This window comes from Aythya marila (assembly GCF_965140915.1).
Source record: "Aythya marila genome assembly, chromosome: 9".
In the NCBI taxonomy this organism is placed as follows: Eukaryota; Metazoa; Chordata; class Aves; order Anseriformes; family Anatidae; genus Aythya; species Aythya marila.
Window position 1 is genome coordinate 14944336 of NC_139050.1, and position 144179 is coordinate 15088514.

The window sequence follows — 144179 nt, forward strand, 5'->3', positions numbered from 1 at the left end:
GCTTTGTAACAGCCCAGACCTCACAGCGCTGCAGGAGCTGCCTCTGGCTGATCCTCTGGGAGAGAGGGCAGCAAGCCCGAGTTTTCAGGCAGACTGCTTGGTGCATGGTGCCTGGTGCAGATCCCCGAGTGCTGCACAGCAAAAAGTCACAGCACTAAAACTGAGTTTTTGGAAACAACTTTTAAGTATTCCACAAACATCTTTGCCAAGCAGCAGCCACAGGTTTCTCTAGGATCTGGCTCACACCATGATAAGAAAAAGGATCCCTAAAGCACAACAAAGCACTGCAAACCAGAGAAACCCATTTGCTCCTTTTTGAACCACAGGCTTAAGCAATTCACACCAAGAGCTAATGCAAGCATCTAGGTGAGGAGGGAAGCTATGAAATGCACTTTAGCATCTAAGAGCATTCCTAATCCTTTGGGGAAGATTGGGGACCAAAACACTCACAGCACAAGCAGAAAGAACTTTAAATCCCTCCGAGGGCTGGGAGAAAGCATCCTTCATCCTCCCCAGTGTGAAAGGGTCTGTCCCAGGGCAGTGGGGCGGGTGAAAATGGCCATAAGAGTAAGGAGACGCTTGCTGCAGGGTGCCAGGAGCTTGTAAGAGGGTGGATACGTGGTTTTGTTGTATGTCAGGAGACAGGACTCCTTATTCTCTGGGAATTTTTTGTTTTATTTAATGCCTTTTTTAAAAAAATAATAAATTAAAATGTTTAAGTTGTTCAGGTGCAGCAGTCGCAGCTTGTCACCCAGCCAGCTCACCCCCGGGTGAGGCACAGGCCCAGGGGAAAGCACTGATCCTGATCTTGCCCAAGCAGCAAAGGAGCTAAATTAGCATCACCTGGGTGATCTGAGGTCTGCCACTTTCTAATTTCTGAGTGCTTGTGTTTGCCAAACAAGCAGCTTATATTTAAAAATATGTTTCTGGCCCGTGATTTCTGTAATTAAATGAACACAAGCTGTACAATTCTGGAGCGCAGCACTGTCAATGGCAAAACAGCCAAAACCTCATCCTGCAAGCGATCAGCAGCCTCGGTGCCACCAAGCCATTACCGACCTCCCTGCCCAGTGCCACCAGAAGCAGAGGGCTCCCAGGCTCCGGCTGGAAGGAGCAAGGCAGCAGCACAGCTCCCAGCACAGCTCCCAGGCCGGATCGGGCCCTGCAGGAGCCCCTCTGGCAGCAGGGAGCCCAGAGCCCAGGGGTGCGGGGCGCAGCCGCTGCTGCTCTGCTTAGCTCCGGCCGCTAGAGAGAGCCCCGGCATCAGGCGTGCTGCTCCCACGAGCAGGTGGAAAAAAAAAAAAAAAAAAAAAAAAAAAAAAAAAAAAAAAAAAAAAAACTGGAAAGACTGGAAAGAAAAAGAAAGCATTTTTGCCACCTTCTTTTTTTTTTTTTTTTTTTTTTCCCCTTTTTATCTTTTTTTCCTTATTTTTTTTTTCCTCCAAGATTGCTATCTTTTATTTTTCTTGTTACTCCAAATTAGTTTTCGTGCTTTTATTTTTGATTTGCTTTCCGCTTCTCAGGGAAGAGCAGGGCTGGGAGGAGAAGGAGTAGGTAGAATCAACAAGCAGTTCTCATGCTTCTTACATGGGATATGCTGGGGGAAAGGCTTCTCACCAGAAAGGGCTGGATTGCACGCCATGGCTAACACTGAAGCTGAGTTCAGCCATGCAAGGAACTGATGAAAAAAACTGATAATATACCCAGCAACTGGGGGCTTAGAGGCATCAAAACACCTCCATGGGAGCTAGGGGCCCATTTTCAAAGTGTTAGCAGGTTCATACAGCCTTCATGAGTATCCCAGTGGTGATAATTTGTTTTGAAATTACTTGTTTTATTCCTTCAAGAACTCCCAATCCCCTCTTGTTGATTTTTTAAAATTATTTTTTGTTATTATTTTTAGGGTTACCAGCTCATTTTGAATATTTTTGTTCAAAATTAAGGTAGGCTGGACTGGGTCACAGGCTTTGGTAGCCCATGTGGTGAAACCTTCCTTTGTTTCTGGGGATTTGCTCTATCTGCACTTCAGCAGATCAGAAGGCTATATAGGGAACACCAAGTGCTTCCAGCTGAGCAGAAAGCAACTTCCAAGTTGCAGTGAGTGGTCCTGGGGGTCTCACCAGGCAGCTCATCCTGATTTCCAGCAGACAACTTCTGTCCAACCTGCCTGAGGACCACAGAGAAGAAAAGCCCCCCCCCCGCTGGGCCTACCTGCTTCTGATGGGGCCGTTCCTGTTGCTCAGGACCTGTGAGGGTGCTGCTCTCTTCCCAGCTGGGAGTGCAGAGGACTGAGAACAGGAGGGCTAGGAGGTATCAGCCTCAGTCAGCTGTTTCTTAGCCTACAGAGAGCCAAGCTGGCATTAATTTGCACCTTTACACAGCTGAATTAACTCCTGCCGTCAGGAGAGCTGGGTTAGGCTCCCAGAGGAGCAAGCATCAGGAGGACCTGGACTTCTGCTGGAGGCAATTACAAATCATGTTCCTGGAGCACTCTGTGGTGACAAGCACGTGTATGGCCTTGCCATGGGCACTGCCTGCACCTGGGGAGGATGAAGAGGTGAAGAAAGCTGCAGTGTGCAGTACACTTTGGGGTTGTGCTCAGGCCAGGTGCTGGTGTGCTTCTGCACCAGCTCACCTGCTGCACGGGTCAGAAACCCTACTAGTGAGGCAGGAACATGCTCTTCTCCCTCGTAATTAGGCACTGGATATGTCAACCGTGTTTTAATGAAGTTGGGACAGCATCCAAATCTAAAACAGGCGGGGAAGAAAATATCCTGTGATGTGGCATTATGCTGGTAAGATGTAAATAGGAATCATGTGGTGGTGCTGGAGCTCCAGCACCAGCTAGGGGCTGTTTGCTTGGAGCAGGGTCTTGAAAGGCCACAAAGTGAGTCATCGGAGTTGAGCAAGGAAGACAGATCTGGGGAAAGGGCAGCTCAGGGGAGCGATTACTAAGGCAAGAGCAGCACCAGGGGAAAGGAGACAATGTGAAATCTGAGGTGTCAGTGCTAGAGCAGCTGCCTGCCATCAGCAAAATGAACTAGGGGCATTTGGCACAGTCATTGGGGGGTGGAAGAACACCAGGGAATGGGTACAGGTGGGAAATGGCAGCTGCAATCTGCAAATCCTACCTTGCAGAGCAAGATGGAGCAGCCAGATGGGCAACTGGGCTGCTGGGTACCCAGCAATGCTGACTTCAAGCAGTCTCTGCTGGCTTACCTTTCTCACAGGTGGAAAATACCTGGGGAAACTTGGATCCGTCACCTGCAGCATGATGGATCACCAGCCACATCCGTACAGTTTGAGCTGGGTATGACTTGGAAACCCAGAGATCAGCAATTCCTCTAGTTCAGCCAAAAATCTTTTTTAAGTCCCCAGGCGCTCTTCAATGTTCCTTTTGTGGCTCCCACGTACAACCCTCCATGCAGGCATTCACGCAGCAGGTGAGAGATGCTGCTCGGGGCTCCAGCTGGCCCCCTTCCCACCACAGCCCCGCGCAGCCTAACGCTTAACCAAGTGCCAAGGCTGGCATGAAAGGAGCCTTTCAAAGGAAACAGACCAACCCAGTAATTTCAGACAGGAGGCTAAAATAAATTGTAAGTTGGCAGAGCTCTTGGCACTTCTGAGTGCCTTGTATTTACAGGCTCTTCCTCCGCTAGCCATGTCCCAGTATTTTTAATTATCTGTTTTGTTGGTCCCTGCCTCTGCTCACTAGCAATACCTAAGGGACTTTGAGATGGAGGCGGTGGGAGGTAAAGATGATGTAAAAGTGATTCAAAGCAGTCAGGCAGTGCTCTACAGGCCCTAAAATACCCAAATGAACTCAGCTGGAGACAGGGCACTCATCCCTGCACAGACCCGAGCCCAAGCCCCTGCAGGGACAGCCCAGAGCACCCTGTGTTGTCAAGGGGTGCTCTGCTCCCCCGTGCAACAGTTGTTCCTGGCAAGCAGAGGGGAACAAGTGAATAAACAAACATTTGCAAAAGGTTTTAGAGTTTGGACCTGAGATTTGCAGTTAATGTTTAGTAGCCTGCCCTTTTGTGTTCTGCTGCAAGCTGAATTCATGACTTGGAAATGGCTTCGTCGGCTCGTGTTTGAGTTGTGTGGTTGTATCCTCACCTGCTGCCTTTGAAGACAGAGCATTTGTCACGTTTTCTTATTGCCTTCCGTCACACCACTGCAGGTCTAAGCTGTTATTGGGAAACTTCAAGAAGGTATTTTGCAAACTAAAAGCCATGTTAACAGAAAGGGGAAAAAAAAGTATCTTACTTTTGCAAATAATTACACAGCTTTATTATTCAGTATCACAGTCTCAGGAAATGAAACAGTCCAGATCCCTTCCAAGACATTACACAGCCTTTTTCCATCTCTCTGGCCACAAAATAATCAAATTAAATACAAATCGTTGTTTTGCTACATCTATTAAATTGGAAGAACACAATTATTGGTAGAACCAGCTAAGCTCCAGGAGCTAGGGGTGGAATGAAGCACTGCCTTCCCCTTCTCTTGCATAACCCACGGAGGGCACAGCCAACAGGACACACCAAACAAGCCTCCAACTCGCAGCAGGGAAAAGAACCCAATTCAGCGTTCCCAGAAAAGCACACGGAGGGACAGAAGGATGCAGTCAATAACAAAATACAATGGTTTATTGAACAAAACGGGGCAAGGCAATGTTCCCTTTACATTCAACGAATTCAGGAGTATGAAGCAAAACATGCTATACACACACGGACACGATACTTTGGTTAAATGTCATTCAGAAGTTCTATGCCAAACCTGGTTAAATTAGAGTGAACAGTCAAAAATAAGAAAGAAGAGGCTTGCATAGACAGATTATTGTCAGTGCATGATTTATATATTTAAGAATTAGCTGTTGCAACACAGGATACACTTTGCAGCTCTGAGGAATTTAAACCAATCCACTAATCCATCTCCTCGTATGGCTAACATTTAGATTCAACAGGCTGAAAGCTTACCCTGAAGAGCTAAACTAGACAACCGCAGTCTCTCTGAGGCAGTTAGCTATATTGCAGTACGCAGATGCAGCTGGAGACACACTGTGGAGTCTACTTAAGAGTGAACACTGATACAGTGAAACTTGTTTGCTGTGAAATAGGAAATGCTTGCGTGTGCTGTTGTCCTCTCCGGGACCCTCCTGTGAAGAGCATCAACTGCACAGCTTAAGCCTTGCCCTGTGCTATCCAAGAGGAGGCAGCAGCAGCTGGTATTTCCAGCCCAGAGGCTGAGGGCAGTGCAGCTTCTCAACACAAGACGTGTGTAGTGCAGCCTGTCTGAGGCATGGCAGTCCAAGTGGCATGTGTGCAGCACAGCTCAACCCTCCACGACAGCCCTGCACGGCCAGAAGTGTGTTATGGCACATTTCAGAGTACAGATAACTGGAGTCTCTGTAGGTTTATGCCTGTCCTTCACAAGAAGAGACAAGCAGCCTGTGGTGTGTGTTATGTGAGGGGCACTGCTGTGCCTCAGTGCTGTATCCCACACCCACCTCCCAAAGCAACTGCAAAACTAAGCATTGAGAGAGAGTGGGGCAGAACCAGAACAGTCCCTCTGCTGGGGACGGATATAGGGCAGCCTCAAAGTCATCCCCAAATGGGAACTGCTGCTGCTGCAGCTGCCTCCTTGGGCATCACCACCACAAAGAGAACAGCAGAGAACTTGGTCGCCTGTCAGTCCCTGCTCTGAGCTGCGCTTTGTTTCCTACTGCACCTGAACACAGCCTTGCAGCATCAGTGCTGCCATGAGGAATAGCAGGAGCAGTCTGATTCAGCTGGCAGATGCCCAGGAGAAGTACTTCTTGCAGAGAATATGAGTTTTACGGACTGGCTGCACTATATTGCAGGAGTGTAAACTAAGTAGGGGAATCCTCACACTGTCTCCAAAGTGCTCCCCTTGTACATAAATTAGCAATCCACAGTTAGTTTGCATACAGGTTAACATGAAGTAAAATAAAAACCTTGATAATAAAAAATATATAATATACACATTGATCAATAAACTGAACGAATACCCTCTAATGTAACAGTGGCTGTAGTTTGGCACAAAATAAAAAACTCAAAGGTCTAGCACTGTAAAAAAAAATCTTTTTTTCTTATGATTGTTATTAAACTTGATTCATATCCTGACAGGTGGGAATGCAGAGATATAAAAATACTGTACATACAAGATCCCTTTTACAGAGTGAAGCAGACTGCAGCATTTGCAACTTCTACCCTTCCTCCCCACGAGGAGGAAATTCAATGATGAGACTTAACCTATCCCCTAACAGCTGATATTTCCCCACCCCCATTAAGTTCAAAACCATGAAGTTCTTTAAAAAAAGATTAACCTGTTTGATCTATTCCCGTGACGACAACCGCTTCTCACTGCAGGAAGCTGTACAGTCCAAGTTTTAAGACAGTTATTTCGTAGCAAGGTGACTCAGATCAGACTGTCGAAGACGTTGAGTATCCCTGCACGTAAGGCACGATCACTCAGGTTCGCCTCACCTCTTCTGCGGACCACTGTGCTTTGGACGGAGGCGAGGTGGCGGCGAGAGCTCTTGCTGGTGAGATGTGCCTGCTATGGAGGTTAGGAAGTGCCAGGATTTCACGGTGATGGACTTTCCACACGGTGCTTGTTGCTTTGTTAATGCACATGGTAAGAAAGGGATGCAAGAGCTGAGTGACCTGGGCAGGGGTTCCTGCAAGAGCTCTGACATGCTTGTTACATCCAGAGCAAAACCATAGGCAGAGCTACTGAAACTTGGTAACTGAAGACACACACACACACACGAAGTTAAACATTTCTCTGCCATGGATAGGAGATTTTGCTCTGGCTGTTCCTTTGTAAAAGAACGGCTTCAGTGATGCTGGTTTTGCATCTCCCTGACTCTCAGCAGAGCTGTGGCTGCTGAGCTCTAAGAAGTATTGGCTCCTTTTTCATCCCTGGTCTCAACTCTTGTTGACTTCAGTGGGGCCATGGAAGTGGCTACTAAACAGACAAGTCCAGTTGCAACTTTTGCCTCGGGAACACCGTGTCTGCACGAAGCCCACAAGGCATGTCAGGTAAGCAATTGCTCTGTTTACCCCCCATTTATTAAATGCTTTTCTCAGCTATCATTCTTAGCATTCCTCCCTGTAGACAGAGGTGCCAGCTCCCTTCTAGCAAATCCTCGAGGCCCTCCTATTTACAAGGGCTACAGAAAAAACAAACAGGAGAAGAAATGCAAGGGACAGCAAATGAATAAAGACAAGGAATAAGACTAAAAAGTTAAGCACTAAGGGAAGACATAGAGCAAAGCAGCCCCGGAGCATTCAGCGGTCCCTGAAAACATCCAAGGAAGTAGCAGACGCTCCTGGGTACTTCCCTTGAGCTCCCTTTTCTTGGTGCCACAGTTGGGCAGCTTGGCTGGCCCGAGGAGGCCATTGAGGAGATCCTGCAGCTTCACGGAGCAGGCACTGGGGCATTCTTTGGACTTTACCCAACTTCCAAACAAGATCAACCATAATTTTCTCTTATAGCATTTCCACTCACTCCCACTGAAGTCAACAGCCTGGATACTCCTAAGCATCTTTCCTGATTTAATAGGTTCTTCCTGTGTCAGCAGGCTCAGGGCCTTCACAACTTTCCTGAATAGAAGACAGAAGTTACATCAGCCAACTGCAGTGCAAGTCAGCTACAGAAGCCCAGGGAGGGCTGAGTTAGTTGGTGGTTTTCCCTTGCCTTGTGCAGAGGGTCACCAGTTTCCCATGGACAGTCAGTATAAAGCACAATTGCTTTCTTATTTGGTAGGATTTTTCCCCATCCGATTTTCCTAAGTGCCCCTGATGATACAAGCTGGGGTACTTGTAAAAGTATTAGTTCGTAAAACCCCACCAGGCATCCATTTCACAAAAATATACACACTCTAACGGCAAGGAGGGAGAAAAATCCCAACACAAAAAAAAAAAAAAAAGGCATTTTCAGCAGTAGAAATTTTGACTGTTACATGAAATACAAAAATAAACTTTTATAAAGTAAAATCATTGCAAATGAGGTTGCCACATTAACCCAAGTTATCTAACAAAAAAAATACGGTCTCTGTTGTTGTTTTTTCCTGATCATTTAAAAACATTAACACTTCTGAATGGACAAAGGTGGAACAAAAAGAGGGCTCAAGGCAAGGACAGTAAAATCTAGCCTCTGGCTGGAAAATTTCCTGAGAAAAAAGAGCAAACAAGCAAAAGCTTGCGACTCACTTGAAGACTCATCATGCAGGTAAGCAAGCCTATGGGCTGGAAGCAAGGGTACACAGCTAACAGGTTGCTGCTGATCCAGTCTAACTTCACAACATTTTTGGCTGGTGCATGCCTGGAGCAGAGGCCTATTGGGGCTGTCTGGTACTTCACAGGGAGTGAGCTGGTGCCAACATCCCAGGGGGTAAGAGATGGAAGCTTGAGCTGTTGAGCAAGGCAAGGCAAGGCACGGGCTCATGCTGTAGTGTTAAATGATGCCCTTGCAACTTATGTGAAAAATGAGTTGCCTCACATTCCTAGTGATTTGTCTCAGTAGCTATCCTGACCAAGGACAAGAGCCAAGGTTAAAGCCTTTCAGCTGCCTTTGGGCTTGAATTGTGCATTAGTGCAAGAGCAGAGAGCCACGATCTCTTCCGACTTCCTATCCGACTCCACGCCAGCATTCACTCTCCACAAAGCTCCACAGAGCTGTCAGGCTCCTTTCCCAGGCAGCTGCACAGATCGGTGGCAAGAGCGAGCACAGTCTCAGCTCTGCCTGCACCCTCCTCAGCAAAGCCAGCAGCAGGACTGCAGCTACCAGCAGCAGCAGCAGAGCACAGCAGGACAGCCTCTGTGCTGGGCTGCAAGTGCAACAGGAGCACCGCAGGAGGCTCTGCTGCCATGAGTGAGACTGCCAAGGGAATAACTAACCTGTACTGCCTGGGCAGACTCCAAGCCAGTGTCCAGCTACTCAGCCTTGCAGTTTAAAAATGCACTTGGAAATACATGGGAAAAAAAAAAAAAAAGGTTAGCAAGACAAAAGAATTGGAGTGACAGAAGGCAAAGGGAAAAAGGCTACTTGTTACTGCAAGAGCAGAATGATTTTCAAAGAGTGGAAGGAAAACAAGCCATCAAAAGGGGAAAAAATAAAGGAAAAAAGCACTGCATGGGCAGACGTGTACAGAGAACTTAAACTTGGATACACTGCTGTACCCTGGAGAGCAATAGTTTCAACCTGACTGGAGCCTGCCTCAGGTGCTGGACAGAGCAGCGCAGAGAAGAAGCAGTTAGCAGAGACATTTTGCAGACTGTTTGGCACTCTGTCTCTACCTCAAAGTTGCTTTTAACAGTAGCTTTTGGATTCAATGCTCTATGCCCATATGGCCCTCCTTCAATCCTATGTTTACAAGACACACTCATGTTCTGACATAAGTTACTGTGCTCAAGTGCATCAGCAGCTGAGCTAGGAGGTACAGTAGCTCCCCCGTGGCTTCAGTGAAATTCCTTAGCTTGTACCACCTGGAAGCTCAAAGCAGGTGACCACAGAGATCCCCGCAGGCACTGAAATATGTTTGCGTGATTATTCCCAATCCACAACTCCCAGCTTCATCAACTCCCTGGCATGCCTTAAAAGTCATGCACCCAAGATCTAATTTCAGTTGAAGTAGTTCTTCCTCTTAACTGTCCTATCTGATACCCTGGAGCTAAACGCATGGTTACGCGCCCTAACCAAATTGCTGGAAACCCTAGAAAGAAATACAGCAGTTAAGAAGTTTTGTTCTAGAGGCAATTTCTTCCTCACCAGTCCCAGGTTCTAGCTTTGGATGGCACACACTGTGAGGATACTCTCTCCTTCCTGCAAGCTACCGTGACTGTCAGATTGGCTCAGCTCTCTTATCCAGCAGCAGAAGCAGCACACATTCCCTTTAACAACTCTTTGCTCAGTCATCCTAATATGGAAAGAACTTGGACTTGAGATTTTCTGCTGCGTTGCCATAACCCAGCTCATATGTTGGATTTTTCTCCCTTTTGTATGTGCATCTCTACTCGTCCTATTTGTCAAAACTCCAGCCAAAGTTTAAAAATAAATGAAAGCCTCAAAGGAATAAGAGGGAGCTGTTAAATCAGCTAGCTGATTCACACAGCTCAGTGGCGGCTAGATTGTACTGCACTGCTTAAGTGATCACATATGAGTAAGAAATTGAAACGAACAAGTGTTCCTTATTAATATGATGACACTTAAAAAGGAGATCCTGGGAGTGGAAGGTGGACCCCCCCATGGGGTAAGGAATTGAGAAAGTTGCCTGGCAATTCCAGTAATGTTTGCTACAGAAGAGTCAGTACCAAAGCGAAGGCTAGCACAGTTTACTGCTTCCTACGGGAACCTGGAAAACAAAACAGAAAGGAGAAACAGGTTGTAAGGATAGGTCCTGGTAAAGAAAATACTACCTGCAGTCATCTTACTTGTACTGCCCTCTTGGATCTCTGATGTCAAAGAGGGAACTGTACATTACTTTACTCCAGCAAAGGGAGGGATAGATCCACAAGATACCCATTTCTCGCAGGCTGTGAATGGCACCACAGTCACATTTCACAGCCTTGCTAAGGAAAACAGAAGGATCACTGGGCTTACAGACTATATAAACTGCCATCAACTTTCCAGCTCTTTTGATGAATACAGAACACAAAAGCATCCAAAACTTCAAATTTTGGCAAGAAAACTGTCCACATTTAAGTTATAATCAGTGGAGTTGGAAAAAATCTGAGTCTACCTCTGGCTGCACCTTTCTTCCTCAGAGCCTCTAAAGATAACTCAGACAAGTGGCACACAGATTTCAAGAACTGGGGGGGAGGGCGATCCTTCACTGCTCCGGTGCCAAATTATTTCAGGAAACAAGCCAACAAAGCAGTGCTGAGATGCTACAGGAATAAAACAAGCCTGTTCTCAGACCAAGCTTCTATACAATCATCCCATCCACATGCCAGACAGGAGATACTCTGAGGCTTTTTTTGTCATGTATTGGATCATTTGATATTAGTGAGTCACCTAAAACTCATCACATCATTGTCTTCATGTTATTTCTCCTTCATTTGCTGCCTGGATTCACAGTCATTCATCATTAAGAGATCACACAGGACAAGCAGAGAGCATTTTGACAAACTCGAGGCAAACCAGTTCAGCTTTTCCCTCTCTCAGCCAGCAATGTGCTCAGCAAGCAGAACTCACTGAGTAGCATCTCCTGCCTGTTGGGGCAATAACATCCATTCCTCCTCTATGACTATTCCTCTTTCAAACACCCTGTCCTCCAGGCTGGCTACGCGAGGAAAACAATCCACAATAACCCACATGTTAGGCCAGCTGTGGACTTGTTCCTACCTTTAGGAGAGTGCTCAGGTTTGGAAAACTGACGTAAGGGGCTGGACTGGCTTGTGTAATACCGAGCATGTTCGAAGTCATCAAGGAGAGGCTGTGACCTGCCAAACAAAAGGCAGCAGAAGGGAAAAAAATGCATAAGAACATTGTGGGGGGACACAGGAGGAACAACAGGATGGGACAGTAACAAAATTAAAAGGCACAAGAGTATGGCAGAAGGATCACCTCAGCTGCCTGGTATGTCCCTGCCAGTTTAAAGCAAACTGATTTGGGCTTTCCACTTGCAGACCAGCTCCTCTGAGCACAGCCTGTTACTGTTCATATGGTGAGAAATACCTAGTGTTCAGCACTTCCCATGGTCTGCTTTCATTTAATAATGGTTTCAATTTTTCAGGAGACAAAGAATTTCCATTATGAAATTTGATGCAAACCTCACTCAAAAGGAAAGAGAAAAGTTTCAAAGAGTTTAATGCTTGCCTTGTTTCACCCTAGAACATTTTAATGAGATCTGTCTTCCCCTGCACACCTTCATTGTTTTGTTTGCAAATTAAACAAAAGCTTCTAAGCTCCTATCAGGATTGGAAATCAAAACCACCAGGGTCACTTACAGGATTCTGTCTCACACCAGGAGCATTAGGCCAGGGTACAAAGCGATTCAGAAGATGCACTGCATTACGGCACGTTCCCATCACTTCTGGGATGAGGCACCCCAAAGCACAACACGCACGCTGCAGTGGGGTGTCCACACACAGCAGCAGTGTACAGGGCATAAATGGGGAGCAGGGACACAAGGGATCAGCTGTGCAAATGCAGCACGATTACTCCTTCCCACCCAGAGATGACATTTGGTTTCACATCCCCAGAAGTTTTGTTTTGTTTTTAACCCTCTTGGTACTTCTCTGCCATTTTACAAATGTCACTGCACAAGCTCATCAATCTCTGTCAGCGCCGGGCAGGAAGACCAGTATGGCCAGCAGCCACAAGCACAGCGAGTGACGCATGTCACCGAGCACCTCACGAGCTCTGTGCCAGACGTCTCCTTTTAATGCTAAAAGCTCTGCTCTCTGCCAACCCCCTCGTGGGTCAGGCTGGCCGCCCCATGACTGCTCCCCAGGACTCAGCTCCTGTGCAGCTTCCTGAGTGCATCTCCCCAGTTTTACTAGCCACGCGTTCAGCTCACCTTACAGACTTGTCACCTTTGTGTCTCTGGGTTTCAGGCCCTTCTTTTGACCTTGAGCGCGGGGACTCGCTTGCATCATGCTGACAAGAAGAATAAAAAGCAGTTCAACTGGCTGTCCACATGCCTTGTGAGACAGCAGCCAGCGTGTCGAGACTGCCTCAGCTCCACACAACCCTTTTGTGCTCAGCTTTTGCACACTGAGCATGCTGACACATGCAAATGGCAGGATCAGGACTAACTTACGATAACTGAAACTCAGCCTTGCTGAGCCAAACTTAAGCTTTGCTCTAAATTCAGGACAGTGCTGGGGGACCCTTCCCAAAGCTGAGGTCAAGTGCATACAGTCCATGTTAATGGCTGCACGCAGCACGGCTGAGCATGAGGGACCAGCTGCACAAAGCTGTGCTGCTGCAACTGCTCCAACATGGTAAGGAGTCTGAAAACATCAGCTACCTCCAGCTGGCCCCAAGATTAACTGAACACCTCCTTTAGCACATTAGGAAGGCAGATTATGAAATCTGTTTCTTATCACCTTCCACAACGGCTAGCCAAGATCCTGCAGTATTACACTAAAACCTAGCCTAGGCTCGATATACTCATTACTTCATAATAAAATTGGCTCAGCTGTGCTGTCCGTGTACCTGTGGTGAACAAACAGAACTACTGCTTTTACAGTTACAGCAAGGACTTCGGTAGAGAAAAAGTCCTGCAGCAGGAGGGCTGACAGTGCTTCAGGGAGGCCATGAGGTGCTGTGACATCCACCACCAGCCTCCACGGCCACAGTCTAAGGCATACATTACTTGAGACTGAGTCTAAAGAGTATCTAACCAAGGATAGGGCTCCAAAAGCTTAGGAAGCAGCTGAGTAACAGGCAGCAAGACCCTTCGCATGCAAGGGTCTGTACCATTCCTCTTGGTCTCATCACACACCCCCACCTCCCTCTGGAACAATGTTATAGGATTTCACTTGGGAGACCTCCTGAAGCTTGACATACCTTCCAGTCTTGATCATGCCTCTTCTTTTCAAAGGAAGACTTTTCTCTCTCCTTCCCTTTCTTGAAAGCCTTTTTTTCCTCAGCCATCAAGAGACGGGCAATTTCCTGAAAGGGAAAATACAGACAGCATGTCAGAGGTTGTATTGCTATTCTCAGTTTGAGCTGTTTAAAATCTCTCCTATGGACTGCTAAGTTAGATGGGTGCAAAGCCAGGATTCTACCTGAGCCTGTGATCAGGGACCAAACGACAGAGCAGAAGTGAGACTGACTACATGCTGAACGCCCAGAGGATCCCAAATTGCCTGGTTTTTGTTTGCAGAGCCTTTCAGCCCTTTGTTTCTTTTCCTTCAGTATTGGGTTCATCTTCCAGCATCTCTGATAGTCTCCTACAGTGTTCAGTTACAAGAGATGCTCTTCTTCAGCCAAGAAGAGCACTTCCTTTGTCAAAGTTGCAACAGGCAACACAACTCCCTGTTAAGCTAACCTGAACATGAAAACTAGCCAGAAACACCCCCCGGAGGCCTGAGATTCCCCTACATGGGGAAAAACAAACAACTAGAGGGTCAGAGTAGACAAATAGGGCTTAGCAGTCTCCACAAGTAAAATGCTACAAACATTTAGCTTCTTGCTCACCTCATCCTGGGCCACTTGAGCTGCCTTCTGATCTGCTTGGTTGGCCTGAAAAGAAAAAAATGAGACAAAACTGTAAAACCTCTAACATTATTAAGACCCATCAAACGACTGGGCAAGGCAGGCACCTATACAAATACACTGCCATCCTCTCCAAATATATTAAATTAACTCAATAATATTAAATTAACTCAATACGTACCTCATAACCCAGACAGTGGCATTTCAGCTGAGTTTTTTCCCCATCTATCCGGGAAGCCACACCACAATACATTGCCCTTTCTCCCACCCCTAGCCCAGGAAAGGCTCTGGCCTGTTCCAGTTCTCAGCTCACCAACCATACTGCCCAAATGCCATCTTCACCTGCCTGCAAGCATTCATTTAACATCACCCTCTCCTGCCATTTAGTTTTTGGATATGTAATTCAGGAAAAAAAGGCTGTACTGGGTCAACACCAGCCTTCACTGCATGTGCAGTTATGGGTGGCAGAGCTGACCACCAGAATGCACAGCAGCAAGGCCCCGGTCTTAAAAGTCGTAGATACACGTTAGCGGTTTCCAAATTCAAGATGTCACTGAGTACCTTAATTGTTTCATGATGACTAATGCATCCCCTCTACTCACCAGGAGCTCTTCCTCTTGCAGTTTCCGAGCAATCTCAGCATCAGACAATTCCTGTTCCCTTAGGGGTTTATCATAAGTGGCTTGCCTCATCCCCCTCAGCTTAGTTCCTACAGAATTAGGAGAGAGAACAATCAGCTCACCCATTTCCCAAATGCTTCAGAAAGGAAATCCCCACCGTCTCCTCAGCCTCTTGCAGAGCCCCACTCGAGGGGACCACAGACCACTATGAGGTACCTGCCAGGCAGACATTTTGAGGTGCAGCATGCACCTTAGAATAAGTTTTTTCTATACATATAGTTACACCACGTCTTACAAGGCAAATGAACTGTACGCTACAAGAGCCATGCCTCTTGCTTCAGCTTTCAGTGGCACAGCGATGCTAGCAAAGGAATTGAATCACAGATTTTTCACACACCATCAATTCAGACAGCGGAGAGCAGCCTAATGTGCTACAAGCACAGCAGAGTCCTTAAACACACCTCTGGAGCAGCGCGGGCTGCAAGAGATGTCTGGGACAGGCACACAATGTTTCTGACAATTTCATGCTTTGGCCTGACCCACGAATTTCACAATTCATAGTGAGAAAACAGCCATGTAAACATTTCTGGAGTTCACGCAAGGTTCAGTTCTTGCTTTGAGTACAGAGGTTTTTTTGGTTTTGATTTTTTCTGAAGTGTTTATTTAAAGGTAAACCACCTACAAGTGGTTTAAATGTTGCATTTTGGAGTCTCTCCGTGGTCTATCTGCAATAGGCCAAAGGAGTCCCCCCGTATCCCCGTTATAAAATGCGTGATCTCATTCCTGTACAATGAATGCCTTCTCCTTCCATCTGCAGCCTGAACTGTATTGTTCAGCTATCTCAGACATCTAAATGAGCTCTCTGCTTTATGTCTGAGGTACACAAATACTCCAGCTGTCTGTCTGTGTCTCTCCCAGCCCAAACTCAGAAAATAAGCTTCACTCAAAACTTCCATGCTTCCAGCACTCTGCACGCTGATTATAAATACATTACAGCTTAGTGGGCCACATATCAGCTTCCTTCTGATCAGGTAAGACCAAGGAAAAAAAATAGTTTTTAGAGGTCAATAGGTTATCTTCTGTGCATCTATCAACAAACTACCATTGTACTCCACCAAATACCCCAAATGCTTCAAGCTGTGGGCCAGAGACCTGATGCATCAACCCCAAATCAAAACATGGAATAGGAAAATACCAGCTCTTCAGGTATTAAATGTGGTATATGGGGTATTTTTGCTTTTTTGCTCTGATTAAATTTAGGTCAACAGATCCAATGACTTTAAGCAACATTTCAGCAACAAGTAACACCCCTCTTACACATGACCCTAGCATGAAAAGAAAACTTCTGGCTCTTCTGGCAGTTACAGTTAAGTGCACGGCTCAGCCTTGCCAGAAGAGTATGACTGATCCAAGCTGTGAAACGCTGCAGTCTCAGACCAGCACACAAACTCCACCGAAAAGCATCAGCTTGGTCAGAGTTAAATTATTCAAACTGCTTCCAAGGCCACTATAAGCACAGTTTTACCCCACCAGAACAGCTTCACTGACAGACTTTCATACACCATTGCCCCCATGAAGAGCAAAACTGTGTTTCCAGAATTGTTCACTGAACAGCCAAGACTGAGTTTGCTTTATACAGACTGGTACCAGTCTTGATTTGGTCAGAAAGCAATGATAAACATTACTCACACATCACTTCTGCCCACACTCAGGAGCACAAAGCCCGCCCCAATTCCCTCAGGAAGAGGATGTGAGCTTCTGGCTGCCCTGACCCCACACGAGGGTGATCAGAGTCCGAGTCATTCCATCCCATGCTGTATCAGGGCACATCACAACTTACTGACTATATGAAGGCCTGATTAACACCCCCCACTTCCCCACAGAAAACTTTTGCATGAAGACAACAAAAGAACAATTCTCCTGGCATCTCTGAACACAGACATGCTTCATCTTCCTCACCTTACCCACGTAAGGACCAGCTGGATGCCATAATGTAGGAGTTTCCCAGCCTGTGGCATACACAGTGGAAGTGGAAGTTCAGAGACTTGATCTAACAGACAGGCCATCCCTCACTCCCATGCAGGTTTTAAAATCAGGAAGATGTATCTGGATTTTACAGGCCACCAGTCCCCAAGTATTATTGAACAAAAACTACTCAAGTACATGTTTCCTAGAAAAGTTCATTTCTACAGAATTTGTTAAGAACATCCTAAAATATATCACAAGTGGACACTTGTGAGCTTTGCCTAAAGTCGTTTACATTTTCAACATTTTTTTTTCCAGTAGGAATTAGATGGACATTGCTGGCTTGTATTGGTATTAAGCAAAGTGTCCTCACTTACAGCCTTGCATCCCAAATCAAATCCCATTTCTGCGAGAGGAAACCACAGCACAAATTGTATCAGTGAAAATAAAAGGGAATTTTTACACAGGATACCGAGGGCACCGTTTCCAACAACACCTTCTTACTCCTTTTGAAACCAGGGGACATGTCGGGAAATAAACAGAGTGAGAGTCTTAGCGGATAAAAAGAACCTCATTAAATAAGAGAAACCCAGGCAGGATTCACCGTGTACGCATTGCAGACTGATATTGGAGATTAAAAGTCTTCAGAAGAAGCAGCACTGATTTCAGACAGCAGGATGGGGCAAGCAAAGGTCCGTCCCCACACGTACCTACACCTTCCCCAGCACCTGGTTACCTGAGTCTCTCTGGGAGTCTCCAACCTCTCCCCGGCTCACTGAGTGTGGGGAGGGGGAAGGTTTCCTGTGTCCTGTGCTTTTGCAGTCTCTCTCCTCACCCCTCCTATGATCTTCTTGGAATTCGGAGTCCCGGTGCCTCTTGTCGTGCTCCGTCCTGTGCGAGGAGCGGCCCCAAAGGCGGGATTTATGGTTTTCAGGGCGCACCACCTGGCTGCCGCCCCGACGCCAGGTCTCCTGCTCGGCCTCCAGCTCCACGTCAAGAAGAGGAAGACGCTTTTCTCGGTCTTGCCTTGCTGGCTTTCTGCTGCACCGTGCCTGGTCTGCGAGTCCACGCTCTGACTCCAGGTCAAGGCTGAGAGGTCTCCGAGCCTTCTCCCTGCTGGCTGCCCTCCTCTCCTGCAGCTCCCAGCTGCTGCTCTGCTTATGGGCACCACCATCAGCCTCTCTTTCCAGGTCGAGGCTGGGAGGTCTCCCAGACCCACCCTGGCTGGCTGATTTCTGCCTCTGCCGATGGCCATCAGTGGCCTCACTCGGTTGAGGAGAGCCGTGACGATCCTCCGAAGAGACGTGCCTGTGTTTGGAGGCTCTGTCAGACAGAGGCGAGTGTGCTTTTTGGCGCTCTCTCTGCCGATGTGCGTGCCTATCATCACCACGTGCCCTGGGAGGCTCAGAAACCTGCTCCCCAGGATCATCCCGGGGGTGCTCTGAGCAACAGGGGGGACAAACAAGGAGGTGGTTAGTGACAAAGGGTTAATAGGTGCTCAGTGAGGCCAGAATTACAGCACGCAGATGAAGGAAGCCTGACGCAAGTGTAAGCTGGAAATGCAGGTAAAGTGCAGGGGGCTACACAGAAAATAGCAGGGATATAACACTTGTAGGGTGTAACAGGAGACAGAGAGAAGCGGCAGCCTGGACTGAACCAGGGCAGCACAGGAGGCAAAGGGGTTGAAGCAGAAAGCATGGGTGCAGCCCCAAAGTGTGTCCAAGCAACTCCTAAGGCAAGGAGGAGCCACTGTGAAGATTAAGGATTTTTACTGATGCCATTTGGGATTTAAAAAAAATATTAAAAAAAAAAAAAGAAACAAAACAAAACAGCAGAGCAACTTGTCTCCTGTCACTGCTGGAGGATATTGGACTCCTGATGAGAAAGGGGCTTACGAGGGAGAGCACAAAACAGAGGCAAGGCCAGGAGGCTCCGAGCAGAGGGCTGTGTTGGAGCCTGGTTTATGAGCACCCACGCCTTGCCCTGGCTTTAACCCCAGGGTTATTCCCCAGAAATAACAGCCTCAACTGAACATGGGGAAAGACCCACTTTTTTGAGTAAGAAGAGAGAGGGGTGGGACAGCATTTTTTATTATTAATTTTAAAAAGGTATGACGGATAGCTGCAGCATCCGTACACTTCCCACCACATCTCTTGAAGACTTAGGAGTTTCAGGGCCTGCACTTACTGCATCGACAGAAGTTTAGTCTGTCTGCAGAAAGGGCTACAGAAACTTAAAAGGCAGGATAAGATTTCACAAAAGTCAAGCTCCTGACCTCAGCAGTGTTGCTGGAAAAGCCGCTTACTCAGCGGCTTAGTGGGGTTGTTTCCTCTGTGCTTTTCAGAAAGCACATGGAAATTTTCTTTGCTTTAGTTTCAGTAACAAAACCTCCACAACTATGAAGATGCGGAAGGCTTCCTGTATACAACCTGCTAATTAATTTAATCTCAATCAACTTATTTGATAAGAAAAATCATTGCACTGAGTGAACTATTATCTCTACAGCAGCTTTTCAAAGTGAAGAAGAAATTTCCTTGAAGCAGAGGCTGATTGCAAACAGAATCATACAAAGAGCAGGGGTAAGACTTTCCTTCTCCATTGCTAAGAGTTTTTATAGCATCTTAAAATATTTACTATATTTCACTGCACCTGAGCTTCATTCTGTCCTCATAAATAGCTCTGCCTTCCCTACAATCATCCAAGTTTCAGAAGTAAGAAAACAAAACAAAAAAGCCACCCAAAAACTGAATGTTCCCTTCAAGTCATACTATTCAGAAAAAAAAAGCTTTTCTGAGCCAGCAAAAATAGAGCCTACTGAAAACCTATCTTGAAAACAAATGGGTTTTGTTTGTGTGACTTATCCGGAATAGATATATTTTTAAGAGTCCAAGAACTGTAAGAGTAACCACAGCAGTTCCTGTTAACTGGCAGGTTTTTCTGTTCAGTTTTAGATTGTGAGCATGATTTACAGAATAGTTATATCCAACGAAACAATTTAAGAGACTTACTGAACAACAGACACCAGAACCCAAAAGCAAGAATCAGGATTATTTATTTTTTTAAATAATATTAACAAGGATCTAAAATTAGCTCAATTTTGTCATTTACAATAAGCTCAATATATACATCAGCATGGAGAGGAGATTATGAAAGAGCAAAGCATGGCTGCGTTGGGAGAGGATCGACGCAGGAAACACAATCATGCTAGACAGCCTAAGCAGGACATTTGTTTTTGGGGTATCTCAGGGCAGTTAACTCCTCAGCAGGCACTGGTTCCTGCAGCACCTTCTGCAGGGGCCAAGTAAACACTCTTTAGGTCCTGGTGTTACTCTCTCAAGCAGCAAGTGACTAAGCGAATACAGAAGTGTTTTTCATGGCACAGACACTTCTGGGAGGAACTCGGCTTTCTTTCATGTTTATTTTTCCACTCTTTAAAAAGCTCGGTTTGCTCTCAAGTAATAGCCCTAATCCATGCTCCTCCTGGATGTGGATAAATTTTTATTCTGTCAAGACAGGCTAAAACCCAAACAAAGCAAGAGCTTTTCTTTTGACTATAAGTTCACAAGTAGCAAGGACAATATAAAAGAATGCTGAAGTCTAATCAAATGGTGCCCCAGTATTTATGAGGTTTCAGATCAATGTACTAGATGGTCCAGACATCAAAATCCACTTCAGTTCTTTCGTTCTTTCTATTTTTATTTATTTATTTTAGGTACAAGGATCAAGAACAGCACTACTATAAATGGTCATGCAAAAAGTGCCTTCCACCTCACCTCCAGAACTACAGATTACAGCAGGAAGAAAAGTTAGACCCACAAGATATCCTGCTTTTCAAATCCATAACAGAAAAAGTTCAGAGAATCATAGACTTCTGTCAGCTACTTTCTATTATAAAAAAAATAATCCATCCTGTCATACCATCTCTGCCTGGCAACACTTACCTATACTGTATTTTTTCAGAGACATAACCCATTTAATTCTGAAAAATTAAAGCATGTGTTGGCCATAGACCTCTCAGATAAGTCTTTTTTTAGCTCTGCACACATACCAGAACTTGGGGCCATGAAGTTTCCACCTAGTTATGGTTTTGCACTTTGTGCTGTGCATTTTCTTGGCCTTCCTTGAACTTGTTCCCAATTGGAACTAAAATATTTTATGTCTGAGGTCATATAAAGATGTTTAAAATTGCCAGTAGTACGGATGTTAAAGCAAGAATTAAGAGGTTTGATCTTCATCTTCACAATCTGTTAATCAAAATCAGCCTGTCTCTACCCCACCACATACATTTTGAAGCAAGAACACAAGAACCACCACCAGTGCACAGCAAAGCAATCCCCACATTGCTCCATAATTAAACACACTCTGATTCTCTGCTCCCAATTTACAGAAAGTCTGTATTTGATCGCAAAAGATACCCAAAAGAAAGCAATGCAGTGCTGTGGGTCATATATTCTTCACAAAATACAGTCCCAGATGAGAACTGCAGCAAAGACATTCTGTGGAGATGACCTTGTTATTCAGTAAGTCATTCAAAGCAGTTGTGCTAATTTTAGGGCTTGGATACATACCTGCAAGAAGTTATTTTTGAAAGGCTGTTCCATGAACCAGCATTTATTCCTTTGTGCACGTACCAGTGCCAGCATCACAGATGAGCACACACATTCAAAGAGAAACTGTTCCAAGTGTAGAATTGTGTCTGCATTTCTCCTCTACACACTTGCAGCATTACGCAGAAATAACTGTGACTTATTAGTACCCTCAGCGACTGTATTTTTCCAAGTAGTTCCTGACTCTAGAATGAAGTTAGATCCTGGCCCTGGAAATTTATGCAATGCTACAGTACTGAATGCAAGTAATGGAAATCTCCCTAACTAAGCTGCTAGACCACCAGGTTCGCCTATAATACCATGATCTTGACACTTTATGAAGGAAGAACTTACCTCCATTTTCTGAATAATAGCTATCTTCATACATTTTGTGTCCCTGGGATTCTGGGTAGTGCTTCTTACGCTTTTTTTCCTCCTGCAGTTCTTTCTGTTGTAGGAGACGGGCAATGTCCTACAGAGATTGAAGAAAACAGTCATTACCTTCCCCTAAAAAACATCTCCAGATTCTTTTATTAAAATACAACTCTAAAAATCCTCAGCTTTGTTTTCCAGACACATCAGTGACAGGGTTACTCTTGAATTCAAACCACATGCTAGAAGGGCTTCCACCTACGTGGCTGACATAAACGGCTACCTCAGCAATCAGCACACAACCTCCTCCAGGCCCACCACTGAACTTACAAAAAACTTGCAGGTTTCTCATCTATCTGCATGCAAGCCTGCAAAGCCCTAATGACTGAACAGGGACAGGAGGAATTTCTTGGGCAAACTCAGGCTTCCAGCAGCATCTTGGTTTTTAGATAAGAGCACAACATGCTCACACAAGTGGCGTGCTGGACCTCCCTCCTCAACTCCACCAGCCAAGGAAAAATACCCAGGCAAAGACTCTCTTCTAGCTGAAGGCTCTTCTGACTGAAAGGACTTCCTAAACCTGTCAGTGAACTCACTTCAAACCAGGTGTAATTTACAGGGACTGCAGGATGCCAAGCAGGGAGATGCATCACTTTGACAGAGGCTGAAGGAAAGAAAAATCGAATGAGCTGTTAGGGAGAGAGGAGCTACGGACACCACAGGAGTGCTGTGGGAACTGTAGGCTGTTTATCTTCTGTCACAGTTTTGGTAGACATGCCATCAAAGAGAACAGCACTCCATTTTCTTAATTGATTTTCTTTCAAGATGACTAATGGTTCAACAAGGCCTAGCAATAGTAAACAGCTCTTTGGGGCTTGTTCACTCAGGGCCCAGAAGCTTGCAAGTCAGAGGAGCCAGTCTGAAGCAAAGAAGAGAAGCTGGAAGATGCTACCAGCAGGTCAAGCTTACCCTAGGGCAGTATTCATTTAAGCCTCCCTAGACCTCAGGGCTTATGAAGCTGTTTGTGTAGAACATATGTTGCAGGCTAAAGAGGTATCAGTGAAATACAAAGTCAGAAAAAACCTTCTAAAAGCAAAGCCAGCACTGAAGGACAGTGGATGGGTGTTCAAATGCAAGCTGTTATTTCAGAATTCAGATCGGATCTGTACAGTAAACAACATTGTCAGGGACCTTGGGACACCACAGGCTCTTTACCACAAAATTTCCTTCCCTCGGCACAGTTAAACTCTAACAAGTAGAGCAAGTCTATAAATACATGGGCTTAAGAACATTATCTCCAGGATTGAGACAGTTCAGGACTTGCAAATCCGCATAAGCCATTGCTGACAAACTGAACCTGTAAGCAGGTGGACTGAGAACTTTATTTAAAAACCCTGCACATCTGGCTGGATCTGCCCAAACGCTGCCCAGTGGTGGCACAACACTGCTGGCCACTCCTGGTATCAGTTACCACATACACTGGGCAAATACCACACCCCTGTGTGCGACAAATACATGATGAATTCGGCACACATCCAGTATCAATACCACTCAGCACGTCCTGCAGGGTATGCGTACAGATGCCATGCTGAGGGTCACAGGAGCTGCTCTGATGGGGTCCCTGCTCTGCTACCTGACAAACCCTTTGGGCGCTGCACAGCCCCACTCACGTTGCATCAGTACAGGAGCTCCCTCTGAAGAAATAACGCTGGTGAAGACCCTGGAAGGACAGCAGGATGAACTCAAGCTCTCCAGCAGTCCTGCTGTGAAGGCAGTGACAGGCAGCACTGCTGCACCTCAGTACTCAGCTGCAGTCTAGCTCAGTACACATCTGTTTCAGCCACCCTTCAGAACTTCCCATGTACCAGCAGGAAGAGAAAGAATATTTATGGCTTCTCCTCATCACCAAGACATATTCATTTGAAGATTGCTCCTGACATCAAAAGAAGATCACCATGCTGGTTTGACAGGTTGCAGGGACCTGCTGTCAGAATGCTGACATCCCAAAATCCCTCTGCTTAAAGCCGTGTGATTGCAATACCAGAGCCAGCCCAAGCTGTATTGCATCCCCCTCACTTTCCCCAGAAAAATAACACAGACGGCCACGTTTACAGCACAAATCCTTTAGGCAGTGTTCCTCCTACCAGCATTACCACAAGAACCTCTGAAGACCTCCTGGCCAGCCTTTCAGTACTTGTTTGGACATAAAGGTCCAAGAAGAAAATGAGGTCTTGAACAAGCAAACTGATGCATCTGTCACTTACAGACTAATTCTTATTTCAGGTTCTTCAAAGAAACAGCCTTTTGTTCAAGTTCTTCCTATAGAGAAAATGCCACTAGATGCCTCTTCAGCATCATGAGACTATCTAGACTTCTTGGGGACCTATCTAATCAAATATGGGGCCACACTCCATGTTCAAACAGTCACAGATAGGAGGAATGTGTCTCCCAAAAACCCAATCTGGTACACAATGAAGTGATTAACAAGCCAAATCCTTTGAAGGCCACAGACAGACCACACCGACCATTCTCAGGCAAGAGCAGCAGGGCAATATTCTTCAGTCACAAAAGGAATCTGCTAGCAATTATCTGTAACAGAGTGTTCAGGCTGTAAAAATTAATCTGAAAATGAAGGAAGGTAAGGGAGAAGCCAGAAGTAGACAGCTGGGCTAAAGATCCTACTTAAGTCTTTGCACCAAATAACAAAGCAATTCTAACCCAGGATTCTTACAGACGTAGTAGCTGTCTTCTTGCATTTGAGCAGGAATATCTCAGACTGTATAAACAATTACTTCCTGACACCACAGCAACAAACCCTTCAACAATACCTACTATTACTTGCCTTCTTTGTTAGCAAGGTGACTGCCATCAACAACCCCCTTGATCATGAAAACCATGACTGTATCTTATCCCCGTAACAGGGCTCCCTGAAAGCTCTTTGCACGTTGAGATCCACAAGGACCAGGACTAACACCATGCAAGCCAGCTCCTGTGGCTACTGACTGAGAAATGCCTGTCCCAAAATAACTGCTATGAATAGCCCTGCCATCTTTGCAGCTTTAAAGGTTACCTCATCTTTTTCCTCCTGCCTGCGTCGCTGCTCTGCTTCAAATACCAGCTTCACTTGGATTTCCTGAGCGATCTCAGAGTCCTGTCGTTCTCTAAAAGACAAGGAAACAAGGATTATAAGCAGCTAAAGTCAGACATCAGTCAGCCTGTAAAGAGAGATAAAAGCTAAAAGAAGCCATCCAATTTACACAGAAGAGTTATTACTTAGCAGTAGTGCAGAGTAAATGAATCCTCGCCAGGAACCGAGTCTCCCTCTACTTATGCTGGACAAAATTTAGAAAATAGGTCCTAAGACACTCACAATCAAAGTAAAAAGCAAGAGAAAACACGTTCTTAGGCAAGATATTAAGAAAGGAGATAGGAACAGTAAGACAAGGCAGGCCAAGGCAGTGCATGCTCATCTTTGCAAACAGCAGTCTAATACTGCTGCGGAGTATTTGTATGTGTGGTGCATAAGCAGGGGTTTAGGGGTAAGGTTAACACAGATATTTCTAGGAAGTGTTTTTGATGTGAAAGCCAAGAAAGAGAAAGTGCAGAAATGCTTATACCAAATGCAGTATGTAGGCCAAGCGGAGGCTGGAGGTGGCAGTTCAGTAATGAATGAGAAATGCCACCGAGATACAAGAGCAGAGGCAGTGTCAAGAGGCAAAAGAGCAATATGCATCAAAACGAGGGGTGGGAGGCAATCGTCACAGCACCACTGCGGATGCAGGAGTAGCACAAGACTGTATTAACCGGGGACAGAGAAACATAACAGAGTAATTGAGACATGAAATCACTTTCATCAGTGTGGGTAGACCATGAAGAATATATTTCTGGAGCGTCACACAGAAAGCATCTGCAAGAATTGTGCAATACTCAGCTGCATGCACTGATGCCCAGCAAACAGGCTGGAACGATGGCCAGGGTGTTCTTAAAGCTAATCCAGAAAAGTGCTGGGGGATTTGAGAAGAAAGATTAAGATCCCTCTCCTTCAGCACTGTTGAAATTAAGCCAAAGGTTTGCTCTGAACAGGTCATATCAATCCCAGATATCTCTGCAATCAAGACTGCTGGAAGGTAAGGCATAGAAGGAGATGAAAATGGGGATAACAACAGGCAGAGATTGCTTTATTAGAAGACAAAATCTTGAAGAATATGCTGGCAGTGATCAGACAGGTGATGGGAAGACTACTGAGAGCATTTTATGGAAGTCAAGCAGATATTTCAAGAGAAGCAGGTTCAACTATATCGAAGTTACACAGCAGCGCTATGGGCTGAAGCACTTGTTCTGGCCTTGAGCAAGGATCAGGGCATAAATGACCTGGCAACCTTGGAGGCAAAGGACTGGAAAGAAATCTAGGACAAGAGCTGATGAAATTAAAAAAGTGAGCTTAGACAAGCACTTTCAGCAGCAGAACAGAGAAGCGGCATTGCTGGAGCAATTAGCGGCACAACACAGGCTTCTTTTACGGGAAACGAAGAACAACCGAAGTGGAAGGAGTGGGTAGGTGGCTTAGGGGGGGGAAGGACACTGCAAGAAGAATGGTTAGAAAAGAAATGCCACCAAGAAACATCTAAATTTATCCTACAGAAAGAAAAGGAACATGAAGCAGGAGGGGCGGGGAAAGAAGCTTCTTTATTTCTGTCAACTGCTCTTCAGAAACAGACCTGCAATTGAGCACTGCATGTCGCTTATATCCCCTTCCTCAAACACATGAGAACCCCAAATCTGAGTCACAATTCGACAATTCCTTCCCTTTCCCAGACCACACCTGTGAACATTTATGCATATCTATAAGTTGACACAGCTTAGAGACATCCTGGAAGGAACTCATGAATTTCAGTGTTTGTAGGGCTGTAGTTACCAGTTACAGGCAAGCAATTTCAGACATCAGTTTCTTTCAACTTCATTAGAAAAAGTTGTATTTTGTGAGTGTGTATGTTTGTGTGTTTTACTTGACTCCAGCCTGAGACCTTCTCAGAAGCACACAAGCTCACAGGTCAGCAAATCTGGTTCTGGAACCTGCCTTATAAAAGTGGAACCAAACAGCTGAACACGACAATCTGATCCCCAGGATTCGCAATGTGCCTAAAACATTTGATCTGTTATGACTCCAGTCTCAGAGGACATGAATCCAAGTGGAAAACAGAAAGGTCAGACAACAACATGATGCAAGTCTCTAATTCCTTGGGGAAGCTGTGAACAGAGCTAACGTGCTTAGTTCATCAGCACCAGCTGACTTGCTAAATTCTTAAAAATCCATCTTGCTGCAGACGAACAGGAGACAAATGGCTGTCTTCCAGAGGCAAGGCAGTAAGGTCACTGCCTCTCCATTCACAGCAAAGAACACCAGGAGTAATGCACAAGCAGAAGTGTTTTCTGTTTCTGATGACATGCATCTTGGAATACTCCATATCAAGTTCTTTCGAAACACTGAACAGAGGATTGCATTTTGTTTTTTGTTGCTCAGTGGTAATTAAATACTAAGACTTGATTAGTTATTGAACATAGGCAGATCTTTCAACTTGACTTGAACATAAGCACAAGGTTAAAGAACTTTGGCAGCTCTTCTTGTCCTCTTGTTTCTCTGGTATGAATTCAAGCGCCCAGCAGTCCCCAGGAATCAGCCAGAGCAGTATAAACATCACCAGCTCTGAACATTGCACCGATGTGTCCTTCATTCCTGGGCAGCCAGGGATGTTAGTGTCAAGGAAACCCTACATCAGCTTAGAAAAAAAAAATTAAAGTGTCACTGATCAGAAAGCTCCCATTCACACTGGCTGCAGCAAGTAATTGTTGCCAGATGAGAAAAAATAAAAGGGTTTAAGGGAACTGCTCAAAGGAACCGTTCACATTAGTGTAACAGAATCATTATGGCACCAGGAACAAAACAAGGAAAGCGTATTTTCACGGTGTTTCAGACAGTTATTTTAGCAACCTTGCTACTACACTTGGCAGCATGCAGGCTGCTCTGCTAGATGTGAGAGATGCTTTTAAAGAAGTATGAAAAAAAAAAAAAAAAAAGGTTTGATGCTTCCCTGAATTCTTAAAGAGAAAAAAAGTTATTTCTATTCTTGTTTATCTTCACTTTTTTTTTCCTAAGAGAATCTAGGATTTGAAAGACAAAGAAAAAAGCTCTTAAGTTTGAAGAGCTTTTTTATGCTCCCTGTTTCCAAAGAGACCACCCAGTTCTGCCTCATCATTCCGCCATCACCTTGCAGCATCAGATTGTCCTACAGTACACAAGAACAGTGAGAATCATTTTGGTGTCAGTACACACTGATCTTACACAAGGAAAAGTGGGAACGTACAGAGAATTGAGGAAGAAACAGATCCAGTTACAAAAGGATGCTTCCAACCTGCCTCTGCCCTCCTCTCCCCTTTATTTATTTTTTTTAAAGCACCGTTCTTGCAGAAAAGCTCATGCTTTCAGGAGCAGGACTTTTGCTGACATAACATTTTGCATCAGCAGTTCTGCCTGTAACTTGGCTCACAAAGTTAGCAAAACTCATTTTGCAAAGTCCTCCAACAATAAAATGGTTTGCAGTTCCCAGCAAGCATCAAAAAGGAATCATCTCGGTCACACAGAGCTAATTTTTACGTTGTCACTTACACGCTCACATCTCTGATCGCTAACGAAGATAAAGCTATTGAAATAAAGCACAGACTTCAGAGATGCACACATACCTTCTGCGTGTGCTTGTAACATTGAAAACGGGCCGATTTGTCATGTCCCAGCCCTTCAAATCTTTTATGAGCAGCTCCTTTGAAGCCAGTCCTGCATCACACACATCTGCAATACAGAGCTCTTCTACGCCATCACCATCTCTGCCAGATGAACCACCCAGGGCTTGTGATCTACCACCAACTGCATCTGATGGGTGGCATCACAGAGCAAGACACAAGCCGGGATGTGGTGCAGCAGCTGGGAAATGTATCCTGCCTTGCAGACCCTGCTTTTGCGGGGAGACCCATCAGAAAGCAAGCTGCTGTCTCTTGTCATTGTGATCTGACTAAGCCCTGTCACACAGCCACTTTATAACTTCTCACACATTGCAAGAGCTCAAGTGAGAGAAAAAGGAAAAGAAAAGCACTAGTGTCAACTCCTGTCCTCGCTACTCTGTGCCGGAGCCCAGTATCAATGCTTTCACAGCAATAGATAATCAAAGGCAAAAGACTGATCAACCTGGACCCCACATGCCATCAATCAGCTTGAAACAAAGCAACTGCTTTCAGTTCTCTGATCAAATGGGATGAACACTGAAACAGTTCCACCCCCAACTCACAGGTCTTTTTGGCGCTTCTGGATTTGAGCACGTGCCTTCAGATCCTCCTCCTCTTGCAGTTGCTTGGCCACCTGCAAGTCATGCTGCACCAGACGATTACGTTGAATGTTTGTCGCCAAGTGATGCTCAACTGGAATTAAATAGACAAGAACCCCAAAATCAGCCTGAAGAACTTCACGGTGTTAAGATGAAACAAGGGAGAGGGATATTCCAAGCTAGAAAGGAAGAGTTTTCCATGTAATATCTCTACAGGTAGGGTAGGAACTTGAGACAGTCTCATTTCAACACTGAGGGGGCTGCATATATGTGCCTGTTACCAAAACAAGATTAACATGTATTAATTGCATACAGATTTAGAGGGATTTCTCTTTAGGCTTTGAACTTCATTTCCTGGTCACAGGAAATTATCCTTGATTAATAAAGTGGTCTGGAAGAGACCACTAGAACACAGTGAGGATGAGGTGAACCTAAACCACTTCTGATGGATGCTTCCATAATTTCTCAAGAACCTCTAGAGACAGGAACTCCTCTCCCTCTTTATATAATAGGTTCCAGAACCTCACTACCTTTATATTTAGCAACAGAGCAACTGAATACTACAGCGAGTCCTTTACCATACATGGATACTGCCTGCAAGAAAACATGGCTACAAGGGCTGCAGGTGAGAGCCAGCTTTAGCTCGGTGTTCTCAGGTTCCAGCAGCAAGGGCACTTCAGTGCAACCTGCACACTCCAGGAGCAGCTGGAACAGCATTAGCACCTCGCACTGTACACACCAACGGGGCTGGCACACTGCAAAACAGATTAGAGAGGCCACCACACCTCAAACTGTAATGCAAACATACCCCATGTAAAAATCACCAGGCACTCTGAAGTCCCTGACTGTACTCTCCTCCCCACCCCACCACCTTTTTTTTTTTTTTTTTTTTTTTTTTTTACATCCTTGTAGCATTCAGCTGCCCTACCTCAAAAAGACCTTAAAGAAAGCCTCCTTTCTGAAGGCAGGCACTAGCAATTCTGAAAGAAGTAAATGAACAGGTTTCTTCTGGCAGTGCCTCATGTCAGCCTATAAAATCTGTAGTTTCCAAAATTGCTAGTCATTTCTAAAAACCTCGCACAGCAGCGAAGCCTCAAGTGCACTCCCACATACAATCTTATTATAAACAGCATAAACAAACTCAACTTTAAAGGAGAGTTGCATTTCATGTATACAGTTTTCTAATATCTCTAGGGTGCAATGTATGCTGGGGGAGAGCACAGAGTAGTGTTATAAGACAGCAAATAGAGTAATAATGGTACTCCAGACTCCATTAGAAAGAATAACAAATAAAAGCAGGGAGGACCGTTCTTAGCAAAACTAACAAAACCAACTATCTGTTGGGACAAATTTCCTTCAGTTTGTGCCAAGCATTGTTACTTACTCTCTTGTTCTTGCAAGTTATGGGCCAAGGTATGATCTTCCAGAACAGCGAAGTCTCGACACACTGTACAGGGAAACAAAGCCAAAAGAATTAGGATCAGGAGGTGAAGGGAAAAAAAAGTACACCAAAGCCATCAAGAAAGATGCAGGGGGTCAGAAAAGTATATATACACAGATTACAGACACACTTCTCGCCCACCAGCTGAGGATTTTTTTCACCCTCCTGCACTCGCAGCTATTTTTCCACACCCTTATTTTCTGTCCCTCTGTGCACTACAAGTCTTCACTTTCCCCTCCACCTCAGCATTAGCTTAAGCCCAGAAGTGCCCCGTGCCACCACTGTATCAGACCACATGTACAAAACCCTGCACACCACTCAGCCACCCCCATTTACACCAACACCCACACTGAGTGCTTTCAGCGAAACCCAAGCTCCAGCATTTGTGCTTCCTGTGGCTTCCTTTGCCAGGTTAGAGCTGGAGGCTAGGATTTTCCCTGCACGAGGACACGTGCACACTACCACCTCTGAGGAGCAGAGCAGACTGAGCTCCACAGCTCTCCCTGCAAGGCATTTCGGCTGGCTCAGGAGTCACTTTACAGTCATCTCCTATAAGCTCCATCAGCTTTAAGCACAGATGGCAGGCATGTACTGAGAGCCCTCGTGTTGCCCCTGCAAAAACAGACACTCCCCTGCTCAAACCAGAGGCAGGTCAGTGCCCAGGGCCCGCAGCTCCCTGTTGTGCTCCGTGCAGCACTGGAAACACCCGCTGCCAGGCTGCTCATCCCCTGCAGGCTTTCCAGAGCCTCTGCTCTCACCATGCAGACTTTGAACCTGCATTCCTCATGCCCAGCTACATCCCTCCTCACGTGCCTCTTCTAGAGCTCAGCGTGCCTGAAGCGAGCCAAGTTAGCGATACAGACAGCTATGCAAACACACCCCACCTCTGGTATGCACCTCCCCGGCTTTCGAGTCGTCACAAATGCCTAACAACAACCTTGTATTTACTCTGACCTGAGGATGAAAGTGCCAAATGGCACTGGAAGTAGCACTGATTGCTGTGCAATCATGCTAGAAACAGCTCTGAACTCAGCCGACTCATAGGTAACGCACACAAACGCTGCACACAAGTACCTAACACACAAAGTTCAACGACAGAGGCTTCAGTGGCTTGAGCGTAAGACACTGCTGTAGCAAGAACTCGTCCTGGCTAAATGCTGCAGCCTGAAATCGGGTGCGTTTGGCACAACCCACGTTCCAAGGAAGCACCTCGCCTGGCACCGTTACCCCCAATGCTCTCAGACTGTACCCAGGAGCTCCACCAGCTTTCCCAGGGCTTTGCCACAGGTCCCAGGACTGCTCTCCCCCAGCAAGAGTTTGGGAATTGTTAAGGCAACTGCAGAAAAAACAAATCACAAATCTAATGCCCACTCAACAACCACAAGCCTTTGACACCAGAAGAATGCCAGGAACCTAACTTTTAAGTAGATAGGTTTCTTTTTTCCATAGACTACATGAATAAGTACTCAAAACCCACGCAAACGCTCCTCCACCCCTCCATCACACACAGCTCAGCCTGGTCGAGCTCAACACACCAGGGGCAGCTGAACAGCCCCCAACCCCTGAGCCACGTCAGCCTGCTGGCCATGCTTAGTCCGAGGGCTATTGAGTCATTTTCAGTGCAAGAGCAGATTCTGAGTTAATTAATAGACTTTCAGACAAAATAAAATGAGTTCCACAGAAAACATGTAGTTTTGAACCTAAAATTTAGGGAAGCTGTTGGGGTGAAACGCAGCTGGGACTGTGTGGATGAGCACACCTGCAAACACAGAGCTCCCATTTGCTTCAACAGGAGCTTAATTAAGGCAGGGGCACTGAAAAATTGAGAACAGAGAGGTCTGACACTTGTTCTTTCTAGATGCAACAAGCTAAACTGCTGAATGGTGCCCAGAAGAGGATTATCTCCCGTTTGAGGTGTACAGCACAAAGCAGAACACCGTGCTCTTGAAGCTGTGAGCAGATGTATGAACCGCTTCCACCTGGCTCCAAAGGCAAAGCCTCTGGGGAAGACCGAGGTTTCTCTTCAGCAAAGTGACAGCCTAAAAAGAGAAAGTGAAAACAAACAAAATCCCCAGGATGTACCAAAACTGCACGGGGGATTTCTGAGGACTTCTTTGTTTGTCAAAGGGTTCAGAGCCTGAGCTGAGGACGCTTCCATCACTGCTAAGGGTGGAAAACTCAGCGAGGGAACGAGCAGGGAGCTGCGTGCCCCCGAGCCACAGGCCCAGGGAGATGCAGCTCCCACCTCAGGCAGCAAGCAGCAGCCCTCACTTCAGGTCAAAAAACAGTGCTTCGGGGAAAGAACAGGCAGCAGGGTGGAGATGAGGACGGCTGCGGTCATACAATCCCCATAGTGACTCTATTTAAGCATGTATAATTCTGGATGGTGCAATTACGGTTTTGTCATTGCCTGCTTTTTATTGCAGCTCCTTTTAAAAAAAGGAAAGAGGATACTAAATACTGAGCAGCAGCGAAACACTTGCAATTGGCCTTTCTGTATAAAGAAAGGCTTCCTTAGCCACAGAGCTGGCAAAGCACAGCTGGGTTTCAGGCAGCAGGGCTGCTCACAGGTGACATACCCAGCGCACCCAGGGTTCACAGGCTCATTTTTATGGGATGGGGCATGGGGACAGGTCCTGTGCAAAGAGACTTTATCTCTGTCATCCCTAATACTACTGCAGCTTCACAAAATGATCACAAAAAAAAACATCTTCTATTTACACAAGTATCATCCAGCCTGCTGGAAGGGCACCTCCGGTTCGGAGGCTTCAGCCCTGCCATCAGGTTAGGGCTAAGCGAAGGCATCTCAGTACAACCCAAAAAGAAAAAAAAGAGGGAAGTGCTATTTTTAACTGCAAGGTCTGCGAGCGAGTTCATCGCACAGCTGCATGAACAGCTGGATGAGCAAGACGAGGGAGCACAGGAGCAAGGACAAACATTTCAGAGCCACATACTTAAAGGCTGCTGCAAAGATTGTGAAACCGCATTCCAGCCCTTCCCAACTCCTCTCCGCACAGGCCCCCTCGCTGCTCTGCTCCCCATCGCGTTGGAGAGCTTTGCCTTGTTGATCTCAACGCCGTGGGTGCTGGCAGATCTCTGCTCCATGCTCCCCTCCCTGGAGAGGCACATATGTGGAAGAAGACTTCAGATTTTTTTCTGTTCTGCCCACACCCAGCTACGCTCTTCTATTTGTTTGGGAAAAAACAGGGTGATGGAAACATGCTTGGTGTGCAGGTGAGGAAGCAGAGGGCCTGGCAAAACACCACTCCTCTTCTCTTGGCAGCCTTGCAACAACCCCCCAGAGGTCTCATCTCCTCCAGTGAGCCTCATCCCTACAAGACAGCAGGGACCTTTTAACCTTTTTCTGAATGATGGCTCACTAAAAGCTTTCTAAAGCAAACATGGACCGATTAAACAAGAAGGCCAGGTGCATATACTGCTCTACTGTATAGATGGGCCTGCTTCTAGCTGCTCCTCCAGAGATCTCTTGGAAGAAGTCCACGGATCTCCAAAACCAAAACCACACAGCCCTCTGGTCTTCGCTTCCCCACAGGCCACAGCTGAAAGCTGCTGGATGCACGAGACATAAAGCAGGGCCCAAGGCTCCCTCCGGGCTCTCCAGGACGGGTCTGTGCCACCCACACCTCAGCACCAAAGGGCAGGAGGCACGCAGGGCCCAGGGCACCACCTGGATGGCTTTTCCCACTGCGCACACTGCGGGGCAGAGGCACCCAGCACTGGCAAGCAGGAGACCCCCAGGTGTGCGGGCTCCACGTTGCCTCCAGCTTACAAAGGAAAGCGAGCAGAGCGAGCTTGCAGGGCGGCAGCAGCCCTTGGGTTTGCTCACACGCGTGGAATCATTTGCAGATTGCTGAAGCAGCCGCCTGGCCATGTTGACACCATGTTAAGCTGCTCCTCTAAACCCCAAAACGGACAACTGGAGCGCACAGCCCTCGCTCTGTGCTGCTGGCAGGGCAGAAGGCATGAGGAGACCTTTCGTCACCACCAGAAACTTGGCAGGGCTGGCTGCCTCTAACTCATTTGAGCACATTATTCCAAGTCTCGTCAGCCTCAGAACAATGTGCAAAGGAAGAGGAGAACATGCCATTACCAACACAATGGAGCACTGTCTGCCAGCCATGTGGCAAGGGACGGGGACACCTGGAGCTCCCTACCAAGTTTTGGGGTGATGGCAAGTGCAGAGCGCTCCCTTAACACCCGACCTGGTGCTCATGGCACTGGGTCAAGCATGATTGCAACTGCAGGTGAGGCCAAGAAAGCCAGCCCTCCTCCCTTCAGGAGGCATCCAACAGCAAGGGAAATTCAGGATAGCTGGAGATGCAGACAGGTCAGACGTGGTCTGAAACAAAGGTTCAGCAACACAAATCCTCACCCCCTGCCCGGCCTCAGCCTGGCCCTGACACTTATTACTGGGTATTACCTGCACTGGCTTCATGCTGAGAAATAGGACGGCCCCAAGGACAACAGCCTCACAGCTCCTCCTTTCCGAGAGGCTTCGTGCCGTGGGGGATAGAGATCTCTTCCCCTATTCCCTTATTGCACGGCTGAGAAATGAAAAGGTAAGCTTAACGCACGCTCACCGCTGAGAATTAACTTCATTTCCCATCTCCGGGCCCTGGCTGCGAGCCACCAGACGGCCAAACAAGCGGCAGGGCTGCAATAGGAGAGGCTCCGAGTGGCGAGCCCGGCGGAGTGTGAAACATTAACAACAGGTTTGCCATAGCCTGATTAAGCCAATCTGCCCTGCCGCAGCAGGGAGCCGGCCTGGGCTGTGCTCTGCTGGCACAGCTGTGAAGGAAGGAGCTGCCAGCCCAGCCGTTTTCGCAGCCATGAGTGCCAGCAGACGAGGAGGAGGAGGGCAGAAGCCTGGCTGGAAGCATCACCCTGTGCAGCAGCGGCACCCACGAGGGACCCCTTGTCCCTAAAGGTGTGTGCTGCCCTAATAACAGCGCCCCAGGGCCCACACGCACGCCCCAAGCATTTCCTTTGGGGCCTTAAAATAAATAAATAAATAAATAAAAAATCTCCTGCTCCCACCCCCTCCACTCCCAACATTTTCCCCACTGACATCACGCGCTGGATAATTCATAAAATAAAGGAGAAGGCGTGAGTCACGCTTAGCTCCGAACATCTGCAGCGTCTGAATCCTGAAGTGAAGGACAAGAGGAAAGGGGGGGGGGGCAAAAGTGACACAGGAAAAAACAGTTTGAGCAGCTAAAACCACTTTTTAAGGCCTGCAGAGCTGACTGATTCGGTGGAGAGCAGCAAGTGCAGCCCGTTTCGAGCCAGCGATCTCGGGTAGATGCTGAGTTATTAAAAAAAAAAAAACAAACAAACAAACAAAAAAAACAGATGAGAAAGAGAAGCTGGGACCTCAGGGACTCCTAGCAGCAGGGCCTGGTCTGGGTGAGGCAAGTGCTCCGAGATCTGCAGATGGTTTCCTTGAACCCCAGCTAGCCCGACCGAGCTGGCACCCAGCTGGGGGTGAGGGGCTAACTGGGGGCAGTTTCCAGAGGAAACGTGGAGTCAGGACACCCATCGGCAGCTCACCCCAAGGCAGCAGCGAGCGAAGCCTCTCGTTTCCTTCCTGCCTCTCCCGTGGCACCAGGAGCTCCCCGAGCTCGTGCTAATCCACGTGGCGCCTGGGCTGGCTGGGACACGTCTCGGCTGCTGGAGCTGGAGTTCCAGACGGCATTCCTAGGGCCTCGATCAGCCCGGGCAGACGGTGCCAAGGAAATCAGACTCGGCGCAGGGAGAAGCCGGCCCCTGGGCGACGGGCAGGGCAGCCTGGGGAAGGGATTTCTGCCCCTCAGCACGGCGTGCACAACTGGGAGCTACGAGGCAGCATGAGGAGGCTGGGCAGCCCCACCGGGAGCCAAACAACAGGTCTCTGCCTCGCTTTATAAAGGATGAATATGTGGAGCAAGAAATATCTCCACAGAACCATAGGTTGTTTTGTTTTTTGTTTTTTTTTTTTGTTTGTTTGTTTGTTTTTTTTGTCTTGTTCTTATTGGCAGTCTTAGCATGGAAGCTAAAAACAGCTTGGGATTTGGGAAGGAGGTTATCCTCGCTGCTCTGAAGATAACGCCTCGTGGTCAAGGGCAGGGGTTTGTGTTCTGCCTGCACCCATCTCCAGCAACCAGCTTTCACCTGCCCAACAATGCTTTGAAAGGAAGACCACGTATATTGTTCGAACCAAACCTTCAGAACGTGAGTCGATCCTTCAACTTGCCTGGAAATGGAAATCAACAGCCCTCCCTTCACAAAATGCCCTCTGAGGCCACTGCCTTGGCATTGTCTCTCCTTTAAACCCGGCTGTGAACCATGCCGTAGAGCAGTCCTCAAGCTGAGATAGCATCTGCTGAGCACTCCACAGCAGAAGGTGATGAGCTTGCACAGCACAAACAGGAAGCTGGAGATACCTAAGACTGCAGAAAGTAGCACCACAAGGGACCTCAGAAGGTCATCTTAGACCATGCCCCAGCACAAAACTTAATAAAAACCCCAAAGTATTGTTCTGCCTTTATTACAGAAGGGCTGACATCTTTTTCACCGTTGGATAACTCCACCCTACGTAGCTTCACCTGCAGACTTTCTAGATAAGGGCAATTCTTTTTATTCCTCAAGATTAAGACACAACTCATAGGTCAAGGATGTTAAAGACCACATCCCATATTTTCAGAAGAAAATACTGAGCTGAAGCACTTCAAGCTTGTACACGTACTGGATAATGACTTTGAGCCTTCAGGACTTACTGACACATGCTTCAGAAACTCAGCCCTTCCAGCCAGGTCCCGCTGGGTTCCAGATTTGGAGTACTCTGAGTCAAAAAAAATCCCCCCCAGTTGCTGCTACAGCTGCTGCCTCATGTTCCACAAGTGCAGGCACATTGGAGAAGCTGAACACATACAGTATTTTGGCACCCTAAGAGTAGAAAGAAGAAGAAAGTAGAAAGAAGTTTTCCCATCAGCCAACCTGCACCACTGCCCCCAACCATGGGGCACAGCAAAATAACCACCACTGCCCCGACCAAAATCCCTGGCTCACACAGATGTCCCCACAAACCCTATTATAGCTGCAAGCCATGCCTTCAGTGGTGTCCCACAGATCATACGACGCTGTTCTTCTCAGGAGGATTTTTGTGTGTGTGTTTTTTTTTTTTCCCCTTTCTCTCCCCCCTCCTCCCCAAACAGGATGTCATGGCAGTTTTAGTTCTAAGCCCAACACCACTCATTTCAGGCGGTGTAAGGGAAGGAAAAAGAAAAACAGTCTCCTCACAACGCTGAGCAGCCACCCACTCAGAAAACTGCTCAGGCATGGAGCTCGCATCTCAAGGGATTTGCGCTCTATACGCTCCTCTCCCCCTCATCCATCTCAACAGCGATTACCGTATTTTACTTTGATTTGTTAAGCAGCTTTCACTTCGGCGTTTTCAGCGATTTCATACTACACAAAAGTGCTGGAAGGACACACTAATTTCCCAGACAGACAAAACTTCTGTTCTCTGCTCCATGCAAGCCCAAATCCCTTGCTCAGCGCAGCAGCAGCTCTGCAGAGGGCTGGCAGTCCCACCCTGTGCTTCGGGGTGGCTTTCAGGAGCCACAGCTCCCCGGATTGTGGGTGCTTCATTTTAAAACCCCCAATTTTTGGCAGTGGTGAATAAGCTCACACAGCAGCGCCACAGAGACGGAGCCGGGATAATTCAAACCGTCAGCTCTCCCAGGCTTCTCTTCCAGCTTAACCCTAAAAGATAATGCAGAAAAGACAAGGGAGATGGGATTCAGAGAGGCACTGCTCAGTGCCCTTTCAATACTCGCTGTGCAAGGCTGACTTCGGAAAAGCTACCGCCCACGGCAAGGTGCCAAGTGCCAAGAAGAGTTCTAGTTCCTCTGAAAACCTCACACTGAGGTTTCACACCCCGGCGGACCTGCTGTCATTTAGAGGAACCAGCAGCAGAAACGCCACTTTCTTTTCCGTGCCCAGGTGACTGGTGCCAAACCTGAGACTGCTCCAACGCCCGCAGCTAAACCAGAGCTGCAGCTGGGCGGACTGCAGCATCAGCATGCAGGCTTCATTCATCTGGATCTGATACCAAGAGAAGCGAAGCTCCAGCAGGATGGGCCTCAGGGCAGCCTCCCGGGCTTGCAGGAAACCCGGCCAACTGCTGCATTCAAAGCTGAAGGTGTCTGAACCGATGCTGCAACCAGCTCTGGTTCTTGCAGATTCCTATCAGCTTCCTTCTTCCTAGAAAGGAGCACTCCTGCCTGCTGCCCACGCTGCAGATGAGCCTTCTCTGCCCTGTGAGGACAGTCATCTTGTACCTAACAGGTCAGGGATGCTCTGCCTCATTTTTAAAACACCCCCCACACCCTTTTCTTGTTTAGTTTTTGCTCTGCCAGCCCCCTCTCGGGTGCTCTCCCCCCCCTAGACACACACTTCCCACATGTAAGCTCTCCACGTTTGTTAGTCAGCTCCGGAGAACACAGAGTACCAAAGCTGGCCCCGGATCAGTCAAACTCCTGCATCCATCTGCAAAAGAGCCACAAGTCAGTAGAGTTGCAGCACTAACAATACACGTCCCCCTTCCTGTCAGAGCCTGGTGCTGGCACTCTGCCCTCAGCAGCTAGGATTACAGACAGCAGCACATGAGGGTGAGAACACGGCCCCAGCCTCTGGAGCAGACGGGCAGGGAGGCGAAACCTGCAGCACAAACCTGGAGCACACTGCGTCGGGGCATCTGCGTCCACTCACGAGCATTGCAAAGCATTTGTAAGGCTGACAGCCCTATTCCGTCGCGTGCCTGCTCTGAGAGCACAAAACAAGATTCAAGACAGTCAGAAGTAAACTTTTTTTTTTTTTTTTTCCTTTCGAGGGCTAAATCACCTTTAGGTGGTACTGTATACATACAGCTTGGAGGGGGAGAAAGAAAAAGACTAAAATCAGGACCTAATAGGTTCACCTGTTGCATGGCCAGATCTGACACTCCAGGCACTGCCAACAGCTTGGAGCACAAGGTAGCTGGGCTGGAGGCAGAGCTGCCTGCTCCTCTTTGCAGGATTGGGGCTGTGGGGAGCACGGGCAGGGCCACACAGCCCCAGCCAAGCACCCAGCCCCTCAAGCACTGTGAATTACGTCAGGAGAGCCCAGCCTCTTCCCAACACCAACTTCCTTCGGAAACCTGGCGCCGGCTGCAAGGCCTGCAGGAGAGCAGAGCCCTGTGAATAGCGGCGCTCCCTGCATGCCACGAGAAGAGCCAACACCCTGGCGGCTTGGAAAAGTCCCAGGTCTCTCCTTGCTGTCCTCTGCTGCTTCGCCCCAGCCCCAATGGAGAAGGCTACAAGAGACACTGGTGAATTTAGGACATATATCCCTGCTTCCACACCAGCACCCTATAAAAAAAAAAAAAAAAAAACAACAAAAACAAACAGCTTCAGAACAGAGGGAAGCTCCTTCCTGACAGGATGCCCCAGGTAATGTTTCCATGCCTGCAGCAGGAGCACCCACTCAGACACCTCTGCAGAGCAAAAGCCATCCCGATGCGCACCAGGCTTTCCACCCATGCCACCCTGATGTGTGCCCACGCATTTGGGCACTGACTGAACATCGCATATTTAGCCCATATAAATTTCCTCTGTTGCCCGTTCCTCCGAGCACTGACTCTGTTCAGCAGAACGGCTGGCGAAAGTAAGAACCATGCACGTGCACACGCATGACCTCAGCATTTCGCTGCACGTAGTATTTCAAAAAAACCTCCTTTGAAAAGAGAAGTGAAGAAGAGCGAGTCACCTGCTAACCCACCTCGGCTTTCTGTCCTGAACAGCACTCACCGCAGGCAGGGCTGCAGGGAGCGCGCAGCCCAAACCCCACCAGCACCCTTTATTCTGGCCCCAAAACTTCTCTGCTGTCAGTAGCTAAGGAAAAAGAGCACCGGGCCTTCTCTGCTGAAAGCAAGGCTCACGATAGCCCTGCTAAAAGGGTCTCCCAGCTGCAATATTGCGCCAAGGCCTTATAGCACTTACAGCGTTACCAAGCAGCGTGGTGTCTTTTCACATACTAAGACAGAAATGGTGCAAAGGGCATGATTTCTGTAATTCAAAGGGAAATATGAACTTCCCTGTGGCCCAAACCCATCCAGCACAGTAAGGAGAGCACTGAGCATCCCTGTGGGGATCTGCCCTGCCTTCCCAGGCGGCGATGCCCAGCAAAGGGCCGCGAATGCACTGCAAGGCAGGGGCAGCAGAAAGGCAAACACCTTTATCGTCGCTTCAGAGGAAGATAAAAGGACAGGTCAGCAGCAAGCATGATGCCAGAAAGCAGAGTTAAAGTTCTGAAGTCTGACGGCAGGTTTGGCAGCAGCTCAGCCACCCCCTGCAGCCTTTCAGCCTTCAAACCAGCGCTCAGCAGCCAGCCGGCTGCACGCACGCTGGGAAGGGGACAAGGAAGCAGGGAGGGGACATGTCACCTCATCCATAAATCACCACATTCGCACGGGCTGGATATCTCTCAGCAAGAAGAAAAACAAGGCTAATTCCAGCAGAGCAGAGGCATCTCACGCAGCCCCAAGGCACAGCCCGGCGTTTCCCCAAGCAGGGTTTCCTCGTGCAGTCCCACTGAGGGCACAAGGGGCCCATCCTGCTGTCTCGAACTCCTCCTGGCACACATGAGCCCTCTGATGTTGCTCACGGCCACAGGAAATTAAAGATTAAACAGAGGCCCACGGTCCCAGTAAACACAATGCTGCCCGCAAGGCACTGCTCAGGCAGCAGCAACGGGAGCCAGCCAACGTCCTAGTATTGGGAACTCCCTCTGCCTCCTGGCCACCTCCAGGACTTGGGACAAAACAGGCTTTGCACCCTTTATTCCAGCCCCAAAACTTCTCTGCTGTCAGTAGCTAAGGGAATCTCTGTCTGCAGGAGGCATCAACCTGAGTTTGGAAGCTTCTCTCTGCCAAAGTCTGCTTTTTGGGCAATCTTTTTGCCTTGGTACAACGCTCATGGCAGCTCACGGAGGACAGCGCGAGGATTTAAGGGCTGGGAGGAGGCAGACCTGCTTGCTCTGAAGCCACGAGCATGAAATGCTAATCCTGCCCATCTCCTCTGCCAAGTGCTGCAGACCCGGAACAACTGAATGCATAATAAAACTTTCACCCAGCTTTAACTAGAGGCAAAACGAGCACCACAGCCGCAGCTACTGAATTCATGCACACTGGAAAAACAGACCTCCTATTACTCAGAAGAGCTGGACATGAACCAGTGACCTAGAAAGAAAATCTTGTGTCCACGTCCCATCAGCCTCCACCACCCTGCTGCCCTCGAGCCATCCAGCTCGCCTGAATTTTTCAGAGCGCTTCTCAGAGGAAGTCACAAAGCAGAGAGCTGCGACACTGCACATCAGGCTCCATGAAAAAAACATCAGCTGGAGCCAAAGGGCACGGTGCAGGTGGCTTCACGGTGACCCGGCTGACCATCAGCCTCTCTCAAAGCTGTCCCGCTGACACCAGCTGAAGTTGAACCCTTCCTTCACACGAACACGGCTGACAGCTCACCCCTCAACACCCCCCTCTTGAAAAACCCCAAGGCAGAATCCAGCCCCACACACTCCTCGCCGGATACCGTGCCAGCCATCGAAGCTTTCTGAACCCACGTGCGTTTCTGACAGACGTCGAGTTCCTTCCTCCACCGCCGTGCAGCTGAGCACACACCGCCAGCCCTGCCATAAACCCATCAGGTCAGCAGGCTGTCCCCAGAGGTACCCGTCCCTCTGTTGCTTCCCCCCAGCAGGCTTTTGTTGCAGGAGTCTCAGTGAAGGTCAGGTTAAGCTGCAGGGGTCAGAGGGAAGGAGCTGTGGCTGGGAGGAAGACAGATGCTTACAGCAAACTTTTATTCCATGTCCGCTAAAGCCAGCTAGTTTGCCTGCCCCAGGGTTTTCTTGTCCAACTTCTGTTTCCCTGTGGCAGCACTTGGAGGTGCATTTTCTGCTTCTACATTTGGGAAACAACCAGCAGCATTTTAAAGTACGGATCAGGAGCTTCAGGAAGTCAAATTAAACAATAAATAGAAATCATAAGGTGAGCAGTGCTGCTGTGCCTCTCGCAGCGCAGGTGGGGGTGACAATTCGCCTTTGTCAAGACTGGAGCTTAAGCAGCAGCGTGGCTGGGTTGATTGTAATGACTGACACAGACACATTGCCTTATACTTTTTTAATGCTATTAAAAATAAAATGAAATAAAAACTTAAGCTGTTGCAATTTTCTACAGTTCCAAAGAGCCGGGTACTGCTGGACCAGAGTGCAGGATCTCTCCCACTGTGCCCCCTGACTCCCTTCTCTCTCCTCAGCACTGTCAGACCAGCACTGAGATCAGGAGGGGAAAGACAAACAGAGACCAAACAGAGCTCAAGCCAGTTTTCTTACTCGTTTTATAAGTAACTAATTAAAATTATATTTCCAGGATGCTTTTGTCCCTGAAAGGCTCGCAAATTAGACCTCCAGTAAAAAAAGAAAAAAAAAGATCCACACACAGACAGCTGAGCGATCCCCCGGGGAGGGTCAAAGGAGCACGTAGCAAAAGCTGCTTTGTGAAAAGAGAAAATGTCACAGGCACTTGAGAAGCAAGTGGAAATACTGGCAGAGATGCTCAGCCCACATATTGCAGCCACCACCAAAACCTTCAGCAAACGTCTTACAAGAGCTTTACTGACCACAGCGGTCAGAACATGAACTCTGCATGCCTGGAAAAAGCGGCTTGGTAACAGCAGGCTGCAGCACCAAGCTGTAGCTTACGCTTGGAGAGTGTTTTGAGGTTATATCTTACAGCAGTAAACTCCTGCCCACTAAGTAAACTGGACTGGCTGAAGCAGTTTTCACCAGCAAAGCTCCATCGACACCACGCTTTCAGCTAATATAAATGCCTTTAAAAATAAAAAATAAAATAAATAAAATAAAGTAAGCAGTAAGTAGTAAGCCACGGGCATCGGATTTTCCCTGCCATCCTTGCAGGGAAACGACCCCGCCTGTAGAGCAGCCTTGGAGCCCACAACAAAGGAGCAGGACGACACTGTCGTGCAGCCGTCCCAGGCACCAGGGAGGAAAGCTGGACATGGACAGACAGACAGACACCCCCCTCCACAAGGGGAGCGAGTGAAGAACAAAGTACTGGAACCACACCAACGCAGCAGGACCGTGCTCAGCTGTTAATGAATGACCAAGCCGACCTTTGCCCAACACAGAGAAAGGGGAAGTCTTTCCTGAACGATCAACAGTGATTTCTGTGTCAGGAACAACAAACGTGTCCCCCCAGGTACGGAAGGCGATGCTTTTCTTTGCCTGCTTGGTGTTAACACAGCACCTAATCCACGGCATAGCTCTGAATCAACCCTTAAAACAACAAAAACAGACGGGTATGACGGAGCTACGAGCAGGAAACATGCCTGAGGCTTTGCACCGCGCAGCTCAGGCCTCACCTACCTTGCCCCCAGAGCTGCTGGGGCCAGCGCGTTAAGCCCAGCGCTATCGGGTACCGACAGCTCCCGTACCAACAGCTCCCGAAATGCCAGAGGTGGGAATTCACAGGGACGGGCTGAACTTCACCCCATCGCCACGCTTTCACTGAGCTACCCCAAGTGAGCCCGGGCTGATAACTCAACCTTATCAGCCCGCTGCTGAGGTTAACCGGGTTAATTTCCTCGAGGAACCACGCCGGGCGGGCTCTAAGGATGAGCCCCTGGCAGCACCGAGAGGACCGGCTGTGATTTCATTAATGCCCATTAACAATTTCGCTAATGACCCACCGGGACCAAGGCTCAGCCCTGAAAGTTCAGCAGGCAGCTGTGGGGTTTTGTCCACAAGCACCACGGCACGCGAGGGGTCAGCTCCCTGCACTAACACACACCCCCAGCTCCCGACTAGCCAAAAGAGCCAAATTCGGGCTGATTTGGTTAAAATGAAATTAAGAACGATTAAACGAGCAGCAAGGGAAACAAGTTGGGGAGCACGGGCTGCAGAACCAACGCCAGCCCTGACAGAGGGTGGGCGACCGGTGGGGGTTTCAGGTGCCCTCCGGTGTCCCCCCGGTGTCCCCAGTGCCCCCTCAGTGTCCCCCGGTGCCGCCCCGGTGTCTCCGCAGCTCCCCCCGGCGGCACAAGGGGCTCGCCCCGGCCCTACCTTCCTTGACGCCGGGCAGCTTGGACTGGTCGATGCCGATCTCGGCCATGCTGCCCGCCCCGTGCCTCCCGCTCCCAGTCCGGGTGCCGGTGCCGCTCCGTGCCGTGCCTCCCGGTGCCGCGCCCCGCCGCACCGAGCCGCCAGCGGCCGTACGGGGCGGCGGAGGGGACAGAAAGGGCCGGGCCGGGCCGGGCCGGGCCGGGCGGGGGGACGGGGCGGGACGGGGGGCGGGGGCTGCCGCCCCTCTGCCGCCCGCGGCCTCCCCCTGCCTGCTGCTGTCCCTTTTCCTTTTTCTTTTTTTTTTTTTTTTCTTTCTTCCTTTTTCCCCCGTTTTTCCCCTTCTTTTATCGTTCTTCCCCCTTTTTTTCCCCTTATTTATTTATTTTTTCCTTTCTTATGTCTTATTTACTTCTTTATTTCTCTTCTCCTTTATTTCTCCTCTCCTTTATTTCTTTTCTTCTTTATTTCTATTTCCACCCCACCAGCCCAGGCTGCCCCCAGCCCCACCCAGCCTGGTCTCCAGGGATGGGGCGCCCACTGCTCCTCTGGGCAGCCTGGGCCAGGGCCTCACTGCCCTCTGAGGGAAGAATTTCTTCCTTAATGTCTAATCTAAACCTGCCCGCTTTTAGCTTAAAGCCGTTCCTCTTTGTCCTGACACTCCCCAACAAAGAGTCCCTCCCCAGCTTTCGTGTTGCCCCCTGTAGGTATGAGAAGGGACAAAACAAGCTGAGAGCCTGAGGCGTTCGCATTTACACAGCACCTTTAATACATCACAGCCAGCGCTTGGGCCCTGCATTCACAAACACGATCTTTAAGCTTTGGATCCCAGAAATCCTCAATTTTCCTCTGTGCACACAGCTCTTCGCTTTGTCTCCTGTAATGGATTTGTACCATCTTATCTAAGGCCAAAGCCAGCCACGCAAATTAGTAAAAATTCCTGCCATTCCTGGTTTCCACTAGACAAATTACGTGGCTCCTCGTGCCTTCTCCAGCTCCCTTAATCAAGCAAACACGCTGCTTCTTAGGAGACCCTGCTGGGTGACGGCAGCAGGGCTGTGAGCTCTGCTAGGGCCTGAGGAAGCTTCAGGCCGACACTGTGCATGGTGCTGAGGTCTCGGTGCTGGAAACAAGAGGAACATCTCCAGAGCCCAGAAGAGCTGGAGCAGCCTCCTGTGAGGGGCAGCACGAGTAAAACCAGTGCTACCAGCCAGCAGCATCTCTCAGCGCCATTCCCCAGCGCACGGCCCTGCACTCCACACAAAGCATTATCGTTGCCTTTGTGACACTGAACTTCTCTCATCTTAGCTTCATCTGGGGACACTCAGATGAAAACTCTGAGGCTGGAAGATGGCATGAATTATTTGAAGACTACAGAAGGTTTCAAAGACCTACAGAAACATGAGAATGACCACAGGGGGCCTGGAGATGAGAGAGAATTAAGCACGAGCCAGGAAATGTGTTACTGATGTGGAGCTAGCACCGCGGCACAATGATGTTTTATGTTCCCAAAGGGCTCCTAATTGTGGCAGATCTCAGATCACCCTCCCGGCTCTCACTTGTGTCTAAAAACTGCTGCTACCAGGCAAAAGCACAGAAGGTGTCCCTTCTGCTAGATTGACATGGGCTTTTCCTGTGCAAATTGTACAGCACCTAGCTTGACAATAGACATCGCAGTGGATAGATTAATCCCAATAAAGCTAGGAAAAATAACCACTTTATTTAAGATAAGAAAACACTGGAAGATAAGAAAAAGATTCAGTCTTTTGTAAAAGCAGGAACTCTCACAAGAGCTTAATCTCATAGGAAGACAAGCCCATCTCGTTTCCCAGGACAAAAGCAGCTGGGAATCTGATCCAGAATTTGAGCTCAAGTTCACGGCATGCATTTAACTCCTCTTCCATGAAGCACCTTGATTTGGGAGGGACATTTGCAGAGCTCTCGTCCAACTTCAAAATTTAATGGGCTTGCTCTGGGCCTTGCCCAGGTGAGTTTTAAGGATCTTCAAGGCTGGAGATCGCATGACCTCTCCGAGCACTGTTCCACTCTTTTCTCATTTCTTTTTTTACTGTGACACAGACGGACTTCCCCATGCTGCAGCCTGCAACTCCAGCCCCTCGTCCTCACACCTTGTCCCATCTCCCTCCGTGGCAGACCCTGAGGACCAAGCACACTGCAACGAGAGGAGTGTGGTCTATCAGACAGCTGCAGGCAGGGTGTCAGTGATGGCTGGGAGCGTGCCACTGGGCAAGTCTCAGTCCCCAGAGAGCCTGGGCACTTTCCTGAGCTGTTTCCAGGCATCCAGTGCTGCCCCAAACAGCAGACATGTCATCCTGGGGCACCACACAATGCCCTCCCCCCAGCCCTCCACGTGCTCCTGAAGGGATGTGTGAAGCACAGACTGGAACTATTAAAAACAGCTAAAAGCAACGCCATCTGGACTGGCCCCAAGAAAAGCCACAGTGAGATTTTGGGGGTGGGAGCTGTTAGGACCAGGAGCTGGGAATGCCTTGTGCTGCTCTGTTCCTTCTGCAGGCCACGAGACACAATTCTGTGCTCGCTTCTTAAATAAACCGGGCACTGCTCCAAGTGTCATGCTGTCATTTTAGGTCAGCAGGATAACAACTGTGAAATAAATTGGGCCTCATCAAGATGTTCTCTTTCAGCAGAACAGTCTTTGTTAAAGTTTCCTTAATGGCTGCAAGGCTAACCCCGACTGATGAGGCTGTTGTGGGGGCAGACAGAGGATAATGATCCCACGGGCAGGAACGTGTGTGTCAGTTACTGGTCAATGCAAAAAGATGCAAAAAATGGTTCTAGGTGTTTTGGGATATCAGATGCCATACAAACCTGTGTCCAAAACCCATGAGGGTTTTCCAAGCAAGCAAAGATGCACTTTAGGAGAGGCTTCAAGTGCTGTGCTAGAAAGGACTGATGAGAGGAAGCGATGTTACAGTACTTGGCAAGGAGCACCAAGAAGCAGGTGTGCAATTTCCATAGGTAGCTGAAGGGTTCAACTCAGGCTCCCTGGGGGAAAAGTGGAGAAGGAGCCTGCAAGGATTAGGGTATTATAAAACAAAGCACGCCAGGGGTGGTGAATGGAGTGATTGCAACAGAAGAACAAAGGAAACAAAATCTGTGCTTACGTGTAACATAATGGGAGGCAGCATGAAAGTCGCAAGCTGTGCACTTACAGGGCTTTCGCTGACTTTCCAGTTGGAGAGAGAACCCATATAATAGGAAGTCAGGTATAATGCTGCTCACAGCTCAGCTACACGCACAGATCAGATGTTCGCACAGGCTGCCCAGGAAACTGCAGTGTGCAAATGAGCTCGGCATCTGTGCCCGCAATTTTACATATGCATTTGCAAGGGTAGTAGTTCACCCCCAGCCCCAACGAAGCAGTTAAGTTTCACATCAGCAAAAGAGACCAAAAGCGTTCCAAAATTCTCCTGCACTGAAGAAAGTGAGAAGTAATACTAAAACTGGTGGATTTACCACTTTTCCCTCATCTGCTGTGCTTCATGCTTTCATTTACTCTTACAGGTCAGAAGAACAGAAACCCCCAGAACAGATATTTCTTCTTCTCTTTGTGCTCCACAGGGAGCTGCCTGCAAGCCTGCACAACAGAGGCAGAAGCAACCTAATAAAAGTGGCAGGTAGTGGGGAAGCCCCTTGGCCTGCCATCAGTTACTCAGCCACTACTGCCTGGATAAGATTTCAACAGTGATGTCGTGGGAAGGACTTTGGTGGGGGCTGAAGTCAGTGCAGCTCTCATATGGCACCAAGCTTGCCATATTCCACAGTGAGCAACTGCTAAATTTACCTAAGATCACCTTTTCATTTCCACCCTCCCATACTTTGCTGGTTAGAAAAAAAAATAAATAAATAATAATAATCTTGTGTTATCACTTCTGCCAGCCTTGATTTCCAAGGCCACTTTTAGGGCTTTGTGATGTGAGGGATGGATAGACCCTCAAATCTCAGTGGTATCCCTCATTTCAAGTCATGATTCTGTACATACAAGTTTACATCCACAAAGCATTGATGTTCGCTCAACAAAAAACATTTTGCCTGTGCAGGAGCTACCAGAGAGTCTCAGGAGCCCTGTGTGCAAATGGCAGGCTAGGTGAGAAGACAGACTGTCAGAAGTGCAAGTATTATGGTTGCCTATGCAAATTTCCTCAAAACAAAACAGATATATTTACTCTACAAGACCTCCCCTGGGTGACCATTAGCGAGAACATTTTCCAAATAAAAAACTACCAACACGAAAAACAAGTATTTCTCAGTAAGTCAAAAGGCCATATGATGTAAACTGAGATGAGGAAGAGGGAGAAAGGGGAAGGATGGCGTGAAAGTTGGCACTGTTAGCAGACAGAGTTGACCTCCGCAGCCCTAAAAGTGCCCCAGTGAGCATTTCTAGCAGCAAATTACCCCGTTTCGTTTATGGCCATGCTGCCCCAAGTACACGTACAGACTGTGTTCAATTTAGACTTACTGAGAATTGTTGATTGAAGTAGAAATGTGCAAAGTCCAGGCAAAACACTCAGACAGATGGACACGCACACACATTCCCGTACAAAGGATTCTGGCCACAGCAAAAGATCCTTGCAGAGGTCCTTGGTGCAGGTAGCATTCAGCATCTTCAGCCCAACACTTGCAACAAGACAACTGAGAGGCAGTTCATTCCTCCTCAGTCACATGGGGAGCTGCCAAGTACACATCAGCACGTACAGCAGGCTGTGAATTTTACCAGCTGGTGGCTGTGGTGTGGTCTGGAGGACACACACGGTGCCCCACTGACAGCAGCCCTGGGGTGCTGGAGCTTGCTGAGTACAGCTCAGAACAGGCTAGCTCTGCAGAGGCTGCCCCAGAACCAGCATGGGCGCAGTGATAGGACAAGGGGGAATGGCTTTAAACTAAAGGGTGGTTTAGATTAGATATTGGGAAGAAATTCTTTACTGTGAGGAGTGGTGAGGCACTGGAGCAGGTTGCCCAGAGAAGCTGCAGATGCCCCATCCCTGGAGGTGTTCAAGGCCAGGGTGGATGGAGCCCTGGGCAACCTGATGTGGTGGGAGATGTCCCTGCCCATGGCAGGGGGTTGGAACTGTGTGGGCTTTAAGGTCTCTTCCAACCCAGACCTTTCTGTGATTCTATAAAAAAAGGAGCTGAGGTCTGTCACTGCTGGCAGGGTGATGGGCTTGTAACTACTTTTGTGGAGGGCAAGTCCCAGCTCCAGGGCAGAAATCACATCTTGTTTGCTGTGTACTGATCTGTTAACTCAGTTACCACTTCCACAAGTGGCTGTTCTCTAATGTCCTACAAGCTGATGGAGAGGGAAGATGATGTCCTGAAAACCAGCACCATCTCCATATCACTCTCAGCCTTCCTCCTCTTTCTGTAGGCCAGGGAAGATTAGCCTCTGTAGGGTAATACTGTTCTTGTAAGGAAACCTCGCAGCATCGCTTACTGGGCACTGAGTCCCTGCTGAGTTCAGGGACACTGCTCACACATCATCTGGGATGGACTCAGCCTGCAGAAGGTGAGTCAGAACAGAAGGATCAAATTTAGAGTAAAACTGATGGTGTAACAAGGTCACTCCAGATCACGCCACTTCAGGACACTATCCTGGCTCAGCTAAATAACCCTTTCTGAGGAGGGATGGGAGACTGAGATCTGGTCTGGAGGAGGTGCTCCAGCTTAGGATTAAGAGGCAGAGGTGCAAACAGCATCTCGACTGTCTCTGGTCCCAGTTTCTTCTCCGCAGGCTGCCTCCCCCCACATCCCATGCTTTAACAGTCCTGCATTGCTCTTTCGGCCCTCATTCCAGGAGAACACTTTGGAGCTGGCTTGTTCTCTAAGAAGTTGAACGGTCTCCTGGCAGTCCTCAGAGAAGATGTGAAAGGCAGGCAGGAAGACCAGCTGCACTTCTTGCCCTCCTCTGCCTTAACCACGAGGCACTGCTTCTCTCCAGTGCAATCCCTCTCTGATGGGAGCTGGTGATGCTTCTCTGTGCCCTCCCTTGGCTGGCTGCAGCGAGGTGACAAGTGGAGCCATTTCATGCCCTGCCTGGGACCTTCGTCTCTTCTTTCGCTAAGCAAGGAGACAGTTAAACCAGAGCATCTCATTTTGTGTCAGTAACAGGCCAAGCAACAGCTGAGTCCCAAAGACAAGCACGTAGAAGGGGGAACAAATTGCATGAGTCAGACTAAAAGCTTCATAAATATTGACTGGTTTTAACAGTCCCCTGAGGAACAGAGAATCTCATTTTATAACTACATCTCCCTCCCCATTATGCACTCCCTCCTCTCAGGGAGCTGCAAGGGGGGCTGCTCTTCTGGCTTATGCGCACATTATTTTAATTCCTTTCTGCAGTGAAGCTGTGCTGTGCTGTCCAAGGCTTTGCACCAGCCAGCAGCAGGGTATCTGAGCACCTTCCAGTAGTGCTCTAAATAACAGGACCAGAGTGGGCTTTGCTCTCTCAGGTTCACCCCGGGGTAGAAGTGACACAGGCAGAGAAGAAATCAGCTATTAAACATACCAAGAATGAAGGCTGAAGAGGGCAGGGTGTTTTTCAGTGTCTCCTTCTTTGATTCCTATCAGTGAAGCACCATTGGAGAGAAAGAGGGACAGACAGCTGCAAGAATAAAGCAGAGAGGAGAGACAAGGGGTGTCAGGTCTATGATGGTTATGCAGGGAAGGACAGGCACTAGGGGACCACAGGGACTGGGCAACCGAGGAGGGAAATGTTTTAGTGGGCATACAAGTGGACAGAGGGGGTAGGGGTATACAATAGGCTGGGGAAATGCACTGCAAGTCACTGCTCAGGATGGGAGCAAAATGATTCACGCCTTTCTGAATTCCTCTACGAAGCTCACCTCACCCCTGCTGTGAGGGCAGCTCTCCTTTCTTGCTACTAACAGCTCCCTAACTCCTCCCTCTTGCTGAGGCTGCTATGCCTCCAGTCTGCCTTCCCCTATGTGGAGCACGACCCCTCCTTTTTTCCAACTCTATCATTCCCCACCCTTTTTTTAATCCTTGGAAATGCTCGGAGCAGAGACAGGAGTCTCCCCATGTGGCACAGAATAAAGTCCTGTCTCCACCAGCTGAGACACCTGGTCTCAGCCAAGTCCCATCCTTGGTGCAGAGGCTGCAGGACAGTTTACACACCCTTTCTCCCAACCTTAAGCAAAGGCTCTTTTCCCACAGGTCCTCCCACAGCAGGTTGTTCACTTTAGGACCAAACAAGCAAAGCTTAAGTGGAGACCATAAGACCACAGCAAAGCCCATGAACTCTGCTGAGGCTCACCTGAAATATATGATGCATGCAATGTTCTCAGGAAGCACTGGAAAAGAAAAATTCCTCCCTCTCTTCAAATCCCAAATGCACAGCATACACAGTGGTTTGGAAACCTGCCACTCTAAGCAAGGCTCAGACTCTCCTACTCGCAGCAGCTCAACACTGCCTCCTGCATCTTGCAAGTTGCTGAACTCCTCTAGTCTGAGCCTTATTCCAAAAAAAAAAAAAAAAAAAAAAAAAAAAAAAAAAAAAAAAGTGTTACTGCTTTGGGATTAAGCTAAAGGTTGGTTATCCGGGAACTCCATTTCCTCTAGATATATCCATTAGGTTTAGAAACAAAGCTCAAAGTGACTTCAGAGAAATTGGAGTTTCATACAGAATACCCAAGAGCCTTTATTGCCCCCAGATCTGGTGTTCTTCCGGGCAAAGAAAAGAGCGGGCAGCACACAGAAAGAATCTCAAGACTTTGAGGAAGATATTGTCAGGGATCCCCTAAGGATCAGCAAGCCACAAGCGGCAACACAGCCAGCAGAACAGGTCCAGAGACAGCAGCCAAGTTCCATCAACAACCCAGGCCAGGTCATAAGGAAAGTCCATGGGGATGAGGCAGATCCAAGGTCAAGGTAGAAGCCAACCCACCGGTCAGAACCTGGTCCAGCAGTGGCAACCAGGGTCCAACACACCCCAGTGAACAACAGACATACGTGGTGACAGGATGGGTCTGAGGTCAAGTCAGGAGCCTTGTTCAGCCTCCAGTTCAACACCCAGAGCAGTAGGTGCTCTGGGCAGTGATACAACTGACCAGCATCCCTCCAGCATAGCTCAAACAGGAATGTGGCCCAGGGCTGAGCTTAAATGAGGCTCCTCAGCCTGCAGCAGAGAGCATGGGTAGAAGCCCCAGCTGGAGCTGCTCAGGGCCATTAAGGTCTGTTAATGCCCTCGGGCATTGCAGCTGAGTTTAGTGGCATCCAGCTTGCCTGGGACAGGTCTTCTCCATTCCCACCCTGTGGGCTAGCTGGTTTTGTCCACCCTGGTCAGTTTTCCAGTTCAGTTGGATTGAATTACCTGATGTTTGCATAATTTTATGAAAACAGAAACTTCTGTGTGAAGAGACTTAGACAAATTAGGACCACAGGAGCTAGGGATGGAGCTCCCACCTTCAGGTTCTCACTATCGTTGAGCTGTAGACACACGTGCTCAGTGGATGGTATAGAGATATTATCACTGAGTGAAGTAATTGAGAGAATGTGGAGACTGTTGTTGGGAATAAAATATGTAAGAACAATAAAATAGAATAATACTTCCAGCACTGAGACAAATGGGCTGAAAGCAAAGATATTTCCCAGGTGGGCATCTTACTATAGCGTAATACCTCACATCAACCACCTCGTAACTGCACTGTGTTTGCAGGTCACTTGCAGAGCTACAGGACCATCCACCCCAGACTCCTGTGCAAGGTGGTGCTCATCATGTTATGGCCTCAGCTTCTTGGGGGCTGCTCACTACCAACCAGTTTGCTACGGGCAGCTTGGGGAGAGAGGTGGCTGAAAAAGCACCCCCAGTAGGATGTAGGTGTCCTTCAGCCCGAAGAGGACTTGGTGAAGAAGGGGATTACTTCAGCTGGTTGATCATTAGTTCATAAGGCTGAAAGGAAAGATGAGTTTGTTTTATTTCTATATATTATCTCTGCAGGAAACAAACAAACAAACAAACAAACAAAAAAAATACTATTTCCTTGGTAGGGAAAGTATTCCTTAATGGAAATGTCCCATTCAATTTCATAGACACTTATTGAAAAAACAAACAAACAAACAAAACATTATTTTAGTTAAATATATATATATATATTAAAAGGGATATTAAAACCACACAAAGTGCACAGCAAGATGTAGGGAGAGCTGGGATCAGAAGCCAAAAGCCCAAACATGGAAATGACATTGTCTCTTAATTAAGATGAAGTGCAGGTACCATCAGATGAAGCTATGTTGGGTAATCTGGCATGATTTAGTGTCAAAAAAGCACAAGAGGTGAGTCACTAGGAGTGCATGTACAAGTCAGAGCTTGGCCAAAGTATAGTACAGATGATTCAGTTCTGCAGATGATGATTGGCAGAAGAAGCAGAAACGAAGAACAAAGCCTAGTGCCGTTACTATTAGGGCATTTTTCTTCATAAGGTTGTAATTAAAAACCAGGAGCAGGTCCCTGATCAATAGTGATGGACAAACAAAAAAGAGAAAACAAACCAAGATGGAGTCACGTCCTGAGAAGACATGGAATATGTGTGATGTGCCTCAGTACTTTGCTCTAAACTAATAAAATATAGCTGTGCACCCAGAACTGGCATCTGACCTTCCAATTCTTCTTTTTCCCAGAAAAAAAAAATGAAGATAGTTGCCCATCCTTGATGTATTCCATATCTGCTGCCAAACCTGCACTCCCCCACTCAGACAGAATCCCAAAATAGGGTGTGATGCTTTTCCCGTTGACAAAGCCATAAGTCACCGTGAGCGAGATGTACTCAATACTGTCCAATCAGCTAAATGGAAAGTGCCCCTCTGTTTCCCACCATTTCAGCACTCGTTATATCTCACGTTAATTAATATAGGCACTAGGAAGTGCAATGATAAATTACAAAAACCCATTAACCTGATTCTGTCCAAACTGGTGACATATGGCAACTGGTACGTTAGACAAATCTTCCTTGCTAATGTGGGAGTCCTCGTGTCTGAACTCCATTAACACTAAAGCCACGAAAAAATATTTTTAATGTATGTACGTATGGAACGTATATCAACGTGCATGGACAGTGTATGCCTGTGGGAACATCAAAATTCATTAGATCAGTCTGATATGAGATATATTGAACAGGTTCCATCTGACGTCTGTTACTGGGTCGTTCTGTCCACTCCCAAAGGAGTGAATCATATTGACAGGTTGAATTATATCTCAAGAGATATTTTTCTCCCCTCCTCCAAAGGCCATTTGCAATCACGGCACATCCACTGCCTCTTAAAAGTGAGCTCATCTGGCACTGGGTTGCATTGAAGTCCTCCACCGTGCCTGAAGGAAGAATGCTTTTGGGTGGTGGGAACATGGAGAAGATGTGGTCTGTCCAGCTGTCCCTTGGAGTGCTAACCATCTTGACCATGACTGTGTGTGTCCCATCTACACACGGAGAGCCTTTTTTACTACAAGGTAAGCTGGAATGCAGGCTAGGTGACACAGGTAGGTGGCTATCTTTTTGCTTTGCTTTGCTGCTTGTCATGGCCATGCAACACTTGCTAATTCGTGAAAGAAAATACAAGCAACCTGGAGCTATACTAACCAGTCAGTCAACACGGGTGCTACCCAAAGACGGTCGTATTAGCATGTCCTTCTGCTCTGCAGCTGGTCGTATAACACATTTTGCTAATCAGTAAAAATATCAGATCTGGTGATATCTGGTGTTTCTTTTTCTCCTCCTGAAAGAATATTTCCAAGGAAATATATTAAAATATCAGAGAGTAGCAATTCCAGTATGTAGCATATGAGATCTGACAGCTCCTTAAATGTCAGTAGTAGGGTGCTGATGAACTTTTTTTATTCACGAAACTTCTGTTTATATGTTCTTCTCCCATAATTTAAATTAATCTTAGCTTGAACTTACTCTGCAGGAAAATGTCAATCATTCATCTTCTTTCTTAGAGAGATTTGGCAGCAGGAAAAAAAGAGAAAAAAAAAAAAAAAGAAAAAAAAAAAACAGCTAAATATAGGCTAGAAAATAACATTGCTTTTCAAATGATTTTTCCTTTTATATCACCTATTTATTTTTGTAATAACAACCAAAACATTCCTGAGGCCACTCTATCCAAATACCGCTTCTGTTTAGTTTTTCCTACAGTGTTTATGTATTTTTTTTTTCTGTATCAAATCCCTCAAATGACTAAAGGTAACTATTTTAAAATCATAACTGACTTCCAGACTTAGGAAGGAGGCTTATAGCACTCCACGCTAACGGCAAGTCTTACACAGTGCGTAGCTCTGCTGCATTCCTTGGGCTTATTTCTTGAGATCACAGTCAGCACCCCTGCCTTCAGCCGCCGCATTGCGTGGGGATAAACCTGGCCACGTACCCAGAGCATCACCTGGGCCAGGGGACCTTCTGCCTATGCAGATTTCTGTGCCTGTGGCTACTGGGATGGATTCCCTCACCCTCTTGAGCATCCCGGAAGCTAATCTCTTACAATGTTTTGTCTCATGTGTGTCAAAAATATTTGCATTCGTCCCACCACAGCTATGTATGGCCGACGGCTGTGCGAGACCAATTGCTGCTTTCTCACCTCCTCAAAGGGAGCGAGCAGAAGTCTTAAAGGTCCTGAAAGGAGAGGAAAATATGTATTTCTGCATCATTTCTTTGCATTTTACACGGGTTCTGTAGGCATTTTCTAGGGCTTGGCAAGGTCTGGGCGTGGGGCAGGGGTAAGCAGACCAAAAATTTTGGGGAACGGCCACTCTCCTATTTTATGCCCCAAAATGAATGCATCCCACAGGTTTCAGATGCTCCTGGAAATCTGTTTGGCAGAGGGTCTCAGAGCCTTGCTGGCTCTGATCATCCGATCTCCTGTGTCCATCGGATACTGCTGAACCCCTGACCTTCACAACCATTCATTTGAGGGAATAGCCACAACCACTAGAGAAAAACCACTAAGAATGCTCCCAAAACAGGCCTCGTAGAGAAGCCCAAATTGCTGGGGGAGCCTGGGGAGGATTTTCCTGGAAAACAGGAAAATTATTCATGGCTGACAGCTACCGTAAGAGGATTCCTCAGGGAAAAAGAGGCTTGCTTTAAACTCCTCCACACTTTGCCTATGGGCAGGAAGAATCCTGTGCCACTGCAGAATGCCGTAATTCTGCAGTCAGATAGATCAGCCCCAGTGCTGAGCGAGAACAAGGTTAAATGTGGGGCTGCAGGGCTCTCCAGCTAAGGTGCATGCATCCACCCTCACAAGGAGCTAGCTTCCACCTCCACCAGCCCTGGAAAAGGATGGGGTTGGGGGGGAGAAGGGGAGCACCCCAGTTTTGAGAAGAGAGGGTGCCGTGGGTTGGTGTCTGGCTTTTCAGAGGCACCTGATACACTCTCCTTGCAGGAGACATCTTAGCCTTAATTTTTGTTTTACTGTTGGGGGCTGGAGGGTCCGTCCTTTTTGGCACCAGAGATCAAGAATGGTGTTTTATGTGCTGCAGAGAACCGAGTGCTTCCGGAGAGAGAAGACACAAATCACGAGGACACATTGCTGACTCTGCTTCTTAATAAGAAACTCGCATGGCGGAGACCAGAAAATATCGGTAAGTGAAGGGAGATCCCAGCTTCTTGCAGCTGTGCTCGTATGAATGCAAGGAACCTGCTCCTCAGGTTCCTCAGCACAGTCTGACTGCTCAGAAAGTGGAAGCCCCGTGTGTCAGCGCGATGGCTGTATGTGGTGAGAACCAGATGTTCTGCATCATGGGTTTTTGGACCTGCTTTTGCAATGAGGTGTAAAGCTGCCCGAGAACATGCACCCTAGATCCTCAGGCTCTCAACATTGGAACCACCTCAGCCTTTGGAGCCACCTTTCCACACACAGCCATAAAGTCCCGCACACTTGGAGCTGCAGCTCCATGTCTTGCTGGCACATTAAAAACAGCAGCATCGTGTGAGCACACAGGTTAAGATTTAAGATTTTGTAGATTTTTGCAGAGGGGAGGTCAAGATTTTTCTGCCTGTGTTATGTGAACCGACACCAAATCTCAGGCTGTATGTTGGGACAGACTCCAAACGCAGGCTCACTGGAGAAAAACTTGGGTTTTTCAGGAGACTACCGCACAGCAAGCAGCCACATGGAACTCAGAGGTCAGATCTTCCCATGGCCACCACAGTGAGGGAAGGGGCTGGCCCATATGTGGTGGTCTCAGGGCAGGAAGCTGGTTTTCCCTGTGAAAACAGCAGAGAACGGGGCTCAGCAAAAATGTTACCATGAAAATCCATTCATCAGAGTCACGCAGTGCTCCTCCCCAGCCCCTTGTTAATGCAGTGAGGCAGTGGTAAAATGATCCTGGGACAAATAGATAAATACAAATAAATCAAGTCCTTATACTAACAAAGGCATTCTTCTTGCAAAGGAGATGCATTCAAAAATAACATTTTTATGATTGCTTTATGGATTATTGCACTTATTACTCCTAGAGGAAAGGCTGCATTTTATGCCAGACAATTGAATATAATGAATCTCTGAGCAGAGCACAGACAGAGGATTTACAGCAGGCAGTTTCTCAAGGCATCATCCATAAATTAACTTCCTTCCCCCTGCTTGAGATAATCTGTTCCAAATTTCGACCGCTGTTCATTTTCTATTCATAGCAGCCATTGGCCAAGTTTACGCTTTGTGGGAAGTCGAGCCAAAACAGGCACTCAAAACTCTGAAAGAGGCAAAAATGTATAAAATAGTAATAATAACAACAATAACAATAATAATTTTAACAATAATAATAAGCTGTTAAGTGGCACTTTTCACATATGGATGCGTAACGACATGTTTAAGAGGAATCTGCCTGAGGCTGCTGCTGGCAGTGCCAGGAGCCCAGCCCCACCGCCTGCCTCCCTGACTGTCCCCAGCACCCTTCTGCCTCTCAAACCCAGCCCCGGTGTAAAGGGTCAGTTTAGGAACTGCTGCTTTTATGAATATCTGTCCGAAAATATTCAGGATTTTTCAACTAAATTGTTGCCTTCTGGAGGAGAAACTATGAACGCAGGCAGCTCTTTTTCTGGCACCCTCCTGCTCAGCCTCAAATTAAAAAAAAAAAAGCCCAAGTCTGGCAGGGTGTCTGTGTGCTGAAGGCTTATCTGAAGTCAGGGGAATGATATCCTAAATCCCCTCGGAGGTGCAGAGCAATGCCTGCTGCCACGCTGAGAGCAGACAGAGCAGGCAGCTCCAGGCAGCTCCAGGGCTGGTTTTTGGCTCTTGCAGGCCCAAGCAGAGACATTCTTGAGCAATTTCCTGGCTCTTCTGCTTATTTTAGTGCATATTTTCACAAACTGGCACTTCAAAGCAGCAGATGGCTTTGCGTTCTCCTTCCAGAAGAGCTGCTGTGGTCTGGTCACTCAGCTTTGGCCGAGCTTGTTCCGTGTGGTGCTTTCCATTGTTCCAGCTATCGTGTTTAAAATAATTATCTGCTTTTGGCACCAGCTTGAATCTGGAATAAAGTCCCTCAGCCTTCAAGAGGAGCGAGATGAAGATCCCGCAGCCCTTCCTGCAGCTTTCCTATTGCTAGCCCAGGCATTTCCCAGCTCATGTGGGGGCTTTAGATCCCATCCAGCAGCACCTGGCTCCCCCTGTCCTGGACAGGGTATCTCAGGGGTGCTTCATTCATCCATGAGCACAGGTTTCTGACCGCCTGGTATGGTGCTGCTCAGCCCCAGCTCAGTCTGATGCAGAAACTGCTCAGGGAAGGGCCCACACAGATCCTGCCACATCTTATGCAGCTGCCAGGATAAAACTTAAAATGCAGGGAAGAGACTGGCAGGACCATGTGAGGGCCGATGAGTTTACCAGAGCTGGTAAACCCAAGAAGCCTCCCTTAAAGTGGAGAGCCAGGGGCAAGTCCCGTGGGACTGAGCACAGAAAGTCTGCTTCTCTGTTGCTGTGTCTGCTACCTCTGGTCTGGAGACGACTAACAGGAATTAGAGGTTAAATAGGTCTTTCCCTGTCAACCCTTAAAGATGTTAGTTACATGAGGAGACTGCTGCTGATTTGAGCTTTGGAGAACAATGCCAGTACTGATGTTGCTCTCCCTTCTTGCAGACTGGGAGCTGGCAAAGAAGTTTGAAGAGCTTGAACAGGTGAGAGAAGGAAATACATAGACACATACATGCCTACGGTTGTGTGAGTAATACCTCAGCTACACTATGTGTGCTGTCTCGATGCCCTCTCCTTCTGCCTTTACATCCTGCTACTGCTCATTCTGCTGCTTTCACGTAAGCGCATCCCCCAAAAGGCAAAGCAAAACTTGGGCTAAATGGCTGCAGAACCTGGGAAAGATAAAAGTGGGGCAAAGCTGTAGAGTAATGCGGTCCAGGCTGAGGCAGCATTGCCTCTACCACCGCTGAGGGGCCAGCAAAAACCACGCAAGAAAAAAAAAAAAAAAAGAAAAAAGAAAAAAGAAAAAAAGAAAAAAGAAAAAAGAAAAAAGAAAAAAACAGTTGCCAAAGGAAATCACCACAGAAAGAGGGAGGGAGAAGGGGAGGTTTGCTGCCTGTCGGTCATTACATCAGCGGGCTGCAGCTGGTACTGTGCTAAAGCAAGGGGGGCAGCCCCTGTGCACCTCACCCAGACTGACCCTTCCTGGGGCTCTTTACAAGCATGGAAGGCCCAAGGCATGGCTGAAGCCCCACCGTGCTGTGTGGGCACGCACAAACACAGGTGGATCCTCATGCTCCTGCTGAGCTCCACTTGGCACCTCTCACTTCTGAGTTAAAAACCACAGTGGGGGGTGCCAGGCAGGGGAGGCTGCCAGCTCCAGCTGAGCCCCTCGCTCCAGGGCTGAGGCACGTTGAGCTCTGCGGGCTTTCCACATAATAACCAAGGGAAGTCAGCAAGAGCAAGGGGAAGGGACACAAGGAGACTTAAGTGCTCCAAAGACAAATCCTGCTGGGATGATCCCACTTCAGGGAAGAGCCTGCCCTCCCCAGGGATGATGCCGGCTTGGCTGCCTGTTCTCCCTGCCTCTCCTGCACTGTGCTTGCCAGCAGGCTGTGGGGCTCCTCGTGACGGAGCAGTTATTCACTGCTGTGTCTGTTTTTTAACAGCTGGAGAAGTTGAAGGATCAGCTCTCAGCTGAGGAAGGGTCAGAGGTGGCCTACGCTTTGGAAAGTCTCTCAGCATCCCAGCCCAAAAAACGCGGTAAGTTTTGGGCTACAGCCCTGTCCATGGGACTGGCTCAGCTGCAGCCATCCCACTCAGGCCTCATGTCCAGGGCTTCCTTTCTGCCACAAGATGGTGACGGTAAACATGCCCCAGACAGGCTCAGAACAGCATTTCCCTCTCTTGTTGCTGAGTTTCACAGCACAGGCCCAGGCCCCGCTGCGGGCACTTAGGGCCACAGCCCCCTTTTCGTGGATGACCACAGGGTTATTCGGAGGTGATTTGGGTCTGAACGCGTCCCCGCAGTGCACCCCTCGCTCTCGGCTGGGCACAAAGCTCGTGCTGAAGAAATAATGAGGCATGTGGTCTGCAGGCGCTCCCCTCCGCCAAGGTCACTGCCTCCCTGCAGAGAAAAAAGGAGCAATTGTTTGTGCCGCTGAAAAGCGGCAAGAAAAGGGATGTGGAAATCAAGCAGGAATGCAGGGAGCTAATATCTAGAAGGTCCCCCAGTCGGTCCCCTCTGCGAGGAAAGCAGGACTGCTCTCTGCAGCACGTCCCCTGAGCTTTGTCTGTATCCAGCCTCTCCGGAGGGAGCATCCTGCACCAGCCCTGCTGCAAGGCAGGACAAGGACAAAGCCCTGCACGCTGGCTTCCAGAAGACTCCTTCACAGAGCAGTGCCAGCTGTAAAAAAGAAGTCGCTGATGACAGATCTGGCCTAAAGCCAAAAGAGCTACCCCACATGCTCTGTGCGTGTGCAGGCTGCTGACCTGCCAGAGAGGTGAGGGAAAATCTCCCTTTGTGCAAGGCTGGATTAAGCGCTTAGGTGATCCTTAGACAATCTGCAATTTATAAGCAGCCCTGGAGGCAGTCATTAATTTGGGTAAACTAATTCATGCCCCCACCGGTCTGGAAGTTTCAACTGTACATAAAACTGCTTCTCCCAGCCAGGTTTAAATCAGATTTTGCCAGATATTAAAGCAGAGAGTGTTTGCTTTCATCTAAAGGTCCTTCCAGTTTGGGAGGAGCTTGTGTCTCGGCCTGAGCACTGCTGATGCAGTAGAAGCTTTCTCCCAAGATTCAGCTCTCAAAAAACAGGTAGAAATCCCTTCTTATACTTGACAACAGAAGACCTGCACAGGGCCCAAAGAACCAGGCATACTGGCAATACAGCTATTTTTTCCATCATCAAAATCCACATCTTTCCCTAATCTATTCTTTTTGGAAGATCCCACGGTGATCAATGTTGTTTGGTAGCTGGTAGCAAAATGCTAGAGTGATTGGGCTTTTGAAAAAAAATGTAATGTCCAGATCAGGTGTCTGCAGGTCAGTATCTGGCTTTTCCAGTTAGTGACAAGTGAGAAACCCTGAGGCTGCAAAACTGCTGGCTGGTAGACAGGAAAGAAAAAGCTGATTCCTGATATTGCTGCAGTACAGCAAAGGAATAGCAAACCATTATAAATCGAGCTACACAGAAACAACTTTCAGACCACTTCTTTGTATTTTAAGAAGCCGAAAGGGTCACCTTCTAGAAGTATTATATGAAATCAAAGCTTATTACTGAGATGTGCCTGGAAATCACAACACCCAACTCTATCAAGACATTAGGCATTTGAAACCCACTCCAGGGCTGCAGTGGGAAGTTGGAAAAAGTCTCTTGTATGCTAAAACCCTTCTCTTGTATCCTTCCCCAGCCTGCTTTTGGAAATACTGCATCTGAAGGCTTGCCAGGAGTGGAAGACAAAGATGGGCCTTTCCCCAAACTGCCTCGCTGGGTATTAATGTTAAGAGTTTGTTCTGTTCTCTCACCGTGCTGCTAACTTGGATGCCATCCTCCATGACTGCACCACAGCCAAGTCTAACAGGCACCGTGACAGGAGCCCGAGTGGCTACGCACGGCCGCTCTCCACTCCTCCCTCCTTCAGGCTTCACCTTCCACCGTCTTCTGCTTGGAAGATGTTTCCCAACTTTCCTTGCTGTCCTGTGTGTGCCATTCAGTCTGCTGCCACCACACCCTCTTCCCCTTCTCATCATGTCCCCCGAGGCACCAAACACCAACTCAGTCTCCCTGAGCTTGGGCCTCTGCCCACATTTGCGGGTGTTGCTCATGGTGGTGCCTGGGCTTCCCGTTGCCTCCCACGAGCAGGTCAGTGATGCCCCAGCATCCTCCGTTGCAAAAGGAAGGCAGGCTGGGTGCAATGAGAAAGGTGCAGGGCTGCCTGCCTTAGCTTGCTGAGCCAGAGCTGTTCCTTGTCGTGTCCTGCCAGCGAGCACAGTAGGTTTGGGGGAGGACAAGCACAGAAGTCTGGACCCTTTGGATATCACTCCAATAAAGATTTTCTGTTGCACAGAAGCATGTGTTGTTTTCTTTCTTGTCACTTGCATAGGCCCAATGGGGGGAGCATGTTTATTACCTGATGGGCCATGTGAAGTTTAGAATGAAAAATACTCCTATTAAACACCTAGCAACGTGTTTGCTATAATATACCTGAGGAATAAGCCCTTCCTTTAGCCAGAACTGCGAATGAGAGCTGGGTCTGCCCCATGTGTGGGCTACTGTACTCATGGGACTGAACCAGTCCCACTCACTTCTATCTGCTCACCCCAAAGAGATGTTTTGAGAAGAGATTTTTTTTCTCTGGTCAGTGCAGATGCTAGCTGTTTTCTCCTACTGCAGAATTATGTCTGCACCTGCCCAAAAGGATGAGATCACAATCCCTCTGTGGGTCCTACATGTAATCATTTTAAGTTCTGTTATCCAAGTTCACTTGCAAAGCAAAAGGACTGTGTTGACTGACTTTGACTAGAATTGAACTGTCTCTCCAGGCCTGTCTAACCACGTTATTTAACTGCAACTTGCATACTATGTATTCTTCAAAAGTTTATCTCTCCCAAAGCACTAATTACCATGCTACATTCATTGCCTAGGGCTCTGGCAAGATGTGCACACTTACCACAGCAGTACATTGTGTGTACTTCATCAACAGGAGATCTATTCATCTTATCACAGGATAAAGCTGGCATATATAGAATAAAAACAGTTTGATTATATAGGTGAGGTCTAATCATATGGAAAACAAAGCGTGGTGTTAGCCTTAATTCATTGCTATTTCCTTAGTAGTGATTCAGAACAAATTTCCCATTTCCTGTTGAATTTGTGAATGTGATAAAGGTCTGTGGGAACATACCTTCACATACCCTTACAACAGCATCAAATTCAGGAAAAAAGGATAGCCTATCACTAAGAGAAGGGTCTCTCTTTCCTTTTAAGTGTTTGGTGCTGCAGGTGAAGGGGAGCTACACTGAGTGCCCCAAGATGGTGTTCAGCACAGGTGTGTTCAGTTTGCAGGACATCCCAGTGCAATGACAGGCTGGAGCAGCAGCGGGCTCCATCTGTTACCTGCTAGCTGGAGCCATGCATCCCCTGCCCGGTGTGACAGCTCACCAGTGAGTCAGGAAAAGGAATACAGTGTCATGGCTATTTAACATCGTGCTCTGATCCCATACACAGGAACTCCCTGGAGTGCAATGCACCATACTGTTCAGCAGTGCTTTTTAGCCCACGTGATGTTCTGCATCCTACCAGTGCAGTTACTTAAGTGTTCACGGTACCCAGACCACCCCACTATTTCCTATCCTGCTGTGTTGGCTGCTTCTGCTGGGATGATGAGCATCAGTGTCAAATGCAATTCATGTATGAGTTCGGAGCAAAGGTGGTGATGCTCTTGCAAAACTCACCATCAGCATGACACTGTGGAGCTCCTGTCCTTCCTCTTAAACACACAGGACAGAAAACCTTCCTCAGATGCCACCTCCATATCATGGCTGCTTGCACCTTACCCATGCCTGGGCAGTCACTGCTGCTAAAGCTAATGACCCACAGGCGATAATTAAAGGGAATTCACTTAGGCATCCTGGTAGATCATGTTGATTTATTAGCAGAAAATCCTCACAGGCATCTGAATGGGTTTGCAAGCAGGCAGCACAGGGCTAATCTAGCGTGCAATGGATGCTGTAGTATATCCTCACTTCATGTTTGTTGACCTGCATGCTACACACGATGACTAAAGCTATCCAACATTTATCCATGAACAAACCATGGCATTTATCCTTTCAGACATCATTGTACTTTAAATAGTGCCTGTTGATTAATGGATTTTAAAGTGTATTTGAGCCACAGGAGACTGGAGTGTGCTCTGAGGAGGAGGTGGATGGTGCAGAGGAAGAGAAAGGCTGTTTCTTTCTCCCAGGTAATCAATGCAGTGCGACAAGAGCCAAGAGCAGGACTGAAGCTTTCAGGTCATAGTTACAGGCTACACTGCAATGGAGTCCTCCGTCCTAATTTGCTTTCATGTTTTCTTTCAGATGGCAGGCATTTCTGCACCCAACTCTGGGCTATAAAACCCCTCTTTATTTAGAAACCCACACTAATACTAACTGACTGTTGGAAAACTTTTACGATCAAGCAGATCTGGTATGTTAGCATTGAATTCTTCTGATTGGAGTCTCCCAAAATATGTCCTGCAATGAGTGTGACCATGCTGCTGTTGACTGACAACTGTATGAGTGGTCAGGAACACACGACTTCCATAATCTGCCCATACCCTGTACATATGGCTGCATCACAATCAGATTATCTGCAGACTGTCTGGGTGAGCTCAGTACAATAAGATAACCATTTACTAAATCGCAGGACACACTCAGGGTAGGTGGTTGCAGCATGCTCCAGAGGACAGGGGCTGAGACTGTCTGGGATTCCATTTGAGGATTCTTTTTTAGCATGGACAGAAAATCTTGTCACAGGTCAGCCACTCAGTCCCAAACCCTTCATCTGCAAGCTTAAAGGTAGAAAATGAGCAGTGGGACAAGGAGACATGTACCTGATGCTGCCTGCCCTTCTGAATGGGGACCTCTCCTCCCACTATGGCCTATACTGGGGCAATTGCCCTGAAGTGCCAATCCTTTGAATAGCTTTAATCTCAAGGATGCACTGACTTCCCAACTCCTTTCCTACAGCTGATTGAGAACCTGACTGTATTTTTCCCTGTCTTGCTAGCTGATTGTCAGTTTCTTTGTGCCTCACTTAAGATCAGGAAATAAACACTTAACTTCTATCCCTTGCCTTACTACAACTCTCTGCCTAACACAAGGTAAATATGTGGCAAGATGTATTTTGTTTTCCTAGTCCTATATAATCCTTTCTCAGTGGATCATCTTTTGCAATTCTAAGGATGATTTATACCCAAGAATAGTAATCCAAGGCATTTAGCTGACATGGATCATAGTCCAACAAGGAGCATGTGAGGTTTAAAGAAAATCAGCTAAGAATCTGAGCAGTGAGATGTCAGCAGACAGCTTTTTTCAGCAATATTTTATAAGCTGGAAAAAAGTGAAAAGAAATGAAGCAGGATTTAAAATTACCTGTTTTACTCTGACTTGAAATGGAGAGGACAGGCACACGTTTACATGTTAGCAGACTAAGAAATGCTTGAACTTTTACAGTTGGACATGTGATTATGCCCCGTGCATGCATCAAGAGGCTAAAATAAGGCATACGATGCAGATGGCTTAGGAAGTAGATGACTTCATATTTGGACGCTATCCTATGTTATGCATAGGGAGGACTGAAATGTATTCATCAGCTTAGAGGAGGAAACTAAAAGTCTCACCACATTTCAGGATATGCTATACAATGAAAACATTTCTAAATTTGGTGTGGAGATATGAGAAAGACTGTTAAAAGCATCAGTACAAATCCTAAGGTATTTTCATTTTTCTTATTCAGACCAACTCCTATGATATCAGTGGATGTATTTTTTTTTTTCCCAAATAGCAGTTCAAATAAAACCTGGGTTTGTCCCATAACTGTTAAAATCTCCCTTCACCTACCAGACAAACACCCTCTTGAAGGAAATGTGCAAAGCAAACTGTCTGCTTCTCATGGACTGCAGTTGGCTTCTCTGAAAGTTTTATTTTAAATCAAAAAAAAAAAAAAAAAATCTAACAGTCCTTGCTAGGAAAATGAACTTCTGCAGGTTTAGGAGAGAAATGCCATGCAATTAAACTATATACATATTTTCTGTTTCCTCCTATCAGTGGCACTGTGCACAACTGTGAGAGCATTCTGACCTGATGAATTAAATTTGTTACTATCTGTAAATGCAATGTTTGTAAAATGCAATGTGAAATAGATTTTGCAGGAGGTCATTTCCTTGAGTGTTGAATCATTAGTCAATGACAAGACATGCTCTGGTGCATCTTCCACGTTTCTATGATGTTTCCAGTACAGCATCAATCATTCAAAACAGAAGAACCTGTAGGCAGAAAAGCAGTAAATGTTACATTTTCCCAAATCAGGACTGCAAGGCTTGGACAAAGACATAATAAGGAGATGGAAAAGCTAAGGGATACTTGTTTTCTTTTAAGAGGGTACTGAGTTCTAATTTAGGGGCTTCAAGGTAAGCTGCATCACAAACCATGTTATGAGAAGCCATCCTTCCCCTGGGCTCCCTACCCAAACCTACTGGCATGACTTGAGTACCTCCGTGTGACAGAGCAGGTGGGGCTCTCCGTGCCATGCATACCCACCCCTGGAGTACTCTGGCTTACTTGCAGAAACTGCTAACCCTTGGTGTTGCCAAGACGGCTCACTCCGATCCGGTCAAGAGGAATCCCAAACCGTCTCTTAGGCAGCTCGACCACTTTCCTGCAGGGGGAAAGAGGGAAAGAAGGATGGAAAGAATTGGGAAGAGACATCATAGGAATAATCAGAAGTGTTACTAAATCTTTGATTCCTCTGTTCATCCCACTCACAACTTTATTGTACAGACAGAAGAGCTGTGCTGCAGCAGCTGAAAATGTGTTTAAAAGAAAAAAAGCTTCACTTCTCTCAAAAACGAATAGTCAAGAGTTGCACCTGTTTTACAGACTGACTGATGTTGATGTGCTACCCCTGCTTTTATCTGACAGCAAACAAACAACTTCACGGGTTAGCTGCTATTAATAAAAGAAAGGAGATGCATAGCCCTCAGTCTCCCTTTCTCAAAAACCTATATACATCAAGCACTTTTGCACTAAGCCGTAGGGAAATCAAAGTGGCTCAGGGCTGCTCCTCAGCTCATTGCTCCCCAGGCAGCTCTGCCCCCGCACAGCCTAGGCACAAGCTGATGGGGGCAGGAGGGACCTGGGCTGCTGGAGTCATACTGAGCCTGGTTTAATAAGAAGGGGACTTCACTTCCCAGACTGGTTTGTGTGGGGGTTTTCTGCATCTGCATCACTTGCAATACCACCGCGGTCTGTAGTTAAACAGAGGAGACTGTAAAATCATGTCAACGGGGAAGGCTGAGCAGTCTCGGAGAAGTTGTGCAGCTGAGCTTCCCCTCTTGTGGCCGTCTGGGGCCATAACAGGACCATCTGCCTCCACAGCCTGCCGCTCATCTTCCAGGTAACGCTGCCGATTTCAGCACTTACTAGGGACAGAGCGATCATTTCTATTTAAAACAGCCTTTAAAAAGATTTCCAGAGTCTTTTTCCTTCTCTTCATCTACAGAACCTTCCACCCTCTTCTTAGAGCCCATCACTTCTCGCATGCTTTTCCCTTGCTTTCAAAGCTTCATAGATTGATGTTGACAAGCAAGATTAGGATTTACGGTCACCTGTAACCAGTGGATGCCACAACAGTGGTTGCTGTTAAGTGGCCCTGCATTTGTTAAGTGGCCTCTTCCAAAAAAATCTGTTATTTTTGACAGGTACTTTGCCTGCTGTATTACTTCAGAGGGTTAAATCTATTTAACGATTTTCATGCTTCAAACGTCATTAACTAAAGTCTCTATAGGTAATCCTCTCAATAGTATGTGAGTGGACAGTTATCTGCTGTGGGCACAATGACAGGGTGCTCAATCCTCTGTTTTATTCCTGTAAGTGCAGCAGCCTCTGCCTGTTTCCACATGAAGGTCCAGCCTTTCGAATGCGTCACAGCACGCATCTGATCCATGGCTCGTGCTGATGACAGTGTCAGACTGTCAGTGCAGTCATCAGAGCAGCTCAGGTGATTCTCATAAATGTGTCAATCCCAAACTCAAAAACTAGTCAGCTCCTCAGAAGTGATAACCTCAAAGCCAAACTGCAAACTGTGCTGATGATGCTGGTAAAGGAGAAAAATTTTGTGCAGTGTCTCCCTCACTTGCACGGTCTCATTATTCAGAGACAAGCTGTTATAAAACCTAAAAATTTTCACCACAATTTCCCCTTTGAATGTTCCCCCCAACCCTTGTGTGGCACGTAGAATGAAACAAGATTTCCACACAAAAAGCACATGACAAATTGGGATTACCATGTACTTCTGCAAAAAAGGCACTGTGGCTTCAAAGATAAACTAGAATTTCTTCCCCTCAAAAGGAAAACACACTAAAAAAGCAAACAAAGAATGAACTGATTTTGATCTCTTATATACAGACAAAATAGTTCTACTCAAGGATTTAAAAATTTTATACTTTAACACTTCTGGCTGCGTTCAAAAAGTCCTAGTAGCAGGCTGGACGGATAAGTGGAAAATGACAAGAAAATATTGCAAAACACTGTTTGGAGGGGAAGAAAGAAAGAAAAGAAAAAAAAAAAAAAAAAAAACACAACCAAAAAACCTGTAACATTGACTGGCTCTTGTGAATACTTTCCATTTTCAGATTAAGCTTTAAGCATGTTATTAAATACTGACTGCACTGGGGATTCCATTCAAAAAGAAGACAGTTACCAGAAGAAGGGAACAAGACACTTAAGCTCTTTCAGGTACAGAGAGCATCTCCTTGAGCGTTGCCCCAGACATGCTGACCTTCCACAGCCATACCAAGCCATTCCTTAGCCCTCAGTTATGAACTTGCTTATCTTCCAGCACGTACTGTGAAGGTACTGGTATACTGTTGTATTCATTAAACCTTGATTTATTGTAAGTTGATCAAGATATTGAAGCTTTTTTCCTTGGAAACCCATTCTATATCCTGTCCATTTTCATAATGTGATGTTCGTCTTGCCATTCAAGATGCATACCACCATACCTTCTCTTCACCCCAGCCTTGGGAACACCTAACCTTGCCCCTTAGCTTTTGAACCTCAGGCATATTTTGGCTTTAAATGATCTCAGAACCAAAAAGGGAGATTTAAACTGCATGTTAGCTCACATCAGAGCAAAGAAGTGTACTAAGAAAATGCATGTCTTTGAATGTTCTTTGTTAGCTGGATGGCGCTTTGGGGATAAAATGAACTACTGCATATATTATTCATCACAACTGAAGGATTACATATCGTGCTACCAGAATGCTTTCTGAAGAGTTTCTGGTACCCTGTTCAGAGGCACCCTGTGACTGACTAGTGAAATTGGTAGTGGCTAAAGCTAAGCCATATGTATCCAGGACAACCTGCCAGCAGCCTTCTTCCAACTTTATCACTGGTAGGAGCCATCCAAGAATTTACCTCTGTTTGCCTTTAGTATCCACAGAGGTTGCAGAAATTCTGTCGATTGGGGAGCCAAATCCTGGGAAACTTCTTTTCTTTTTGGTCTCAGTCACTTCATTCTCCAGAGACACCAGCTCATCAAGCAGGAACAGTTTGGCTGCCAGGTTGGAGGCTGCCTTCTCCTCACTGGCAGTTGGGTGTGCTTCCATGCCCAGAGCAGCAGAAGGCTCCAAAGGCTGCAAAAGAAAGCAGGGATGGTTGTTTACTGCTGAAGGTCCAGAAAACCTTTTTCAATCAATATCAAAGCAGCAGCCCTATAAATACACAATTACTAGGATGCTAAACCTGGGCTTTTTTTGTTTTAAAACAAAGTTGTTGTTTTTCTGTGAAATTTGGTCATAGGCCAGCAACAGGAGTTTGATATAAAAGGCTTTTTGGTAGAACTGAACTCTTCATTATTATTGAAAGAGTCATCAAAATCATAAAGACTTGGGACTTCACAAAGCCCATTTTTTTGTGGGCGAGGTCACTTTTGTTATCTCAGCAGTGTGACCACTATCACTTAGAGCATGAGCTGAATAACCATCACAGGGGTGACATAATATGCTTATATCTACGTGCTCCACACCATAGTTGTGGTGGTGACACTTCTTACTACTGGTGGGTGGCATAACGTGTGATGGAGCGTATAAAACTCCAACCAGTATATAAGGAAGAGCACATGACCACAATAATCATAAGAATGAAGCAACATTTAATATTTTTGTGAAGGATCTCATATTGTCCTCTGATTTTCCTTTCTATGGATTTCAGGTGCCACTGAGTGGTCCTTTCTGTTCCTTTTCAGGGCTATAAAACTTTCATATAGGTCTACAACAGAATTATACCTTAAAAAAATGAATAAACTCTCCCCTCTGATTAGTGGGGATAAATATCTACAATAATGCTTGAAAATGGAAAGTAAAAAGTAGCCTCTGTTCTTGAGAACTATGTGCAGTTTTACTTATTTCATCTTTAAAAGGGTATTATAAATTTGAAGAAGAGAATGCTAAAATGACAATCAGAGGTAGCCAAAGGTGTTCCTGTTATGAATCACCAAACAAAGCACAACATCACAGATAAGCAAAGAGAGGAGTGTAGGGGAGAGGGTACAAAGGAGGGTTTATAAACTTATGGATAGAAGAGACATGAATAAAAGAGACTAGTAAAAACTAGTAATTTTTCATTTAAAACACAAAAAAAAAAAAAGAAAGAAAAAAGAGAGTTCACTTGTTCACTCATTGAAGTCACCAGATTTAAAATAAATATGAGCAATTATTTTTTTAAATGCACAGATGAAGTAGAATGCATTGCCAAAGGATGTCAAAGATACCAAGACTTTGGTAAGAAATTTAAGCTCCCCATCAGCAGCTAAATAAAAAGCCCTGGTCCAGTGCAGTTTCTGCATCAGGAAGTCTCTGAAGATGTTCTGTTCCTAGATTCTTTTCACAAACATCTGTCTGTATTAGAGACAGGATACCAGGTCTCTGTAATATCACAACAGCAGCTGCTGCAGCATTAGTATGGGGAGTGGTTCCCCCAAGCCCTATTTTCTAAAACAAATATTGTTTCTTATAATCAGGGCATGCTCACTTGAAGCCAGAGAGCAAGGCAGAAGGATCCATCAGCATTCTCCAGTATGCATCTAACTTCTAAGCTCATCTTAAAAACCTGTATAAAGACCCTACAGCCAGACAGTGCTACTTTGATTAAACTTTATATCCTTGATTTTTATGACATGAAACCGTTACATAAATATCTTTGCTGCCACATCTGTTTTATGTCAGGATGACATAAAAGAGAATGCACTAGAAGTATTTTCAGGTGCAATCTCTACATATCTTACTGGATGAAATGTGAAACAGGAGTTCTCCCATTTCATCCGCTGCTTTCTTTTGCAAGATTAGGCAAGTTACTTTTCTCCTTTCCTCTCCTGATCTTATGTCTCCTTTAATTTCTAAGTTTTGAGCAGGGGGTCTTCTGTCCAGGCTCTCTTTATGGCTCCTGGAAGCTGCTGACTCCTCGGGCTATTTGTCTTTTCAGAAAAAGGAGGAAAATCTCCCTTCAGTGTTAGCTTGTTTCCCCCCTTTCACCACATTTTTCCCTTTCCAAAGAGTTCTCTCTCTGGAGTCACTGGACAATGTTTTAACACAGGGAAACATGACTGTGTTTGAGGAGAGCCTGTGTGAATCTGGGTGAGACTTCATTCCACCTGTCCTCCCAGCACCACGCACTTTGCATCACTCTTTTTTTTTTCACTGGGGAAGTTCTCCTGCTCCTGCTTTGCCTTGCACAATCAATATGCACTGTTCATCTTTCAGCACGTGCCCTCCACATGCTGTGGCCAGGAGCAACTTCAGAAGAGCAGGGCTATGTGACAGCTACCAGAAACATTCACCTACCTCTGGAGCTGCCTCTGCTAGGAGCATCGAGCTGGAGTGCCGCTGCAGCAGGGTGATCACAAGGGCCAAATGCACCACAACAAGCTGAAGCTGCAGCATCTGCAAAGGAGAACAATCTGTTAGTGGCTCCACAGCCACATTCCCAGATGAGAGAGAGAAGGCAGCAAATACCCATGAAAGGCTTTACAGACTGATGGTGGAAAGATGAAGAGGGTATCTCACTTCAAAGGTCCTTAAAAGTGAAAGGGAGGCCCTGTTCCCATGGTTGTTCATAAATCTTATCTTACAGAATCACTGGGTAAAAGTCAGCAGCCAGTCAGTGCCAGCTAAGTGCCCTTCTTTTCTGGGTGCAGAATCAGCTCCCTCCTCTTCACTCCTTTAGGTCTCTGTAGATGTTTTAATTCCTTTCTGCACAGTGGCCCACTCCTTGCAGCAGAAGTAGTAACAAATGCAAAGTTGGGTTAAAATGAGGTAAATTAGACACTCACTTGTAAGCAGAGAGAATTTGGCTCAAGACCACCCAGGTTAATCTTGACCTCCCCATGTGGTGGACAGGTACCTGGAGCTGTTACAGAAATCACACACCTCCCCAGCAGCATTCTGAAAGCAAGGCTGGATTTCACTAGTCTCTAATGCGAGTTAATGGTAGCCACAACTTCCAGGATCTTCTTGGGATCTTGGAAGGAAGCTTTATAGCTCCCACAACCAGGAAGAATACGCATAGGAAGCCATTGCTGAGACTGGTATTGTTGTGACCACATGCCACCACTGCAGAACTGCAGATGCCTCCAGAGCCTTCAAGTAAGGCAGAGAGGTTCAAGGTTTGACAGGCTCAAGACCAGAAAAATGCAGGGATTTCATTGCCCATGGACTTGGGCTAACATTGTTTAAGTCCTTGACTGGATCTAGCTCTTAAAACCTGACTTTCCTCTGACTTGACCAGGTGGGAATCTTTCAGCTGATGTTAATAAGAACCAGCCTGTTTCCAGGTTCAGCCCCAGAGTATAATTCAAGCCTGCTTCTACAACTTTTTGCCGACCCTTCTCTCAGCAAAAGCAAAAATAGAAAGGAGGTATAAATATGTTTATATGATGTACAGCAGTTGTTTTATCCTTTGCTTAGCAAATTTCCCATAAGACCAGGCAGAATACACATGGTAAAAAGCATTTGGCTTTGCACTTTTTCCTGCACTGCAAAAGAGAGAAGCCACAAAAGTGCTTGGAGTCCAGTTTTAACAAGATATATCATTTATACAGTTTCTTGAAGCTTTGTTTCTTGCTTGGTGGCTTGTTTCTTTTTAATATGTTTTGCATGTGCTTCTGTTATTTGGTCACCCTATTACGTATCTTCTTTATATTGTTTTTGAGGATTTGTTATAGTGAGAAACATAGCAGCTAGTTGTTCTGTAGGGGTGAAGCAGACAAAGTTCACTGGAATCAAAGGACAAAGACAAAGCAGCAAACGAGGTGGTACCACTGTCTCTCAGCTTGATAAGAAGAGCCATTAAAGCCAGACAAGGGTTTGGGTTGGTGTTTTTAAAGCTGTAGCCCTCTACAATGTATATTTTTGTACGTGGGTGTGCATTGAAATTCGAAGTAGTAGTCTACTACCTTCACAGGTAACCACATCCTGATTATTTGGATACAGGGACATAAAAATAAATGGCAAGGTTAAAAACACATGTTTATTATGGTTTAAGGTCTGTGCTGGTATTCATTCATCCCAAGGACCAAAGAGCTAAAAATAGCAACTGGTACACTAATCAAAATAAACATTAAGGCACCTGCAACACAAAAGACATTTGATTAGCTGGTCAGAACTTGACGCCAGTGAAATTAGAAGCAGAGGAAATTGTAAGGACTTAAAACTTGGCTCTAATTCGCATGGAAATCAGTAGCTGAGAAGAAATGTCACTGGTTTAACAGGGAGAAAAACTGTCCAGCAGGACCAAGTTGTGCTGGATTTTCATGCGGTGTTGCGATCAAGGCAAGATAAGGGAGCAGTTCAACTCTAGAAAAGTGTCTGCAAAAGTTGGGGTGCAATGAGGACTATGGAAACATAATTAAAATCACACTGTCTTCTGCCAGAATGGAATTTAGCTCGCCACCTTTAGCCATGTCATAGGATCTTAGATGTTAAAAGCAGTTGTTGCTTTTTGTACTCGAGCTTATCTGTTGTGATTGTGCACTCAGAGCCCCCCCAGCTGAAGAGGGTTTCCCAAAACTTGTAGGTACCCCTCCCAGCCATACACTGGTTATTGCTTCACCCTATCTACATAACACCTTGTCCTGTTCCCAGAGAGACCTAGAGCAAGGTTTGAGAGCATTTGTTACTGAAGGAGAGAAAAAACAAAGCTCTGATGAACACATGGGCCTTTGCAAGATGCACCCTCCCCACTTGGACTGGATTTCCAGCCTTCTTACTCATTCTAAAAAACACTTTTCCACTGGTTTCATGGAGACAGGTCAAGGGATTGGGGTATTATTCCATGTCTTTAGTATTTAAGGGTCTGGCCTGGTGTTATCTGACATAAAATATGAGTTACCCTTCACTAAATGTAATTGCAAGTCTGAAAAACAGACATATTTATGTGTTTTAATGATATTTTAGCTTGAAATGTGTCAAAACTCAAATTCCTCATACAGTTAGGTATCTTTGTTGCAGCTCCAATTAAAATACAATCAAAGATAAAAGGGAGAACATTATTCTACCTTATCAAAGCAGGATAAACATTCAAAACTTTTTAAAGGAATCAGTGCAGAGACATTTTCCAAGAAAAGATCACAAGAAAGCAAAATTCTTTACCAAACAGAAACTGTTAAGTCTCCAACATCAAACCAAAAGACTTAAAAGATGTTTTTCTTTAAAAAAAAAAATTAAAAAAAGCAAACCCACACCACAAAACTTTCCCCCCAAAACAAAAAAACAAAGTGACATCCTGAAGATAAGTGGGCTGAACAAACCCCAGACAGAGCGTAATTCATCACCAAGCTCCAAACCCATTGCCTGTCAAAAACAGTAACAGCTGTCATTGTTCTTACCCATTTGAACTATCATATTTCACATTACTGCAGAGATTACTCTGCAAGTATAAATCACAAGAGCTTTATTTTTCTTGCTAGCCTGTTAGCAAGAGAACTGAGGCAAGACATCATGCCTTGCACTGTAATCTTTCACCCCAGCTGCCACTACACGTTGATGACTGTGCTCTGGCTGTTGTCACAGCACCAACGTGGGACGTGTCGAAGCTCACCTGCAAATGAGGACCTTGCTCTTGCAATGATGTGGCTGAGCCCCGAAGCCCCTGAGGCTTTGTGCCATGTAAACCCAGACTGAGCTGCCTCAGAGCCAAGCCCTAATTGTCCCCTGGGCAATGGGAAGCTCCAGGCAGCACCCATTAAGGCTCCAGTCCTTCTGCTGTACGAGCACTGGGATGGTGCTGGAGAGCCTCCATCACCTGATAGCTGTCAGGATCTCATACTGTGCAGGGTCCAAACAGTTGGGGGAAATCATGGCTGTGTCTGCAAGCCAGCTACTGACTCATTGTGTTGCTGCTCCAATGCCATAAAAGAGGAAATGAAGTACTGCTACCCATCTTAAATCTATCACCGAGTCTTAACACTGGCCTCACCAGCCTTGGATCGGACACCTCATGGGAATCTACCTTATAAACAAGATTTTGATGGGTGAGTTTCTTACCAAAAGAACAACTTATAAATAGTTCATGTGAAGGTCTGAGAATAAGCCGGCTCCTGCTAAAACCAATTTGCCCTACTTTTAAAAGTTGTAGGATGGATCCTCTGAGCATATTCATTACCACAAAGCCAAAAATACGCCCATAGCAGCAGTCCTAGTGATTTCAGAAACTCCTAAGAGACTATGTTTATCTGAAGTGTAATTTTCTAGCCGTGTAAATATCAAAGAAAAGGGAGAAAAATCAAAATAAATCCCACCCTCAGAAAAAAAAAAAAAAAAAGGCAGAGTCCAAAAATAGGTTAGAGTGGTGTTTTTGTTCTCACCCCACAGATGAGATATAGAGCACTTCTTACGTCCTGCTTTCTAAAAAGATACTGAAGCACGACATTGAAGCATGGGGGTTTGTGGCAAAAAGAAATGCAAGCAGGCAGTGTCAGGCACTTTGTGTTATTAATAATGTGCTTCCTGGAGTAGGTTTAGGTTTTTAAGTAACGCCATATATTTTATTAGATATATGGTATAGACACTGTCAACTTCTACAATGTAAATTTTCCTCTATTTTCAGTTTCCCAACTATGTAGATAAATAGATGCAGACAGGTTTCTTCTGATGTAACTTAAAATTTCTGAACTTATGCAAGAGGTTTAAGTGACTAGTGACTAGACTAGCAATAGGACTAGTGATTTTCAGAAAATGTCTTGGTGTTTTTGTGTCCTAAATGAAATGTTTTCCTGTCAATATTTCATGTCAGTATTTCAAGGACAAAAATGTTCCACTTTCTGAAAATGAAGTTCCTTCAAGGTTTCTCAAGAAGGCATTTGGGACCAGTCATCATTTCTCAATGTCTTCATTTTAATAATTACTTTCACTGTAATGATACAGCTTCCAGTGTTTAGTCCTATCTACCTGTGTTTCATCACGAGTTATCATAGCCCACATTTTACTGCAGTTTCTGTTAAAAATGCTGACCCAGCTACTGATAGTTGGGCTTTTGGGAGCAGACGTGTCCAGAGGATGCTCACACATACAGCTGTTCATCCCATCTTCACTGGTTTGGTGATGGTTTTGGTGGTCCCTGCAGGGCCTGCCCAGGCTTCCCGCTGACCCTGCCCTCAGGGGGCTCAAAGGGTGTGGGAGCAGTGCTTAAATCACACCGCTCGTACCAGGAAAGGCTGAATACGTGGCACCCTGATTTCTGTGCACAGTATGGACACCTTGCAAAAGTGACTACACTACCATTTCTAGCAACACATTTTAGCAAACTTGTTTCAGGACCATGAAAGTAGGGGACTAGGAAGCAGCAGACAACCAGAAGTGATAAAACACATCTAGAAGCCCAAGGACTATCAAATAAAAATGATGCCATGTACTATAAGAAAACATCCCTTAACAAGAAGAGCCTATTTCCACCTTTCCTAAGTGAGATGGTTGAGTGAGCTACAGTATTCTTGGTATGCACAATGGAAAACAAAACATTATTAGATTATTATTCATTGCCAACAAACTCTCAGCCCTAAATCATTTATATATTTATGGAATGAACATGCCAATTTTTCTGAATGTTTCTAATAGCTTTACATTTAATTTTCTTCCTTCATCTTTAGCAAGAGAACTAAAGCCTTCATTGTTGGAGTGCCATTTCCAGCATGTAAGTTAAAAACAAGAAGCCATTATATCAATAAAAATTGATAAATATATTGTGTTTTCCTACATTTGGAAAATTCATCTCCTTTTCTAACAGCATTGGAGTGATAAATGGAAATTCTTCATGCTTGGTATGATGAGTACATTATCATAATATATTACCAATACAAAGACATTGGACATTTAAAGTCCAGTAAAAATATCCTTCAAGATGAGCCTTCAAGATAAGCTCTTAAGAGGCAGGAATGGCATTGGAATTTGTTAGCAAGAGAATCAAACCCTTACAGTGATTTATTGGATAAACATTTTTTAAAGTTTTGATCAAGGATATTAACATAAGAAGAAGAAAAGTCAATTACTTGGAAGAATTGCAAATGGAAATTAGAGATTAATCTGGTTCTCTGGGTTTACTTAGAAGAAAAAGAAAGCTGCAATCACTTGCAATTTTGGCACGGTCATTCAAGAGAGTTCTTATACCACTTGTACGGTTCAAACTTTTAAATTTATAGCCTAAAAAGCTCAGAGAGGTAACTTTGTCGTTAATTCAAAGAGTGACAACCAAGCCCTAATCTGCTGAAATCAGCATGGCAGGTATTTATAAATACTGACAAACATCTGGTCCAGCTTGATATGTTTTGCAGCTTTTCCATCATTTATACCATAGCTTTGGTGTGTTTTTTTGTTTGCTTGTTTGTTTTGCCCATTGCTCCTCACAATACTCAAGTATGTTACAAGAAAAGTAGGCTGAGTTGTATCTTGAACACAGGTGAGCAGAGATAGATAAGTGTTATAATTTGCACCAGGCTCCCTAAAAGAATCAGTGGGCAGGGGCACAAAATGTCCTCGCAGTTCCTCAGCTTTCAGCTCTGCACTCCCCATGAGAGGACGGTCATTCCAAATTGAAAAACCAAGTAAGGAAAGCTAAAGGCAGTGTGTGCTTCTGCTTCGAAAATTAGTGGGATCTGAACTTTACAGTAGCCTCTGGACATCTAAAGCAAAGGTTATACACATGTATTTACTTGTATGACTCCAGTCTGGGAGGCAAAAAGAAATGGTGAAATAGTTTTGAACCCAGAATGGAGAAATTACAAATGACTATCACTGAATCAGTCTGACTTCATTTACAGTGGTACAAAGCTGAAGTAATCAGATCACTGGATAATGATAATTACTGTGTTAGTGTAGGAATGTTTTTGCAGGATTATTCTGTTATTGCAGGAATGTGATGGAATCTGGATCATTTTGCTAATTTGGGACATTTAGCTAATATAGGACTTAATAAAACCTTTTGGCAGATTCATAAATTAAAGCAAAAATATTCCCCTAAATCAATTGTTTATATTGTATTTTACAACATACTACATGCAGCTAACTTGTCTACTGCAAATGATACTTAGTAATGCAAAGGAACTATTCTGTCATAGCTCTTCAGCTTATTTTAAGAAGTATTATGCATTTGACAATAAGACACAGAGGAAAATCCATAACAATAAAAACAGACAGCAGTTTACTGCAAAGCACTGCAAAATCATGAAAGCAACTAGTCACTGTTGTAAAATGCCCTGACACATCTTGTTTAAATATTGGCTGGTTAACTGAAGGAAATAAGTTTCCACAGAATATTATTAGTTCAATTTTAGTACCAAAAATACTAGGTGATAGGCACCTTAATATCCTAATCTCAGGCTGGAAAAAGCAGCTATACTTTTCCCATCTGACAAGGGCATGTGTGGACTTTGTGCATGCCTGTTAATATACAAAAATAGAAAAAAATAGAAAAGAAGAAAGCACTGGAGGGAAGAAAGCAGAGAAGTAAACAGAGCACAAAGACACACAAAACATCCCAAACCCCTCTCTGTCCTCACTCATCTTACCTTGCATTGGATACAAGCAATCCCAACCTTAATGGTCCTGCTATGTTCTTTCCCTTAACTTATCCCTAATGTTCAGCTTTCTTTCAGAGTTTTTATAGTCTCTGCTGTAGGCTACAAACTCCAATCCCTGCCTGTGCTTTCTCTTACATCATTTCTAAAGATTTTCCACTGATCCTTGCCCTAAACCTTCCCCTGTCTTGCACTCTCACACACATATTTGCCTCACAATTTTTTACATTTATTGCTCTGATCAAGATGATTAGGTTATAATTAAAGGTCTAGGCTTTTGTTGTGTGTGTTTTTTTTTTGTTTTTTTTTTTCTTTCAGAGAATGAGACAGACATGGGAGTGAAAATATTTTCAGCATCATCATCATTTCTATAACCTCTCATTTCTGCAAACAGCTATAGAGAAACCCAATGTCCTGAAATATATTTATTATATATATATATAACTTTATTTCCTGAGGACAAGAGAAATAACTTCAGAAGGGCTGCCTTTACTTTAGGAAGAAATTAATTACTATGTTTACCAGAGCAACAATATTGTAAGCTAAGCAGTAGAAAAGGAGTGTGCTTTGTAAAAGCAGGTCACGAGAACTTAAATCTTTCAGACACCTTATTTCAGTTAATGAAATGACTACAGTGAGCTATGGAAGTGTCTTCCCTAGGCAATACCAGAGGCCCTTTTCTTTCTCTCTTTGCCTGTGCACCAGAACAAGTCTATCTTCTCTTTCGCCCCTTTTTGTTTATCTCATTTCTTAAGTAATTTACATAGAAATTGTAGAACAATTTGGGGGTCTACAATTCCAACCTGTGCAGACTCCTTAGCAGTTTATTCATAATTACTTTATTCTCATAACAGATAGTTACAATACTTTCAAAATAGTCTGACTTTCCAAAAATCCTTCCTACAAGCAACAGAGAATAAAAGGAAATTTCAAACATAGCTTTGCATTAGGTGGCAAAATGTGCCAGCCAGGAGCTGAGCCTTGGGTTTCATCATCTGTCTTGATCAGAGTGATTAGAAAAAGGCAAGAGGTTAATCATATTTTAACACAGCTCATTTCCTAGATGAAGATGGCAGCAGAATTTTGCAGAGCTGACGTGAAGTGCCAAATCAGGGTTGTTCATTGCAGGGCATGTTTTTGCCACGCTCCCTGAATGAGGTATCAGGAAATAAGAGCAAATGGAGAATGAGAGGCTGCTTTGGCTCCTGAAGACAATGCAAACGTACAGCTGCAAAGGAGCTGCAAAGCAAGTATTTTTACAGCATCTCTCAGTACAGGCAGATAAATTTTAAGTATGGCCTAGTCTAGTGCTGCAAAAATACACATTAGCTAAGGAGCACCCACGTCACGCTGTAGCACATAGGTTAGGACTGTTTTCCACTACAGGGTATAACAGAACAGTAGTGGCAGCAGCAGAAACCCAAACGGGCTCTGTGGGTACTAGAAATGCAGCAGAACCAAAACCACAGAGCCAAACAGCACTGAATTTAGGAAACACAGCTCAACATGCTGCCACTGGAAGAGCACTGGGGCTGCCTCAGCTTTATAGGACTACCTGCTTTAGGTGGAGGCTGGGTGCCTGAAGTCTAGGGACACAGCAGTACTTGACTGATCTGGATAACAAACACAATCAGGATCTCAGGGGGAAAGAAAAAAAAAAAAAAGGAAAGAACGAAAAAAAAAAAGCATGGTATAATCACAAGTTATTATTAGACGTATGGGGTACTTTTGCTACTGTGACCATGAGGTGTTGCTGAGCAGCAGCTGCAGCCCTATCCACTTGTTCACTTGGTTTCTTTCTTTCTCTTCTTGCTGTTGGACAGACACAAGGCAGCACTCACCAGCGTTTACTCCTCTTGGGGGAATTTTTACAGGTTTTATCTCAGGCTCTTTAAGTAAGGTCTCTGCAGGGCTCCCTTCTGCCACCACGTTTGATGTGGATACGGCTGGTAGGAGACACAGGCTGTACCCATGCGAGTACGCTGAGCACAGACAACTGAATGCTTATAACAAGCATTTCAGTGTTTCACATCAAAGAGTGAAGCCTGGAGCAGGGCTGAGACTCAGCCTGCTGGGTCTCAGTGCCTCACAAGACAGGAGCATGCCGGGCTGGGGAATAAGCAGGAGGAGAAATCAAGCCATGTTGTCAGCTGCTTTGAATCTAAGAGGATGTCCAAGACTAGGTTCCAAAACTTGCTTTTAAACCTTCTGCTGATTGATGCTCTTGTAACAAAGCTCCAGCTACTTTTCTACCACCTGGACCTACTATGAGGTCATGGCTCTTCCTTTTAGATAAATAATACACACTTTCCCTGTTTCAAAACTAATGTATCACTGTTCTCTTCATGTAAAAGCATACAGTCTAAAAGAATTCAGAAATGGATACTGATACACACAACTATCAGGAGCTCTGACCAGGACGGCTGCTGATGACCTTAGAAAAGCACACGTGGTACCAGCACACACTTCTTTTTTTTTGGGGGGGGGGGAAATAATAATAATAATAAAAAGTAGAGTGTTAACAGTCAATTCCCTGCAATTCCCTGCTCTGAAGTGACTTAGATTTAGCAACAACTTGCAGATATCTTTTTGACACCTTCTGAAGAAGGCTGATAAGGAAGCTCCCCAGATAATGAAAAATGTATATGGCGGTTACTTGGCTGGCAGAGTGCCCAAGGAACAGATGTCCTCAACACTGCTACAGTTTAATTATACTTCCAACGTACTTAACTAAGTTAGGGCAACCGAGAGTTTGGTAGGAATCTTTATTGTCTTAAATCCAAGTGAATAAACAAAATGTGATTTTGTCTGAGGGAAGGCACAACACTTGAAGCTCTTTTTGTCACCATTCAAGAGAAAGACAAGCTTGCCTCCCTGCTGCCATCACGCTCTTGCAAGTATTTTCTGTATTTTTCAACACCAGTTTGCAAATCAGTTGATCAGGCTCAAAAATTTCCTTAACTCCTTCAATAGACAAGTTCTTATTCAACTCAGGAACTGGTGGTAGCAAGTGCTCACCTGTGTAAGTGTTGAGCAGTCTTGGTCTTCATCAGCCTTGCCTGTAGAAACTATATTTGAGTTTGTCAGACTTTGTATTTAAAGTCTTAGGAATGACACACAAACATGGTGATGAATACTCCGTGGTTTTGCTGTATCATACCTTTAATCTTTTTCTTCTCTCACCAAAACCTGAGTCAGTACTGTTAGATCACTGTGGCCTAAGTCACAGAAGTTTTCCCCTTCTCTCACTGTTACACGGGAAGCCTACCTTCCAGCCTCTTCAAATCATGTCATCCTTTCCAATGATCACTGATTACTCACAAAAAGTCACACATCTGTCACTAATAAATCAACACGAACAGTGCTGGGTCCAGATGGTGTTCTGGCCAAAGCAGTAGATGTGTCCTCAAGAATTCCTGAATTGGCCTGAAATAAAAGCATGGGACTTGACATACCGATTGTTAGAATTTTTCAGTTTCAGTGAACATTCTAGTTCACTAGCAATAGAGTATTGTATTAGAAGTATAATTCTGGTTTTAGTGTGGGAAATAAGGACAACACTGAAGTCAGAAAAAGTGGATTTTGTTTCCAGTTTTGAAAGTTTTGACTCAAAAGTCTAAGAAATAATCAATACTATTTATTGTTTCAAATATCAAGAAATAATCAATGATATTATTTTTCTTTTCAAGTAAAAACAAGTGTTTTTTTGTTGTTTGTTTGTTTTGTTTTGTTTTGTTTTGTTAAAGAGCTGATCTCTGTAAGTTAGGTGCTCAGCCGGTATTGATTCATATGGCTCTATTTAAATAGCTGAGATATTCTTATTTATGGTGTCTTCAGTCTATTTTTATTTCTTAAAACAATCAACAGGTCTGATAAAATGGGCCCAATTCTGACCAATCTGAAAGTGGAATAGCATTCACCTAGGTTAACCAAACACCCAACATTTTACAGTTACATCACTGATTCAGGGAGAACATCCAATATTACTTCTGTTGCTGTTCATCTCTTGTTGAGAGAAGACATTTCAGAATAATTATCATGGATTCTCAGTTAATACATAAGAGGAACTTTCAGAAAGCAAGCTATTCCCACCTACTCTCACGTAGATAGACGGAGACAGAGAGCAGATGACTCACTGCAAGACAGAGCTATGGAAAAGAGACTCTACATTAACCATGTGCATACGTGTTTTCCAATTAAAGGTGTGTGTTACCTCAGAAGGAAGAACTATCTTACCACAGCTATTCTGAAACCTGCAAGCTATCCAAGTAGCTTTTCTTGTGTCACTTCCATTTAAGATGACTCCTTGCAGCTAACAGATTTTGAGAAGCAAAACCCACAAAGTGGAGGTAGCATATAAAACTGAAGTCAGTAACATTTTGCTAAACTTCCTACAAGCAGTTTCTCTGTATATGCTTTTAAGAGGTCCTTTGTGCCATAATTAAGTGCTTGTGACAGGCTCTGGGTCATGACAACTAAGAATCCATAAAAAGTACTGGCAAACTAATGCAAAAAATCCCAAACAAGGAGAGTTAATTTAAATGCAAGCTTCTTTTGTAACAGTCATGCTATGATGCAGAAGGATGTGTTTGGAAATAAAACAAATACAGATTATCTTTTGTGCCCATGCCACTGGCTTGTGGCCCAAGGTGTTCAGGACAAGTGATGGGGCCTTTTGTGCTATGGACACAGCAGTCCACAGGGCAACAAAACCATCCAAAGAAGTCTCAAAAGTACTAATCAAACAGCAATCACTCTGAGCCATCACCAGGCTGGCAGTAACTCAAACTGGCAAGACAATAATGAAAGCCAGGAGATTGTGTTTCCATCCCCTGCAGCCATGCTGCTTGGAGTCAATGCTCAATATAAAGACACCATACGGAGAAGCAGCCCCATCTTTCTGTACTAACAGGGAGAGGCCTTGGTTATGATGTTTTCACGCTGCCTCTCTTGTCAAACACAGACGTGTGCTGATGTCACCTGTCACTGAAATAAACCTTTTGACCCATGAACCCCTGTGGCATGGTGCAGTGCCACGGAGCAGCAAAGTGTGCATCTTGGCTCCAGAGCACATGCGTCAGCCCTGAGCTAATTACAAATTTGGCAATGTAGCATAGATGAATGCAGAATGCACGACAGCAGCTTAAATTCAAAGAGATGCTCACAAGAAAAAAAAATATGTCTGTCCTGACTTCACACCTCTTTTTAACACAACTGTTCACCCTTTTCTGCTCAGAGCTGAGAAGTAAGGTGGAGTTTGGTTCATTGGCAGCACAAGAAAGGATATAGAACAATTAAAGCAAGCAGCTAAACAGCAAAATGCTGACGATATTTGGGGAAAAGAGGAAGATGAGTGTTGTTCGTCAGACACAAAGAGTGGTCAGGAAACTGGGCAAGGCTACATGTGGACCACTCACACATCACAGGAGGCTGCAGCAAATGTCACCACTCATTTCGTACCTGGCACGCAGGTGGGGCTGGGCAGCTGTTTCTGTCTGGAAGCAATTCACATCCACCAAGTAACATTAATAAGGCAGGTACTGTCCTCCCATTCCTGGTAAGGCTGTCCCTGGAACAGCAGCTTGCACACTGAGACCATTTTATGCGGGCAGCCAGCTGGAGCAAGTTATTAGCAAAACCCTAGGAGTTTAGAGCAACTGAGGCAGACTGATTTGATTTCCTTCCCTGTTTTGCTCTGGTTTAAATGCACTTATGGCTTGGTCCCTGCAAGGAACCTCACAAGCAAGTGAAGTTCTAGAAGTGAAGGTCCCTGGTATTTCTGATAATTAAAGATCTCACAACAGTTTGTAAATTCATCCTAATGTTCTGGTCAAACTCTGCTACATTACTTGGCCACATTTCCTCTATCATTTCAACTGGACAGAGACGTTTTCTTGTCGGACTCACTGCAGCTTTCTGCGGTGAAGCTGTAATTTGCTAAACGGCTGCAGCATCATAACTGGATTAATCCAGGATAAACCAGCAATCATTTTCAATTACAGCACAAACATTAATCAGTCAGTCACCGCCCTCTAGAGGTGGCCACAGCTCGGGCTGGAGCTGATTTGGCTTGCTGCACAGGAGTTATCTGCCGGACCAAGCACGTCTGTATGCAGCAGGAGGAAGATACTTGCTGATTAGAGTAGATCCGTGTGCTGTTACAGGGACAAATTACTGATTGTGCTGATTGTCACCGCCTCAATTATTCTGTCCCTTTCTTGCCTGGAAGGTCACCCAACCCACAGCATTTTTCATTCGTATATTTTGTAGCCATGGTTCTGCAGGTAGCAGTAAAACTAATAGACAGAGAGCTATATGACACAGCTATCATAAAAAGCAGTAAAAATAACTCTCAGACCCATCTCTCTTCTGTCACAGCTTATTTTTCTCAAGCAATGTGTGTAAATTATGCCACTGGCACAACTGAAAGAATTGAGTCCCCACAAGTTGGATGTGTTGATGTCACAGAAGCAGCAAGCCTTTATGGATAAACACAACTACATACTCTCATTTCTTTCCCTCGGTTGGAATTGCCAAAAGGTTTTATAAGGAAAAGTACAAAGAGTGATAAATAGCAAGTAACCCACCACTGCAATCAAATGATGAATATACTATTTCTGGTGTGTGAAAACATTATTCGAGTAGGTATTTATTCAAGGAGAAATTGTTCTGTGCAGAGAATTAGCACAAGATCCTGGAGGCAGGAATAGCTCATGTCCAGGTTTCCCCAGACACATCCTCTTTTTTTTCCAGCTGGAAATTCTGTCTAGGTGGAGTTTAGTAATTTTTCACATTTATTTATTTATTTATTTATGTTCTGGCAGGCTGGCCAGAGGCTCTGGCTTACCTCTGTATGCAGGGATTCTCCAGGTATCCACACATGCACAGACCACCTGCACATGTGCAGCCCCACACCTGAATGTATATATCTGTTGGCAACAGTGAACTGAAAAAGAGCAGACATCCAAGATCCCAGTAAACATTTCATTATGAACACTGCTCCGGCATTCAGGAGGCTTTATTCTGTTAAATTTATTCAAGAGAAGATTCTATTAGAAAAGAATCACTGCACCTTGGAGGTTGAAAGGGACCCCTGGAGACTGCCTGGTCCAATGCAGAGTCAATTAAAGTAGCTCAATTAAAACAGAGCTTGGTCAGTCTAGTTTTGAATATCCACAAGGATGGAGACCCCACAAACTCTCCAGACAGTCTGTTTCAATATTCAGTCATTGTCATGGTAAAATAAATAAATAAATAAATATAAATAAATTCTTATGTTGAAGTGGATTTTCCTGTATTTATCCAATTTCAGACTGTTGCCTCTTGTACTTTTACTGGACACCACTGAAAAGAGTCTGGCACTGTCTTCTTTACTTCCCCATCAGGTATTTATATGCATTGATACGATCACCCCTGCTAAGCAGCCCCACCCTCTCCACTTATACCAGGTGCTCCAAATCCTTATTTATCTTTGTGGTCCTTCCAGTATGTCCATATCCCCCTTTTAAAGGGGAACACAGCACCCCAGACCTCTGCACACACTAAGACACTGTGGGATGCTGTTGGCTTTCTTTGCTGCAAGGGTACTGCTGTTTTTTGGTCAATTTGTTGTCTGCTAAGACCCTCAGGTCTTTTCTGAAAGCTGCTTTCCAGCAGCTCAGCCCTCAGACTGTGCTGGTGCATGGGGTTGTTCTCACCTTCACTTCTGCCTTGACCAGATATCCCTGGACTAAGCTCTCCAGGACTTACTGTCCACAAGTGTGATACAGTGTTGATGATACTGGTCATCTTTGTAAATAGATTCCATACTTTGGTTGTCTGAAGGAGGTATCACTTTTATTTGTTCTTCACAGGTAATTATCTTATTGTCCTCTGTTAATGTGTGGGCTTTCATACTGATAACATTCGTTTCCACATGGGGCATTATAGAAGTCACTGTCCTGCTGCCTAGATGCCTCACACACTAATTAATTTATTTTCCCTGCTGTGGTGTCCTTTCTTTAGGAGCTTACACACACACATTATTCTGCTATGTACACTACAAGTTTAGAAACTGAGACAGAATACCAAGCAGTGTATAGCATCCTACAGCCAGGGGCTATAAAGTCCTCTTCAGAACATAACGACAAAGGATCTTGGACCTTACCAGCTTTTTTCCTCTGTTGCTGCAGTACCCTAGCCTAACCAAGAAGCCAGGAAGAACTTCTTATTTTGTTCTCGTACAGAGTACAGGACAGTAAACATTATCCAGTCCCTTCTGCATGGAACTGAACAATTTGTACCTGATTAATGCTGAGAGACTGCCAACTTCAGAAAACGCAAGGTCCTAGGACTGCCTGCTTACTCTCGCTGTATGTTTCTTTGTCCTTCTCTGCATCACATCAGCCACTTTGCCAGATCCTTCCCTTCTGCAGGCCTAAGTTTGTCTTTCATGAGAATTTTCACAAGTATCTCAGTAAACTGGATTCCTTCATGGGTTTTTCTCCCCCATTTAGTTGTACTGTCCAAGTGCTTTGGAAATAAACAATGATTCATATATTTTCACAACACCTTCAGGGGCAAAGACGTATAATTATCCCCTGCCAAATTTCAAAGCCTAGCTCTAAAAGTGCAGGTTTGTCACAGCTTCTCAACATAATTCTTTCCCCAGTCATATGCAGCAGAAAGCAGGCTTGTATCATGTGCGGCATTAAGTCACTATAACTATAGGCACTGCTGCTGGCATGCTAATGAAGCTGTATAAATCATTATTGATTCATATGAGCAATGTAATCCTCTGGGCTTCAGTTACTCGCACCAAGCTGGGCCATGTCCAAAAACCACACACTGCCCTCTTTGAAATGCAGCTGCTCTCCAGAGCTCTTCACCCGAGCCTTTCCTTACCTGTCCTTCTTGTATCCATCTCTGCAGAGGGCCTCCACCACTCAGTCCTTAGAAGAAGGGAAAATACATCTTCCTGCCACTTGGCTGCTCAGGTTATCCCAGGTGTGAATCAACTGACTTACATGTGGGAGGAGATTGGCCCTCTACCTCCGTTAGGGCAGACACAGAGGAGTTGTGCTTACTTTACAATTAGACTTGGAACCCAGGAGCAAGAATGCAATATAGTTTCTTATGTAACCATATATTTATTTTGGTTACGTGCGGCTTCAAGACAAATCTAAAATGGTGCTGGACCGTGCTGCTGCCCTCAAAAGAAGTTTGTCAGCAGAGTAACAATAATGTTCTGCTTCTGAAAATGATGTGCTGGGCTTTATGGTCAGCTTTTAGGTTTGAATGCTTTTTTTCCGCTTTGATATTTGAGCCCTCCCCTCAAAGCAAATCCTTCGAGTGTGTACATGGCTCTCCAAGCAATGGTCACGGGAGGACATAGACAAGCGCAAAAAAAGCCGCTGACTGCATCTGAAAATGATTTGCAATCTCTTAGCCGCATGAGCTCAGTCGCATTAACATAGTGATTTAAATACTGTGGATGGCTTTTCTGATGTTCTTTTAGAAATTTCTTATTGGAATTATTAGGCATCCAAAATACATTTAAAACCAGCCAACCAGTGGAATGAAACACAGCAGATAATACTGACTAAGCACTCTGAGCCCTATCTTGCAGCCCCAGATCAAGCGCACTGCCACCGAGCACACAGCTCCAGTGACTAGACAGGAGAGGATACAGAAGTGGGCTACTGATGGCATCATGTCACAGTAAGTTGGGCATCAGGTCACAAGTAGATCCTTCATGGGTCCGAAGCATCTATGCTCACTGTAGCATTGCCCTGCCATAGCCAAGCCTGGTTATCTTTGGAAAACAAAATGACATCGTGAGGTTTTCAGTGCCTTGCACACTAAATGTACTTCAGGTAACGCTAGGAGAAATGATTGACCCTTTTTTTTTTTTTTTTTTAAATACTGCAATAAAATTACAAATAATGACAGCAAGCTATGAAGGTGCGTTCTGAGAACAAAAAAGCCATGGGCTGCTGAGGCTGTATGGCACTGGTTGCACACAGACATTACTGGATGTGTAATGATGCCACTGATGTAAGTCCTACTTACATCAAAATGCTTGGAGACTCCAATGCTGTCAGGAGCAGAGTGACCATTTCACTGAGGACTGAATTTGGCTGTCACTGGATCCAGCAGGGAGCCAATAACTGGAAAATACAGCCTGCTGCCTGCCAGTCCTCAGCTTCCCATCCCATGTACAGGACTGGATTCTCTGCAGCCAGGTTACAAGTGGAATAACTGCTCTGAAGTCAAAAGCCCTGATAACAAAACGTGCTGGCATCACACTGAAGTCAGTGGAGTTATCTGTGATTTTCACAAGCACTAACAAAATCAAAGCCTGGCTGCTTGGAGTGAATGGAGAGAAAAATCAGACCCTTCCTCAAGGCACTTATGTCACAAAGGCACTACCAGACGCACCTCATTCCTGCCCTTCTTTCATCCCTTTTTCTACCTGGCACTTTAAGCTCCTCAGACCAATGGCTGTCTTTTATTATTCAGTGTTTTTTTCCCCCTTTCCATCTCCAGCCGGTCCCTCACTGGACTGCCATGCAAATACTGCAGTGTAACCTGTGTTACCCTCGGATGCAGCCAGGGTTAATGAACAGCATTTGAGTGAAGTGTGAAACCTCTCCCTTAGCCTGTTATCTGCACAGGCACTCAGGTCTCAGGCAGCTGGACATACAAACCAGAGGCTCTCCAGGTTGTTTGGGGGGGGGCTTTGTCAAATATTCTGCATCAGAAAAAGGAGTTTAGACTAAGCACACATAGTTAGAAAGCAGAGAAACCTCAGCCTGGAGCTGACAGTGACTGATGACTGTAGGTGCTGTGAGTATTCACTGCTCCTCATGTTACCAAAATGTCAGGGTTTTAAAGTGATGTTATTAAAGCACCACAGGAGTGCAAAGATCTGTGTAAACTGAGAGGATAATCACCATGCAAGCGGAGCACGATCTGTTTGACTGTGTTGAAATTATGTTATTTGGTATCCCTCTAATTTGTCACATGGCTTGATACACTGAAAAAAATCACCATATTGTGCTTTTACATTTTGGGTCTATGACAATTGCCTTTCCTGCAGCAGACAATGATTTGTAAAGTGACTTTTCTTATTCCCAAACCACTCAAAATTTTGCAAATTGGTTTCCACGAATTAGAAGCAGTTTAGAAATAACCTTGGCTCTGGGACTCGTTCTGCTATGGGGCTTTCACTGCCATGACAGCTAGCTGGGGGAAGACAGTTATTTCTAAATTACTCTATTTTTACATTAATATTTCTTTCAGAGCCAAACTGCAGTTAGAAGCAGCATTATCTCCATTGCTTGCTCTGAAACAGGACTGGTTCCTAGGAAATGCAACTTTTTATCATTCTATCACAGGCATCCCTGGTCATTTCCCACAAAAATTTATCCCCTGTCTCCCCAGTCCCAAGCCCTCAGTACAGGAGTGCAGGGAGCAGCCCCTTTTCTCCACTCTGCTAGCAGCTTCCAGCAGAATATATCACACACTGCCAGACAGCCTTGTGTGGACAAACCTCACCAGGCCAATCTCACACAAACCAAGGTGGCCTTTTTCATGACACTAACAGTTCAGAAAGATATGGGTCAAGTTTCTCATTTCCCAGGAACCCATCAGTTGGCTATGAAGCAGTGATAATTGCTGTGCGCGGTGGCTTGGGGCTGGATTTGAATCCACAGAGCAGAATTTAAAATTGCTATACTTGATTCACGTAAGTAAGTCAGGAGCACTGATACCCAAAACCACAGATGTTTAAGCTCAGAGGGGTGGAAGAGCATCCTCGTCTACAGCTCTACAACCCAGATCAATCCTGAGCTGTCCTGTCCTGTTCTATTGAGCACCAACCTGTTTAGAACGGCACAGAAACCCTGAACAGAAAAGGTTGAATTGATGCTCTCAGTCAGCATCCTGGTCCCTTTGCTCCTGTTTTGACTGCTCACTGCCTCCTACAATCAGGGCCTGATTTTGCAGCCCACTAAGGACAGCAGCAACAGAAATAGCAGGGAGGTGCCACCCGTCTTGTATTGACACAGAGGGAGGGGAAGCACAATATGCTGAGCACTTCCCCATCTGCACAGAGATTAGTTTATATGGACAGCTGTGACACCTCTGGATCAAGCCTGACATTTTCAAATCTCTTGTTCCCGTAGCAAGGACCCAGATCTGGTGTCTTCTGAGTGCTCTGAGATCTGAGATATGTCTTGGTCTTGGTCATTTCACTGGGCTCTTCACACTTCAGGAGATCAATTTTAAGGTTTTCAAATGAATTGTAAAGGTGATTTAATGTCTCATTTAATTTTAAAATATAATGAAGAGAGGAGTCCAACAACTTACTGTGGGGAACAGGAAGAGGGGAAGGGAAATGGTAAACAAATGAAGAGAGGCACAAGACCAAACTGTATTTCAAGCACACACAATGGAAAATGCAGGCTGATGCCAGCAGCCTGATAATCCAAATTCTCTTTCTATGCACCGACCTCTTCTGAGAAAAGGAAAGAATTTAAAGGAGCATAAATGATAACTGTACACATTCTGGAAGCAAACCTAAGAGCACTGCCAGGAAAAATCCCCCTTCTCGTTACAGAAACATTAACACATTCCCTTCCCCTCCCACCCTGGATAGCAGGGAGCGCACACATACCAGCGGGAGGACAGGGGGACACTTCTCACCCAGCAATGCACAGCCAGTCCTCAGCACAGCAGGGTGATGGACATTAAATCTGAGCGACTGACACAGATTACAGAACTGGCAGGATAGATGCATGTCAGGGCAGCTGTCTGGAGAACATGCGAACAGGCAAGCACTACACCTAAGGGAGCTCTCTGCAGACAAGGTGCAGGTCACTTGTTCCTTCCCTCCCACGACGAACAAAAAGCACAGCTGTAGGTACTGACCTCCAAAGAGCTGGGAACTGGAGAAATTGTCCTAACTGCTTCTCTGGAAACCATGAGCTGTGAGTCACCCCTTTTGCATGCTACAGATGGCTGTAGTAGCAACAATAGATTCCCCACAACACTGGCAGCTACATCCACAGATAACATAAATCTCTGCAGTTTTTTTTTTTTTCCCTTTTCTTCGCACAGCTGTATCCCCACACTTGTACTCTGCATCACAACTCTCTCTTCTTGCCATGCCATACCTCCCCTCAGCCCCAGTAAAATGGAATTCATGTTCATTTTGCACACTCATTCTGTGCACATTTTCTGGCCAGCTTACATCCTGACTAGGTCTGATTTGCATAGATATTCAGGACCACAAAATTTCCAGTGGAGGATATTCTTGTCTACCCCAACTTTGTATTTGGCCTACTTGCCATGGTCCTTGCACGGCTGAGGCAGCATCAGTATTACAAGCCATGAACTAAATGTTCTTTTATTCTGGTGAAAATCCAGATACATTTATTAAATCGATGGAGATATTCCAGATGAGAGAGGTATACAGCTCAACAAGAATAACGGAACAAAAACCACCCACAGATACGGGATACAGGAGATGCTGTCCAGATGGTTAACCTCGCCTGGTGTCTGTCACAAACACATCCCTTAACACCCATGCAAAAACTTTTTGCACTGTTAGCCCATGACACTTATCTCCCTGTCACTGGCCCAAGACCACTGAGTTCAGTGCCTGACGCTGACTTTTGCTGGGTGAAAGCTTAACAACTGATATTACCTTAAAAACACATCTGGGAGGGTGTTCAGTGGGGGTACCCTGGGTACCGCTGCCAGTGGGCTCCAGAGCTTACCCCACTGGCAGTCAGACTGACTTCACAGGGAGGAAACCTGTGACTGATCCACTGTACTGAGACAGGGTAAAGGACACGAGAACACGTAAGGACAGGGTGATAGATAAAGTAGAAAAATAAATAACTTTTTTTTTTTTTTTAATCTCACAGTATTATATCGGTGCTACAGCTTCTCTGTTCTCAGTAACATTTACTTTAGCATAACTGAAATCAAGTTGTGGTCCAGGAGAACTGGAAGACTCTGAGACCAGCTGAAATCAGAGGAAACACCCCTGTACTCCACCAGCTCAAGCAAGTTTCCAGTGGGGCAAGTAAGCACAAGTACCCTGAAACCAAGTGGAAACAAATCACGGTACGGAGCCGCACGGATTTGCACAAGGACTTTGAATCAGCCCAGCTTTCCAGCAGCTGAGACTTTGGCCAATAACCTTGACTGGAGCTGAGCCAACACATCAGGCTGGGATCCTGCCTTACAACAAGTCCTCGGCAAATCCTGAACCCAGTGCGAGACCCAACTGCGCCGAGTGTGACAAGTGAGCTGCTGATAGGTTGGAGTCTGAATACAAGCCAGTATCTCCAAACAGAAATCAGAGCTCTGGTTGCAGCTGCAAAAGAAAGGATACACATGGCTGGTCATTTAACCACCAGCCTGTTTTGGACACATACACCTGGACTAGGCAGTTTAGCTGGTGAACTCTCATGTTTCCTCAGAGAACTAAAGTCTGTGTTTAATGCACTCATCCTACCCGGATTTGTCTATCAGAACATTAATTGGGTAAAACAACAAAAATAACAAACCCGGTCATCAGACGTGGGGTGGTGAAACCAGGCAATCTTGCTACTTCTGGGAGTTTACTAGGTATGTATAAATAAACCTGGAAGACTGCAATATTGCAGCAGTTTAACAAAGTGCTAGAATCCCTTCTGAAATGTTTATGAGGTGAAAATAAATAAACAACCTCTCATTTGCCCCTGCAAAACCAACTGACATTTTTCAATTTATGAGGCATCCCATCTCCCAATGTCTATTATTTTACATGAAGATTTTAATTTAAAAACTGCCTTTCTGAGCTATGCTGAAATGGGAAGGCTGCTGGGATTCTGGGCTGGCATCCCAGGAACTGCAGTAGATTGCCTGGTATTCACAGTCTAGTTTTCTAATAAAGCAGTGCACATTTCCAAAATGTCACTGCACAAATGGCCACTGGTGGAGTTATTTTGAGACACTGGTTCAGGAAGGCACTTAGACTTGTTGTGCCTGTTCCTGAATCTACAGACATGCATTCCTTAAACTTTCTTAAGACCCTGCTGTGAAGAGAGACTTTAATGGCAAAGACAGCTCCAAGATTACTTACTGGAAAAGATTTTTATCACTTGATTTTCTCCTCTTTGTACTGGTGTCAATTAGAAAAAAAATCATTGATATCCAGGGAGCTAGGTCTGGATAAAAGCAGACTGAAGCCTGAATTCAGCCATCTAAAGCAGCTTCTGTTTCACACCACTGGTATTTTCCCCTGATAATCCACAGCAGGACAGAGGGGAGCTACAGGGAAACAACCAGGTGGACCACTGCTACCTGTGGAAGTTCCTTCATCTTCCTTCACTTCTGACAGTTACGTGAGCGTGCTCTGAACCAGGGCTGCTGGTGTTTTGGGTGAGATGTGCCTCTGCTGCACCTCCTCCTGAGTGTCAGCAGTAGAACCACAACTGCTGCACATGGGGTGGCCACGTGAGAAATGTGCACGGTGCCTGCATGGCCCTGGCTATCAGGACAACCATGGTCCCTGCAAAAGGGATTTCTTGGGCCCAGAGGACTCTCCCAAGAAAGCCTTATCTTCTGAGACTCATTTTACCATGCAACTTCAGAGAACAGATCTCAGAACATTGCCTAACATAGATCCTGCGCGTGTTGGTACATCATTAGGAACCACCTACACAAAGCTAAGGAATTTCTTTTTTTTTTTTTTTCTTGTAACTAAGTCTTACCTAATTACTCCCACTATCCATTTCTTGCATCACCTTTGTACTTCAGAACCTTGTCCCTGAACTGAGACCCCACCAAGTTGGATCCCTCTGAGATAAGTCAGCTTTCCCCAGCTGTGAGCAACCCAAATAAAATAGTTACACCTGCACAACTCTGCACACTTCCTATTTGTTCAGTCTTTCCAGAAATTAGTACGTTAAATTTTACTACTGAACCTTGAGGTATCTGCTGTTGTCCCTCAAGACGTATTGAAAATAAGTTGATTTCTTTTTTTGTCCACTGCTCATTATTTTATCATTCCTTCCTGACTACTCAGTTTCTCTAAGAACATTTTGTGACTGACTTTGTCATAGTATTAAGGGTGCTGTAAACAAATTACATCAGCTATGTCTCCTTTAACTACTGCTTTCCAACAAAGAAAAGGCAATTCATTGTCATTTATGGAAGAAAATGCTTACAATTTTTCTCCGGTGCCTTTTTCATCTGTATAAGCGTAAGCCTTGACTGTCCTCTATGAAAGAAATTAAAAAGCTAGAAACAGTGACACTAGCTTGTTACGTATTCTTCATACTGGGGGAAATGACTACAGGAGGTGCATGCTTTGGAGAATGACATACCTATATTCAAAAATTAAGTGTGCATGGTCACAACTAGTATTGAGAGGGTGCAGCAGAAGAGGAGCAGAACCCCTACAAGATCTCCCTCCCCTTGTCACCCCAGCCTGTGCTTTGCCACCCTGCACATTTCTTCTGGGCTGATTTATATTCTCTTTTTTCAACCCACATAAACTGAACTTCCTGTCCCCACTTATCCCTGCTTCTACTTCAGTCATCTTCCTTTCTCCCAAGAAATTTATCAGAAGGAGGACAGTTTTATGTAGCAAAAATAACACACTGAAAGTGGAAACAATAGCTTCAGGGACTGGGTAAAGGGACATATTGGGACTATTTTCATTCCTTTCCTAGTAACTGGAGTCTTCCCCACTTCTGTTTTTTCTTTTATGTTGGGGAAAAAGTATCATCTGAAGGAACAATGGCTTCTGGCACACCTCAATATTCCCTTTCACCAGCAGGCTTGGGCTGAAATGTCCCACTTAAATTTGCTGAGAAGTGACAGCTGACTCTCTTAGGAACTTCTGAGAATCCCATCTCTAACAAAGATATCCGCTACCTTTACAGCTGGAAAATTTAAACCGACTCAGCACAGCAGATAATATTCTAGTAGAGATTTAACAAAGGACCAGATAAAAGGAGGTTCAGGAGCCCCAGCTATCATTTCTGTGGCAGAGGGGTGCTTTACCTTGTACAAGGTGGCAGAGGGGTGCTGCTGTACAGTCCCTCCGCCTTCATACAGGTGTTGTGATATCTGACTGGCAATCCTACACAGGCAGTCCAAGTGCCACAGAAGCCATTAGGATCCTTCCGTGTCAAATTATCTGGAAAAAGGAATTTCTGATCTGTGAGAAATTCCAGCATTTTGAAATTTGTTTTTCTTCCAGATAGGAATGAGAAGCCAAAATTCCACAGGCTGCGTGGAACAGATCTCCTGGAAAGGAAGGAGAGGAAGGAATGGAGGCGATCAAGAGACTTTATTTAAAAAAAAAAAAAAAATCCTGTTAATATTTTTTGATGAGGTTCAGCAGGGGCCAAAACAGACCCCCCACAGAAGACCCCCACAAGGGATTCTGGGAGAAATACATGAAAATGAAGCAAACAACTAATGATCAGTCAAGGTTGATAGTCAGAAGCATTCTGATAGACAGGTTACTTTCAACCTACCCCTGCTCATACATTGCAAACTATTCACATATTTTCCATATTCACAGATTATGCCATCCCTTAAGGGGTCCAGTGAAGCATTTAAGTTTGGTTTTCGATTTCAGCATATGTATCTCCATTGAAAATGTTTATTCCAGCATGTATAGTTAGCCATTCACTCAATTGCTGCCCTGGACTTGTTCTTATTCATTCTTAACGCAGGGACATTATTTTTATAACACCCTACTGATTTCTGAGCAAGTCGCAGAAGTCTCTCTCAATTTCAGTCACTGCTGGGTCTGCTATTTTATTCTTCAGGCAAGATCTTCTGATCCTGGGTATCTAATGTCTTTAAGATTATATAAATAAAATGGACTAATCTTTCAGTGAAGCTCAACATCCATAGTTTCTTTAATTATTGTTAAACATCTGCAGCATTCCCTTTAACATGACCCATGACATCTTGTGATACTGGTGGCAATAAGAAAACACGTTTATGGCAATACTGTCTCCTACTTGAAGCGTCTCTTCTATCATGTGAAAGGGTAAGAGCTGCTCAAAGAAAACTTAAAACTTCTATCTTGACAAAAATACGCTTTATGCAATGATCTAGAAAAGACAGACATTAGTAAAAAGACACTTCACTACTGATAATGGGGTATTCCAGGTGTTTAGGGATGATTATGAGAAATTTCAGATGAGGACGACTCGATGGAGTGTCTGGCCAGAAAAAGAGCAGATGACATTAAGATTCAAGTGTGAAGTGATGCAGAGAGGAAGAAACATTCTTAAATATTTCTAGTTGTCTGCATGGCAAAGGGCTCTGAGCTGACTGTTACTACTCTGAAATGAGGACTGAGATAGGGTTTGGCAGATACAGGCCTTCTAAATGATTGCTTCCAATACAACAGCTTGGGACCTTCAATTGAAAATGACAGGAAATAAGCTCAAAAACCAGAAAGGAGCTGTCTTCAACTAGTGTGTATTTAAACAGTGGAACTCCTCACCATATTCTAGATGCCAAAAGCTTGCACAGATTCAAAAACAAAGTCACCAAAGGAGAATCCCTCAAAGACTATTAAGTACAAAATATCGTGTCTGGTTCTAAAATCCCTCAGCCACAAATTGTTGGAGGTTGCGAGAATATATGAAGGAAGTGTCAAATAAGCTTGCAGTGCTGGCCACTGTCACTGAGCTAGACAGACGGCTGGTCTGACCTGGTATGACTGCTCTTGCAGTTTTATAATGCATTTTTCTGTTTCTTTATTTTCAGAGATGGCTTAAAAATATTAACTGAAACAATCATAACATTTACATCTAACATTCAGCAGAGTTGGCATGGAAAATTTCAACCCAAAGACTTCAAGATTAGTAAATTTATAACTAACCAAGGAAAGGCAAATGCTAACTGTTTTCAACTTTAATAAATAAATGTTATCATCCCTACCTTTAATTCAAAAGAATGTATTTTGAGTTCAAGTAAACAGTATGCATCAGCAGTTTAGGATAATATTCAATACAGTGATGATATAATTATCCCTAAAGTGAGCTTTGTATACTCAAGACGTTCAGAGTTAATCTTAAAGTTCAAAGAAACCCAAATATGCTGAGATACAAAAACACATACATATTATGCATCCAGACATAGTGTGGTAACATTTGCAATGTTTCCCACAGTCTAAAAGACTCTAGTGGTTTTAGAGATATTCTTTGCAGTTAAAATACAGAATACTAGTAAACCTGATAATATTCATCAGTTTGGTTGGAATTTCTTGTATGTGCCCATATATGCAATGTCTTTGTTTGAGAGGCTGGCATCTATTAAATTTAACTGCTTCCCCTATGGATGTAAATCAAGGGTGGATACTGAACTAGCATATTATTATATATAGTCTGTTTATAAGTCATTCTTGTTTAGCAGTCGCACCTTTTCCGTGTAGTTCAGAATAGAAGCTGCCCTTGTTCTTTAGCACAACCTTTACCATGAAATAAAGAGAAGAAAGTAATTACATTTAACAGTCACCACCCTTGTTTAATGGTGTATAAATATCCCAGTGCCAGTCCTATGCTTGGCACACAAGGAAAGGTTAAACACATTAAACATCTGCAGCTCAACTGAATGCCAGTGAAATGCTGTAGGGTATATGATAACCATAGACAAGTCCAGAAGAAATGGAAACACTAAGAATGGAAGAGCATTGTTTAGGATAATACCTACCCACAGAAGGATAATTTAAAAGTAAGCACAGAAAAAATGATGCTGGAAATATTTCCTAATGGGGAGACCTAATAGGCTGTGGAATAATCACCCAAGGGAGATGGAGAAAGTCCTTTTGACTGAGTCATTTCTTTCTGGACTGGGCAAAGTGTTAAGCACACTACAAGGAAAAAAATGTACTGGCAGATGGAAAGGCTACCAGGTCTAGTGCTCAGAATCCTCAGACAGCTTTGTTCTCAGCAGTAGCAGTTTTGCTCCAAACAAAACCAAGCTCATCAGAAACCTTTTTAATTGCGTGTGAAGAGATAATTGACTTGTGTAATCTCTCACATCTCTTACTCAAATGTAATATATTTACATGTATTTATGGCTCCTTCTTAAATTCCATTTCCAAAACAGACTTTTCCCCTCGAGTGTTCCCAGATCTTCAGTCACGTATCGCCTTTGTCCATCCGATGCTGTGTAGTGAGAACGGCTGCAGCTTTATCAGAAACTTGCCCTGATCAGGCTCTTGCCAAGCGTAACTAGTTTAATGTGACAAATTATAAAAGGAAAGAACAGTGAAAAGGGAGGAATTATAAGTGCCAGGGAAAGATTAGGTTCTCCACACATTTCTGCATTTATTGACCTTTTCTTCTTCAATATACCATTAGTTACCAGATTTACATCTTGGGATGGCAGACAAGCTGTCAGGTGTACTATTTAAGTCATTGATGATGTTATGAACTCTACTGGAAACCGATTTCATTAAACAGATGTATGTGACTTGACATTTGATACAGCAAATATCTGACATTTTTAATTGCTACTTGTACAAATCCTTTGTAATTACTGAAATCTTGTTAATAGCTTCTTCGGGACTTAAAAAATAACATCTCTGAAAAAATTACATACTGGGCATCGACATCCAGTATATAGCATCCATGTTGGAAAGTCATTGCATATGAGCACAGTTTGGTGTCAGAGTATATAAAGATACAGGTCAACCTGCAGAGAAGCAACATTTTATCCTGAAGTTTCTTGAATTCTCTTTTGGATGGCGTTCTTTCAGCAACCTCTACATCAAGTCTTTAGTCACAAACTGGACTGAAGTTGCAATTTATTCATGAATAAAACACCATCTCTTAGACTAACCTAACTATATCTGGCCAGCAGAAACACAGTTCAATATTCAGGACCCTGCTCATTGAAAAGAGCAAACAACTTTTCCTGGTTCTGATCAGTTCATAAGTGGTATGATCTGATGTGACTGCCCATAATAGAGGAAGCAAGACTTGATAATCTTCAAGCCTTCATTTCTAAAGGCAAAAGCTATACCTTAGTTAAAGTAATGAAGCGATGGAGGCCTGTACCTGTGTTCTCATTGGGTGTTCACTTTACTCGTTCCATTAAAGCAATGTAATTCTAATATTCCACAAGATCTCCACCATTGGGACTAGATTAGGAGTTTCATCATAATTCAACTAACATGCTGGAGTCTTCAAAACAGTTACCTTTTTAAAACTCTTTCAGGCTATAGCAGCCCTCTCCCAAGAAACTCTTATCACCTAATACCTTATAAACACAAGCACTTGGAGAAAAATTATTTTCATACCTGTTCATGACATAAATCCAGTATGCTGTGTCCTGACCTCAGTACAAACAAGGAATAGCATCATGAGAATCAATACAGCAAGTTTCATTGAGATATAGATAATATGAAAGAGATCAGGCTGTCCTGGTTTATCTCCTTTCTGTCAGCCAGATACAAAGACTTTGGAAGACATAAAATCCAGCCTGGTCCCTGATACCACAGGAGCAGGGGCTCATCCCGGGGCAAAGCAGGTGAAGAAGGCTGCCACTCTTCGCACGGAGTTAGGGCTAAGGGTAGCTACAGCTATACAAGAAAAGCACCCAGCAGGGCTGCAGAAGGGACCCTCTGCACCAGCCACAGCTGCCTCTGGAGAGGATTCCTCCTTCCTTCAGGCCTTAGCAAGAAGAGTACAAGTGTCACTCCCAGTCTTCAAAGAGTTAAACGCAATGACTGGCACCTAGCTCTGCACTGAAGTTTGCTGAATTTTAATCTCCGTGTCTGTGTAATGTGGCCTGTCTGTTTCAGGGCAGCCAGAAGAGCCAAGTCTAAATTCTAAGACTCCTGTTGCTGATGACAGTTCCATGCAGCTCTTGTTTTCCTCATGCTGCAAGACCTGTCTGGCTTTGGCACGTCCTGCCTAACTGCTGCTGAGTGATGAGGAAATATTTGCTTTGAGCTGGAGCACTAAACACCTCCTCTGTGGTTAGAAGAGATGTAGCTTTCTCCACGGTGGGGTGGTGATTATATTGAACCGTTACCTCCATTTTCCACCTTTGCTGCAGTAATTGCTTTCCCTTGTGCCCCTCACTGGACAAACGAGCTAAGGAAATATTCTGAGAACAGCAAGGACTTTTGAACACGGTGTAACGTGAGCACACTGGCTTTTGGAAAAGGGGTTGGCTCCGTATTAAGTGTGAGTGGAGGAAGTCTGCTATTCCGCCCTCAGGCAAGAAATTAATTGCTGTGACTGTGGTCTCTCTTTGCCATATATACAGTTGGCAAACCCTTGCCCATGGCCATCATGTGGGGTCAGTATTAGATTCTGTTTTTTTTTTTATGCCTTATACTTCAAATGAGCATTGATGAACTTCATAGGAATACTACCTGCAGGGCAGAATAGGTCCCTCTGCCTTCACTAAAGGATCAGAGCTTTAAGGGGCAGCAGAGATTTAGCTTCTCTGTGCAGAAAGCTGAAGATGACAAGTCAACCTTGCTTGCATGACAAGCAGAACAGAATCTGTTCTACCCCCATGCACAGTGGAGGATAAAGATGGTTTGTTGCACCATGCCTGTTTGTTGGGCTGTGTTTGTCCATGGCCATGTGTACCTTAGGAAAGCCTTATCATCTGAAGTGTCACATTCTGCTGGTCCTCCTGGAGCTGTTGGCAGTAGGCACCCAACATTCATTAACGGCAGACCAGGGGATTCAACTCACCTCCAGAGCTCAGCACCAATGCTCTCCTGCACCTCCTCCAGGAGCAGGGCAGTCCTCCAGCTCCTTCCCTCTCCTGCTGTGCTGTGAATCAAGGCTCAGGTAGAAAATTACTCACCCTCCAATTCTTCATGTGCTCTCAAAGTAAGAGAGTTTCCACACAAGATGTTTGCTGCAGTTTTAAGCAAAATGCAGGATTACATTGCTGCTCATTGTGGTCCCAAACACAGATCACAGCCCTGCCATATGGTGTCAGAGCTGTATGAACAGGATGGAAAGACCCTCTCCTGTTTCACAGCCTTACAGTCAAAGGCTTTGGGTACAGTTAAGTTACCACAGCTTAACTGTGCATTAGCTGACTGTAGTGTTTCTTGTTTGTGCGTCTTTAGTTTGCAGCAGGATGACCTGATTCAGCTTCACCTTCCTCCACTGCAGACTAAGCAAAACTGTATTACATCCCTTCAGGCTCAAAGTGCCCTGGGCAGACAGGATGTGGGGATGTGTTAAATTCTGGAACACAATTGCATGTCTGAGTACCTACAGACAGACAATAATACATACAGGATGTGAGTGTTACATTAGAGACATCGCCCATGTGGCAGAAAGCAAGCAGAAAGCCAGAGAAATGTCTGAAGCTGGCATTCTGGCTGCCACCTCGATCATAAGAAGCAAAGGCATGACTTATGCTTCCTGGTTTACCATAGCCTGAGCTCCACCAGTTCCAGGACTGGTTCCAGGCTGAAAAGCTGATGTGGTGACTTGCCTTTTCTGCCTGGCAAAGGGACAGTATTTCCTTGCAGATGATGAAGGAGACAAGGCCCCTGAAGAAAGGAAGGAAACACTGCATTCCCTGTTTTTAGGGACAGAAGCATGACTCACTGGGATCCAGAAGAAACAGCATGGCATTCTAGTTAGGCAACGGTTCTGCTAGCTGCAGCACCCACAAAACAGAAGAACTGAGCGGCACTTATCTTTTTACGACACCGCATGTGCCTTCCAATGGATAACCTTCTTGCCATACCCACATGTTACAGATGGAAAAGACCTCTGATTTAAGGTTCCTGCTCCAACTCCAAATGCCACATGCCTTTGAACTTGCTTAGATCTTGAGCCAGTATGAATCAGCGTAGCTCTATTGAAGCCTGACTCATCAACACTGTGTCCATTACCTTCACAGAAGAAAGCTGACAGTCCATAACAAAGCTGAGGCAAGAAAAGGCAAACTTCTTATGTTTCAAACAAATTTTAATAAATGATTTTAAAGTGGGTTGCCGCATATCTTAGCTGGCACAAATCCTTCAAGTACTGCAGACCCTCAGTGATGCACTCCAAAGTGTTAACTGAAAAGATTGTATACAAAGAGATTCTGCAGTCTCGGGATAAACTATAAGGGTTCCTTAATGGTGCTTTTATGACACTGTACAGAGACAAAAGAGGAATGTCATGAGATGTAATGGTGCTAGGGCTGATACAAACGTAAAGGAAGAGAAATGAGTCCAAGAGTAAAGGAATGCTTAAAGCAACTAAAGGAAAAAGTAGATTGGAAGGTAAAGTTGGAAGCTGCTATGACATGCAAGGATGTTACCCCCATCATTGAAAAGGCTGAGAGATTTTTAGTAGCCTAACATTTACAATATCTTCTTCAAAATTTGATTATTCTGATGGAAAATAAATGCAAGTCCACATTTTGAAAATAATGTTAAGTTTCCTGCAATGATTTCAAATATTTTTCCCTTCCTCTGCCCAGAATCTTGTTTATTTTTACATTAAATAGCTTTAAGAGTTGAAAAATTTAACCCAGCTCTCACTGTATTTCACTTTCATACACTGCTCAAAGAAAGAACCAAACTAAACCCAACAAATTATGCCTATGAAAACCTCACATATTTATCTGCTTGGATGTCAGTAAGAAACTGCTTGTAAGTTACTTAAGGTGAAAAGCAACTTCTGAAGAACTAATAGACTCCTAGAGCATCAGGCCACCAGATCTTGAGTTGATCTCTACAGATAATGCTAACATTTTACTAAGTCAGCGTTCATTAACTTTTGTTAAGTTAAAACAGAGGCATCCAGTCTGAATATGTAGTCAGATAATTCAGCACTTCCTTAGGTAAGAAATTAAGAAATGTATAAGAAACCTACTTCATGCAACTGCAATATCAATCTCACATAAGAGCTGATTATTATATGATTTATATGACACACACATCTGACTTTTTATCATCCGAAGGAAGAGCTCATATTCCAGCAACCTGCCATGGAAGACAGAGGTGTTAGCTTCTGGTTGTTCTCCTCTTCCCTCTGAGGAGGCTGCCCCAAGGACCTAACCAAGACAGGACTTGTAGTGGGCTCTCCGTGACTTCAAATGTCCCATGGATTGAAAAACCTTCCTCTCAATCAACTTCAGCTCTCCAGTCTAAGATTGTCCTACGTTCCAAGGGCAGCTCAATCCAGGTAGCCATGCATTGTGAATCACTGGTGATGAGCAACATTTTGGGAGGGAATGGAAGAGAGGTAAAGCAACAAATACACACTGTGGAAAAATCTCAGCTTTTCTTGAAGCAGGTAGGGAAAAGAGAGCAGGAGACAGCACCTAACTTTTACAAAGAGTTGCAAGGGGGACAAGCTGACAAGGGGGAGAAGCAAATTGCACTAGGACTTGCCCAACAACATCAGACATATGCCTGCTTATTTGAGAGCTGCTGTCAGCTGAGAATGAAGGAGGTGTAGAGGGCAGAAACTGCAGAGATGTTAGGAAGTGGAGAAAGGGGACTTTTGAGTCTCAAGGCTGGGCAGCAGCAGTGGCAAAGAGTTGGGGGTACCACGCCCCGTGATTTTGTTGGCATCTATCATACTGCCACATGTAGTCACTTTCCCAGGATGGAGGGTCCCAGTCTGTCCCACCAGCCCTCATAAAGGGTGTCAGAGACACCATAAAGACTTCAGCACAGAGGGCACTACCCCGCATTGTAGCTGAGCTATGCATACATTGCCTTGGACTCCCTTGGAAATCTTAAAAGTAGAAATATCTCCTTACTAAAACAGAGTGTTTCTTGAATGGGGATGGAAGAGAGGAATGGGACACTCTCCCAACCACACAAACACACATAAAAACTCCTTCAATCACTAAAGCATTCCATTAGAATTAGCATGAGGAAGATCCACATCTAGGTAACATCAGGATTCCTTTCTAGGCAGAGTTCGGGTTTCTTTAAGACAGTTTTTCTCTGGACATCACTGAACTTTCGAGAAATCTGCCAGAGCCATAAAGGGAAAATATAACTTACAATACCAGTGGAGTATCATTCTCTGTGTTGTCTTCCAGAAGCTAAATAGCTGTGATTTTATTAGAACTCTGCTGTTGCAAGACCACAGAGTAATATGCTGACATTTTGAGCTGCATTTAAACCCAATATATATTTTTAAAACTACATTTATGTTCCATCATAAACTGACACTGGAGAGAACAAGTCACTATAGCTACCATGACTGCGCTTGAACTTAAAATGGAAAAAAATCAACTGAGTGGATTGTCAGGAAAAGCCCTTTCTCTATGTCAGGGTCTATTGAGGGCTTTGCAGCAGTGCCAGTCTCTAGTTTCTGACCACCTCCCTTTTTAATTAGATTGCAAAGCAAGTTGCCAGTAGGGCTTCTGGAAGATTCAGCTTCTTACCATGCCCCATTTACAAGGACTAGCGAGTTCTCTAGTTACAGAGAGGCGGACTGCATGGACTGCAGTGGAGTCCAGCCCTTGTTCAGATGCCTTGTTAAAAAAGGAAGCTCCTGCTCAATTTCATAAGGATGGTCAGACTCTATTGGCTATGTATAGCACTTCTCCTGTCCTGAGAGTATTTTTGCTCAGTTTTTTATGATCTTCCCTGTCTACAGCTTCCAGGGCAATCTGGTAGCATGGGACATCAGAAAAAAAATGGAAAAATGTTTGTTAGAAATGATGTTGTGCCGAACTGAGATGAAAAATCACAGAGACATCATTTTTCTTTGCTGCAAAAATTTAGGGTGCCCTCTACACTCCTCCTCATACATGGATTTCAAGGTGCATATTCTTAGAGATATTAGTTACTCAACCTGTATTAAAAGGATGAAAACTAAGCCAGTAATCACACTAATTTTCTTAAGTTCTCCACAGGTATATACAAAAAAGTTGGTTGGTGCCCAAAGCAGCCTGCGAAATTACACCCACTCACTTTGGGGAACTACAAGGTTCAGCCTCCCTCCCCTCGTGCGGTGCCAAGCAGGTACATGGTCTCCTGGGACAGAAACTGCCTTCTTATTGTATAACTGCAATGAGATCTTCACTGAAAAGCAGGGTACTGGCACAGGACAGCAACTCAAGTAAAACAATATATACATACTAGGTGCTCAATCCCCTGTAACAATTGCGTATACAATAATGAACAGCTAATAATTGTCTAAGACTTCCTACACTTTATTGCTTTAGTCATTCATCCCGAATGTTCCTGATACGTTTATTAGGAACATTTGGGATGTAACAGAACAACAACAAAAGAACACTACCACGACCTTAGAAGAGGGCTGAAAACCAGATCCAAGTGCTACTTCTAAAGAATTCTGAGATGTTCTCAGGATTGCTGTCATTCCTATTAAGATTTTAGACACTTACATTTCAGTAGCCCCAGCAATCCAGGGAACAGGATTGCAACAGACAATTTGTGTACACGCTTATTAAAGCAAGATAACTCCCAGACATCAGTCTTATCCTCTTAACAGTGTATTCACTGTTGCTAATTGTTTTCTTACTTTACCTGCCAAATGAGACAATCATGCTGCCCAACACAAAGCCAGAAAGATGACAAGAAAAATGCTTTAAAAAAAGATTTTTTTTAAAAAAAGATATATCTTATAGCATAAGCCTGGAAAGGGAAGAAACTTCACAAGGGACAAGAAGAGCTATACAGCAGATACATGACTTAACAGAAGAACAAATATGACACATGAATAAATGTAGTGCATTCCAAAAAAAAAAAAAACAAAACAATCTAATACTTCAAAAAAGAGCAATATCCCCTTCACGGCTCACTGGTACTCCCTGAGGAATTTTGGAAAACATTCTATTAAGACATGCTTTGGTTGATAATATCATAGGGTTGCTGGGATTTGATTTGACATTTTCTGTCCTTTTTTTTTTTTTTTTTTTTGGTTTCTTGTTGTTTTGATTTGTGAGAATGAACACTTGTCTCAAAAACAGGATCTTGGTTACTGAGGAATCTGTTTATTTCAGGCCCTTTTTCCTAACTTGGTATCAGTTGGAATCACTCACTGCTCTTGGTATTCTAGGGGCCTAATTTTAGGCCCCAGTTTTTCAGATGTTGGCCAGAGGCCCCACTCAGTGTCTCTACGTAGAAAAAGCATATTGGAAGATTTACTTTTATCTTTGGTGAGGATTCAAGGCTCCAGAAGATTTTTTTCCACCGAGTTCAATAGCTCTAGGTCTGGCCTCCCGTTTCTGACACTGGTTAGCTTCTGAAAAAACAGCTCTGCTGATGGATCGACAAGACTGAGCGTCTGCAAAGGACATGAGATGGACATTTAACTCTGAGTTCACTTCACTTCAGGTACTTGTTAAGTAAAGGGCTGGCTCTGGTTGGCTGCAATAAATCTGGTGTCCATGGCTATGGAAGCTGTGACACGGAAAGTCCATCACACTCAGGATGCAGCACCCTAGCACCTACACGACACAAAGAAAAGTCAACACAGCACAAAGAAAGGAGACTGAACCCAATCCTCTTCTGACAGACCTGGCACCAAGTCTATGAAAGATCTGTGTCCTGACTGAGCTCCATACTTAACTGGTACAAGCATACCAGGGAGTTTCTCAGGGATAAGGGAGTGTGCTTTTTGACAGGAACAAAACTTTCCCATAACAAGCAGATGTCATCCTAGATATCAGTGGCAAGACTTACTCTCTGGAAAAAGATCCTGGGGCTAGCTTATTGTCCAAAATGCACCTCTGTAAAGAGCCATATCTCCCCAAGACACTGATATGCTGCAAAGAAGACAGCTTTACTGATTCATCCTTCACAACATCCTTCACAATCTGACAAGCTACGCAACAGCTCAGTGCACAGCTATGATTACTCCTCTTATCAGAGCACTGCAATATTTCATGAGCTTAAAGATCTCATGGGGCAAGTTGTGGCTGTCAGGACTTTCCCCATGCCCTCACCAGTGAGTGGTGCTAGTGCTGGGCTTGGTTTGTGTCTGCCACACAAAAAATGAGATCTGTTGACTCTTATGGAAGCATAATTCCCTCCTCACTCAGGGGCATGCATATGCTTAAGATAGGATTAAACTAAAGAAGGAAGAAAAGACATCTGGAGTGAAAACATGTTTTAACTAATTTACCTACTGCTACTTTGATTTATTTCCGCTTCCAACATGTCTGTGAGATACCATCTGTCAGTTCCTTACCTTTTCCACCATTACCTTTCCCTCTGCCCCCAGCCAAGGGGTATATGGACCACTGATAACTAACAAGAGCTGGGAAGGAAAATAATGAAGGCCCCACTTATAACCAGAGGAGAAGGGGTGGTAGAGAGGATTATTTGCACAGAATTCAGCTTGGGTTTTCAAACCAGTATTTATGGGTTTGGAAAGAGCCAGGAACAAAAGCTTTAAAATAGTTATTAGGGGTTTTATGGAAACTGGATGAATGGATGGTTTCAATGAGAAGCCAAATAAATATAAAAAAAAAAGATAATTTAGGACTGGCAAGGAATCTTAGGATCTTGAAATAATAAAGCTAGGAAAAAAATAAGAAAATAACACTTTTGAAAAGTGACAGTCTCTGGAGTTCAGAACAAAACCATCTGTCTTAACAGCAAAGATGCTATGCTTGAATCGAGGGATAACAATTGCTACTGTTACTGCCTTCTTATTAATTATTATTATTAACACAAACTATGCTGTCCTATGCGTTGCACTCCAACCACAGCAATACAGTCAGATAAACCATCCACTAAGCACAAAGATGGCATTTCAGAGAAAAGCTGGAATCATCCAAAAATAACACGAAGCCATATCCACTGAGTGGCTTCTCCCGCTTTGCTTTATCTTTTAAGCCATGCGGATACATTTAAGTCCTTAGATGGTCACAGCGGTGCCTGTACTAACCACAGCAATATCCCTGCAGAGGTGACCCTGTGTTATTTGGAGCTACATTTGCAGAGCTTCTTTAGCTGGACACCTCTCAAAACCAACCTACAATTCATGGGGGAAATGGAAAGCTCCTTGCTCCCCTCCCTTTTCTGAAAAAAATCAGGACACTTATTCAAAGTAGTGACTGTGGCTTCTCTGTACCTGAACACCTACAGTGTAAGTGATGCTGTGGTCTTTTACAAACACAACTGCTGGGGATGAGCAGAGCGAGCCAGGCACACAGACAGAAGCTGATAATCCTCGTGATATAAACTGGCTTTATGCTAGCAAAATTGCACCTCTAGTGGAGTTTCCAAAGTCCCCTAAAAAGAAAAAGCATCATAGGTGTAAGTTAAGCTTTACTAAGTAATATGAGTACTTTATAATTTAACAGCTGTAAGGTAAGAGTAATCCTCAATCTGTTGCACACTGTGATAAATAAGGGAAACTGAGGCAGAAAGCAGTAAAGAAATCAGCCAAACAGTGGGAAAAGCAGGAATCAACCCAGGACTTCTGACTCATGTGCTTATCCTCATTTGGATGATGCTCCTTCCTGTGAGCCAAATCCCGGTTCTGGTCTCATTGAAGCCAATGTAAAACTTCCATATATGTGAACGGAGTGAAGATTTGAGACTTCAGTCTGTCATCTGCACTTTATAGGTTCGTGCCTTTATAGATGGGGCAAATATTTCATTCTGCTCTGTGCTTCAGCCAGCTGGACACTGCTCTGTTTATTTTTCTCATTGTACCCTAAATATACAGTAATTAAGAAAATTTCTTTCTCCCATATGGAAGATTTTAGTATTTTTAATCACAAAATTGCTTTTCTTCATTTATGGCACTTCTACAGAGAGATCAGTTGCTTGTAAACGTTAGCAGCAGAGATGGCTGTGCTTGTTCTCGTCGGGGTCTGCTACAGCAGGCAGGCAGCTCCCTGAGGCCACAAGAGAAGGGCTCCTGCCCACCTGTACCCCCCCCCAACACACACTGCTGTGCTCAACTCTCTCTTCTATCGTCTTCTGGCTGGCAGACAGCTGCCATACACTGTCAGTGCACAGCAGCTAAGCAGGGCTCAGGTAAGAGGCTGCCACAGCTGGCAGATTAAGGGCCTGGTCACCTCGCCCTCACCTGATGCTGAAGCAAATGGAAATTCTTCACGTGAGACACGAAACTCTGATCTGGGCTATTTGGTAGGGTGCTGACTGATAACCACGCTGTATGCCAGGGCATGCATCTTCACCATCTGTTCCAGGACCTGCTCTGAGGTCGATCCAGATGCCCCGTCCCACTGCTGTGTAACACCTAAGGCAGTAGTTTGTACTCAGGGTGAGCTGTACCTCACTGGAGCAGGGCAGCATGGCCTCTCTGCAGGAAGGGTTACAGCTATCCACTCTCCTTCCCATCCCTTCATGTCTGAGTACTGCTTCCAGAGAACAAGACTACAGCTTTGGCCATCTCCCCTTCAGGGAGCAGAGAAATGGGGACTCAGACTCCAGTTATGTTCCCTGAGACCTAGCCTCACTTAAGCTTTTATCAGCTATTACATGCTCTATGACTTTTTAAAACTATCAGCATGTGCCTAATATTGCTCTTGTTGAAGAGAAAAGAGCAAGATTGTACAAGCAAAAGATGACAGAACTGAAGATTTAGTCCCATCCCTACATCACCTGCAATGCAGGAAAGAAGGAGCTATTTATTTAATAAGAATGCCTCTTCTCCACTCCTCTCACTCTGTCAGTGCAGAAACATTGATGGTTCAGCCAGCGGTTAGCTGCAAAAATACTCATCTCTATTTTATTCCAGCATATACATCAGTGAGCACCACCACTTGGCCAAGGAACATGGAGAGTATTGAATTTAGTGTGAGCAAACCCTGTCGAGAGTGAAGACAGTGTCTATTGTAATAACCCTGCTTTGAGATGCTCATTTCTGAAACATTTCTTCTGGGCGGAAACTTTCTGTGCCTTATTCCTCCTCAAAAAGATTTGTGTCTTTTCTTTTTGAAAAGACTGTGAAAATTCTCCTCATTCAGTTCCAAACTGTGGGAGGATGAATTAGGCACGAGACTTCACCTACTGATAAGGAAGCAATTGTTAAAAATTTGGGAGAAAACTATCATAAATGACACATTTTAAGAAAACTTACTGCCTTAACTGATACTTTTTAAGTAGCTGGTTATAAACAATCAGACACACTTGAATTACAGTCAGCATCTGCATCAGTTGAATTATTTCAAAAGAATTTGTTATATCTGCTCTACTTTCAAATACCTTTCCAAAGAAGCCAAAGAGAGAGCTGCTGATTTGCAGAAGAGGGCTGGCAAGCTTCTGCCCGAGAAGACCAGGTTTCAAATACAGTGTTTGAAATCAACACCAGAGAAGTCTGTAACCACCAAGAGACACATTCTCCCTCCAACTCCAGAGGGAGAGGAACTATGCTTTTTTTTTTCCCTGCATCATCATTTTAATTTCTGCATACTTAACTTGCATAATCCTTATCTCTAATCAGATAGGATTATAATGAGCAGCCTTCAACTCAGCCACTTTAGAGTCACCCTTCTTGAAATAAATATAGTGATCATGACAGCATAGAGAGCCAACAGCTCTCATTTTACTGTGTTGGGCAGTCCTGCAACTCGCAGACAAAAAGGGATGTTATCTGCTGCTTGCTCAGACAATCCATTCTAGGCATCCTTTGGAAACCCAGAAGCAAGGGCAAATTCAACCAATCTGGAAAGAAAGGCAAGTCAGAGGAAGACTGATTTGTGTATAAGTGACATTGAAAGGGGAACAGATCTCTACTGCAGCTGACTCGGTTGCTGATGCGTCAGATGAACAATTCCATTATGCATGTCTCTCCTGTTCTCATAGGTGAGGGCACAAGAAGCATATGTGCCTAAGTTTAGTCCAAAAATTAAGACATATCCAGATACAACTTTTCCCATTAGTGTTCTGCTCCAATATACAAAACACAGGAGGCAAACACAAGCAACTTCACTGGGTCAAGCTACCCACGTCATGACATGAAGCTGAATATAGTCCAGAACCCTGCAGGTCAGAGGGATGGAGCTGGCACAAAGCAAGCAGAAGGACTCGCCAATTTAAAGCTTCTTCCACAGAAAGCACTATCTCATCCCACCAATTCCAAGATTTTTAAAGTGAGACGTGGGTGAGAATACCCTCCCCCTCTGTCCCCAGAGCAGTGGATTTCAGTCATTGAACAGTTCAGACTTGAACAAAACGTATGTGCAAATACACTCATACAACACTAGCCTCCAAATACTCCCAAACCCAGATGACATCAAGATTTTCTTTAATTGTTGTATTTTTAAACCCTTGATTTTCTTGTGGTGGGGGCCTCAGAACCATTGGAGACCTTGGGGGGTGGAGGGGTGCCAAAGACAATTGTGGCCTGGGAATATTTGCCAGCTGGACTATGAGATCTATTTTTGGTTCTCAATTCTCTCTTTTTTTTTTTTTTTTTCCTCCCCTCCCTGTTCTCCTTGCAGATCCTGTGTTCTGGCTCACCAGGATCTGCAAATGCCCGGTCTCACCAGCTGCAGACCTGGACTGTGCTGGTGTGTCATTCCCTGAAACTGAGAGGGCTAATGCAACAGGGAGTAGCAATTTGATCTATCAGGAAACCTGCCTTTTCACAAACTGCACTCACCAGCTAGGATTCCTACTAAACTTTGAAGGCCCAGTGTTGCTACTATTTACACCCACTCAGCTTTAACAGCTACCGCAGACTTATACTAGGGATACAGAGTTTGGAATCTGGGATTCATTTCCTATTATAAAGAAAGAGAAAAAAAGCACACTTTGAATCCAGCTATCTTGCAGACTGAAATTTTGTTCTACATTTTTCCTTTCAATGCCACAGTCTCCTCTGTTCTTTCTGCCTACTTCCAACTTTCAGATGAACTGCTGAGATGCTGAAATTCAAACTACAAGAATACATACCATATAAAACAATCACAAAAACTGCTGGTTCAATATCTTCCTATCTACCCTTCCTACATCAAAGCAAGAACCTCTGGTTGCCTGACACGGCAAATAAGATCCTGCAAACATGACTGGAACTCTGCTCAGAAGTGGTAAGTGCCACAAGAGCCAGTCCCTGAGGCTGCTGCCCACCACAAAGACGTACGAGAGTGTCCTGAACTCAATCCTCAGCTGAAGTGCAGCACAGAGCACCGAGATGCCTCCTTCACAAACAGCAGAAAACACAGTGCGACACAAAAGGCACTGACCTGCTTCACCTGGCAAAGAGGCAATGATATCTACCAGCTGCATACAGAAAGGGGAGTGAGGAAAGGCTTTTGGATCACATATGTCATCATCATGGAGAAGGGCAGAGAACAACACTCTTGTGTAATAATGATAAGGTACTGTCAGAAACAGAGGTCTGAAAGGAACGTCAAGAGCAGGAGGAGGACACTAAGGATGCTGATAGGCAGTAATCACACAATGGTGTGGGAGAAACCGAGGCTGAAGGAGAGGAGCTCCTAGAAGGAAAAATACAAAATCTCATTAATATGACCTACTTCACAAGGGACTGAAAGGAAACACAGCCCTTACCACCCTTAGAACAAGAGCCTACATATTATACATATGGGATTTCCCCCCCCCCCCAGACTGTGTATCTCTAGCAGAAGACTACCTGTGGCCACTTTGTAATCAATTACCTGCAATGTCCTTTCTTAATTCTTTCATCTCTTCCTCATGAGTCAGTTTCTGCAATACCTGAAGCAAAATAGATCCACAGCTCAGATACAAGAGAGCTTGTCTTATACACCAGTTTTATCTTCAGTAACCAGAGCCAGCTAGATAGCTGAAAACAGACAGGTTTTCACAATCCTGTTAGAAAGCAGACAGGTAAAGACTTAGGGGAAGGCAAATCTAGACGATAACTGCAAAGAACACTATTTGCATCTTTCCCCCCTCCACACCCCAGAAAGCCAACCCTGCCCCTTTGTCCCCACTGCATTTTCAGAGCTTGAGCTATTAACTGGACACAACATGCAAAACACCACTTGGAACCCATGGTCTTGTCTGCAGAATTTGTTTTAATCCTCCTCCTAATGATGATGTTCTTCTCGAAGCCTTACTGACAGTGCCCATTTTACCACATTTCAGTCACTCCTTCCAGAGTATCATCTGGATGTGCCACAAACATCAAACGAGGAACAGCTTGCACAAACAAAAGCAGAAGCACGCTACATGTGCTTGTCCAAATTATCTGGCAAGCAACAGCTATAATAGGAACAAACAGATAAATGAGGAAAAAATAGAGAAGTTATTTCCTTACAAACATTATTCTTAATAAATAACTTGACTCACTGTCCTAAGAATAATTTGTCTGGGACGTGGTACTTAAACTGTTTGGAACTTTTCTTTTGAACTGCTCTTCACACACAGCTTTTGTCAGAATTTAATTTGTTTTATTGGATCAGAGGACCAGAATTACATTCTAGCACTCTGTAATTCTTTCTGTATACAGTTTGAGTTGTGGAACTTTTTAGCATATCCATCTGGGTCACACATCTGTGGGTAACACCCGTACAGGATTAAATACCCTAAACAAGAATTGGGGCCTTTGCAGTCTGTGCCTGTGTTCAGATTAAAGCACCTAACGGCAAGGTTAGGCTTAAGCACACGAGTAGGATTTGGACATGCAGGCTCAACCAGCAGCCAGTATACCCTACGTGCTGCCACTGCTTAGAAAGAAGACTTCCCTACCATCTTCTGTGTGTCCTTCTTTTCCTCCCCTGAGACCTGATGTCAGAGAAAGGGAGTTTAGAGCTTCTCTCTCTACCAGTGGGTCATTTTCACTCTTTTACATTAATGGGAATTGCAGGTGCACTGCAGGCAGAACATTAACTTCTTCAAACAGTAGAGAAAAGGCTACATGCACCTGGGGAGGAAGAATATACATCCGTTTGTGCAATCTCAGCTTTCAAGGGGAAATGTGCAGTGGAAAAAGAAGGAATGATAGGGGAAATTAAATTAAAGTGCAGGAAGAAGAATATTAGTAACAGAAGGGAACTTCTACCTGTGATGCTGGCCAAAAGGCTTTCAAGATGCTCAGTGAGAATACACGGGTGTGCAGGAAGCCCGTCAGACTATCCAAATACGATGCTGACTCGGAGACTTCTGGAGAAATTGCTCTACTACAGTCTCAGAGAACCTCGCTGCTCAGTCCAGCTCTGACATCAGTGGCTCTCTTGTCCCTTGTTTCTCTGGGTCAGCAGGAGCTCACCAGAGCTGGGCAGGACAGCCCTTCAGGCACGCATTCCTCCAGTATCTCTTGGCTCTCCTGCCAAACTGCCTGGTGCATGTTCAAAGGCACTGCGAGTGAAGCAGGGCAGCATTCTGAATGATGTGGCTTCTTGATGCCAAATCCACTGGCATGTGAGTATCTGGGTATGATTTTCCTACGTATTGTGTACCAAAGAACACAGGAGGTTATGTCCACTTGCAGTCCAAGAGGTTTGCTTGGGCCTGCAAAACTGTCCTCCCCAAGCCCCAACAGACATCCACCAGCCTCTCAGAGAACAGCACAGGGATCTCAGACATGCTTATACTCCTCATACCCCTGTAATGATCTTCTTCTATGCCTTCTCAGAGTCTTTACCTAGGCTCTGGCCCAACACCTGTTCCTTAAGCTTCTCATCACAGGGTCAATCCTGTCACTCAGCCTACTCTGCTCTTTGCCCAGCTGGTCTCTCAAAAATGTTAATTAAATCACGTGGAAGGAGCTAATCACATTTGTCCCAGCTGTCTTTCAACCCAGTGAGGACCAGTTCTCTCTCTCCATCTTGTTTCATTTTGAGATATCTTCATACATTATTCTTTCCTGTCCCACTGATTCCTCATCCCAAACAACCTCAGCCTGCACACAAATCACTTCCAGAGCCTTTCTGCTCTGCACTGCAGCTTCATTTCCAGGTATCTTGCTGGTATCTTGTGCAGTGTCATTAAAACGTCCCTATCTCCACAGGTCACCTGCTTAATACACCTGGATTGTATTTGTACTGGCAGAGTACTGCCACCCTATGAGCACCAACACTGCACACTGATGTTTCAGTTCAATTTTAATATGGAAAATTGCTTAAACAAACAAATAAAAACCCACAGCCACATGTAAATGATAGAATAGGACTTCCTTTCCCACTCCTCCCTTTAAGTTCACTGAGGTGACAAGGTTTCTGATATGAACAGCAGCCCTTTGAGTAAAACTTGGCAGGTTTCATGCCATTTATTTCTCTTAGGCCAGCACAGGGCTGCGTGACATTAACAGCTTCCAGCCATACCACTGATGGGAGGAAAATAATTTCTTCTGTTAGCAACGACCTTCCAGCTGGTATGCTTGCAAAGCATACTAAGTGCTAACAGCCTTTCTTTACATCATTGATTTTCTCAAATCATTGTCAGGTTTTCTGGTAATAGGTTCATTAGTCTCACCACAAAGAGGTGATGAACATATCCACTAAGACTAAACCAAGAATTTAAGGACATGAGAGCTGTGTGATTTAAATGATAGACCAACTTGGTGCACAGGTCGTGCTGCACAGCATCACCCTCCTCTCTGTAACGTTATGAACTGGGATGCAGTCAGGCTACCTCTGATCTGACAGAACTGAGCAGCTCCCAGTCTAATCATGGGCAGTGCTCACTTTGGGATCCGTGTACAGACTCCCTTATTGAAGATCTCATGGTTTTGTCATTTAGCTCTGCACATTTCATTTCACCACATTCTGTTTACTTCCATCCAAACAAGTTACTTTTATTCTCCACATTTATCTCTGTTGATCAGCACTATCTTTAGCAACTCTCATTCATGTAAGAGAGAAAAATGCTCTAGCGTGTTGAGGGCACGTCCTTGTGTGGTTACACAGTCCCACAGTAGGTGACCCTGAATCTGGAATAATGCATGCATACTCTCTTCCACTTGGATAAATTAATGCTGCTGAAAGACACAGAAAATGAGGCTACTGCAGGACTAGGCTGATGTGGCAGAGCTACAGGCTCCATACAATACTATGCTGTGCATTACAAATACAACAATTTGTTCAGACCTAGCTCAGGTATCTCTAACTTGGCAGTACTCCACATAGTACACTCTAGCCCATACAGATGCTTGGTAGCATCCTCCAGTACTCTGGGTAATCACCACAAAACAGACATAAAGGTGACTGAAAATGTGCCAGCCTTTGCATTATCTACTGTCACCATTTGACCATTTTTGTAAAGTCCACATCATTCACCTCGTTTCTAAAGTGGCTATATTAGCAGAAGAGAAATGTCTCTTGATATTTGGTTATAACACAAAATGGTAAAAACAAATGTTCAAGGAAATTGTGTCTTGCATTCTCAAGTAAATAGAGGAAAGTTTGGCCAGAGTTTGCTGTCAATGAAAAACAATGAAATCATACCATAATAACAATTGTTCATATCACTCTACTGCAACTTCTTTAAGATTGAGATTGTTTAATACTTGAAATTTGTATGGCACCAACCACATCTAGACATGCTTTATGTAATGCATATTTCATGTTTCACTCCCCCATATCTACATCCTACTGGATTGTGAAGTTTCAAAAGTGTTATTTATCCATTTCTCTTACATGATAGTAGCAAACACAAATCACAACAAACTACATGGTTTATCTCAAAATCCACAAGAGACAGGAGTATGTTTAGAGTAAGAGGTCCCAAGTTCAGGGGACTCAGTAGTAGCTAGACCATCTGTGCTATTCTCTTCTCATGATCATTTTTAATGCTTTGCTGAAACCACACCTGCATGCCAAACTGGACAGATTCACATCCTCATGACCGGAGAGAAGCACAGTTTTAACACTCTCGTGCAATCTTTTCTGGCTTGGTTTTGCTATTTGTAGTATCACTAGGGAAACCAAACTTGAGACTGGTGATCTTTATTCAACATGTGACTTCCCCAGATGTGATCTCAGCAAACTTATGTATCACTTAACTCCAAGCTATTCTTTCCTATACAAACACCCATGAAACCAGGTTGAACTGGAAGGTAAGTGACTACTGCTATGATTCTGAGCAGCTTTCTATATCTAGTACATAAAGAGCTACAGTGACCTCTAATGGCAGGCTGCCAAGCTTTTGGAACTACATTACCTGTGATACTAGACAGCATGTGTTGGATATTTACTCTAAAGATAACGGATCACACCTAGCTCTCACTGGAAAGTCTCACAGCACTTTACAGCTGTGAGATGTAATTACCCATGGGAAACACAAGGCAGAGGGGTATGATGTGACTCACCCACAATCAAGCACCTGGTCAGGAACAGCCACAAAGGATACATGTCAGGGCTTCCGAGTTCCAGTCCAATGTTTTCTCCATGTGAAACTGTCAATAAAACAGGTAAGATAAAATTCAGCACAGATTCCATCTTAAATCCAGGCATAAGCCTAACCTTCTGTGGCAGCTAGCACTCTCTTTTCAAAGCATTCACCTGCATTTTTTAATAGCATGACCACTGTGTGCATGTGCTTGATATTGTTTTGTGTCTGTAGAAAGACAGAGTTTTAGTTACAGGAAATCAGAAAATGAACAAAAGAACACTTTACAGCCAGTACAGCTGCCACTACAGCTGGCTTGCAGCACATCATGTAGCAGAGGCAAACTTATGCTTAAGACAAACATCACATAGACAGAAAGACCCAAGGCACCAGTAAGCTAGCAGGTACCACTGGATTTGGGTGAACCAAATCCATGAATGCTCTCACCTCTCAGCAAACACACAGCAGTAGAACTTAGCTTAGCATGCAGTAAAAGAAGTTTCACTAAGGCAGCATGACCCTACACAAAGAGAGGGCTGAGCACCTGCATTGAGACAATTACCACAGCTCAGACAACATGCAGTAATTACCCATTGAGCCACAGCAATATGAGCATATATTTGAATCCAAGCTATTTTCCCATGGCTACAAAAGAAGCCCAGAGCACACCAGAGTGCAGGACCTAACAGCTTCCCAGAACCACAAATACAGTGCCAGTGTTTCCCTGCTTCACTTGATAATGAAAAATAACATACAGGTGTATCCCTTTACCAGAAGACCACTCTTTCTGTAATTGCTTCAATATGGTAGTTGTTGTTTTTTTCTTTTCCTTTCTTTTTTTTTTTTTTTTTTTTTTTTTTTAAGTATTATTCATTTAAACAGCTACTGAAAGCATCAGATCAGTAATAATACAGATTTATAGCAGACTTGCAATAACAAAGCTTATAAAGGATTCTTTCTAGACATGAACATCTTGACAAAAATAAATTTTCAGCTGTGCTTAGCTAATTCCATAGTTATTCACTGTCGAGTTTCTTGGACTTCAGTAGCAAACATACTGCAGGCCATGGTCTACAGGACTGGATGGAACCCCAGACCTCAGGTTCCAGGTAGGCTATAACTGGGGAGATCCTACACAAAGCAACACCTCTCCTGTTGACGCTCACTCTCTTGAGTATTCTGCCCAAGAAATCCAAATACAGATTACAGGGGACATAGGCTGGAAAAACAAATAACCTCTAGGTGTTAAAGAAAATTAATAATTCAGGAAAATTATTAGGGAAAAAGTTAGAGACAAGAATAGGGAAAAAAAATAGGGAAAATTATTCCTTTCTGTTTCTCTTGCTCCTGAGGACAAGTTCATCAGATTTCTCTTGGTCAACAGGTCTGGCTGACACTTGTATCTCTTGGCAAGTACCTGCAGCCAAAGGGGGGCATTGAATTTGCATCCTTCCATGGCTACCAATAGGCATATAACCATTTTCACAACAGTGTTGTTGATTAAATGCCCTCAGTTACTTCAGGTTTACTTGTAAATTGACAGCTCTCTGACACTTTTAGGCAGTATTAAATACCTCAAAGAACTGGGCCAAAATCCAGGGCACAGATCTGGCACGTGATAAATATTAAGTGCAGTATCTCCTTGTTACCACAGCAACTTGAAAAATACAGTGGAAACAGTACATATCCCTGCAGAATTCCTGAAGATGAACAGACGTACTCTTTGAAATATTGAAACAAATATTATAATGATGTTCTTGAATTGCAGAATAAATTCTACTCCATGCAGTCATGAATGTCAAAAAGCCAGATGTTGTTCATTGATATTGAAACTTCCTATAATCTCCTAAAATCTGTTGGATAACATCCAGGGAACTGATTGTACCAAAGCAGCAAGAACAGCACTGACAGCTAAACAACTAAACAACCTTTGGGGAAATACTGATTGTATTGCAACTTATTCTTAGCCATGTTTATGTGCTTTTTAAAATAGATATATTTATTTACTCCTGTGGATTGTGTGATACAGACTTTATCCTACCATCTTAGTGGGCTTGATTCAATCTGTTACTTACCATGGGAAACTAAGGATTTAGTCTCTTAATGAAGAACACTTTTTTTTTTTTTTTTTTTTGGTCTTGCAGTACCAGTCCCTAATCCCTGGAATTTAGCAATAATCAGAAAAGACTACTTAACAAAGAATCACATTCCTCAATTAAAAATAAAATAAAATAAAATAAAATAAACATAATTACTTAAAGGAAAAAACTCTTAAAACTAGACATGCATTTTATTAATAGCGGCATGGCATCAGATTAGATTTTTCTGCATTACAGAGATAATGCAAGAAAATATCTGAAGACTGTAAATAAGAACAGGTTAAATTCATACAGCTCCATGTTATTAGGTACAACACAAAAAGCTCCCATTTTCTTGGGGAGCGACAGTATTATTCACCTTCCAAACATGTTATTCTCCGCTTAGTCAAATTGCTTCAGTTTGCATCAAGATAAGCATGGGTTTGTAATGCAATACCAAAATAGAAAGGTAGTTGAGTGTCTTGAGATAGATGATCTGATACAGGAAATCTGAAATTAATATGCAGCTCCACCACCATGACTGAAAAGCAGAAAGTATAAACTAACTCTTGGAGATAGAAAAATATAAATGTAATCATAGTCAAAAATACACTAAAATAAAAGTGCCTATAGTCAGAACCAAAGTGACCACAGATAGTACAAGACCCTCCTGGGCCTTGCTGAATTACAGCCTTCTCATGTTGAATATTCTCAGTTATGAGGCTAGCCTTAATTATTTTCTGGATCAATCAGATACTACAGCAATAATTAATACAGTCTACTGAGAATTCTCCGGAGACTATCTGATTTATTTATTTATTGATACAGTCAGGGTGGAAGCACACTCAATTAGAAGCAGAACTGAGCTGAACAATCATCCAAAACTTGAATCAAAGCATTGGGAGCTCACAGACTGTTCATTAATATTTTCTCCTCCGATAGTTAAATTGTTGTTTGCACTTCACTGACTTCAGCTATTGTTATTAAAGGTAGACACTACCCCAAACTCAGGATATAAATAATATTGAACTTTTAAGAATTCTACACTACTAAAAACTTCCTTAATCTGTGGCTGTCCCCAGTGATTAAAAGGAGAAGTCACAAATAAGCATAAAAAGCTAATGACGGTAAATACTTGTGACTGGTTCTATTTACAAGAAGAAAACACAGTATTTCAAGTCAATCCATTTAAGAACTGCTTTATCGCAATGGTTAGTGAACCTAACTGAGGGCATGGCATCATTGTGCTCATTGCTATGTGTCCTAGTTTCACAGAATCCAAGACTAAACCAGGGGCAGAGGGTATCCCAGGTGGTCAACCCCATCCAGACAAATATCTCCAGTGCTGCAGTTCCCAGGCCTTTCCTGGTAAATTCATACCTGAACTTTGCTGCCTTTCTATAAGAAATCTTTTCTGGACTAGCAGTTAGACACAAGACAGCTATGTGCACATGCTCTTTGCTGTTTCACATTAGCATGTGCTGCTTTGACTCAGGTTTCCCTGGTGATCCACTCCACCATTCCCAGAGGCTAACAAAAGACGATGAAGACCCCTGCTTTTTTGGAACTGGACCACTGAGAGATCAAGTGAGATGGCTAAAAGTACACATGGTCTGCACCAGAGCCAGAAAAAGAGTCACCGAAACTAAGTGTTGTCAGGTGCATATTTAAAAACTGCAGTTGTGTTTCCCACTGGAGAGCTTCTGACCATAAACCAGTGATCTGAGAGGAACATAAATGCCACAGGCTGTTAACAAGGTCTGCTCCCATCATAAAGATATGTTTATCTAATCACCGTTGCTCTCAGACCTGGATTCTTTCACTGTAAGTCACTAACGTGTCACAACAATTACCTGAATTGATGCCAAAGAAAATGTTGCTTGTGATGGCTTTGAATAGCTCTGCCTCGGCCTTTTGTTGTTGTTGTTTAAAATATCCTTTACCTGTTAGTGTTTGCCTTAGACTTAGCAGCTCAGTAAGAAAATACACCAAGAAAGCAAAATAGTTTCTTCTAAGAGATGAAGTGAAAGTCCTAATTTAAATTAAATGTGCACGCTGAGAAAAGGGTCTCAGTGAATGTAGGCAAGGAAGTCACAGCAAAGAAGTGAATCCCACGGAGCTGTAGCCAAGAGGATTTAGAGGAAACCATACAGTGCTTTACTTCCATGGATCTTGAAACATTCTGCAAATGTTCATTAACCCTCCACACTGCTGGGCTAATCACTCGTTCCCTGTGAAATGCAGGGGTGAGGAGACTGCCAAGGGTCTTGAAGAACAAGTCACTGGCAGTGCCAAGGAAACAAAGCTCTGTGCTGACCAGACACACTGGCACATTTTACCTTTCACTGTAAGATCACACAGTAGAATGCAGGTTATGGTCAGTCTGGAAAAGAAGCAAGAAAGGTTTCCAGTGCTTCTGCTGTCTTGAAACAAGTGAAGAGAAAGGTATGGTTAATAGGAAAAAACATGCCCTCCCCCATATGGAGATGGGCCTGAGTTTACTCTTCCCTCAGAAAAAGCCAAGAACTACCTTCAAACATTTCAGGAACAGTTAACAGTTTGTTTCCATTTGCTTATTTTTATTTTTTTTTTCCTGTCTTATCTTTTTTCTTCAGACTCAACTTGTGTGGCAAGGACTAAATTAAGTCTGACGAATTCAGTTTATCAGGGAAAAAAATGAATAAGATAGCCCCATGCAACAACCCATTTATATTCTAGACAAAATGATACCATAACCTAAGCAATCACTACCCAATATTAATAAAATACATCACAGAGACATGGTATTGATCTCTTCACCAGGTGCTAAAACAACAGAAAAAAAGCACTGTAGTGATTCAACTGAGAAGAACTCCTAACACAAGTGAAGCTGAAAATGTGCAGTTCGGGGAAAATGCACCCAAACACCTTTGGTCCCACATTAGATTAAGCTGAATTTAAAAGCTGTCATTTTCCCTTTTACTGGTGCTGTCACTGAAAAGGCTTGCGGGGTGAAGGGGAACTTGACGAGTCAAATTTGGGAACCCAAATTGAGTTGAGGCAAATAGACCACAGAAATGGCAAAGTGTCAGTGAGGCTTAAAACAAAAAGAGTTTATTTTAGTAACACAGGTTAGGAACATTAATAAAGATATATATCTCCAAACGAATACATATAACGATTTTTCATGTTGACAGCATCTGTTTAAAGAAGATTTCTATGGCTGTTAGCCAAAGGTTTGGAGAAGTGTTATTTGGCCCTGTAAGTCACTATTATGGAGACAAACCACATTCTTTTGGGTTATTTGGTGTACATGACAGCACAGATGCGATTTTTGCAAGGCTGGCTCTGGCTTTCTAATTAACTCTACTCTCCCCAAGGCAAAGCTGATATTTACCAGTGCAGTCCTTCATTTTGGTCAAATTCCTCCCAGAGCTGATGGTAGCAAGCAGCAAATTCTCATCTTGCTGCTTTTCTTTTAAACCATTTCTTTCCTCTGCCTTTCACCTATGAGTAAAGGGGAAACCTAAGCCATTCAGCTGCTTTAATACTGCTGCTCTGCTGAAGTGTTCCATCACTCTCAAGCACTAGCAAATCTAATAAGCAAAGCAATGCCAACCGCCCAGTGTGGTAGTAACCCTTTCCAAATAAGCATTTTCCAAGACTGATTTTTCCATTAGGTTCCTGATCCCTTTGGCATGAATTGTTCTCACTTTAATGAAATGAAATGTGAAGCACGCTGCCTCTTAAGGAAGAAAAAGTCTTTGCACACCATACAGTTACTGTTGCAAAGTGGCTGCCTGTGGGTATCTGTATGCGTTCATGTGCACCATCTCCTTCTGCCAGACAGTAGGAAGAACATCTAGCAAGGAACTATCAAGATTCCTTCTGTGGCAGAAGACCCTTTGTTTTACTTTTGCTATCACTTTGAAGTTTTAGGTGTCATGTCTGCATGCAGAGAGGCAAAACAATGTACGTCTTGCAACCTAAGCAGCAGCTTTAGCAGGGAGACCACAAAGGACCAACCCTCCTCTCTTCAGGGTGTGACAGAGTGGTGATCTAGAAATTCAGAAAGGCAATTTCTGCTTCCTAGATATGGTGGGGATGGGGGTGCAAGCAGAAATTAGCATGCAAGGGTGCATAATTAATCTGTGCTAGCATTTTTTGGTAAAGAGAACAGGAATTACCAGATCTGATCAGTTCAATGGCTAATTTCAAGCATGACTAACAGGCTGGGTCTGGGACCTCCATCATGGACTGTGATTCACTAACCAGCCCAGAGATGTTTCATTCCACTAGTCAGAGGAAAGCCTGAAGGGAAAAAAAAAAAAAAAAAAAAGAAAGAAAGAAAAAAAAAAGTTTACTTCCCTTCTGTTTTTCATTTTCTATTTGTGGTTAGCCTTGAAAAACATATAAACATTTAGCATGTCTACCGCATAATTCTAAGTTTGCCTGCATGTATGGTAGCTTTAGGGAGCAAACACCATCACTCACAACAACAGACCTTAAATCAAACAGACAGTCCTCTGTCTACACTAGAGAAACCGAGAAACTATTTTTTTCCTCCAGTGACAGTTTTCAACCCCTAATACATTAGAAATCAATCATAGAAACATGAAAACAGCATGGAAAAATATATGTTTGCTATAATATGTGTGTGCTTACATATGCAGATTCAATACAGCGTGAAATCTTCCTGCAATGCATTCATTCTAGATGTTTTCCAACTGTTAAGACATGTCCCAAATCCTCTCCTACTGCAGTGAGTCCAGTCATGCAGCAGAAGGCTCCTGGAATTATACCAGTGTATTTATACCAGTGTATTTTTGATCACTTCACACATACTGATACTCATACTCTCTTAAATTATTAAGATGCTGCTATTTTTAAATAAGCTACAGGTCTAATGCCAGCCCAACAGCCTGCCATACAAATGATCTATGCTTAAAGCCACTGCCGGCCAAAAGCCCAGAACACAGTTTCCCTTGGCTTATTATGGTTTCCCTTTCCTATTTCCAGAACCTCTCTTCCTCCATCACTCATGAGCCTAAATAACACATGACAGGTCACGTTAAGCCTCTGTGTGACAGCCCTGAGACAATCTGTCAAACAGCTGCAACTCCCTTTGTTCACTGAGTTCTTAATGAGCTTTAGAAAGGGCTTTACAGCCTCCCAGAATCAATCTGAAGCCTTATAAAGAACCCTCAGTGAGCTGCTTTTCAAATAAATGCTTTTGCTTTTATGGCTAGGAGGATATAGAGCTGTGGTGGTTATCCAAGCAGCTGTCACAGCCAGCAAGGAGGGCATACAAAAACTTCCCTGGACTGATCCAGCAGCTCTGACAGATCACCGGGTAAGCTGTGGAGTGTGGTACAGCAGGATACAGAAACACGAACACGACCAGACCCAGCAAACAAGTTCACAAACGGATGTGATACAGCCAAGATGCTGCTGTTACCTCCAGTTTTTAGGGAAGGCGTGCTACATTTTTATGGGTTGCAGACTATCCTGAGGTTCTACCATGTGTCGTGCAGGTGGATGAGCTGCTGCGGGATCCTAGCAATGGGATACAGAACAGGTTGTTCTGGGGTCTTGGCTTGCATCCACTGCATCTCATCAGGGGCCTCAGGTGAAATGGTTGCCTCGCTGAGGTCAACAGAAAAACTCTCCCTGTTGATAACCTGTGCCAGGATTCCCCCATAAATGTCTCTCACATGAAAAAGTTTTGATAGCCACATACGTGGGTCTCACCTTGAATTTACAGCAAACAGTTTTCAGGTATATTGCTAACTGCCCTCTGTGTGAAAGGCTAAGGTGTTAAGCCAGACTACACGATGATGGATCAGAGGGATAAACCCTGCTAAAACACATACTCAAAAAATTGTACTGTTATGCTGTGGAGAGGATGGTGTTCTCTAGAGCTGGTTAGGGGATAAATATGAACAAAATCCAGCCTTCTGAAAGAAAAATCAGACCAAAGGCAGCTTGGTGGAATGAACGTGGAATGGGTGTCAAAATTTCACTAAGCATACAGAAAAGGTTTTGTTAACAAACAAAAAAAACCAGTATTTTCTGTTTTATGCACAGAAGTAGCACCCAAATATCTCCCTGACAAACATGCTGCTCCCATATGCTGAGCAGAGCTCACCCTCTAAAGCACCTAAGCACTTACATGACTTCATCTGATATCGGGCACTCCTGCAAACATCAAGGACAGAGATGCCAAAGCCAGGAACCTGCATGGTCCTATGCTGTGCAGTGCTGCTGGTTTTCCTTGGCCTCCTGGAGGGAAGAACGGCCCAGTGGAAAAAATGTGATTCCCAGCCAGATGAGAAGTACTGAACCTGAATACCCGTGCTTTAAATATCTCTAGGTCTTGGCTTACATAAAGAGCACTTTGAGGAAAAAATGAAAATAAAAGAGTGATTAGACCAATTCCTCTTTGTTCTATAGTGAGCAGCACAGGGATACCACACGGGAACAGCAGTATGGGCTGAGATGGCTGAGCTAAGAGAGTTTCCAGTACCATTGCCACCAAAAGTGAAGGTGTGTCAGCAGAGGGGCGGCAGGGTTTTTTGGCCTGGGCACAGCACAGTGACAATGAGGCTGCAGTGCTTTCAGACTTAGGTTGTTCCCCTCATGTGAGATGGCTAATAATAATGAAGCTTGTTACAGACAAAATAACAGAACACATAAGTTATTGCTTGGTTTTTGCACAGGATTTAACGCTGGCTACGAATAAAGGCTCCATCTGAAATCAGTCCCCAAAACGAACCAGTGCATTTGTACTGCAAGGGATTCCTTGCTGCCTGGAATTTTGCTTTAGTAATTATACTGATGCAACATGAGGATGAGTCAAGTGCATAGCTCAGGAAAGGATGCAAAACACTGATAAAGCTTGATCCACATTTTACATACATGGAAAATAAGATATGTTCAATCTGTTTATGAATGATCCCTGAGACATGTTTTTCCTCCAGAAGATAGTTACAGAACAATGACACAGGTTAAGCATCAATCACTTTTTATGCAATGTAAACCTATGTTTATTCTAGACAGCTCTCAGTGGACAGCTGAGCAGTGAAAACAGCCTTGGCTTTTCTCTCTCCACCTCTTTCAAGCACACGCATTCTTCACGAGGGAAACATATAGCAAATTTCACCCCCTGGATTTCCACTTTGAGAGTTATAATCTGAGATTGCTTTAGAAAAATATACAGAGGAATTAAATCCTAGACTTAGTGGGCTGCTCCAGGAATATTTCGTTCCTGACAGCTTCCTGTGAAGTAATTGAAAAGCCAGGATAGCTGTGTCTTGTATTGTCACGCTAGGATGTGCTGCGTTTAAGTATTACTGCACATGGCCCCGTCAGCTGGGGGTGGGGAATCCTGGTACACCCAGTTCGGTTTCTGATGGAAAAGAGAACCTGAGCTTGTTTGCTAGTAGCAAAGTCCCTACAGCCTCTTTGGATTACACAGCTCCTTCACTCCCGATTCCCAAATTACATCAGATGGAAAGATGTGGACTTCAGTACCCTGCTGACAGTGAAGAATAAGAATCAGACAGAGCTCAGAAAGGGCAAGCAGCAGGGGTGCCTTCTACCTTCCACCAGGTTCTCAGTTAGACTCCACTGCAGCTCTAGCACTCTTAGAGAGCCCCAGTGATGTGTTAAAAAGCAGTCAAAAGTCATTAAAAAGAACAGGCAAAAACTAATTCAATAAGCACACTTGATAGATAGCACAGGGAAGTGAGAACAGCAGGAAACAGGGCCTGCAGGAATTGGGCTTCCAGCTTCCAAATACATTCACTCTGCCCTACCAGATTAAACAATTGGATCTTGCAGTACTCCGGCAAAAAGGCTTTTTCCAGAATTGTTACTCTGTCCACTAGCACTCACATGTGGTATTTCAGTCATTTCTGTTGATATTTAACGGCCCAGCATCATGCCAGCTGCTTCCAGGGAACATGTGTTTCTGTCTTTCTAGCTGTCTACAAATTAAAATGGGGTCTCAGAACAAAGGAAACCCGATCTGGGAGGAAAATTCAGATCCGGATTTGGATTCGGGTCCAAACATCACATCTGGTTTAAAAAAAAAAAAAAAAAAAAAAAAAAAAAAAAGAAGAATTAAAATCACACACCCCTGCACTCTCATTTCTGCAGCAAGTGGCTAGAATCCGTTTCACCTTTACGGGATAAGCTCCGGCTCTCTCTGCCTCCCCACCTCCCTCCCCCGGCCCGCGGCTGCCTCCCGGTGGCGCTGCCGCCAGGTGGGGCTGTCCGAGCGCTGCACAAAGCTCCCGACACAGATGCAGGGGGAAAAAAAAACTCCTGCTTGCCTGCTAGGCTGCAGCCCAGGAGGAGAGGGAGGTGGGAGCTGGGTGCTGCTGCTCGGGGTCTTCTTGCTCAGCCCCTGGTGGAAAGGGGAAAGCCGAGCAGCTGCCAGCAGCCAGAGGTGTCCGAGGGGTGGGCTTTAGGCAGCGTGCCAGAGGAAAAAAGGGAGGATGCACCTCGCCTGGATGGCTCTTGGCACAAAAGCGTGTCTCACTTAAGAAAAAGAAAGGCACGTTCACCGGTTTCATTCACCTGGGAGACAGAGCCTGTGGCTGGGTCAGCTGCAATGGCAAGAGGTGGGACTCGAGACCCTCACTCCCCAAAAGGGAGCATGAGCCCCACCAAGGCTGAGAGTTGCTGCACGCCATGGAAAGGGGTCCTAGCTTAAAGCTGTTTAATGCATAAAGGAGGGAGAGCAGGATACACAACACGCTTTTTTTTTTTTTGTTTGTTTTGTTTTGTTTTGTTTTGTTTTGTTTTAAATAAGCCTGAATAGCTGGAAGGGTTTGTAAAAGGGAAACATAAAATGCTGGTGAGTCCAGAGGGCCACAGGTGCACTGTCTCTGCATGTCACTGCGGGCTTGTGCACAGCAGAAGAGAGGCATGAGTAAAATAAACTCCACAAGGGGTGTAAGACTGGAAGAGAGGTCTCTTAAATGCACTCCTGCATACAGTTTTTGTGGACAAAAACAGCCCCCTTGTAAAGCAGTGACTTAGATTCCCTCTTAAATCTGCTATGGATAACACCCTGCAACGTGCTTCCCTCTGTGTGTGCTGCTGGCTTTCCACCTGAGGGCTGCTCACGTCCAAGTACCTGCAGAGTGCAGTCCCTCTGCCCCTCAGGAGGGATCCTGTCCATCCAGACAGCTCTCGCCCTGCCTGGCTGCAGGTGCACAGAGTGGCAGAGGGACTGAAGTTTGTGTTTTACTGACCACACAGAGATCTAAACAGCCCCAACTTCCAGGACCACTCACAGAACATGGAGTTCTGCCTGGATTTGGATCCTGTGTATTGGTGATTTCTCCTGAGATGTGAAAATGTCTGTATGGAACAGCTCTGCACTGACAGCAACGCACAGGTGAGGTGTTAGAAGGCATCCTCCTACAGGCTGATTCTGCACTGCTAAGCAGACTGGAGAAGCCTTGTTCAGCAGTCTCTGAGCTGCCCACAGATACACACCACAGAAATGAGGCATAACAACAGTGAGAGTGGGGCTGGAGCAAAAGGAGATAGAGACCAAAGAACCTTGCAAGAAATAGGACTGTAAAAGAAGCTTCAGCAGGAGACAGACAGTATTTTCTCTCACACCAGCAGGTGCCTCCCAAGGAGAGAGGGGAGGACTGTTCAGGGTACTCCTTTTCCCTTGGCAAAAGAGCAAGTGCGTCTGCTGATGAATAGGACCCTTAGAAAGGCAAGGAATTTTTCTCCTTCTTGCCCATATTCAGAAAAGCAGAGAAGTTTTTTGTCTTTTTTTTTTTTTTCCCCTCTCCCCCTTCCTTGGGATTCTTTCATTTGTGATTTCTAATCGCCATTCCACTCTCCTTTTCTTCGCTCCCCATTTGCGAGCCACCCCCAGGGCTTGGCACCCCTCCAGACCCAATGAACTCTAGGAAGGTTTTCTCTCCCCTTTCTCCACCACCGCCACCTTCTCCTCTCTATTCAAGCTGAACTTGTGGACAAAATAAACGCTGGCACTAGGTCATTGTCCTTCCCCTCCCCATCAGAGGGTTCTGAGGGAGGATTAAACTAATCTCATACATTGACTCGCTCCCGGGTGCTGGCCTGGACTCCTGCCATGCAACGAGATGGCATGAAGCATAACGTCCCAGCAGCATTTCTGCAGTAATGTCCTATGCAAAGGCAGAAAAAGCACAGAAAAAGCACCGATAGAGGAGCGGATGGTTCCATATTGTGCAATGTCAACACGTTCACCACATCTGAGACATTGCCTTGGTTTAAAAGGAAAAAAAGAAGAAAGAAGAAAAAAAAAAAAAAAGAGCTTAGAAGCCTCAAGGGAATGGACAGTCCACCCAAGCCAATCATTTAAGTGCTTCTGGACTGGCTCATTTGTTAATTAATACTTAAGTACCGGAAGTTGTGCTGTGATGGGAGGGAGGCTGCAGGGAGCGGAGCTGCCTGGCATTTCTTGGACTCTTCCCATCGCCAATGTACACAGATGATCAGCACCCACTGTGACCTCCTGCAAACCAGCGGCACTTCACAGAGGAAGACAATCATCATGGCATGTGGGGAAACTGAGGTACGGACAGATACAGTGACTTTTGTGAGCTCAGATTAGTAAACAAATGGGTTACCTGAATCCAGCTGCCCTGAATCCAACTTGTGTGATTTAGTTGCTGAAAATGCTGGCTCACTGAGGACATCTCCAAAAGGATACTACTAAGGCTCATCGACCTGGAGAGTTCTCATGAAATAAAATTATGACCTGCATGTGTAACTTCATCTTCCTTCACTGACTTGCACAAAACTACTCCTATCTACAGATGTCAAACCATTCAACAGACATCAAGGCCCTGGCTCAACAAAGTGTCAAAACATGTCTGAGCCCTATGATTTGACCTGATTTAATTTTGATGCAGCTTAAGCACATTTTAAAGTGCTGGTGTTTTTTAATTGGTAAAATTAACTCAACCTCAAGACTTTCCGATGAGGCAGGTAAGAACAAAAAGAAATGCACAGAGCACTGAGGATCATAGCTTGCTGTTCTGTTCAGGGGGAGTATATGTAATATTTCTGGCATGCACTGATATTTATTCAAGGCTTGGAACATCAACGTGCATGGATATCCATGAGCTACCATCAGATAGCTACAGTGGATATGGTGACAGCATAATCCATAGGGGCACAGATAAAGCTCTGGCAGTTAGGCTGTGCTGTGGCTCTGCAGCCACAAAGCTAGCTAGTGCAAAGCCTGTGTGGCCCAATCATCCTGGTGGCACTGAGTCAGGAACCATGGTTATTCCTGGTTCTGTCAAAAATCATCTCCATGTCCTTCAGCAAGACATTGAACCTCTCTGTGCTACAGTTTCTCACTTTTATGTGAATATAATACAGTTAAGTACATCTTCATATCCCATTCAGCTTGTGAACAAGCTGGCAGAAGGGGAAAGGCTGCTGAGAAGTAGTAACTGTAGAAAAATGGAGGATGCAAGACATGACCAAAGGGTAAAGCCCCTCCTGACCTGTCTCAGACAGCAAGTGCTAAGGGAACGCATTCTCATTCCTGCCTCGGAACCTCAGTTGACAACTGAACAGCTCTGCAAAAAAGGAGAAAGTGTACAGACACAATACACAGATAGCAAACAATTCCAGTCACAAACACACTGGCACAAACGTCTAGGTGGTTTGTCAGTGAGCAATTAAATCCTGTGCTGAATGAAAATGTTAAAAATGCGTCGCATTGTGGCTTTAAATAGCCTCTTGTTGGGAAGACTGGTCTCACTGCCAAACTGTGCTTGGGTAAACTCTGTCTTTGCTGCTGCTGGGATTCTCTGAATGTCTATCAGGCAGTTGCATCACATGCTGAATAGTTTGGCATTACCTCATGCCTTAGGGGAAAGACAGAAGACTATGAACTAGCAATTTGTTTTCTCTAGCTACTTATTTATTTATTTTGGTGAGGGTCTTTTTTATTTGCTTTTGTTTGGGAGGGGGTTGGGGTTTTTGTCCTTCCTCCTCCAAGCGAAGGGTAACTTGAGTCTATGGTAATAAAAAAGGTGGTGAGGAAAGTACTTTGGGAAGTATAAGTGGGTGTGTGGAAGGCAAGGGAGAGAAGGAAAAACGTGAGTCAAAGGATTAAATTCAAATTCCAGTCTGGGAGTTTTTAACGAAGACAGAATACTGACTAGTTGAGCAAATTAAGCTTTTTCAAGGGGGTCTGGGGAAGTGATTGGTTTCCATCCAAGCAGAAAATGTCATTCTTCCCCATCAGTACCAGCGAAAATACAAAAAGAGAGACAAAAACACCCCCAACCCTTCTCTGACAAACGTGAAAGGATGGGAGAGTAGACAAGGACAAACAAGCAATTAAAAGGAAATTGCTTCTCCCCGCCTCCACAACCTTTTATGTCTTTCCCAAAGAAAGTGGAAAAAATTGATTAGGGGGACAAAAAGAGGAAGGACCGAAGAACTGCATCGCGTGCAGTGCCATGTGAAACTCGGCCACTCTGGTGTCTGGGCGCAGGGTGCGTGCAGAAGTACGCGGCAGTGACGGGGCCATTTGAAGATCTTCATGAACAGACAAAAACCCACTTCTCCCCCTGGTCTGGCTGAACCTTCTTTTTTTGGGTTGAACCTTCTTTTTGGTTGAACGAGAATTTCATGCCCTCATCTCTGTCACTGTAATAGGTAGCTAGGTATCCTGCTCAAATCTAGCTTAATCGATGAATTAATTAATATTTGGCTGGCAGAGTGGCTAGAAGAAATGCTCACATTTGTACATGCTGCCCTTCTAGGGCAGAGTAGCAGACAGTAGCTTTCTTAACTGTTCCTCTAGGATTTGCAGGAGCTCAATGCATAGCAGCCACACAGAAGAGGGGGCATAATTAATGGGACAGAAAGCAAAAACTTTTTTTTTTTTTTTTTTTTTTTTTTTTTTTTTGCATTAGTACAGTATGATTTTGGGTCTAATTAAGGAAGTAACTTTGCATCAAGTCTAGATTCACTTGTGTGCCCAAAGGTCTGCAACTTCAAGGGATTCGTTCAGCTCAGGATGGAAATATTTCAAGCCAGACCCAATCATCTGATAACCCTATACTGTAGTTTTAACAAGTATTGAATTATGAGAAAAATGGGTTAAAATAAACAAAGTTTTATATAAAAACATAAGAAAGCTCGCTGTATCAGATCAGATTGAATATCAACCCAACCAAGCACCCTGACCTCAGCTTGACAGACGCCAAAACGCATGTGATATTTCACCCTTAAACTCATCGCATCTCCAACTATTTTCAGCTCAGGAACTTCCCGAGTCAGATGGGTGTTTTCCATGTTTAGTAAACCTGGCTGCATTTCTCTTTCTTGAACTGCTCCAGTTTTCATTTGAACACATGTAGAAGTTTATCCTCTACAGCATCTTTTGGCAAGTAGACACTCAGTCTAATATGTAAGGTTTTTCACCTGCTATTTATAACATCAGGTAGTGATATACACCATCGTCTGGCAGTTTGTAGGTTCAACAAAATGACCATCTCCTCTCTTTCAAAAACTGTCGTAACACTTTACACGTGAGGAAATCCAAACTGGCTCTCCTGCACATCCGATCTGTCTCATATGATAAACTGTGGCAACGTATCTTAGGCAGAGTACTGGAACTCACAAAGCACATTTTGCTGGAGGAACTGAAAACCCTCTCCAGACACCCATTAATTCCACCCTACAGTGAAAATATATACCTGTACAGAGACAACAATATCTGCACAATCAAGACAATTGTGAATTTTTCAGCAAAACACTGTTAGAAACTGTATTAAATCAACCAGACATTATGAGAAGCTTGGAAGTCTGTAAGCATTTGCTAGAGTTCGGCACGCTTCCAAGGAAACCTAAGAGAAAGTATTGTTGATTTGAAACACAACCATTCAGAATTTTGATGAAAGTGAGAAATTTAAGACACTTTGTCAAGCTCCGCTTCAATATTTCAAACTCATGTGTGAATCCAAAAATGAAGTGACAGATTCTTTGCTAGAAACACATAGGCAATGCAGAGGGAAAAGCCAGATGAATTTCTGCAAAGTGTGACGGATGTTTCCAGCATCTTTCCTGATTGACACACATAACTAAGATATATGTAAACCAGAAAAACTTTCAATAGAAATTTAGACCAAGTCAGAAGACCTACAACTAGAAGCAGGACTCCATCCTTCTGACCCTTGTACTTCACATTTCACCATATTCTTTTGACACACTCTGGCAGTAGGAAATTTATCCTGGGAAATCCATCAGACATAAGACATTACTGACACCAAATGTTTAGAAAGGCTTCTGCATCAGTAGTAAGAGAATATATTTTTATATTAGACAAAGCCTACAATTAAAAACACCTAACTGCCTGTTTAATCGGAGAACAGGCTGAACGTTCATTCAATATTTATTTTTTTTTGCATTCTTAACCAAAGCATTTGTTATTGATTTTTGCTGGAGGTAATGCATATATCCACCTGAGATATTCACTCAATATATTATTGATTTATATAATTAAGTGATGCCATTATGTAAGAAATGCCTTCAGAATCCACCTGCAACTGACAGGCAGACACTCCTGGACAGGTCTGAGGAGAGGTAGGGCAGTCGGTCTACACTTGTCTTTCATTTTCCCTTTGAGCCTTCCACTCAGAAGGGCCAGCTTCAGTAACCCAGAGGTCCTGGGTAACCCAGAACAATTATGCCTCGATCGTATGTCCCAGGCTTTGACTGGTACTACGGCAACAGCTAAGCCTTCCTGCGACATTTTCATTATACTCTGTGCTTGAAAACAAACAAATTTGTACAACGCACACAAACAGCCTTTTCTAATCTCTTTTAATGGTGCTCTGAAGACCAGACCATCAATTGTCCGCTGTGTTCTCAATAATTTACTAATGATAATTAAAGATGCCCAAAGTTTGCCAACTATTTCACTCTATTTAACCAAGGAAGATAAGGGTTCAGGACAAAAGCAAGTAAAATGAATGTGTTCCAAGGAGGAGGTGTTACCTATGAAGGAGCCCTCTAGGGCATAAAGACAGCAAAAGCAGAGTTAAATGTTCTCTTAACTGCACACCAGATACACAGAGAGATGATGCCAAAACCCTGGAAAGAGACTACAAAAGCAGGAGAGTGAGTGGATTCTTTTCTCTCTCTCTCTTTCTCTAGTATTCCATCCCAAAGAAGTTGCTTAGACAACAGCAACCCCCTAGAATGCAATCTGAGCATGAGGAAAAACAAATTCTTGCTGTAGTAAAACTCAAAGATCAGAACCTCTGTTTTTCACCAGAGAAACGAAATACTCAAGTGCCCGTTTCTGTAGCAAGTGACCATATTTTCTCCTCAGGCTGTAAGATATAAGGAAGCACAATTTCTGCTGCATTAGAGTCCTGTATAAAGCCTTGATTGCAGAGAATTATACAAAATAATTTAGTAGACCACAAAAGCAACGATTTTGCACAGTTATTTTTAATAAATTCTATTGTGGCAATGTGGAAAAAGCTGACATGCCAATCTATGGTGCATTTTCCTGTATGTCAGCACAAGGAGCAGGTAAACAAGCATACACTCATGCCATTGCAAGAGTAAACTCACTGTCTTATAGGAAACACATCTTTCCTTTCTGAAGGCCACCATCCCTTGCAGCAGTTCCTCTGCCATGATCCAATCTGATCACTGCCCTGCTTTTAACAATTTCTAAAAATTGTAGCTGTGACCTCTTGGTACTCCTTCAGTATTAAGCTCTTATTTCTATTGTTTTGTTGGGAGAAGAGGGGAAGGTGTTAACCTGTCTATTATTTGAGCATGCCTGAGATTATTTAGAGCAGCATACCAACCTTCCTAACAGAGTATGACTAATGAAAATAAAATATCTTTTATACTTGTTCCTTTCTGAGGGGCAGGAATCTGCCTTGGTCATTTATAATATTGTACAATAAAGATGAGGAAATCTTTAATGAAAATAATAACTTTGCATCATATTTTAAGGAGCTTAAACTGTCTCTCTTTTTGGAGAACATCACCCTCAACTTCCACTTACTTCAGGGAGTTCCAATGAGTTCAGCACCACCCCTCTTGGCAGGTTTATTTCCCTTTGTCCGAGTAAAATAGTAATTGGTCTTTTAGCAGGTTGCTCTCCACATATTCATGCTCAGTTAGCTTCTAATACTTCAACTACTTCTCTCTCTGTATATATAATGTGTGTATTTGATTTCAGAAAGTAACCGTACTTTCTTTAAAAAAAAAAAAAATCAAACTTGTGTTAAAAAAAATAGCATAAACACAAAGCAACAGTTAAAACACAAGGAAATCTACTACCTGTAAACATACATTTCCAATGCAGTTCACTTTTAGTGTCATTTGTTTTAAAGTCTTTTAAATTTATTGTGTAGATTTTCAAATCAATGAAACACATGCTTAAACCTTTTTGCATTTATATATTTTTTTCTCATTTGCTAGTAACCCAAGAAGTATTTCATGTGAATATTCAGTGGCTTGGTGCTAACCCTTTGGGGCTGATGATTACTTGCTTTTGCTTTGATGCTACCAAGCTCATGCAAAGTAGGAGCCAAATCATTACCCTCACACTTAAGCATTTCACATCCATCTCATACCCATTCCGATCAAGTAGAAATAACTCCACAAAGCAGGGGAAACAGTTCAGAACAGTCCTTGCTGAAAATGCATTTGACTCGAAACATCAGGCTCGGCAGTGACAAATCAGGACATAAGGTGGCATTATTTCCCTTCGTTAACTATCTGCAGGGCCAGAGTCCAGATCCACATGTCAGTAGTGATACAACCCTGCTGCAGACAAGCTGTTTGGTATTCCAGAAACAACAACAACACCACCAACAAAAGGAGAAAATAATGGCTGTACCAAGTGGCATTCAGAATACTACACAAAGGCAAATTCTGACCCTCTCCCCAGCTTCAAATTTTCCCTGAATACTGTGTGTATGAAGTGGTCTGACCAAAGGCATTGCTATTAGGCTGACAGTGCATTAACTGTAGAGGACTTCTAAAAGAACATTTTGAAAATCTGGACTTAATTTGTATCCTTGGCTCAGTGTTCAGCTGTGATTGCCTACACCATGAACTTGCACCAGCTTTATACAGATACTTAGAACAAAAAATGAGAAAACAGTTGCAAAGGATACAGAAGCTAGGTCTGTACGTTCATGTACTTTCAGTTCACACAGAGGATTTGAAATTTATTTATTTAAGATAGCATGTAGCAGTACATTTCAGGTACACAATTGAAACTACGGAACAGGGAACCAACTTTTCCCTCATCTTGCCCAGTATTTGTGGTGTGTTTGGATTAAGAATCTCTTTTGTCGAGGATGTGAAGGAGGGTGCTCTGTGCAAGCATAGTGAGTCCATGGCTCAGGAGACAATGGTGGGTTAAGCACAGAAATAAAACTTACAGACAGAAAGGACTGTATCCTGGGAGCCTGCCGAACAGTTAGAGATGGAAAGAGGCCAGTCTGTTCAGTCCACCGAAAAATGTAAGTGGGATGTAGACCAACAGCAGTGTGTGAATATGCTTCCAGTTCCAGGTACACAAGGGGTCTTTCCTTCAACAGCTGGAAGCTGCCACTCACAATGGGAAGGAAATGAAAAGTTTAAATAACAACACCAGTGATGAAGCACTGGAACTGGCTCTCAGAAGACACTGCAACTTTCCCCTACCCTAGAAACTCAAAACCAGGGCAGATGCCTTTTGGGAAAGGATGTTTTAATCACATACAAAACATCAGTCTCAGTACAGAGAAAACTAAGAAAAAAAATATCAGAGCTATATTACAAGAGGCAAGATGGTGCATTTTGGGTTTAATGTTTTCTAAACACATTAATACAGAACAGAAAATTTGCTGTTATATCCCCAAAATTGTATTTACTGTCTTACTGCCAAACATCCAGACATTTTCAATCATTTCTCCTGATCAAATACTCTAATTTCTTTATTACACAGTTTGCATAAAGTTCACAATTCAGGATTGTATTAATACAGTTAATACACTGTAGTGGTAGCAGTTTGCTGACCCATTTCACCGCTTAACTGGAAAGAGGCTCCTCACAGTCCAAAAGATGCCAAACAAAAAACAATCAAACACCTCTCTCTGATTCCATTACTCATGAACTGCTGACAACCTCGGGATCCCACTCTCCTCTTCCCCCATCCTGCTGCAGCTCTGAAGGGTCTCTTTTACTGGGTCAGTTCCTGTCCCTTCAGCTAGGGCCACTATCTCCATGAAAGTACCCTGTGCGGGACTGGCTCACTGTCAGACATGGCTTGATTTCATTTCATCCCATCATTGAGAGTCCCCTGACATGGTTATTAATCATGGCCTGTCAGGGCACTGAACTGTCTGGAGATGAAACTCCACATTCCCTTGCAGGGCTCCCCAGGTAGGACATGGAATTTGTTTCATCTTTGTGTAATCAAGAAACGGCGCACGTTAGGGGAGTGAATTAACCCCAACTTCAGTTTTATAAAGGTGTCCCTGCTCTGTTTAATTAAATCTGTCTTAAAACCTCCTAATCCCAAACTAAAGACTTAATAATGTTCAGGAACCTCTTTTTCCTTACAACATATTGCTATAATCTGCTGACGGCTTAATATTGAAATAAACATGCTGCTCCTCTACCTGACCTGGCCAGTACAAAGACCAAACCCCACATGACTAGGACCAGCTCCTAGAATGGCAAGCACACAGCACACTGAGTGTTGTATGGCACTAGGCTAAAAACCTTTGTAATGTTACAAAGGAAGTGTCAGAGATTGTCCACATCATTAAAAATAATAATAATAATCAGGAGTGGTAGCAAAAACAGCGTGTGAAGGTTTGATTCTTCTTCGGAAGGTGTAGAGACCCGTCCTTTTAGGCTGAAGATGGCAAGCCCTTAAAGCCTTTAAGACTCCTTAAATTCAGTGGGAAATCTGATTTTGTAACTCCTTTGTTTAAAAAAGTGCAGATTTGTTTCAGATTATTACCAGCAATATTCAGACCAGAGCTTCCTTCCCTGCATAAAACATGTCTGGATTCAGGATTTAGATGCCAAAACTGAATTATTCTAGAATATTGATCTCAGCGTTCATTTAGTCCGAAGAGGTACCAAACCGTCAGCAGAACCTTAGAAGACAGCTTGTGGAAAGCAGAATGTCTCTGTATGAGATCTTTAGGAGGCAGCCATATCAAGAGAGCAGCAGTGTGATCCAGCACTGGAGAAGAAAGAAAGGAGAAATAAAGCAGAGATGTAAGAACAGAGGCAGAAAGTGGGGCTATAAGGACTGCCAGCCAATACTCAAAGTGATTCATGGGTGGCAGACCAACTCCTATTGCTTTCCTTCCCATACCCGTGGTTACATCCAGGTTCAGATGAGGAAGGCTACAACTCTAAGTGCTTCTCCCTTCCTAAGATCTCCTGCCATGCCTCAGAGAGGGAAGGCGGGGTGAAATGTAGAAGAATGGGACCCAGCAACTGCCACATCCAACGAGAACATGCAGCAGATGGAAATGCTTTCTCCTCTTTCTTTCCTAAGAGGATTACTTCAGCAGGGCCTGGCTGGCGTCTACACCAGAGCTAAGCGCCAGTGACCACGCCAGCCAGCCTTACCCTCCTGTCAGAGGGTTTCATTAAGCATTTGGTTCCCTGTTGCTCTCATGGCGGCCTGCACGTGCTCACTAAAAATCCTGCATCCACTCCCGAGGTATTTGCTGATACAGAAATCTCTTCCTCCCCCCCTGCCCCTCCTCCCAAGGCCCTGGGGCCACAGCACAAGTCACCATCCTGCTGGGAAATTTTCATTACACAAGGATGGGACAGAGGACTCAAGCTAGATGTGTATTATCAGAGAAGCAAAAACGTTACAACTGCACATCGTGCCTGCTCCTCTGAGCATGCTGTCAGCCAGCCAGAAGGCCGTGTAAGCCAGGCAGAGCGAAGCGAACAGCAAAATCCCTTCTCCTCCCACGCTGCTGCTGTGGTGCAACCAGGTGAATCTGCTCTTGGGCTGCTCTGGCACTGGGCTGTAGCACAGCTTTGCACCTTGGGCCCACTGTCTCAGCTTCCCTCCTTGCTGAAGCCTTAGGGTTTTCAAGCCTTAGAACTGAAGAAACATTCCCATTTTCTAAAGGCAAAAGAAAGATGGTTGTATTCCCTCCTCCCCAACATACCCAGCCCTCAGGCCTGCCTCTGCCACGCTCTTTCAGATGGCCTCAACATCCATGCAAACCCAAGGGGATAAAATCTGTTTGGTTCAAGACAGGGAAGTCAAAGTCAAATATAGTTTTGAGATGTAAATGAGAGATTTTTGTTATTAAACTCAGAGGTAGAAAATTCAGGTTCCCTCTCTTCAGACACACAAGTAAATCCATCTAGCTTCACAGAATGACATACGGGGTCATAGTCAGCAAGTGGTGAGGATGGATGTCCCCAGATATTTAGCTCCCCAGCATCCCAGGGATGAGGGACAGCCCTACTTGACTCTATTCAGTTAAGATTCAGCATCCAAATTTCCAGCAGAATCTTTCAATGGATCTACCTGAGAACCAGCTCATTCCATTAATTTCATTTTGCTGCAGGTGACCCTGCTTGGGCAGGTGGGTTGGACTAGATGATCTCCAGAGGTCCCTTCCAACCTCAGCCACTCTGGGCTCTGTGATCCATTTCCCTATTACCGTCTGGAATAAAAACAGGAATAAGGCTCACCTCTGACTCTACTGACAATTTGAAGACACATTTTACAAAATGGACTATACAAGAACGGATATATTTCAGATCAATTATCACTTTTAAAAGATCACCAATAAATCTCCTTCATTAAAATTTAAGCCAGAATCTGTATATATATATACACACATATATATATATAAATAAATCAGTAGTAACTGCTATAGCTCAAGGGAGGCATGAAAGCTAGTATCACCTGAGTACATCATCTAATCTGAACCTCAAACTTTTTTTTTCCCCAGTATTTCCCACACAGGGTGAGGGTGAACATCCGCACAGGTTCTGTTAAAGAGCTCAAAATGTAATCAGAAGTTGTGATATTTTGTTTTGTTTTTTTCTAAAAAGAAAGAAAACGCAGAAGTATTTTGTTGAAAATCCTTCATCATTTGGAAGATAAGCACACTATACTTTAGTCTCTTTCTTCTCCCTTATTCTAACCCACTCTGCTTTCTGTCACTGGAGAAGCCATACAGGATTATTTGCTTGTACAATTCTTTTTTTTTCTTTCCCCAAAGACTGAAAAATTCAGAAAATGCAAAAATGTTAGCCAAAAATGTTAATTTGGGGGAGGAGTAAGGAAAAGAGGTTGCCTGGTAAGTACTGTATCAGCTCCAATAAGATAGCTTTGAATTTCTATGGTGCAATACAAGTAGTAAAGTCAAAGGTATTTTGAAAGTGTTTGTATTTCCTATTTAGAAGCCTGAGATTATTGCAAAAATATTTTAAAGAGTATAAATTATATTTTTACTTTTCACTTGTTTCTTTCTAAAGCTTTAAATTTCTTATTCACCAAAACGCTCAAAGAATAAACCACTCCACTAGTGTGTAGCAAAGTATACAACCCATGAACCCACTGCTGTTCCAACTGTCACAGCAGTTACAGGAATTACATCGTTGTGTATCAACAGCCTCAAGTCCTCCTCATTTTCATAATTATTTAGTACTTTACTCAGCGCAGTAATTCCTGAGGTTCTTGGCTCACTATCTCTAAAACACTGGCAGTGAATAATATTTAGAAAGGACACGCTAATGTCAATGCTGGGCATTAAAGAGTTCAGTTTTCTGATAACCAGCTCTCTCCTTATTTATGTCACATCATCCTAACCTCCTGAAATTATTTTTTTTTCTGGTCTCACATCCACTCCCCAAGTCTTTACCTTGTATACCTTCATACATCACTGTGAAAATCGCCTTGAAATGTGGTCTGCCAATCTAATAATGCTTAACGTGGTGTAGCTTTCCAATACCAGAGCTCAGGCCAGAAAATGGTAGCAAAGAAAGCAACCAACAACAACACAAGTGCTACTGCTGAGTAAAGCCCAGTCCCTCAATGGGAATTACTTGAGAAATATAAAGTCGTACATGTTTATGTGTGCATGCAATTTATGCATAATACCTTTCTCTAATTCCGTTGTATTCCAAACAAGCCCATATGCCATAAGGGAAAAGTCGCCACCATGAACCCACACTGCGCACAGCACCTCATTCTGCTTTCTGTGCACAAATCCCAGTGTAAAGGCAGATGGAGGGGCCAGTTGTGTTAAACCCAGGTGATTATGTCACAGGTTTGGGGTTTTGTTTTGTATTTTCTTAACCAGCAAACTGTCCATTAACTTTTCTGAGCGCAGAAAGCAAAAGGAGAGGAATTTGTGAAGTCGGTAGTCCATATGGCTGGTAGTGAGTTAATCTGCGTCTAAGCAGCAGGTAGCATGAGCCAGGCTGTCTGTTGGGGTTGTTAGTAACCTAGGGGCAGATCATGGAACAGCAGGGAAGAGGATAAACTCAGCCTACAAATACAGTCAGGAATGTGGCAGGAAATTATTTTTGAAAACATACTCTGAAGCATAATAGCAACAATCAGACGGTCGGGCTGGGTGTATGAAATCTATCTGGAGGCAGGGCGTACAACAGGAGCACACACAACAGGGTGATAAAGCAGATTAGGTAGGTAGGTGTGTGTGTCCATATGTAGAGAAAAAATATACGTTGCTCATATAAAACTGAAAAGCACGTGTGCATCAGAGTACACCTTGGTAAACACAGCTTTCCCCTACAATTCTACACAAAACAGGAAAAATCTATTTGCTTGTATTTCAGGCAAACCA

The 144179-nt window shown here is 44.5% G+C and overlaps 3 protein-coding genes across 6 annotated transcripts; 1 reads left to right on the top strand and 2 right to left on the bottom strand.

The window, feature by feature from the left end:
* Window positions 1-4622: 4622 nt before the first annotated feature.
* Window positions 4623-45038, bottom strand: CCDC50 (coiled-coil domain containing 50). Of its 2 annotated transcripts, XM_082767023.1 has the most exons (12): window positions 44735-45038; window positions 30497-30559; window positions 29077-29206; window positions 24810-24900; window positions 21722-21839; window positions 17518-18222; window positions 14799-14905; window positions 14179-14223; window positions 13546-13650; window positions 12551-12630; window positions 11374-11471; window positions 4623-10381 (listed from the first exon to the last, which is right to left on the bottom strand). In XM_082767023.1, the coding sequence occupies exons 1-12, from the start codon at window positions 44781-44783 to the stop codon at window positions 10362-10364; spliced, it is 1611 nt and encodes a 536-aa protein (XP_082623149.1). In that variant the 5' UTR covers window positions 44784-45038; the 3' UTR covers window positions 4623-10361. The 2 variants fall into 2 exon arrangements, with proteins under 2 accessions (XP_082623149.1, XP_082623150.1); XM_082767024.1 differs by lacking the exon at window positions 17518-18222 and having other exon boundaries at window positions 44735-45001.
* Window positions 45039-55105: 10067 nt separating this feature from the next.
* On the top strand, window positions 55106-62707 carry UTS2B (urotensin 2B; the record flags this gene model as incomplete). Of its 2 annotated transcripts, none has more annotated exons than XM_082766735.1 (5): window positions 55106-55259; window positions 57258-57359; window positions 59852-59889; window positions 60856-60949; window positions 62603-62707. In XM_082766735.1, the coding sequence occupies 5 exons, from the start codon at window positions 55106-55108 to the stop codon at window positions 62626-62628; spliced, it is 414 nt and encodes a 137-aa protein (XP_082622861.1). In that variant the 3' UTR covers window positions 62629-62707. The 2 variants fall into 2 exon arrangements, with proteins under 2 accessions (XP_082622861.1, XP_082622862.1); XM_082766736.1 differs by having other exon boundaries at window positions 55106-55229.
* A 2126-nt stretch (window positions 62708-64833) lies between these two features.
* Window positions 64834-116084, bottom strand: OSTN (osteocrin). 2 transcript variants are annotated; one of them, XM_082767602.1, is made up of 5 exons: window positions 115977-116084; window positions 72797-72895; window positions 70374-70591; window positions 67518-67614; window positions 64834-67222 (listed from the first exon to the last, which is right to left on the bottom strand). In XM_082767602.1, the coding sequence occupies exons 2-4, from the start codon at window positions 72893-72895 to the stop codon at window positions 67530-67532; spliced, it is 402 nt and encodes a 133-aa protein (XP_082623728.1). In that variant the 5' UTR covers window positions 115977-116084; the 3' UTR covers window positions 64834-67222; window positions 67518-67529. The 2 variants fall into 2 exon arrangements, with proteins under 2 accessions (XP_082623728.1, XP_082623727.1); XM_082767601.1 differs by lacking the exon at window positions 115977-116084 and adding an exon at window positions 114175-114211 and having other exon boundaries at window positions 67535-67614.
* Window positions 116085-144179: the final 28095 nt, after the last annotated feature.

Bases quoted from the DNA above. Each gene is read 5' to 3' on its own strand.
- CCDC50 (XM_082767023.1), bottom strand. From the start codon at position 44,783: ATGGCCGAGATCGGCATCGACCAGTCCAAGCTGCCCGGCGTCAAGGAA. The intron at 29,207-30,496 runs GTAAGTAACAAT...ATTTAATTCCAG, and splicing joins TAACTTGCAAGAACAAGAGA to TTGAGCATCACTTGGCGACA. The intron at 13,651-14,178 runs GTGAGCAAGAAG...TTTCCCTTTCAG, and splicing joins CTCAAGTGGCCCAGGATGAG to GAAATTGCCCGTCTCTTGAT.
- OSTN (XM_082767601.1), bottom strand. From the start codon at position 72,895: ATGCTGCAGCTTCAGCTTGTTGTGGTGCATTTGGCCCTTGTGATCACC. The intron at 70,592-72,796 runs GTAGGTGAATGT...TTTCTTTTGCAG, and splicing joins TAGCAGAGGCAGCTCCAGAG to CCTTTGGAGCCTTCTGCTGC. The intron at 67,223-67,534 runs GTTAGCAGTTTC...TTCTGCCTACAG, and splicing joins CCGTCTTGGCAACACCAAGG to GTTCTTCTGTTTTGAATGAT.